Source organism: Lacerta agilis, chromosome 3 (assembly GCF_009819535.1).
Source record: "Lacerta agilis isolate rLacAgi1 chromosome 3, rLacAgi1.pri, whole genome shotgun sequence".
Taxonomy (NCBI): Eukaryota; Metazoa; Chordata; class Lepidosauria; order Squamata; family Lacertidae; genus Lacerta; species Lacerta agilis.
This window is the reverse complement of record NC_046314.1, coordinates 72,969,878-73,114,056: the sequence shown is the minus strand read 5'-3', so window position 1 is coordinate 73,114,056 and position 144,179 is coordinate 72,969,878. Positions and strand designations below refer to the sequence as shown.

General features: G+C 41.0%; 1 protein-coding gene across 5 annotated transcripts; it reads left to right on the top strand.

Moving 5' to 3' along the window:
• The first annotated feature begins 48,043 nt into the window (after positions 1–48,043).
• SIPA1L2 (signal induced proliferation associated 1 like 2) lies at positions 48,044–127,566 on the top strand. 5 transcript variants are annotated; one of them, XM_033144281.1, is made up of 23 exons: positions 48,044–48,173; positions 68,115–69,806; positions 75,093–75,226; positions 78,929–79,117; positions 81,174–81,348; positions 82,155–82,258; positions 86,490–86,567; positions 90,675–90,832; positions 92,016–92,592; positions 94,436–94,710; positions 98,880–99,137; positions 100,175–100,258; positions 101,554–101,657; positions 103,169–103,272; positions 105,331–105,716; positions 108,080–108,304; positions 108,915–109,065; positions 110,493–110,712; positions 112,561–112,692; positions 116,706–116,759; positions 117,663–117,780; positions 123,568–123,649; positions 126,342–127,566. In XM_033144281.1, the coding sequence occupies exons 2-23, from the start codon at positions 68,348–68,350 to the stop codon at positions 126,486–126,488; spliced, it is 5,214 nt and encodes a 1,737-aa protein (XP_033000172.1). In that variant the 5' UTR covers positions 48,044–48,173; positions 68,115–68,347; the 3' UTR covers positions 126,489–127,566. The 5 variants fall into 5 exon arrangements, with proteins under 5 accessions (XP_033000172.1, XP_033000174.1, XP_033000173.1 ...); XM_033144283.1 differs by lacking the exon at positions 86,490–86,567; XM_033144282.1 differs by lacking the exon at positions 116,706–116,759.
• Positions 127,567–144,179: the final 16,613 nt, after the last annotated feature.

The following is a 144,179-nucleotide window of genomic DNA, read 5'->3' as shown; positions in this document are numbered from 1 at the left end:
CCCAACTGGACTAGCAGCTGTTTCTTAGTTCAGCACCGTCAATGGGACAGAATCCTCCATCACATGCCATGGCAGTAGGCCAGCTTAAGGGGTACAGGGCAGACAGTGTGTCACTCTCACAGCAATGTTCATTCTCCATCTCTCAGCATCTGCTTCCTGAGATGTCTGCCTTGCTCTCCCTAATGGTGGGGCCAGCTCTGGTTAGGAAAACACATGATCCCTCCATAAACAGAAGCACTAATCCAGTTGACTGGTGGTGGTTGGATCCAAAATACTAGATCATGTGTTAGAAGTGATAGGAAATAGATCCCTTGTGGAAAGCCACCCGGTGAAACACAGAATGAGTGTTTGCTTATGGTGGTGCAACCAACAGCTTGTGTAAAAATAATAATGGGGAGGGGGCTTGTAACTCTTTTAATGTGTGCCTACAGTTTAGCTTGTGGCCATGCTCACATTAGCTAAAGTTCGAGTTTTCCATTAGCTGAGCTGACAGGTAAACACACTGAAGGCAGCATGTTAAAAATTTATCCTTCCCCTCATGTGATCATGTACAGCAGCTGAAAGATTTCAGGCTCTGCTGGAAAATTCCTTTAAATATTGAACTGCTGTTGCCGCCAAAGTTTTTGTAAATGAAATATAATTCATTAGTTACCATAGCAATGCATTGAGCCATAATAAATCATGCTAATAGTTATATATCTCACAGTTTTGTTGTTGTTGTTCTTCTTCTTCTTCTTCTTCCTCTTCCTCTTCTTCTTCTTCTTCTTCTTCATTAAAATATTTGGCTACTGATCTGCTTCAATATTTATTATGGCTTCATTTGCTTTCAGCGATGACATTTTGATATGGATCTAAAGAGCCAAATGACTATATTGAGTAGGGCAAAGTTAGTTAAACTCATTTCCCTTCACTGGTACTAACCAAAGATATACTACGACACGGGCCCAAGCCACTGAAAATTTCTCTGGAGCGTGACCCATTGAAATGAATGGAAGCTGTGACAAAGCATTCTGTTCATGGGCAACTCCCATTCATTTCAGCGAAGCTCATAGGAACATAGGAAGCCGCCTCATTCCAAGACAGACATTGGCCTCTCTAGCTCAGCATTGTCTACACTGGCTGTGACAGCTCTCCAAGGTTTCAGATTGTGAGGCATTCTCAGCCATACCTGGAGATGCCATATTTTGAAGCTGGGAGCACCTGCATGCAAAGCTATAGCTTTTGCATAGGAAAAATTCCTTATCAAATGTTTCCAGAAGCAGCTAGCCTGACCATTGTCGTCCATGTGCTGACAACCTTCAGTTGGATTACTGTGATGCATTCTAACTGGGTCCTGAGAATCCTGAATAATAGAAGCATAGAATTGGAGCTGCAGCCCATGCAAAATGCAGCAGCTCGGCTGCTCACTGAGGCAGACTATCACCACCATGTTAACACTGCTGCTGGAAGAATTTTACTGGCTGCCAATTAGCCACTGAGCTAAATTCAAGGCGTTGGTTGTGGTACAGAAAACCCTTTACGACGTGGGGAAAGTTGTATCCTAGTGGAACCAAAAACGTTGTCGTACTCCTCATATACCCATTTGATTGTTGTGCTTTGCAAGAGAGAACCACGGATACCATCATATCAGGAGATCTATTACATACACAAGGTGTGTGGTGGCAGCTGCCCTTTGGAGTTCCTTCCCACTAGGTATCAGACAAGCACCATTTCTATCCTCTTTTTAGCACCTCTTGAATAACTTCCTTTTCCAACAAGCTTTTGCTTATGTGGAATTGTTGTTACGTACAGAATTGATTCCACTGTTGACGTTTTTACATCGAAATGGCATTGAGGCATTTTACAGGAAGCGGTTCATAAACCGAATCGCACAAAATAGATGTGAGTATCATACCCACTAAGCAAGATCTCGCCAACCAAGTATTTCACAGAGATTTTAAATCAACAGCAGCCATTTCTGACACCTCTGAAAAACTCACTTGGCTCCAACGCTTTTTATTTCCAAGTGCGCTTTCTTGTTAAAATGTGGTGCAGCAGCCTAACCCTGGGCAAAGAGAGTGTTGCCATTCTGTATTTGAATAATGAAAATGAATGGTATTTCATCCAGGTGAAATGTTCCGTCCCCACCCAGTCCCTCCATTGCCCTGCAGCTTATCTGGAACCTTAACGGGTCGCCTCAGCTCTGCATAACACAGATGAACTGAAACAGCAAGTCTTCTCTGGAGGCATGCACTACTCATTTCATGTGAAATCTAACATGCGACCAACCATAAAGTTGTCCCTGCCATTGTGTAATTTACATGTATCATAGAATTGTACAGTTGGAAGGGACTGCATGGGTAAAGCTGACAGTGTTGTGTGTTAGATTACAATTTTCTACACCAGGTATGTTGGGCAACAGGCTGAAAAGTGTGTGCTGACCATTTACAATTGCTTTCATCTCTTTTCCAGCATGCTAGCTAGTAAGGGACCACAGGAGTTCACACACACACACACACACACACCTTTCAGTTTTGCACAAAACTGGAAAACTGACCAAGCAAATTTCTAATTGCCAGATGGTGTGATTTTGCACCCTTCTTGGGCAAGGATTGTCTTTTTTCTAATAATAAAACCCCCCACAAAGTGCGCAAGAATTGCACCTGCTCTGCCAGTACCTAATTACCATAATAGAATCAACGAATTAGAAGGCCATGACAGACATGAAAGGGAACCCCTCTTGGTATGAAGGGGGAAAACCAAAGTTGCTCCTCAGATACAATTGCAAATACATGTGGGTGTGGACAGCTCTAGTCTAATTACCGTGTTTCTCCTAAAATAAGACACCGTCTTATATTTGTTTTCGCTCAACAAAACACAGTATGGCTTATTTTCAGGGGATGTCTTATTTTAACCGTGTCGCATCGGTACGCTGCATAGCCACGCCTCTCCAGGCTGTTTTAATGGGAGGTACCACGTCACTATGGCTTATTTTCGGGGTATGCCTTATTTTTGGGGAACGGTTTATATTTCGCAAATGCATAGAAATCCTGCTATGGCTTATTTTATGGCTATGTCTTATTTTAGGAGAAACAGGGTAGAATTTGGGTGGAAGGGAGAAAGAGGATTAACAGCTAAATAATGCTCAAATGTGGACAAGCCTCAGTCATCATTCAGCAAGCACACTCAGTCCTCATTGGGTTGTTTTTGTGGTTCCTCCCTCTAGGTTTTCTTTCTTTTTCTTTTTTGTCTAAAATTTGCTTTCATGTTCTTGTTAAACATTGCATTAAATCAGCTCCTGTGTTGTGATGTGGGTATTCATGTAGGCTCCCTAAACGTAATGTATCTTTAGAAAGATTTGAAAACTAAACTTACTTCATGTGCTTTATACCCTTATGTTTCATGTGCTTTATACCCTTATGTTTCTATTATCCCTACCTTTAATTCCTCACTAATGTAATGTAATCATTTAGAAACTGTATCAGTGCGGAAAATAAATGATTGTTCAAATGGATGTTGGCCCTGCCTAAATCGCTGAGAGAAGAAAATAGGAGAATCACTCACGGTTATCTCAAACAGGACACATAATTTTTGCCTTTTTACAATATTAGATAAGAGGAACCTTCTTTGGAAGTCACAGATTAACAGACGCTCCTGAGGCATGCCTGACTGAAATGGCACATTCCAGGGCAGCTGGTACCTTGTCTCTCCAGAAAGAAAGGACAATAGCATCCTGATAAGAGCAGAGATTTCTGCAATCACGGTGCTGACCTGCTTGTTACATACCTGAAAACTTGGACAAAATAAATGGAGCAAGGAGCATACAAAGCAGAAGTGAGGGGAATATAGGAGCCACAGATGAACAGATCCATCTTCGATCAAGACTTTGCCTGTAGTCTACACTGGGAAGGATAACTCTCTCTAAAGCACAAGTTTTGTAGGCAGAGTTTGATAGGAGTGACAGGTTAATTCGTGAAACGACATATTCATTCCACTTTGTAAGAAAACTGAGATGCATTGCTCAGTTAATCAGAGCAATTCATTGTTCGCAAGTTAAACACATGGATTTTCCAGGCTGTTCCACACAAAAAGGTTTAAGTGCTGTTTTTCTTCTCGTAAACAATCTGTACACTTATAGGGCGACATCCAACACCACACAACAGATTTCTATTCCTCTCATCCCTTCTGCAGCCCCGCCCTCCCCCCACATGTCTGCCTGTCAGCTTCAGAAAAGGAGGGGAGATTTGTGCCACCAGCAGTATGCATTCCATTGGGGGGACGGTCACTATTGGATTTCACCCATAATGGCTGGGGAAAAGAGGAAGAAATTAAGCAAAACACTTATCTTTCTATAATAGCTTCAAAGCAGCAATTTAGCTGAATGTGTGAAATTGATCAGTTTCTTAATGAATAAAAATATCAATATGCTGAACTGGCAAAAATGTCCATGTCCTTGTTTTAAAACAGTGATTACAGAAAAGCAATGAGTCTTCTTTTGGGGGTGGGTAGGGGAGTTTATTTTATGTTGTTGCATGATTTTGGGGGGGGGGGTTGAACATGTTTAGTATATTTGTTTCCTTGTAGTGATTATTTAGTGTATATGTTTTGTTTATTATTTTCTCTATAAATAGCTTTGGGACTCCTCCTGGCAGTGTGAAGTGATACATAAATTGAGCTGAATTAACTATTGGGGGGGAATGTTTCCTGCTGTTGTCTTGGAAATCTGAGTGTAGTTTCGATGAACAACTTGGGCAAGGAGCAACCGCAGCAGCAGTTGTCTCTCAGTGATACTTTAACTTGTATGGCAACTGATGGGTCACAACGAGGGGATGAAAACATAGGTTACCACCTGTGGAAATACCTTTAAAATGTGGAGGGAGCCAACAGATGCTGAGAGATGATTTCATCACATGGCTTTGATGTGTCAGCACAAAGAAATGATTGCAATAACCCCTGCACCCAAATCTCTGCTATAGCCAGCTGCCTGAACCCACCTGAAGAAAAACCTGGAAATTTAAAGGAAGATGCAGGTTGAGAGAGTCTGAGAGCAAAATCCATGATAAGAGAACCTCTGGTCAAATTCCAAGAATTCTTGGCTATTGATGGGCTCCTCCACATGACCTGTTTATTGATTTGCTTGCACAGAGCTTATGAGGAAGTTAGACTGTGCCTAGTGTTTATTGGGCCTTCATTTTTATTCGTTTGCAGGGACAATGAGCATTTTTCCTGATTTGCTTGTGTGGTGTTTATATATCTTCCCATTCACCATTCGTTCATGGTGCACTTTTTGGTGCATTTCCCCACTGCTTTCTTAACTGCAAAAAGCCTTTTGTCGATGTTTTTAAGTGGATTTGTTGTGCTAGGCACTTCAATCCACTTTAATTGCGCAAACCTAAATTTCTCATGTGCACTCGGATCTCTTCTGCAAAATACTGACAGCCTGGATGGGGCCAGTGTCAGTTTCAGAGCTTGTGCCGGCTGCGATACTGTACTGTGCACTTGTCAGAGTGCAGCAGCCTCTCTGTGGCTGTAGGGTTATGCGCTGAATGTGTGGTGGTGCAGAATGATCTCACAGAGCTATTCCGTCCTCTTCACACATGGATTGGTTCTTTCTGTGTTTAGCTAATGTGGGGAGGGACATGCTTGATGCACTACACTGTGACTGATGGGTGTCAACGGTGTTGCTAGGGATACTGTAAAAGTGTCTGGTTTTGCTACATTATCTTTTGTTTCTAGTAGTATTGCTTTGCTGTTGGCATTGCTGCCAGATTGAATCGGCTCGCAGCTACCAAACTTACACTGATGTAAGAGACCACTCAGGACCACAGGCCCATTAGACTGAGATGTCTGTTTGCTAGCCTTCCTTCTGTGTGCCCGATCCTTCACAGCAAAGCAGCCTGACTGAGCTGTTGACCGGTTTAACAAGTGACATGACCTTTTCATCCAAATTCTCCCTCTCCAACTCACTGCAACGACTGAGTTCCAGGTCACAAATGTCCATTCGCAGAATGTTAAAACTTTTCTAAAATGATCCAAGACTGACCTTTGTACTGAGCATCGCAGCACCAGACATTTTTCAGGCTGCTGAAAATCTAATGTTTACCTCACAGAATAGCCAATTTTGTGTACTTTGGAGTGGAAAACGGAGCAGATGGTTTTCAAGTCAAAGTGCTGAAACGAAGTAGGCAGATTGGTGGAAAACTAACGTGTTATTGCCTTGTCTGCATTTGTAAAGTCTCAGCAAAGGATGGATGGTGTGGAATCTCCGCCTGCTGATGTTGGCACTCTACACCCTTGAGTGGCTGTGAACACAGTCAGCATTTATGAAAGGGTAGCGTTCAAAGACAAGTTGCAGAAAATGACTGAGAATTTGCTTGCTCTTCCACATTCTTAGGAGGCAAAAAAATTCTTTATTTTCAGAATTTCTGGGGACAAATCCAGTCCTGTTATATACTTTGATCAGCATCAAAACAGAATGTGATCCAGTGAGTTTGTGTGTGTGTGTGTGTGTGTGTGCGCGCGCACACACACACACACACACACACACACACACCCCAGGCCAGTGGATAGAGAATTCATACTAGTTTAGGGTAGATCTACATATGTGACCCACCAAACCAAATGCAGGTGTTGTGGAATCAATAAAACTCCCATTTTTATGTCTGCTTGTGATTGCAGAAATACTGGACAGGCCAGATACCTGACCAGTAGAGTAGGGATAGGAGAGAAATTTGGTTTCTTTACCTAATTTGCACAAAATGAAATGCAGGTGAGAGTTCTGCTGTACTCAGATCTTGCTTTAGGGCTTGGCAACTGTGAGAACAGGCTCCCCTTATGGTCTTATCTTCCAAAATTCATACTTCTCTGAATTTTGTGATGCAGTTCTTCAACCAAAAAATGCACACAAAAATGTGTCGCTTATGTAAGTATGTCCATAAAAGGCCTATAATTAGGGAAATGAACACACAAAAATGTGTATATTTTGCAAAACTCTGACATGAGTCCTGAAGATATGTTTTGGAGGGGCTGGTCATAACTGGACGAAACAGCTGAAGAAGTTGGAAACTGATGGTCCTGGGTGCCAGACCCAGTGGTCTGGCACATCTGGCACAGGCCTTGTGAGACTATCCAGAGTAGGGGGGGGGGGATTGCAGCAGGTGAGGAAGACCCAGTGAGTTGCCACCCAGTTGACCCCACCTCCAGCCCTGATGGTGCCTCTTATGCCACTGGAACCTGCCCTTCCATTGACCCCTGCTGACTAGCCCCTGCCCACGAAGATGTCAGTCTGGGTCTGAGCAGGTGCTGTCTTCACCTCTGTCTCCTAGGACACAGGGATGCCAACACTGGTGCAAGCAGACAATGCAGGGTTGGCCTGCCGGAAGGCAGTCCCATTTGCTTGTCCACTCTAAAGAAATGCCCCACTTGCAATGCTAAAGCCATGCCCACACCCCACTCCTATATAACAGGAGCTCAGGGAGCACAACACCCATTGGATCTTAGCTCCCTTAGCCATCCATTGCACCTTTTCCCTTGCTTAGGTACCATGCTGATCTGAGCATTTAAGCTTTTTACAGAGACCATAGTCTGAGTTCAAGTTCTTTATCCAGTGGGAGCCAATACAAACAGCATTCAAAAATTGTATACATTAAGAGAAGTTCTCATTAAAATGCTGGTGAATTTTTGTGTAGATTTTTTTTTAAGTAAAGCATTGAGTGATGCAGAACTGGGAAGAACTTAAAGATTAGGAAAGTGAGAAATGGAGAAAAACCAAAATAGGCAAGGTTGGTCCATCCCTGCTTGTGGCACTTGTCCACTAGATGTGGAGCCTCACTTGAAAGATACCTGGGCTCAACTCCAATGGCGAACGTTAGGGAAACTGCTATCTCCTGGCATCTAAAAATACTGAGTGGGGATAATAACGAGTTCCCACAGAATGGGATTTTGGTAGGGCTCATTAGCCACATTGCACACACACAGGAAATATTATATACAAGGCGAAACCCATCAAAGTTTGCAGATGGGCTTCTTTGGAAACACTTTGCCATCTTGTACCCATTTGCCCTTCCTCTCTCACACACAATCGCTCGGATAAAATGTACAAGATGTGCTTTCATTAATATGCAGACTTGCTGGAAGCTTTTGACAAGCAGAACTGTAAAAAGCTGAGCCAGGAAGAACAGGAATGGGAGGGGGGTTGGCTTGCTATTTTCTGCCCATAGAAGAGAAGCAAATATTATGCATGGGAACGGTGAAGCCAGAGAAAATTTTGAAAATAAGCATAATCATTCTGCCCTTCTTCTTCCCTCAGGGTGGCTCCTGTCCTCCCGCTGATAGGGGAGATGTTAGAGGCAATTTGGGTTGATCCATCACAACTGTGGGATAAAAAGTAAGGCAAAGGCTGTGCAGTGGTTTTTCGAACTACACATGACATTAGCCATCATCCATTGGCATCCTGTACCCTCTTGAGATATATTTTATCTTAACGTCATATAGTTGAGGGCGAAGCCAAATTGGACAGTTCTGTGGAGTGGTCTCCATGTTTTGATTATATATAGAGTCAATAAACAATTGTCCCATGACTCACTCTTTGTTGTGGTTGGACTATATAGATTCATCTTAAAATTTGGCTGTATGTAACGGCATCTCTGTAATTTGATTTTTATAGTACATGTGTCTGTGATCCATGTATGGTTCTGTTATTGTTTGCATAGTTATGTGTTAGTTTGTATGATAAATCAATACAGAATATTTTTAAAGTGCTCTTGTTTGATGTGCTTTCCCTTAAACTAGTTTCCATCCAGTTACAAAATGGAAGCCACCGTTAAGCGGAGGTGAGTAGATTTCAGGCAGCCAATGCAGAGATAACGGCTTTAGCAAATTGGAGTACAGCATGAGGAAACAAACCAGGCAATGGACATCAGGCAGAGACATCCCCACCACCTCTCCAATGTGAGGAGCAGCATACAAAAGCACAACAGGAGGGCAGGGCCACACACTCACTGTGTTTCAAGCCGCAAATGTGTACAAGGCCAAAGAAATGCAGGACAAGTCCCGCCTCACCCACACCTTTAACTCTTACATATTTTAAATTATGTGCCCCACTAAACATGTCTGTTGGAAAGCTAGCTATTTCCCACATCAAGAAACTGGCTCTGGGACAGACCAGTCCAGGGATGTTTTCAGCCATGTATAAATGGGGAAGGATTACATCTGTATTCTGGAATTTTGTCAGCTAGGCAGAAGGATTCTGGCAGAGCTTTTCTCAAACATCTCTGCACTGTTGTGACCTTTTGCTCTGAGTCATTGTTATTCTCAACAGTAGGAATGACCCAAGGCAGCCTTCTTGATAAGGCAAGACAATGACATGCTTTGGGTAGGCTAAAAATATTACATTTGCCTCACACAATGAATAGCAGTATGACAGCAGGGAAATCAAAAGCAACACTGGGCTGCATTTTATCAGAAACGCAACATTGCCCGTGGTCCAGATGTGATGTTACTAGCACAAGGGAGAATGATCACCTCGCTTTGCCCATCAAATCACTCAGTGGTCCCTAAATGTGTATGTTATGAAGAGGATGGTGAAGTGGCCCAGGGGTTCACCACTAATCCAGGCACAGTATTTTACATTCTCCCCTTCCTGGATTCGAGAGAAGTCCAGGGCAGCCTCTTACAGGGCAGCCCAAAAGATGGATGGTGTCCGTGTGATTCAATTTGCATGTCCACGCTGAGCAGGTGATGTGAGGACACAGAAGAATGCACTTGCCGGCAGGCTGGCAATGTCACATTTATTATTCCATTGCAAGACCTGTACACCTGAAAGCAGCACCGTTGATTTTTCACTTCGGAAATCTGTCCGCCAGCTCCAAACAAACATATTCTTTTCACTTTGTAGAATCTGGATCCTCCTTCAGCCAAAGCACCAGCTGGGTGAAATACATGGATGAAGTTCCGGCACCTCTTTTCCTTGCAAAATAGCACTGGTTTGGCCCATTAAATCTGCCTATAGCAGCCTACAACATATCTGTATGGCCAATGGTGAGCATAGTGACACCCTCCAAGCCCCTTAATTCAGTGGTCCCTGGGGCCTCTTTTTCACCCCGAATCTTACCTCCAACTCTCCCATCTGGCCTCTTTATGAATCTACTATATTGTCCCCAACCTCCTCCTCCTGAACAACACCCATCCCTCCACCTTGGCCCATTGCCTGGCAGCTGTTTCTCATGGGAAATCAGCCGAGGGCAGGTTCAAAAATGTTGCATTCCTCCACCCAAGTTCTACCAAGAAATGTTTCCATGGGGTGGTTCTGCATGTGGAAATCATCATGCCTGTAAACAACTCAGGGTGTTGTTTGGGCCAGTAATACGACACCTCTCCGTGCCAGTGGCTACCAAGGGAATCTAGTGCTGGTATGAAGACGCCTCGCATGATGTCAGCCGCCCTAACCGCATGGTAAGCTGTTTACAAGAATTATGGCTTCCACATGGCATTCATAACTGTCTTTTCTCCGCAATGTGCATGTTGTGGGCTGTAATGTTTGAGGCAGCCCTGAGAAAGTAGAATGCATTTGTCTCCCAGAGTCCTGAGCAGCCTGGTCTTTGTCTTCTGAGCTACAGAGAAGGGTCGTAGTGCAGTGGTGGAGTGCAAGATTTATCAGCAGAAAGTCCCAGGTTCATCCTCCAATGTCTCTAGATAGGACTGGGGAAGTTTTTGGTCTGAAAACCTGGACAGATGCTGCCTGTCACTATAAGCAATTAACCAAGGGTCCGACTTAGGAGAAGGAAGCATTCTATGTCTCCAAATCCCACGTTGGACCTTATCTGATAGGTAGCGATGCCTTTAAAGTTTGGGTGCCGCTACAACGTTTCAAAAGAACATTTAACTCCATTGGAAATAATTTCTTGATATTGTTGACTAATTCAGGATTATCTTCTGGGCTGATTCTGTGTCCCGATTCAAGCTAAACTACAGTTTGTATTATGGATTGCTAATGGCAAGTCAACACATGGTTTTTAGTTTTGACCAGATGTAAAAATAAGTTGATTGCTCAATTCTTAAAAAAAAAATGTATAGAAAAGAACATTTAACACACATTTCATCCCTTGTTAGCTTCGGCCAAATACACACCAGACACTTAAAATACATGGCTGCCCCCCAAAGAATCCTGGGAACTGTAGTTCGTTAAGGGTGCTGGGAATTGTTGCTCTGTGAGGGGTAAACTAAAATTCCTAATATTATTTGGGGGAGGCACAATATGCCTCAATTTGCCTTGTACCTTCATAGCTTGGCCTCTCCCTTCGTCTTTTGTTTTATTGACATCCTTTGGAACCTCTCTTGCTGTTGAGATTTAGAGATTGTAAGCTCTTTGGGGCACGAACCTGCCTCCTTTTCCCCACTTGTCACACTGTAAAATGTATTATTAAGATATTCAGTAGGAAAGGCAGCTACTATTTCTTAGCCTCAGTCATCCATATGAAGAACAGGGATAATAATACCAATGCACTTTACAGGGGGTTATAACAACTATTTACCTCAATAGTTCTTATGTATTTGAAGTGCTTTGAACACTCTGGGGGTGCTATAAAAATGCTGAGCATTTTTAGAAAACAAAACAAAACACAAAACCCCCAAGGTTAAATCAGAATTATACATTGGTCAGGATACCAGCTACATTATTATCAGGACATTTGGGGAACCAGGTCTTTGATTCTGCAAAGCAGACTTGAGGAAATGTTAACAACCATTTTGTGGATTCTCTGGAGCAAAACTGAAAAGCAGGCAACCTCTCTCTGTTTCAGAAACTCATGCCTGTGTGGCAAGCTCTCTGAAATCCGTGAGCAGCACAGAGTACCAGAGGTTTGCTTTGTCGTCCTGCCTTTTTTGGTAAATTATTATTTTGGACAAGGGGGGATATAAATAATGTACAGATACAGCTTCTGGTTTGCTGGCTTACTGAGCTGGAGTTGCAGAGGCGCTGAGCCAGGATCTAATTCCTGGCTTTATTAGGTTATGAAACTCTGTCTGCCTAGAAGAGGTAATGTCCTCAAGCTGTTAACATCAGCAGCAACCGATGGATCTAGTGCTGTTGGACCTAATGGAATTAGATTTGTGTGTGTGGTTAATGAATGCAAATGCTGCTGGGAAGTCATTTTGGGTGAGGCATATGGTAGACTAAAGAAATGTACTCAGAACTATATTCCGTGCAACCACAATAAGCCATTTCACCAGAGGGGAAAGGTAGGCAAATGCCAGCAAGATAAAGCCGATTTAGGACCAGCTGTGAAGCAACATCTGTATCTATGCATTGGGCAATTTGCAAGGGTTCCATTGGTTCTGTTTTCCAGCAGCTAGAAAAGTAGTTTAGGAACGGCAACTGCACAGACAGGAACCTAGGAGTCTGCATTATCAAACGTTTCATCCATCTACCTTGCTATTGTCTAATGATTGACTGGCAGTGGCTCTCCAGGGTTTCAATCCAACCTGGTGATCAAACCAGGAATCTTCTCCCGCCTCCAAGGCAGGTGACACACTCCTGAGCAACAGTCCTTAAAGACTCTGCAGCTCTTCCACATTAATAACGCCTATGCTTAGTCTTCTCAAGAGGAACATTTTACTAACTACAGCTAGAATCCTTGAAGAAATGCAGGCAGTGTTTCCATCTGAAGCCCCACAAGGAAAGCCCAAGCCACATGCAACCCTGAACAAACAAGTTTGCATTTGATAGCCCTTTACCAGGGGGAAATAACTTGGTTAATAAAGGAATAGATTTCCCAGCAGTGTTCGGATGCATTCTTAGCCAGCTGTTACTCCAAAATGTTGGGCTGTGAATTGCTGGCTGCTAGGTCATGAGATGGAACCACCAGGTAAAGACATCCGTAGTGGAAAGTGCATCAAGGGATAGAAAGGAGATTGCCATAGTTGGTTGTGCAGAAAGGGTCACCTTTGGTATAGCATCCTATAGGCATGTGTACACTAGGGGTGGAGAGGAAATTCAGTTCAGCTTACATTTAAAGGCAAACCTACCTAATTCACACCTTCAGAAAAACCTCAACAACCTGAAAACTTCAGAATTTGCTCTTCTCTGAATTCTGCAATGCAGTTCCTCAGGCAAGCAGTATGTACAAAAATGCATATACCGGTTCATACACGTGCACTAAAATGCTTTCTGTTAGGGAAACGTAGGCAAAATTGCATACAAGAATGTGTATAGTAGGAGAAATTCGGACTAAAATACTGATGAATTTTCATAAGGACTTTCAAAAATCGGGTGCAGAAATGTGGAGAACTAAACTTAAGATTGGCAAATGAGAAACTGAAAGAAATGGAAAATGACAGATTTGCACATTCCCAGTCTACATTGATAAGCTTCTCCATGATTGCCACCTGCAACTGATTTTCTAAGCCTGTTCCCATTTGCATTCTACTTCCTGGTGGTGGTGCTGGCACTCATATTAATTAATTCCTTAACCTTAGTGATCAGACCAGCCTCAAAGTACCTACTCTGTGCCCTGTGAGCGAGAGGCAGCCATGAAGCAACATTGCATTTTACGCACCAAACCACATACCAAGAATGCATTGGCATTCCTTCTCCTTGCTCCAAGATGACACTACAGTTATGTGCCTGTTCCACATGTGTGCATGTTAAGTATACACTGGGCACACATTATTTAAAAACCCTTAGTGCCCTTATGTCCCTTGCGCCCCCCCAAGCAAAGGGGGGGGGATAATGAAAGGGGACTGTGTGTTTGTTTTGCCAACATAACGCAACATTCAAAACACAAAACACGCTGAATGAGATCAAGAAGAAAGAGTGCGTCAGGAAACAAAGCATTAAGATCGGGGATGAAGGTGTGCCAGTATTGATGAGAGTTGGTGATAGAAGCATAGATGAGCATGTTTTCAGCCTGGCATTTATGATGCTGCAGCAGCTCACTAAGGTGGATTCCTGGTAGGTTCGTCTACAGTTATTCACAGATTACAGATGCAGGAAGTGAAAATCCTACCTACTGATTAAAGAGCAGGGGCTAAGAATGAGGGAAGTTACTAAAAGCTAGGAAACTAGCTCAGAGGGTAGCCTTTTGAAGAGGACATTCTGTCTGCTATGTTTTATGGGAGCAGCACGCGATAAGCCATGACCAACAATGCTCCTCTTGACATAGTGCAGGTGTCTGGACATTCTCCAGGGCACTTATGCTAATAGTATACCAAGATGACTCAAGGCACAGCACAGATTACACCAGTCTCTCGCACATCAATACAGATCTGAAGTAAAACCGAGCCATGGATTTGTACTCATGCAGGCAATCATTAACTGAACAGCCTCAACCTTGCCCAAGGCTAGAGTCTGGATTCTAGCCAAAGTTTGCACTCAGTAGATTACGTGACAAAGCTTCCATTAGCCATGAATAAGCAGAATTCTGACCGACGGAAATATAACCCATAAAGGTGCATCTTTGGGTGGGTGGGTGCAAAACTAATAACAGATTTGCTTCTGGACATAGCAATAAGGAAAAATATCTTCTGTAATCTAAAATGTGTACGCCCGATTACAGAAGTCTTCAGGGGAGTCACTGTTCATAGTCTCGCATGGTTCAGATGCATGGCTTGCATCCACCAGGAGCCATGAATTTAGTATGGTGGACCCAATTTTACTCCCTTCTAGTTGAAGTCAGACTGGTCACCCCCCTGCTGAAATTCCAGCAGCTACTGAAAATTTCTGTATTCCAGCAGGCATTTCAAGTGAAGCCTGATTTTATAGTTTTAACTGAGTTTTATACTTTTTCCTGTTATATCCTTGTAAACCATTTAGGGGCAATTGCACTTGAGCAGTATATACATTGTCCAAACAAACAAACAAACAAACAAACAAACAAACAAACAAACAAACAATAAAATGGAAAGTCTAAGAGCAGCATGTTTTTCAAAAGAGCGACTGCTGATACGTTGTCATTTCTGGTGCTTTGAAGCTGCCACCAATGGGGGATTTCCTCCCAGCTGAATAGCAGCTTCAAAGAAGGGATTTTCCATCAGTACTGCAGCAGGGGAGGCATGAGTTAAATTCCCTCCCCATAACTAATGTGATGCTGATAATCGCCAGACGCACCAGCGGATGGTATATGATTTTTAAAAATGTACTTGTTAAATGCAAAGGATCATTCAGCATCTCCACCAACTTTGGCCCCCAAGGAATTGCTGGCAGCTGTATTTCTTCATATTACCTGTTGCCCTTCCTCCCCTGCTGCCTTCTCTATTGCTCAAATTTATTACCACCACCATTTAATTTGTATGCTGCCTTTCCATAGCTGAAATGGTGCTCAAGGCCGCTTACAGTGTGAAAAGATTTACATAATTACAAGCATAACAGAAGTAGTCATAAACAATAAATAAAATACATCAAAATGTACACAACCATAATAGAACAATTTCCACATAAATCTAAAATGAGCATTGATAACAGCAACAACAACAACACCCAAGAAACCCCTTTAAACAATACCCCGACCATTAGATTGTAAAGTCAAGAGAGGGACCTGAGCTGAGTGTTTTGGCTGCTTTGTATACATGGTTCTATAAAGCGTGATGCACATTTGGTGCAACTTTAAGGAAACTAACTCAAGTGGAGCTCAGCAGTTCCCAGATGTGAAGTGTAAAGCTCTCATAACAGCCTACAGTCTGGCAGGAAATACACATTTCAGCTATATGTGGTGTGTTGTTGTTGTTGTTGTTGTTGTAAGAAATAAGCTGCCTGGTAGTAGTAGTAGTAGTAGTAGTAGTAGTAGTAGTAGTAGTAATTTATTTATTGATACCCCACCCATCTGGCTGGGTTTCCCCAGCTACTCTGGGCAGCTCCCAACATATTAAAAACACAATAAAACATCAAACATTAAAAACTTCCCTAAACATGGCTGCCTTCAGGTGTCTTCTAAAAGTCAGGTGGTTGTTTATTTCCTCGACATCTAATGGGAAGGTGTTCCACAGGGCGGGCGCAACTACTGAGAAGGCTCTCTGCCTGGTTCCCTGTAACTTCACTTCTCACAGCGAGGGAACCACCAGAAGGCCCTCAGAGCTGGACCTCAGTGTCCGGGCAGAACGATGTGGGTGGAGACACTCCTTCATGTATACTGGGCCGAGGCCATTTAGGGCTTTAAAGGTCAGCACCAACACTTTGAATTGTGCTCGAAAACATACTGGGAGCCAACGTAGGTCTTTCAGGACCGGTGTTATATGTCATATCTTGATAACAGTGCTGTGGGTGCCAGCACAAAATGGCTGTCACAGGCAGGAAAAAAGAAAAACAAATGAGGTGGCTGCATTCTGTAATGGTGAGTAGCTTCATACACAAAAGCACCGACTATGAATTCCTTTTAGGAATACCCAAAGTGGAGCCCTCTAGATGTTGATAGGACTACAATTCCCATCATCCTTGACCATGTGCAAGGTTGGCTGGGGCTGAGAGAGAGTTGTAGTCCAACACCACTACCACAGACATATTTTATTTCTTTTTTGTGTGTGCACTTTGAGTACATTCCACATGGTTGTCTATCTGCATAATAATTACGAGTCTTTAAATGCAGATATTATTCCTTCTGCCATACCCTTGGCACTACAATGAGTAAACAAACAAACCCCTGTGTTGCAAAATGTGAGTCAACAATATCAAAAGCAACATGATGACCAGAAACAAATACAATAGGAAAACTTTATGGAAAGATTCAAAACATCAAAACTAACAAACTGAAGTCTCTGAAAGCCTCTGAAAGTTCTTAAATGAATCACGATGCCAGACTTTACCCGGTGAAGAACAAGCTGTGAAGCTTTGTATAATCAGCAAATGTCCAATTCTGATGTCCAACTCTGAAGTGTTTCCAGATAATAACTACTGTTTTGTAGAATTCTTCATCAGCGAATTAGTTCAACACTCGTTAGTAGAAAGAGATGTAATTTCTTCATTAACTGAAAATAAAATTTTCAAACGATGACCTGCACATGCATAACAACAACTTCAAATAGCGTAGAAATTATAAACTGTAATATAAAGAAGTTACACAGCCAATCTTTTTTCGAATAGATATAATAAACATGAAAATGCTGTGGAACAGTGCTCATGCAATTATGTAGTCACTGCTACTAATAACATTTTTTGAAAAAAATATATAGCCAACCCCAAGAAGGGGGGAAATCAACAAGTTTGTTGTGAAGTTTAGATCTTTTGAAGTGCATATTTGAACTAATCAACGCAAGACTGACGCAGTTAGTTCTTCTCCTCTGCAGAAACAACGCAAAATCAAAAACCGCTCACAGTTGCGTGTGCTTTAAACACTTCTTAAGAGAATTAGACACACACACACACACACACACACACACACACACGGATAAGTTATATGTGCCGGGAAATGTAATAAGCAAAAGCAAGAGTTGCCAGAATATCTGAACACACCATTTCTGCTTTGAAGGTTTGCTTTGTTTACCTTGAGTTCATTAAAGATACAAGAGAGAGAGACATTGCAAATTCAGCATCCTTGCAAAGCTGCAGTTTCTCTCTCTCTACAGTCCCAGAGCAGAAGTACATGATAGTTCAGGAAGGGTATGTTCCCAAATCTGTACAGTAAAAGAACACAGATGGGGCAGGAAGTGCTTAACCCTTGCTCACCCACCAATTCTTCTGCATAAATGTCTCCCCTGAACCATTCTGTTTCGCCCTTAAGTTGGCCTCATTTCTGCTTTTGGAGTTCAGCTGCAGGGGAGAGGGGTGAGCAATAGCCCAGTTGCCCTCACACCATTCGTCTTACAAGCAAAGACTGGATCCGCAATGGGCCTCTGGATGCTTGGAGTTAGCAGAGTGCCTGCTCAATCCCTTTTTGCAAAGAGCACAGATTGCTATTAATAGTACAGTTGCTTCGATGCAGCAATAAAAGAGGAAATAAAGTTTTTTAAAAGAGAAAGAGGAACATCTGCTCCATAGCAGAGAAAGCTAGCAAAAAGGCTCTACGGGAGCAAGATATGTTGACCTTGTACCATCTTCCTGTCATCTCTTTTCTGGTTCCATTTTATCATTTCATGCGGGACTCCAGGTAGCAGCTGTGCAGTTGACGTTTCTTCGAAATGCTTCTAAAATGTAACATCAACATTCACAAATCAAAATCCACCAGGAAACCATACCTCTGCAGCCCGCAAAACTACTATGGCTAATGTAGAGATTTGACCCATATTTCAATCTAAAAGAGCTCCTTACACTTAGAGCAAAACCTTTTCTCCATTTTCACCTTTCAAAAGTTTCTCTTTTGTTATCGTCTCCCTCACTTTTCAGAGATGCTCCAGTGCTCATTGTTATGTCACAACAATAAAATATGATTTTGTGATAAGCTTACAACCACGAAAAGCTACTTTTTGAACTAGTTATTAACTGAAGGGTGTGCTATACCTTACAAATAGTGCTGTAAAGGACCTCATGGATTTCCTATACTACAGTAATACTATGAATATGGCTATTTTTACTTTTTTTTGGGGGGGGGGATACAAAATGCAGTTTTTAAGGATGTTGCAAAAATCTGCAGGTCTAAAGTAACAACTAATGCAGAAATATACTTGGGTCTCAAACCTATTATTTTATTATGAGTGGCACAAGGTTTCTTTAAAGGAGAGCAGAGATGAGCTAATGGAGGGAGCAATCATTTGTGAATATGTTTGAGCACACACCCAGACTAATCCCCTTTTGACCATTTATTTGAGGGGTGAAAAAACAAGCTATTGCCAGTACTGTTGCTTTGGCAAAGGGTATTTTCCCTCCTCTCCAGGCCCCCCCCCCCCACAAGCAATCAGGGACTGCATCTGCATGCAACCAATCTCTCTTCTGCTCTTTTCATTTCTCTGCGTGTTCTAAGAGACTAGGCGGGGAGAGCTGGTCACAGCAGGAGAAGGAGACTCCCTGGATTCTTCAGCAGCCTGCCTCATCCCTGTCTCCTGCCCCCCCCCTCCAGCCTCTACACCAGGACTGCTTTCTGCCCCAGCTTCTTCCTTCTCACTAAACCCTTTTGCCTGTTCAGCTTCCGACCATAGCAGTCAAGTTTCGGATTTGAAAATAAGGGATCAGCAGTCTCACCTATCCCGGGGACAGTCACATGTCAGTGGTGGGCGGAGCCAGAAGCAAAAGTGGGCGGAGCAGCAATGTAAACTCCAAGCGGCCTTGGGCTCGGAGCGGAGCAAAGAGGAGGGCAGCCAGCAAAGAGGAGGGCAGCCATGTGCTCCGCGCGATGGAGCCCCATCGTCTTCTTGTCTGATCCCATCAAAACAGGACAGGAAGCAGCAGCTGCTCAAAGGCAGCCAGGCTCCGCCTGCCAGCTAACCCTATTGGCCGGCTGAGGGGCTCGGCGGCAACGGGTAGGGGCTGGTGCAGGGGGAGGAATACACCCCCCTGTAAGCACGGGAAACGGCTCCCACTTGCTTTGAGGGCTGAGGCTTTTCTCTCCAAGTAGGCGAGGTCTTCCCACCCAGTCCCTGGCCAGCAGGGGAGGAGCTGCTTCCATTAAAAACGGGAAATTTAAGGGAAATAAAAAAATAAGGAAGAGCAGCGGGAAACTGCTTAAAATAAGGGAAAATCCCGGGGAAAACGGGATACTTGACAGCACTGCTTCCGACACCTCCTTCTCCCAGTCTGCTTCCTCTTCTCCCTCTGACCACTCATCATCATCATCCCACCACCAGTCCCCTGGTTCTGCATCTTCTTCCCCCGGGGGTTTCCTTGGGGGTTCTCCAGCTGGTGCCTCTCACAGCATCTTCATCCAGCCAGTCCATGACAATTGCCTAAAAGAGTTCCATCTATTGTGGATCCTGTTTCCACACATTGACTTAATCCAAATATTCCACTATACAACCGGAAGGGGATTGAACCCCCTTTGCTGTTTGCAAAACAACAGCACAATGTTGTCCCCTTCTGCATGTCCCCCGTGAGCCTTGAAAGCCCTATTGGGGATGTCCAGAATTGCTTTCCAGGCAGCAAGAGGGTCAGTGCAGGAGGGAGGGAGGAAACCAGCAACACCGCTGTACAAGCAGAGATGCCTTCTGCTGACCCAGCGGGATCTTTGGATATCAGCCGCTGCTGGCAAACTATGAAAATCCAGCTTGTTCAACAACTGGTGACTGTGGAGTCTATTAATCATTTGACCACCTCTGACAATCAAGTTCCAACTGTTTTCTGCCAGCTAGGGACTGGAAAACTGCTTTTGGAGGCAATGATTTTAAAGGGCATTGCACCTATAATTACACACACAAAAAGAGGACTGAGGGCCAATGCGATTCACATATCTGGTGGTGGCATGGATTCCTTCCCCCTTAAAGCAAACAAATTCATGGGAGGCAGCTGATCAGGATTGGGACCCTAGTAGGGGTGGGGTGCTTTAAACCTGCGCCCCAAACCTATTTCAAATACCCCTTTCTTGCCCCCCAGCTGCTATTTGCATCTGGAGAAAAATCCCAAGCCATGGGGGAAGTGGGGAATCTGGTTTTGGACCTCAGCAGCAGCAAAGAATTAAACTGGACCACAGTTCTGATCTGACTCTCTCTCTCTCTCTCTCTCTCTCTCTCTCTCTCTCTCTCTCTCTCTCTCTCTCTCTCACACACACACACACACACACACACACTGATATAAAAAGTTCTGTAACTGGGTCCATCTCCAGAAGGGAGTCCATAACCCCGGGAAGAGCGCTATAATTTAAGAGCCCCTTCCCGACAACGCAGCACAAAGACAAAGACAATACCGAGTCTCCCAAAGCAAGGCAGATGCCCCTTGTTTATTAGAAACCGTTGCAACAGGGTGTTTTGCAAGCAAAAGACCTAGAACAATGGAGCGCAAGCTCCTATGTAGACTTTTGAAATTGCCCCCCCTCCAGCTCAAGACCACCCCTCCATATATCATACATACATACATCAGAATTACATCACAAATTGGGATGGTCATAGGAGGTAACCTGAGAATTCTCACACCTGTGCCATCCCTCCTTGAACCCCTCCCAGACACACACTTCAGCAAAACAAAAGTATTCATGGTTTCCTGTCCTGGGCAGGCAGGGCTAATGCAGGGCTAATGACCGTCCTTTGTTCTAGCCCAGGCCAAATCCATGGGAAATGGCCCATCAGAATGCCAGAGATTATCACTCAGGCAGAGGACTGCTCACCTCCTTCTTCCTTGCAGAGAAACAGTTTGTCAGTTTGGGAGTGAAAAATGGTGTGAGGCCTGTTTTTCCTGTGTTTGCTTGGTGAATTAATAATATATATTATATATATAAATAAAAGACCTTAAATTCTTACAACAACAACAACAACAACAACACACACACACCACAAACACCCTGTGGCTGCTATTTGCTTCTAAAGATGATCCATGCCATTGCTGACTGCATGAATATTGTCACATCTTTTGGGGGGCCCAAACAGCAAGGTACTATCTCAGGTTTCACCCTGGACCAGACTAATGACTTAATGCTGTTGTTGTTATAACTTAAAAAGCCGAGCCAGCAATGGTGGTTTGAGAGAAACAGCACACAGCGCTGTCATGGATTTTCATTCTCGGCTGAACATTATGGAGTTAGGGAATTCCCGGCCCACATTCCGCCAGGTCAAGAGTTCAAGCCTCCCTTTGATCTCTATGGCAAACAGTAGCAGATACTGATGTTGTGTATTCCTTTGAGCTGTCAATTTCAGTGAACCTTTTCCATGTCACACTGAGGGTTTATAGCCTTTCCCCTGCTTCATTGGTCCCTGTTGTATTGACCATGAAATGGTTTTTAATGCCTGGAACAAACAACATTCATCCAGTCTCCAAACAAAACAGACATTTAAATGGCTTTTAACAGCCTCTTTACCTGGGGTCTTTATGCACTTACCATTTATAGTGGAACAGTTGCTGGGGGTTTTCAGTTATTTTGGCATGTCTCCGCACGACAGCAGCACCATTCGGCTGGTATTCTGGAATAACGGACTAACACTTGCGGCTCGTACTGTAGGCTACATGCCAGCCGCACGGAAGCCACATGCATGTACACATCTCTGTCCAGGCAAGCAAGCCGCATTAAGGATTCCTGGAATCCTGGGAACTGTAGTTTGAAATTCTAGGAGTAAACTACATTTTCCAGGATTCTTGTGGGTGGGGGAGCAATGTGCCACTCTGCTATCATAGGGTTTTATAAGGAACAGCTGTGGGGGTTATCTCAGAAGGTAAAAAAGGAAGAGCCATTCAGGCCACACCTGATGAAACTCTCTTTTACACAGAAGCAAGACATAAAACCTCGTGATTTTTACAGTCGGAGGGAGCCACCATCAAATAGTAGCTCAAATCTAGTGTAGTTTGATAAGGGCGCTAAAAAGTTGCTCCAGAGACTCCTATTTCCCTCTCAGAGCTGCAATTCCCAGAGTGGCTTAACAACTACCGGTAATCCCTCTTCCCAGGCAACACCTGGGAATTGTATCTCTGTGAGGAATAAACTACAGTTCCCAAAACTGTTTCACTGTGATGCTCCACTGTCTAGAACAGCTGTGGTCACACACCTCCATTTGCCCCACCGCTTCCCTCAAGAAAAACCCATGGTTTACCACTTAATTGGGACAAATGGCAATTGGGTTTTCCATGGATTGAGGTTTGTTCTGATTCAGTGGTGAAGGGGGTGTTTTTCAGGGGGAAAGTGTGGACAATTCCCTTGGCCTGCCCTCCAGCAGAACTGGAGCCAAGGGCTGCAGAGAGAGGTGGCTCCCTTCGTACCAAGCTGATTCCTTAAGCATCTCTTTTTCCTAAGGGAGGAACTCTCAAGACATGGAATCGTGTTCAGGAATCTGTTAGATGGTTCTGTGCCCAAGCAAGGGTGGTAACCCATGTCCAGCTCTGTATGGCCCATGTTCATGTGTGGCACAACATATAGACACATATACCTCTGCACAGGATCTTTCTGTCACCAAAAGGGGATAGACTGTGCAAGTGAACAGTACACACAGATGCATGTACCTATGCCTAAGGTCTCATGCAACTTTCTGATCATTCTCATTCCACACATTCAATGTGAGCTACAGTATAGATTCTTCCCCAAATTTCAGTGTGACAGTTGTTGCTTTAAATGTGTCCTAGCGGGGGGGGGGGGGTCCCTGCAGGAAATCTTGCAGAAAACCTTCCACCCAAGGACTTGGGGAGTTCTTGCCTACACAAAAAATAAAATAAAAAATTGTAGAGTTTACCTAGTCCCTGAAGAGCTGCCACAACATTAATGTTCTATGCGCTTCTTCCAGTTCACCTCACTGCCTAGATGAAATGATAATGTTTTCCTGGCCCATCCTAAATGGGTCAGCGAAGTGCATCTCCCATGATTCCACTGACCACCACAGAAAATATCCTGTTCCTAGGAGAAAGAAGGTGGCATCTGTTTCTCCATCAGCAGCTAACTACGAGGATGACCACCTACATTCCACCACCTAACAAGGTTTGTGCTCAACCATTCATTTGCTGTTTTAAGGCCACCCTCACAAGGCAAATGGCTGAATGTGAATTTGGGTTGAACTTCTTGATTGTTTGGTTCAATCTGGCATATGCTTAACTGGTCACGTGACTTCTTTTGCAAATATCAGACTTAATTCAAGCTATCATTGGCTTCTCTCCAGGGAAGCCATAGATAGGATCTGAGTTTTTGTTTGGACACTTGTTGGCAAAATTACAAGACTATATGACTATATTCCTGATGCTGGGAAAGATGGAGGGCACAAGGAGAGGGGGATGACAGAGGATGAGATGGTTAGACAGTGTTCTCGAAGCTACTAACATGAGTTTGACCAAACTGCGGGAGGCAGTGGAAGACAGGAGGGCCTGGCGTGCTCTGGTCCATGGGGTCACAAAGAGTCAGACATGACTAAACAACAGCAATGACTGTATTCACACTGTACATTCAAAGCACGATGATGCCTCTTTAAACAGCCATGGCTTCCCCTAAAGAATTCTGGGAATGTGTTAAGAGGGCTGAGAGTTGTTAGACAACTCCTATTTCCCCAACACAACTACAATTCCCAGAGTGGTTTAACAATCAATCCCTCTTCACAGAGAAATCTGATAACTGTAGCTCTGTATGGGGAACAGGGGCCTCTATCAGCTCTTTGTACCTTTAACAAACTACAGTTCCCAGAATTCTTTGTGGGAAGCCATGACTGTTTAAAGTGACACCATATGCTTTAAACGCGTGGTGCGTCACAGCATATCAGACACAGCCTTGATGCATACAATATAACCCACATCCACAGTGCTCCAGATTGATCACATTAAATTAGCCCTAAAACCTCACACCCACACATTTAACTTTAACTGTTCTGCTAATTTCAGTGGCATTTACAGGTACTTCCAAGTAAGCATGTTAGGGTTGCAGTGTTACTTTTTCCTCAGTTTTAGTTTCGTAGCTATGAAAGGGAACACACACACACACACACACACACACACACACACACTGCAAGATTCCTAGAAGGTAAAATGTTGCTACTCACACTGGGCTTTTGGGAAATGTATTTGCATATTAAATAAATTAATGGATATCCATGCTCTACTTCTTGTAAAATGTCCTACTGTGCTGGAATGGGCAAGGTTTCATTCAGCTCATTTGCAACCTTATGGGTTGCATTCTTGCACAAATTTAGGCAAGAATCCAATAGGATTTAAGCAGTCTTAGCTGTGTGAAGGATTGCTGTCATAGTCAATCAATTCCAAAAGATCTAATGAAATGCAGAAAGTTGCCAAGGCAGTACAGCTTACTTATAATGACTTCTATGATTCCACTAGCCCTCCTGACTGACAATATCCAGGGTCTCATAACGCACATGCATTGTTTAGCTGTCTGAAATGTTTCTTTGGGGTCCAAATGATGCATGAGCTCTGGTTGTTCATGTGCCAGTTCTGAAAGTCAAGGACTAACTGGGAGTAATTCAACATATGTGTAGGAATGTCAAAGGCATTTATATTGAGCCTTCAAGCTGCCTAAGTGGAGTTTTCAATTTAGCTTGCAGCTTATCTCGCTCCTGTATTTGGCAGGGAAAGATATTGGGCTTACGATCTATCTTGGTGATGCTGGAAGCTATCCAAAAGCATACACTTGAATTGTTTAGTTCCATAAATTCCGGTTTTGGCTGGGCAGGGTAGTAGGTGCCTGCAAATTTGTGACTTCCCAAAACTTAGTGAGAGGTTCTTGAGCCTGAGTACAGAAATAAATGTAACCCTAACCTCCACCTGCACTCAGAGCAAAGCAAAGATATTTGCATTGTGGAGTTCAAGGCAATGTTATCTGATAAGAAGAAATCAATACAAATATTCTACCAGAGACAGGAATGTAGGAAGCTGCCTTGTACAGCGTTAGACCATTGATCTAATGGAGTAAGTCTGCATTGACTGGCAGTGGCTCTCTGGGGTTTCAGACAGCCCCACCTGGAGATGCCAGTGATCCAACTGGGGCCTTCTACTGCGGATCTGCCACTGAGCCACAGCCCTTCCCTAAATTCTGCTTTCCTTCTCCTGATCAAAACAGAATTGTTGAGTTGGAAGAAAGGGACCATGACAATAATCTAGCCCAACATCCTGCAATGCAGGAATCTTTGTTCCCAACATGGGGCTCCAACCCATGACCCTGAGATTAAGAGTCTCATGCTCTACTAACTGAGCTATCCCAGGTCCCTAAGTTCCTTTCCTGCCTAATAGAAACGACTTGTGCCACTACATCTAGAGAGCACAGGTCTAAATATTTCTGAACTCTGACATGCTTACTAGCAAACAAATGCTAAAATATGACCTTTGCTGCAAAGGCTATTGACTTCCTTTGGGTGGTTCAATCTGGAATGATCTTCCATTTGTGAAACAGTGGTTTCCCCCAGCTCTTAGCCCAATTGAAAGTTGTGTTGATGACAAGTTAATGAACCAAAATAAAGCAAAAGTCAATGACAAGTTTCGATTGTTAATGTCCCTTAGTTTCCTTTTAATTAGAAGTTACGTAGAAACATGCATGCCCTACTCAGAAACAATGGACTGGAAAGGTAACATACAGTTAGACAATTAGCAAGACGCAATAAAGTTGGTGGAAAGCTCTGATGACACAACACAGACATTTCCAGGTTGGTACAAGGTATTTTATTGCTTGAGGTGGAACAGCAAGTCAAAGTGTATCGTATCCAGGTTGGTCAAAGTATTTTGCACCAGGGTAGAAAATCCCAAAAGTGTCTGCCCCCTCACTGGCAGTAAAAAATACAGCTATCATAAATTCACAGAATCAAAGAATTGCAGAGTTGGAAGGGATCCTGTGGCCCATGTAATCCATCCCGCTGTGATGCAGAAACCTCAACTAAAGCATTCATGACAGATGGCCATCCAACTTCTGCTTAAAAACCTCCAGGTAAGGAGAGCCCACCACCTCCTGGGAGAGACCAGAAGGTCCTTCCTGATGCTTAGTCAAAATCTTCTTTCTTGTAACTTGAATTCATTTATTTGGGCCCTATTCTCCAGAGCAGGAGAAAACAAGCTTGCTCCATCTTCCATGTGACAGCCCTTGAGATATGTGAAGATGGCTATCATATCTCCTCTCAGTCCCCTCTTTACCAAGATAAACATAAACTCCCTCAACTGTTCCTCATAAGGCTTCGTTTCCAGACACTTTACTATATCCAAAATCAACGGCCTGAGGTGGCCAAGACCTTCTCATGCGCACTTCTGTGTATCATGCATAGCTCCATACATCCCTAAAAATTGTGGCAGACAGCAGGCCTTCCCTAAGCCTGCTGTGTAGGTGACAGTTGGCTGAGACTGTCCACAACTATTACACAACTGCTTTCTCGTCAGCTAAAAATGCTACCTCTCAAGTTTACTTCAAACATGCTCCATTTCATGGCAAGTAGAACATACAAATGGCATGCCAGAGAACCAGCGGAGCATAGGGAATGTGCCAGATAAGAGCACAGAGACCCAGGTTCAGATCCCCCTCACTGGGTTGACCTCGGGCCATCTCTCAGCCTAACCTACCTCACTGGGGTGTTGTGAGAATAAAACGAAGGTGTTGGGTGAACATTATATGCTGGAAGCTCCTTGAAAGAAAGGTGGGAGAGAAACACAACACATAATAATGTAGGAAAGCATGTCAGCTGGAAATCATGCATGGCAATTGCATACTTTCAAACTAAGTAGCCAAAAAGAGATGTGTGCATTTGTCGCATGTGGTGATTTACAAGTGGCTGGCATGTCCCCCCCCCCCACAGAAGTACCATCTGTGTGGGAAATTAATCACATTTGGAAGTGCCCTTCTGTTGACACCAATAGTGGAAAGATTAGCCAGGCTCCTTGCTCTTCTGTTGTTATCTAAACTGCAGCACTGTTGCAATTGGCAGGTGTCAAGGAAAGAAAGATGACCTTCATGCTTAAAAGAAGGGATGCACCAGGAGAGAAATGGCAGAATAATAATAATAATAATAATAATAATAATAATAATAATAATAATAATAATAAACAGTCCAGTTTTTTGTAACAGTGCAGCCCAGCAATGTTTCACCCTGAGTTAGTAAGGGCTTAAACTATCATTTACCTGCTGCTACTCACAAAACAGTGGATCAAGTGTGAGTTATAAAACCATCATATCACTACCCAGAGCTGTCAACCTTCCTTCCTTTTTTGCATTGGGAAATGGCCATAGCTGTCAACTTTCCTTTTTTTGCAATGGGAAACGGCGCTGGAATAAGGGAATTTCCCACAAAAAAGGAAAAGTTGACAGCTATGCCACTACCAGCAGCTAAATGTGGGGGAAAGGTCATGCTGTGTAAGACCAACTTCCAGACGTGAAAGTAGAAAGCCGAAACATAATAGGGTGTGGGGAGAAGAGATCCCTCTACACCACACATATGTGACACAGCCACAAAAGCCCTATTCACTTGTTCAGCCTAAGCATGAGGACTGAATGTGTAGGGGGCAGGGGAACATGTGCCAACCCCACACCCAATATTCTTGCACACTGGGGGCACTGTCTCCAACCTCACCTTCATGCATTGAGTGGAAAAGTCTAAAGAAGAAGGGAATGCGGGAATTGATTGGTTTTCTATATATTCAGTAGCCGTGCGTGTCCAATCTACTGGGTCATAGGGTCATTTTCAGAAATGCATCCTCCCACCTCCATATACAGTCATACCTTGGAAGTTGAACGGAATCTGTTCCAGAAGTCCGTTCTACTTCTGAAACGTTCAAAAACCAAAGCACAGCTTTAGATTTGCTGCAGGAGATACAGTGGTACCTCGGGTTGCAGACGCTTCAGGTTACAGACGCTTCAGGTTACAGACTCCACTAACCCAGAAATAGTACCTCGGGTTAAGAACTTTGCTTCAGGATGAGAACAGAAATTGCGTGGCTGTGGGAGGACCCATTAGCTAAAGTGGTACCTCAGGTTAAGAACAGTTTCAGGTTAAGAACGGACCTCCAGAACGAATTAAGTTCTTAACCTGAGGTACCACTGTACTGTGGTCTGTAATCTGTGGTCACTTTGAACTAAAAAACTAGGAGAAATAAGTTTTTAAAAAGCATATTTTACACACATTCTCAGAAGTTACTTGTGACTTTTTCTTGCAAATCCTGTTGTTGATGTTCTCACAGACGAGTGTCAAGTAGACCCTGCGCTGAAAATGGATAGCTCTCTATACATGTAATCTGTAAAGCAATCTTCTGCCAAGAAAGGTACACTGTAAAAGCAACTGATAAAATGTCAACTCCTTTCCTGTGGAATGGGATTTATCCTCACCCTTTCGACTCTTCGGCCAACATTGAGAAATATTAGTGAAGCCACTCCCCGACTGAGTCAGTGAAACTTCTGTAATAACATTCCAGCTCATTCCAGCCATCAGATAAGAGAATCTCGTGCATGCAGAGCATAAAATTACAGTGAATGAGTCAGAAATAAATCTCCCAAGGACAGGCATATATTGGGGAGGTCTCATGGTGTTACTGGGGGGGGGGGGACACAGACATCATGTGCTTTTGCAAGGGGATAAAATTAATTCTTCTGCTTCTCCAAAGAAGAGTGCATCTTAAGAGGCCCATCTAAACAGTTTTCTGGCATGCTTATTCTACCAAGAGAATAAGTTTAATATTATTGTCTGCTACCAGTGCTGTTTATTCCCTTTATCAGGTTCTGAGCTTGTGCGGTACCATATATGTTATGATTTTGTAGTTGGGAGTGAATGGATAGAAGTAGTTCTAAGCCACTTAATGATTGAACTTTGTGCTGTATGCAAAAATATAACATGAAAACAATAAAACAGTGTAACAAAAACCAGTAAGCCGGTATTCTGAAACAGGACTTCCGTAATAACAGGGTCCAAACTCATGTGTCAGGGAAAGCCTGAGCAAAAAGCTATATGCTTACAAGATGTCTGAAGGATGATGGTAGAGAGAAGGGCATTCCATATTTGCCGGGTAATGAAAATAACTCTTCACACATTTTAGATTGCTGGGTGGCAGCTGCAATGCCAATTATCTCATATCTGGATTCTCGTTGTCATCTTTTGATGATGCAGAATTGTGGGGAAATGTGGCACAAAGTGAACCCAGGGCTGTGTATGGACACTCATTTACTCTGCACTTAGGGCACTCCCAACACTGATTTGGGGAGTAGTGTACACATGACATTAACCACAATCCGTATCTATCCTACTGTTCCTCACAAACTGCTGTGTTTTGATGGGCTTTCCCCCAAGCCACCTTCCATCTGAATTGAGAAAAAGAACAACCTAGCTGCATTTTAAGCCAGTAATGTGTACACAGCCTGCTACAAAAACAAAGTTCATTTTATTGATGTTTGAAGTTTACATCCAGATAAGACTCAAAATCCTTCTCTAACCATGTGTATGAACTACACGGGATAATGTCAGCAAGAGCGCTGGGTGGTCAACCTTTGTGAATGTCCTTTCTTAGCAGGAACGAAGGGTGACATTGTGGGAGGTCATGAGAAGCGTACAGGCAGGACCAGTCCCATATTCCGTGCAGGTCATGCACGACAGATATGCTCAGCAAAGCTGCATTAATTCAGGGGAGCTCGGAGTCAGCACAAAGTGACATGACATTTCCTGATTCCATGCATCTTTTCACATGGCAGCACACAGTATAGCACAAAAACCACCATGTAAGGCTTCCTAGGACTGGTAACGTGTGCAGATGCAGGGGAAATGCCCATGTCCATCGCTGGCCTTCAGACTCCTTTGCACGCAAAATCTGAGTCTGTGTTAGCGCATACTCTCGTTGCACCATTTATTTCACACCATTGTGTGGTCATGGGAATAAGTTATATTAAATTAGCTACACTAAGATGTCTGCAAGGCAAGTAGCTTAGAATGCAAGTCCATAGATATAAGTGGGTGATCCATATGTCTGTCTGTCTGTCTACCTACATATCTAATCATGTCTGTATTTTCACATGGTTCTGTTGTGCAAAAAAGATAAAGAAGTGAATATTTTCTTTGTATTCTCCCTGAAAGGTGAAACAAAAGGCTTATTCTTGGCTACAGATTATGTAGGAGAGACCTTAACAACAATCTCAAGTTGTTGGGTTGTTGTTTTTAAATTACATTTACAGTATATCCCACCTTTCCACCGAAGAGCTCAAGGTGGTTCTCCTTCTCCCTATTTTATCCTCACATTGATTTATGTGAGAGAGGGGGCTGCTCTCTCCACCCTTAATTGGAAGCTTTATGGCACTTCAACTGTGTTTCCAAACTTGGAGGGATTGTGTGCCCTGTGCACATTCCAAACACTTATCTAGTTGATGTTGGGTTGATTGACCAAAACCCCACATCACCACATTTCACCTCTCTCCCTAGCCTGCCAGAGATCATTGACCAGTGCAAACAAGGAAGTTTCAGTCCCACGATGGGGCCTGAATCCCGATTGGAAGGGATCCCAATGGTCCGCATCCTCCAGGCGTGCCTGGAGTTGTTCAGCAACCACCCGCTCAATCACCTTGCCCAAGAATGGAAGATTTCTAGCCTTATTTTCTCTATGACATGCTAGTTTACAGGGCGGAAGCATCCATGTGAGTGAGCATCTCTCTCCTCCATTCTGAAGTGATAAGAGTCTCACTAATGGTCTATTGACTCTATTCATTTTCTGACAGAGCTGGCCTACCTACGAGGCAGGCTGATGCAGCTGCCTTGTCCAGTGGAAGCCCACAAAGTGGCACTCTTGTGGGCACCTCCACCACTGGCAAGATTTCTGCTTTGCAAGCACTGCCCCACAACCCAGGTAAGGGAGGCGGCAGTGGCAGTAGCAGTGGCAGGGTGGCGGCGGCAGCAAGATGGCAATTTCCCAGTTTGTGTCAGGTGGCGGTTAAGCAAACACTGCCTCTGTTTTCTGAATATCTAAAGTGCACCTTTGCCCTGATATAAGAATCAGACCAAATCACTTTGATTCTTCCTCACTTTGATTTCGTTCACCATTTATTCGCTGATCAATGAGAACCAATTTATTCTGGACACAACAGAACCCATAGCATGGGTAACATAAACTGAAACAAGGTGCTCATTGTTTCATGCTCTGCATTTGACAAAAATGCATCTGAACTGCAATAGCTGATGTAATGATCACGCCAGTGCCCAGTGCATTCCTGCTGATTTAGAGCAGAATTTAAGAGCTCTTTGTTCAAACAGCGGGTCAGAAATTTTGGGCAACTTTATATCAGCTACGTATTCTCCCTGTGCTTCAAAACACCATCTATTAAACTGGGACAGCACTGCTCTTTTGTGCAAGCATGCTACAAGAATAAATTCATTAATGCATCTGAAGTGCTCAGAAACATAATGACAGTGATTAGCACCATAGAAAAGTCCCTGAATTAATACACTGATTACTCACAAATATAATTTGGGTTTTCAGAGATGCAAATTTCATTCAATTGTTGTTCTTTTTATTCTGATCTTAGCAAGCTGACTGTCCCCCCCCCCCCTTTTATGTGAAGAAATTGGCTATGCAGTATTGAAAGCAGAATGGAAGTTAATTCTCAGTAAACCCTGGGATTAAATCCTTAGCAATAAACCTAATCATTTTCTTACAAAGCACCCTATATGATATTTCCAATTTGGGAGGTTTTCTATTCTATATTCAGATTTTTAAATAGATATATCTGAGGGAATTATTTTCAGAAATAAACCAGTGACTGAAGCCACAAGGCATAAACTGTTTCAGATACAGTTAATTATATCTGTTTTGGTGTCTTCATATTTATAATGTTCATCTTGTGTCAGAATGGGATCTTGGATGCATAGAATTCTACAAATTGTTATTCCTTTTGGCACATCACGAAGACCACACTTTCCTTTCATAACCTGCTGCGATGAGTCCAGACAAGTCCATTGAAAACTTCAAATTCGGATTTGATCAACCAAAGCAGGGCCCAGGAGATAATCCAAAAAGCTAGTTTGCTTTTTTAACTGCATAAATGATCCTTAAAATTGCAGTTGGCCTTAGAATTCAGGTCTGAAAACCTCTTTGAAATCTTACACTTTGCTAGTCTGAGCCACAAAGCCAGATGTAATGATACATAGTATTTTTAGATTTTTTTGTTGCCTATGCTTTATTGTTTATGTATTTTATTGTAAATGGTAAACCTCTATGGGATCATCTTTTTATGATGGAAGAATGTTTTAAATAAATAAATAGCATTATTTTCTAAGGTGCAAAGTTTAATTTTCAAGGTTTGTTTTATTTTTGCTTTTAAAGAGAGCACATGCCTTGAAATGTCTGAATGGTGGCAAAATGTTTTGCTATTCAAAACCTCTTGAGTAGGGAAGGGGGAGAAATTCAATTCCCTTTGCATTTAAATATGAACCTACCTAATTATCACTTTGAATGTAACATATCCACCCTTCAAATTTTGGACTTCTCTGAATCTTGCAATGCCAAGTAATACACACACAAATGCATATACTGGGATGAAATGTGCAGACAAATGCATATACTAGTAAAAAGGACATATGGAAATGCATTATATCAATGACAACTGCTTTTGCAAAAATGAGTATATTAGGGAAAATTGCATGCTAACATTTGCATATAATGAGAAATTTGTGTCAAAATGCTGATGAATTTCCATGGCGACCTCTCTCTTTTTTTAAGCAAACTGATGTGGAAATGTGAAGAACTGCACTTAGGACTGGGGGGGGGGTGAGAAACTGAAATGGAAACTGATACATTGGCCCATCCTTGCTCATGAGCTGGGGTCAGCAAACTTTTTCAGAAGGGGACAGGTCCACTGTCCCTCAGACCTTGTAAGGGGTCGGGCTATCTATCTATCTATCTGTCTATCTATCTATCTATCTATCTATCTATCTATCTATCTATCTATCTATCTATACAAATTCCTATGCCCCACAAATAACCCAGAGGTGCATTCCTATGCCCCACAAATAACCCAAAAATGTTAAATAAAAGGACACATTCTACTCATATAAAAACACTCTGATTCCCGGACTGTCCGTGAGCCAGATTTAGAAGGCGATTGAGCCAGATCCGGCCCCTGGGCCTTAGTTTGCCTACCCATGCTCATGAGCAATAAAAAGTGGTGTAACAGTAATAGTAGACATGGACTACAAATCTGTGACTTTGTTGATGGTGAGTTCTGCAGTTCCTGATTTTCAAAAGTACATTAGTAATAACTATGCCTCTTTATACATATTTTTGTCTACCGCAAGCTCATCTGAGCCTAGCTAGAGAATGTGGACAGGTCATTTATAAAGTCTGTTGGTTGCGGTAGCTCTTGTGCTATGACCTAAGGCAAAATTTGCAAGCAGGCTTGTAAAAAAAGCGGTGACAGTCTAAACAAAAGGTGGCGTGGGAGTCATTTCCAGGTTTCACCCTGCTCCGTGTAAAGTTGATGGGAAATGGATTTTACAGGAAGCAAGACCTGGAGTTATAAAAATATAAGCTCTTTAATGTGACAGCAGTGCCCAAATAGAAGATAGTGTACAATGCAGCAAATGTGATGCTCTGTTGAGATATTATTGTTATTGCTGCCGCTGTGTTACAATAGTGTTGTAAACCACTTTGAGGTTTGTTTTTAAGTGAAATATTTATTTATAATAAAGAAATACACTTATCCCTCTTACCTGTACACAGCTGACAATGAATAGCCTACACTGCCTGATTCATATTAAGAGGGCAGATCGTGGCATTGCTTTATTTTACCAGCATGAAACGGAATGCATCTAAGGATGGAGACAAACAATAGCTTTTGAGAGAGTTGAAGGCATTGCAATAGAGTAGGGTATCCTTGCTTCTTTGATCTGATGGTTTGGTCCAGTAGCTTTTTCAGGTTTTTGAAGCACTATGAAACCCACTTACCGGATACACCATAGGCAATATTGCTTCTAACATACCTGTATGAATGTATGTGTGAATGGGAGGCACTATCCCTTAGGGAGTACTGCTCTCTACTTGGTTTGGCTGGTGTCAAGAAATGGATGCAATGGACTTCCCTTCCTCCCTGTGATTTTTATCCTGACTCTTCCAAGTTCCAGGTGGCTCACATCTATAAAGCACCATATGTAAAATATCACCACCAGGAACCCAATGCAGCCTTTGCCAGGTTTGGAGTTTGTGTTTCTGAAAATGGGGTGCTCAGGACAGGAACGCCATTGTGTTGGTGTACTGCCTGCCTCACTGCCCAACAGTCTCTAGGCCGGTGAGGTATGTAACCTGAGGAGAAGTGGTGTGGCTTAGGGAGGAGGCATATTCTAGGGCAGGGGTCAGCAAACTTTTTCAGCAGAGGGCCAGTCCACTGTCCCTCAGACCTTGTGGAGGGCCGGACTATATTTTGGGAAAAAAATTAATAATGAACGAATTCTTATGCCCCACATATAACCCAGAGATGCATTTTAAATAAAGGCACACATTCTACTCATGTAAAAACACCAGGCATGCCCCACAAATAACCCAGAGATGCATTTTAAAGAAAAGGACACATTCTACTCATGTAAAAACAGGCTGATTCCCAGACCGTCTGCGGGCCGGATTGAGAAGGCGATTGGGCCGCAGCCAGCCCCCAGGCCTTAGGTTGCCTACCCATGTTCTAGGGAGAGTCTCATGGGCAGGATAGAGTAGCCTAGAGGGCTGCATTTGGCTGAGCTTTCCCATGCCTGAGGTAAGAGGAAAAGTGATGCTGATACGATAAAGAACCGAACTGTCTTAGGGCAGATCCACACTACACATTTAAAGAACATTCCACTCAATTTTCCCCAAAGAATCCTGGGAACTGCAGTTTCCTCCTCACAGAGTAACATTCCTAGGACCCTCAACAAACTATAGTTCCCAGGATTCTTTAGGGAGGTAAGTAAAGGTAAAGGTACCCCTGACCATTAGGTCCAGTCGTGGACGACTCTGGGGTTGCAGCGCTCATCTTGCTCTATAGGCCAAGGGAGCCGGTGTTTGTCCACAGGCAGCTTCTGGGTCATGTGGTCAGCATGACTAAGCCGCTTCTGGTGAACCAGAGCAGTGCATGGAAACGCTGTTTACCTTCCTGCCAGAGCGGTACCTATTTATCTACTTGCACTTGGCGTGCTTTTGAACTGCTAGGTGGGCAGGAGCTGGGACCGAACAACAGGAGCTCACCCTGTCATGGGGATTCGAACTGCCGACCTTCTGATCGGCAAGCCCTAGCCTAGGTTCTGTGGTTTATACCACAGCGCCACCCGTGTCCCTTTCTTTGGGGGTAGTCATGTGTTTTAAATGTGTGCTGGGTGTGCTTTAAATGCATGGTGTGGATCTGCCCTGGAAAACCACTGCAGGGAAAAGAAGTTTGGGTTTTAAGTGGCTACATCCATAGTCCCTCTTCAGCTTTTCTCCAGTTTTTGGCCTCAAAGAGAGAGCATTCCCAATCCATGTACACGTGAGTGGACTTGTCCACTTTCAAAGCAGTGTGGTGGGTCTTCTATAAATACAAAACAGGACCAACAACTTCAAGAACCAGTTCAAAATGTCTGTGCCGTAAATGTTACAAAACAGAGACTATTTGCAATGTCTTTTGAGACCTGCTGATTTCTGAGACTGAGCAGTGAACTAATTCACCTCCTCCTCTCCCCCCCCCCACTCCAGCTCCAGCCTGTCTTTGCCCAGAGGGTGAAAAATTACATAAAGTCTGTGTCACTGTACTTGTTAGAACAGTGGGGAAACAGTATGAAACAAAAGATAAAACCAGGTCTCCTTTCTGTTGTCTCATGTGATGGATGAGTCAGGAGCCTTGGTCAGCATGACGTGCAAAAGGAGAAACAGTGGGATTTGGAGGTGGTGATAAAATGACATGCACAAACGGTACTTGATGGCGAGGGGGGGGGTGGCAGAGGCAACATACAGCTCGCCTGTGAGCCACACAATTAAGTGAAACTTTTTTTAAAAAAAGAAACATCTGAAAATTGAGTTGCCTGAGATATCACTTCTAAGGTTTTCCTAACCCTTTCTAAAGTCCCCCCCCCCGCTCAACATTCGAGCACACCCACCAAAATCAACGGAACATACTACCTGTGAAGTTAAGGAAGTCTGTTTTGTGTGCAGCATTTTCTGATTGTGTATGTTTTCCCCTCTGGCTGAGCATGCTTTGGATTATGGTCTAATCCTATAACTGCCTGACTGCCTCAATTTTTCAAACCTTCAAATGAATAGCTGATTGCTCGCCTGGCATATGCTTCTGTCACATGCGGCCAAACGAAGGAAGCAAACAGGAACTTTGAATTCCATCACAGTCACACAGAGGCGTACCTAGACTCCCTCATACCCTCGGCAAGAAGATGTTGGCCTGAAGGAGCAGAAGAGGAGTGACCCAAGGAGCGTAGAGACAGGCATATGGCCTCCTAGCCACTCAAAGCCAGAGTGGAGAGGCACGATTTTTGCACACACACACATCCTGGGCCTGTGTCCTTGGTGGGGGCCAACCCCTAAGTGCACCCCTGCATACACAGAAATGGGACCTTGTTCTGTAGCACCTTGCTTCCTAGGATTTCAAATGGCTAGAAATCAGCGCGGGTGGTTTGTCTCCAGTATCCAAGTATGTATGTGAGAGACACTGTTTGTAACAGGCCTGCATGACGGATGACTCCCCAAGCCCAAGATGCCATGCCCAGTAGCTTCTGAAGTTCTTGTCACCCTTTTGCCAATGTCCGGGGGTGTGGGTTGCGCTTAACTTGGTGGGCTACAAATTCTACAGGCTTAGTGAGCCACAAGGTGTGCACTGCATATTGTGATTCTTGCAGCTGAGATCTTCCCAGGATACCAGGACATTGCAAGCTACTTGTATATATATACTTGTACTGTATATACATGTGTGTGTGTGTGTGCGCACACACACACACACACACCACACACACACCACACACACACCACACACACACCACACACACACACACACACACACCAAAGAAGTTTAGGAGAAAATTAAACCTCCTTAAAGAGTTAAGCTTCATTCTCAGCAAAGCAAACAGTGGATTAGTAGTATTATATTTCACATTTGCTGAAATGCAGCCAGTCTAGCGTGCTTTAACACAATGTGAATCCTGTTGAAAGTACAGAGGAATTTTAGGCAGCTTTCTAATATGCTTTGCTTGTGTGAGAACTGGCCAGGAAACAAGCTTGAAAAGTTTTCATTGCTATAGGAAGAGGCATGATGGATGCAAGGATTGTGAGTTTTAAAATACTACCTTAAAGCTACAATCCTGTACATACTTAACTGAGAGTAAGTGTCATTGAACTCAGTAGGGGTAACACCTGAGTGCACTTCAGTCTGCATTTAAAGGCAAATTTACCCAATGCACAATTTCCAAAATATGATGAAACCGAAACACAGCCATCTTTTGAAATGCACATTTGTCTGAATTTTGGAATGCAATATTGTGTACAAAAATGCATATACAGTACTAGTGTAAAGTGTGCATATAAATGTGTGTGTGTGTGCGTGTGTGAAGGAAGGAAGGAAGGAAATACAAAAGGAAAAATTCTTTGCAAAAATGTGTATATTATGAGAGATTTGCAGGAACATACTGGTGAATTTGCATGACTTCTCTCTCTCTCTCTCTCTCTCTCTCTCTCTCTCTCTCTCTCTCTCTCTCTGTGTGTGTGTGTGTGTGTATGTATATATATACTAATGTGGAAATGTGGAGAAGAGAAGATAACATTGGGAAAATGAGCAACTGAGAGAAAGCAACACTGGCAGATTCACCCATCCAGGCTTCTGAGTAACTAAGGCCACACTACAAAGTCTGATTCTCTCCGGTGTGATGCAGCATTATCAATGACTATAGAAAATAGCCACTGCCATGTGGAGAATTTTGATTTGAGAGGTCATGGGTGCTCCAAGGGCATTCACTTGCAAATAAAAACACGCCAGGAATGTTCCCCAACAAAGAGCTGAAAGGCAGAGGAGGACAGCTTTTGTGTGATTAAGTAATATTTCGGGAAACTGTGGTGGTGGAGCATGGGAAGCTCCTCTGCCCTGCTGGGTTTGGTGCTTGATGGAGAAGGGGCAGCACTTATCAGAGCCCGGCTCACCGTGGTCCCCGCAGGCTGAGCTAAGGAAGATGTCTCAGCAACACACCAGCTTTGTCTGCCGACAAGGCCTTTCTTTCCAGTGTCTCCACCCTTCTGGGACAGGTATCTGCAAACCGTAAGGGGCCCGTAACTGATTCTGCCGTCACATGTCCCTGTGTGGAGCAGGGCACGTTAAGAAGGGGCCAAGGAGGCTGGTGAAACTTCTCTAATAGGAGCAGGCTATGGATAGTGGGGCACTACTTCCATCCTGTAGCTCCTGGTTGTCATGGTGACCGCTGGCTCCAGGCCCCTTAGCCCATGGAGTTTCCCCACTCTTTCATACTCTCAAACACACAGCTGCTTGATTCATCTTGCAGGCCGGATTATTTCCTTTGACCTAACTAGGGCAGGCATCTTTACTTCATGGCGTTCTTCTTAAGATGTCACTACTCCCTTGTGCTTTCTAAATAAACTTTCTCAAAGAGAAAGAGGCAGCCTCAGAGCTAGGGCACAAGTGAAGAGTGAACAACCCCAAAGTCAGAAGATGATGGCAGAGCCACATCCTCAGGCTGGGATGGTACTGAAGGAGGTGTTAAGGGCACTTGCCTGAGTGGGGGGAACACTGGGACTTGACAGGAACATACCCGCTCATCCTTCCTAGAATATACTTCCCATGTTTATAATGTATTTTCAAATTTGTTTTATTTTCCAAAGTCTCGTTTCTGTGTGCTTAGTAAAGTGGTATGGAAAACAAGTCTTGCATTTCTGTTTCCATTAGGTGTGTGCAGGAGAGAGTATGCAGACCCGTCCCACACACGAGGTGGGGTGAAGCAGCTGCCTCAGGCAGCAGAGGTTCCTGAGGTGGAGCCCCTGTGGGTGCCCACCCCACCGCAACCACCACTGGCAGAGAAGCGGCACCTGCTCTGGCGTGTAAAGTCTTGTGAGATTTTGGTGAGAACTGTTGTGGTGGGCGGCACAGCGGTGGCAGAGCAGGGCAGCACTTCTCGTTTGGCCTCAAGTAGTGAAACGGGATGCATTGCCCCTGAATATATGAGTGGATTGTGTCCCTTAAGTCCTATCACTCTGTCACACATTCTGCTGCCCCTAGTGGCATTCACAAGCCATCACAAGCCATCGCCAGCAAATCGACTGCCTCAGCTTGTTTCGTAGTAGGGCCAACATAGAATGCCAAGCTCTGATACTCCAACAGTGGCTTGCATTGAAAAGGCCGTTTCTCAAAGGTGGTGGGGAAATTACAATCCGGGTTCATCCAGCTCATTAGCTGCAGGCAGTATTATGGGTGGTGGTGTGCAATTATTTATGTTACAGTGTTCGGAGATCTCAGATACCACATCTGGATCAGGAGGGGGTGACAGCTGAACTTTAAAACAATTTCCTTCCCCAGCATAATTAAGTTGGTGTGGCTGCGCAGCTCATCTTAGCAAATCTGAAAGGCTGGGAAATGTCAGCATGGCAAGTGTACAGATTATCGTTGTATGTTCTCTAATCTTATATTGATAAGTCCCCTCTAGTGGTTTCCTGCTGGTAAACCACAGACAAGGGAGGCAGTGGTTAGTCAACTGGGGAAAATTAGATGAAACTTTGCTTCTGCAATTAATACAAAGACACACTTATTTGAAGGATATTGCTAATTAAAACAAGCAGTGCTTTCCCCATTTCATGGGCTCTGGAAATGGGTTTCATGGAATGCATAGTAATGTCTACTTCATGGGAGTTAGTGGTGATTGAGGTAAGCCACTGTGGCAAACTCCATCGCAAGGCATCTGTTTTATGTATTCAGGTGAAGACTTCTTCACCTTTATACACACAGATAAAATTGAGGATTTTTTTAATGCAATTTAAATGCATGTGGTTGTCTATGGATTTTCCCTGTATACCATCTCTCCACTACGCACCTGTAGATTAAAGTTATCCTCCCCTGCAATGCTCCAAATGTACTCAGAACTGCTGTCCCAACCCCAACCTCCTACTCCCCCACCCCATTCATCCAGCAGTTCCTGGGCTGTGGTTGCAGCAGCTCTGATGATGGTGGTGGCATAGATGAAGAATGAACTTTCTTTTCCTCACTCTGGCACCAGGAATAGGGCCGAGGAGGGTGGGGGAAGGAAGGGGAGAACGAAGGGGAGAGAAGAAGATGGACAGGGGATTCCCAGCTACTGTTGACACTATAACAGATAGCACAAGCGACAGCTAGGTCAGCAGGTGGGAGCAGGGTGGAAGAACAGCCCATCCCTCCTTCCTCTGCTCCTGCATACTGCTTCTCTGGCATGGATTGCAATCTGAGCCGGATAAGAACTACGGGTGGGACTGGGTCCAAATCAGAGCAGAAGCCATAATCTGAACCAGGTTACCATTACGCTCAGCAACATTAGCAGCAGACATATTTGTTAGGACTCCTAGTCGAAATTGAAACCATTTGGAATGTTTAGCAGGTACAGATCCTTGTGGCTGGAAAGGATTCAGTATCAAGTGGAGGGAAGCAAATAGAATGACCACTGGCCACAGGCCTTTAAAAAAAAAATCCAGATTGTCAAATTACAATAAATATGCTATTTATGAATCCAGTCCCAGCACATTCATCTCTTGTGATTTCTCAGAGCAGCTAATTTAGCACAGTGGCGGGATTAATTCTATTCATTCTGTAACTGGGCACCTTTTCTACTGCATCCATCGCTTTGACTTCTTCTTTAAAGGGGCAAATATGTAGCAATTCATTCCAAGACTTTCATTTGAACCTTACTTATAAGGAAAGAAATCCCATTTCGCTTCTTCCACCTGCCTTGCCCCACCCCCCAGTCTCTGTTTCTCAATTTGTTTTGTATTATTTTATGCACTGTGGCTTGCCATTGTTTTATAGATGGTAGTTTTGAAATTATTTATTGTAATTGTTAAGAGTGGGTTTCTGTTTTGTTTTTATATGCTGATATTATTATTCTATACTATTCTAATGATTGTTGAACGTTACTTTATTTGATTGCTTATTTTAAAGCTATGTTTTATCATCACATTTTTGTATTGCATTAGATTGTTATAAGATGTACATTTTTTTGTTTCTTCAGCTTGTAAACCGCCTTGAGTATTGTAAGATAGAAAGGCGGTATACAAATTAAAAGTGATGATGATGATGATGATGAGGCTTCCTTCTGAGTAAACATGTTTGTGTTATTGGTTTTAAAAGTCTTTAATCATCACAGCTTGGGGAGTTATGAACCGGGAAGAAAATGGCATTTGGTTTGGTTGAAGAATCACCCACGGAGATTAGCACACGTGCCAACACCAGAATCTAAATATTTACAGGAAAGGAACTAGGCAAAGGGCATGTCAGGAGGTAACAAAAGTCCACTGGAATTATATGAAAGCCTGGAAGTGCGAGTGTGTGAGTATAGGATTATTGCCTAGGGCTGAAGCTCTGTGCTCATTTACCTGGGAGTAAGCCTCTTTTAATTTAATTTAAGGGGATTCACATCAAGTAGACAAATGTAGCAATGCATTGTTAGCAATCTTAAGTGAAAGTCAGGCCTACAGAGAAAGGGCAGAGAGAGGAAATTTTAGGGGGGATGTGTCTATAAAGGATGCAATATGCACTGTTTCAAATTAATATAGCTGGCATTTCCATGGTCTTAGGCAGTGCTTTTTTTCTGCGGGGACGCAGGGGTAGGCATACCGCTAAACATTTTGTGAATCTTTGTACTTTTGTCCATTTACTGTACTTATTTTCCCCGATTTGAACTATAAAATGGTGATTTTCTTGAGTCAAAATGACAGTACCCCAAAACATATTTTTTAAGAAGAAAAAAAAAAGCACTGCTCTTAGGGAATAGTATTTCCAGGCAAGGTTGCTGAAGTATAAATCTGCAGCAAACGGACCCTGGATCTGAAACACTCCTGATTTGTTAATAATACAGGTTGGTTTCAGCTCAAGAATTGGTTGCAAAAGGTCAAGAATTCCGCACAGCATCTAGCACAGCAGGGGGGGTCACATCAAAATGAGCTCACATGTAATAGCAGCCAATAATGCAATAAATATTTCAGCATTACTGAAATGTGATAGGTAAGAGAGAGAAATCAATGGTTAGGAAGGGCGACCTGTAAATGTTCATATTTTTAAAAAGGACCAGAGATTTCATGTCCAAAAATAACCACGGCAGCAAGTATTAACAGAGGACACCTAGTGGTGGAGAACCATAACAGGTTATTTCTTAAGACAATGTACAGTATGTAAACAGCACAATGAAATTGCCTGTAATGCAAATTCTTGTATAATGGTTTTACAGAGATTGGGGCTCGATGGTTCTGGAGAAAATATGCTAATGAAAGAACCAGAAAGTTCTAAATGCATGTGAAATAAAACAATTTGTGTCCACAATTTTGTTTCAAACTACTGTGAGCAGAGGGATTATCCAGGGAATATCATTTTTTGCTCATTCCCTTAATACACTTGTCAGTTTTTTCTAGGAACAACAGTGACAAGCTATGAAGAAAGGGCTTCAAAGACAGCCAGAATGCTTTGTAGGCATAATGTGGGACTCTGGATACCGGAGATAGCACGACAAGAAGAAATATAGGTGTACCTTCAATTGTTCAGCATGGACAGTCTTTAAAAGGCGGAAGTAATATAGATTCCACCTGCCCGCCTTTAAGGAGAATTCACATCCATCTACCAAGCAAAAGGGATGTTTATATAGTACACCAGTAACAATTTAATTCTTCAGTTGCTAATTCTTACATAGCCAAAAACCATCGATGCACAAGAGGTAGGTGCCAACGGACTGGGAGGGGGGGAAATCAAGGTTTGCAGAAGCAGAAAAGTACATTAGAAAGGCCCTATGGAGGAAGAAGACCCCCTCTCCCAGTCTATGAGGGTAGAGCGTGCTGAGTGGGCATTGAATACTGAGTGTCTGTTGAAGGGATGCTGGTAAAAAAAAATGGGTATTTGTTTGTAAAATTTATATCGTGCTCTTCCTCCCAAAGAAGCCCAGGATGGCAGGGTAAGTAACATAATGTCCTCGAAGAGGCCACAACTCACTGGTTGGCTGGAGCACTCATTGGGGGCATACCACACTGCAACAAGCGCAGCTCCCACTTAGAAACATAGTATTGTAGAATTTGCAGGGAACCTGAGGGTCATCTAGTCCAGCCCCTTGCAATGCAGGAATCTCAACTAAACCATGCATGGCAGTTAAAAAAAAAACCTCCAATGGAGAGTCCACCACCTTCCAAGGGAGTCCTGATGTGTAGCTGTGATCTCCTTTCTTGTAACTTGAATCCATTGGTTCAGGTCCTGCCCTCCGGAGCAGGAGAAAACAAGCTTGTGATAGCCCTTGTGATGTTTGAAGATGACTATCACATCTTGTTTCCTTTTGTTTTAAAAGCAGGTGTTTCACCTTTATACTGCAGTTGTGTTTTCAATGCAGCTCTCAAAATATTTACTAAAACAATTCAGATACACTAAAACTATGTGTGGCCCACACAATGCAAAACGAGTGTGAGCTGATCAATGTTGATAATGTGCTAGTCAACACCACACTATTAATTGTTTTTTTTTAAAAAACTATTCATATACTGTTTAACACTGTAGTTTCTATGTGGCACCACTATAACCAGCCATTCAGTGCCATGGCATATTAACATTGTGCACATATGTGCAGTGTAAACATTTCTACAATATATGCACCATGTACAAATTCCCCACAAACTTTTGTATCACAGATGGATATATCAGTCTACTCTGAGTTTATAAAAGAGTGCACTTTCAGATAGCACTTGCTGGGGAGTAGCTACCAAATGACTCAACAGAATGCCACCTTCATTTAATCAATTAAAATACTCATTTATAATTACATTTGTAAAAATCAATAAATAAAAACAGGATTATTTTTATATATGAAGAGAGAGAAAGAGAGAGAAGCAACTATCTACACTGGGTAATATTGTATACTATTTGAAACAAAGATTGCCTAGGAAAAAGTTAAAGTCAGGTTGTGTGTGATGTTTTACTTATTTAAAACATTTCTAGGCCAGTCTTCATCAAAGCAGATGCCAGGATTGTCTTCAGCAACAAATTAATTAAAACCTAATGCAACACAAAAACATGAACATTAGCAGCTGGGGTAAAAACAACGACAACCTAACAGCAGATATATTAAGGTTAAAATGTAAACTTGATTGGTCGAGTATTTTAGAACAACCTTGAGCATGTGGCATTTTCATTGTGTCTGCCTGCTCTGTTTCAATAAGGTTAGCAGTAAAAGTGAAATTTACAAGACAAGTGAATTCTTGTAAATGTCAGTCTGTTGCTTGTTTCCAAGCCATGTGAAAGCTAGGGTTACTGAATGGTTAATCCCCATACCTTCCTAGTGAGCAATTGAAACTTTGAGGGGAAGGCTATGCACTACCCGAAAATGTATGCAATGAAGGCCTGATGAGTTTTGTAATGAAAACAGCCCCAGGAGATTGTGTTTTTGAGCAGAGGAGCACTTTGCCTGTGTGTAACCTTTTCCCTTCCAAGTATTCCCACCCACCCCCAGCTTCTCTCCCTCTGCTTCCAGGTGTGCTTTTGTGAAAAGGGGTATCTCAAATTCCTGGGGTATTTGTGTGTGATTTTAAGCTAAAAATCATCATGGGGAGGGGTTAAGCACCCATTCCCTCTACCATTCTTTTGCTCAAAATTGCAACCTTTTTTTAAAAAAGACATTTATAGACCACTTTACTATCTCAAAGATCTCAAAGTGGCTTACATACACAATAAGCCACTTCAAATGATTTGCACAACAAAATACATGAACAATATCCGTATCCATAAGCTTAATATAAAATTAATAAAATCAGAGAGCACTACAAGGCAGGATAATATATTGGGGCTGCTTTTCTATTGCAAAAACTCTGGGCTTTGTAGTACCTACAGGTACTTTATCCCTGAGTTCATTACTGCCATGTCAGAGTTATGATTAAAAGAGTTTTAGGCAGTAGCACTTTTATTAAATTTAATGATAATTTGCCTACTGTACTGCCTGGACTCTTGCAACTGCCCATCTCTAGACATGATTTCACCTAGTGGATGAATTCTGAGTCAACTTTAGGAGAATCAAGACCATGTATTCCTGTGAGGGGGCCTCTCACTGAGAGCCAGTGTGGTGTAGTTGTTAAGAGCGGTGGACTTGTTCACGTCCCCACTCCTCCACATGCAGCTGCTGGGTGACCTTGGGCTAGTCACACTTCTCTGAAGTCTCTCAGCCCCACTCACCTCACAGAATGTTTGTTGTGGGGGAGGAAAGGAAAGGAGATTGTTAGCTGCTTTGAGACTCCTTAGGGTAGTGATAAAGCGGGATATCAAATCCAAACTCTCCTCCTCCTCTCAAATTCTTTTTGTCCAAGGGGGCTGAAGAAATGAAGCCAAGAAAACAATACCTTCTCCCATCACTACTTTACTAATGGGAAACACCCCAAAAGAATCAATTAAATATCCTTCCAGAGCATACTGAAGTCATAACTTCTTTCCCCTGGAGTACACCTGTTTGAATTTATGGGGCTAATATTCTTCATATATAAAAAGATGAAAGTGCACTTCTTCTGGAAACTGCATTAAGTCTGAAAATTATTTCAGACCATTGTTTCCAAAACTTTAGTGTACTATTCTAAATTTTAGAGGGAATAATAGGGCTATAGTACATCTGCACTTTACTGAAAACCCTGTGCCTGTTCTCAAACAAAATGCAACAAGGGAACTGTGCCTTGGGCTGCAATCCTGCACACACTTACTTGGGAGTAAGCCCCATGAAACTCAGGCATATTTCTGAGTACTATTGCACTGTCAGAATCAATGACTTCTTTCTTCCCAGGATGACCTTCCCGTATTTGGGCACATGGTATATAATTCCTTCAGAATGAGCTGCACAACTCTGTGTCTCTGCATTCCATGCATTCCTATCAAGTACCAGTACCCAGACCTGGTCAAATCTGATTTTTCTTATGGTGGATGTTTTAATAAGAAATAATGTTAGAAGTCAGCAAAATGCTTCTCATTAAAGACATGGGTAGGTTGCTTTACATACCCAACAACAGCAAATTTGGAAGTGTAAGGTTTTCAGAACAGAAGTTACTGTAAGGGTAGCTGTTTATCATCATACGTTTGAGAGATAATGTGAGTTACTTTGTCTTCTCAGATAAAAACTTATGGTGCTTCTAAAGAGCTGTCGCTACATGCTGTCTGTCTCTCGTTTTTCATTTCCACTGTTTTTCAGTGGCTACCACAGATGTGCCCATTACTTTTTAAAATAGACTTTGAGGTAGTTTGTGTGTTTTGGCACTCAGCTGGGACAGCTCAGTGAATTGAACAGGAGACTCTTAATCTCAGGGTTGGGCAAAAGATTCCTGCATAATAGGAGCCAACTCCTAGGGACTGAGGGGGATTGCTCCCCCAATAAAATATTTGAGGAGGCTGCCCCTCCAAATTGATGGGCATTGCCATATAAATGTGCACAATGCCATGTGATCGATTATGCGGGGAGGAGCTTACCTCCCTTCCCTATATTTTATTCAAGTTGGCACACCTGTCCCTCACGGTCCCTTATAATTCTGTGAGTCTATTTTCGCTGCGTGGACACCACCTGCCCCAGAAAGAGAGCAGGAAATGGCAACGCCTTACTACGATGGAGTTGTCCAGGGTCTTGAAACCGAGATGCCATCGAATGCTTCGAGGATGCTCACCCTCTCTGCAAAGGGCTGCCGCCGCCACTGCCATATGCGCCCTGTGGGGCTACGGAGTCCCCACCGGAGTTTTAGAGGCAGGCACGTTTATTAAAATTTAACGATGGCCGCTTCCCCCGCCCCCCCTTAAACAGCGATTCGCGTCAAGGTCCGATCGCCGTCCACGCAAGAGACGAGTCTGCGGTGCAAATCGGGGTCCTGGCCAACGTAGGTTTCATATTCGCATTTTAAAAACCCCGTTGGCCGCCCAGAGCCGCGCTATGAGGAATCCCACCGGGATCGGAGACGCAGCGCGCAAGGCTGGTTACAGTTTCTCTCCCTATCGCGGTGAGCTGCTTCGCTCCGGGCTTCCCGTCGGCCTCCTCCCCCAGCTTAGAGACTTTCCCCAGTGGAGCTGTCCTAAGAGGCAGAACTTTAGGAACCCGCCCCGCGCGCCGCCTGGGAAACAGAAAAAAAAGGAGAGCGCAAGAGAGAGAGCGAGAGAGAGAAAGAAACAGCAACAGCAGAAGGTGGGATCGCCTGCTAATACGTAGGCGGGGCCTCCCCCCCCCCACAAGAGGCACCCTCCCCATCCAATGGGGCGTCAGGGCGCCCTCCGAGGGGCGGCCGCAGCCAATGAGGAGCTAGGGAGGCGTAGCCGCGCCTTGCAGCGAAGCTGAGCTCCTTTCCTCCCCAGCCTATCCGGCAGCTGAGACGGACCGAGCCGGAGCTTGCCTCGCGCGGGCAACTGCGCCGGCTAAAGCGGACGGGCGGCGCGCGCGGCGCTCGCTCTGGTCGCCCCCCTCCCCTCCCCTCCCCGTCGCCCTTTCGGGGGAGAGACGCTCCGTCAGTCAGTCAGTCAGTCCGGCAGTTGGTTTCGAGGGAGAGAGGAAGGTAACCGGACGGAGCTCCTTCGCCTGGGAGCAGCCCGGCTTCGCTGCTGGGGTGTGGAAAGGAGGTAAGGGAGCCGCCGCCGCCGCCGCCGCCGGGTCTCTCTCGCGTCGGTTCTCCTGAGAAAGTGGTTGAGGGAGTCTGGAAGGGGAGCTGAGCCGGGCTGGGTTCGAGACTGAGGGGCAGAAGCGGCCCCTTCAGTCCGACTGAGGGGAAAGCGGGTCTTCCGAGGAGGGGCAGGTCGGTGCCACCCCCTCCCCCTCCCCCCTTTGGTGGAAGAGAAAGAGAGAGGGAGGAATTAATGGAGGGCTTTTGGGGATTAGTTCTCCACAGCACCAGGAAAACTATCTCTCTCTCTCTCTCTCTGTGTGTGTATAGAGTTTCTGGTGGGGGTTGGGGCAGCGACACTTTCTTCATGCACTTGCTGCAGATGGTGCAAAGGTTCCTCACGTTACTTTCTTCCTCTCCCCTCCCCTCCGACGAGAGAGAGACAGTCAGTCAAGATGGAAAGTTGGAGGAGGTTATTCTGGCCTGGGCATAGGTGAGGAGGCGAAGGCAGGAGGGAGTTGTCTTTTCCTCCCTCCCTCAGGGATAGCTGCTTAGCCACCCCCACTCCCGTGGGTGGAAAAATAGCACAGGGGGGAGGGGGGGCTAGGGGTCGGAATTCGCCCCCCCCCCCCAGCACACAGCTCGCCTCTCTCGCGCACAGCTTTTGTGCCTGCTGTAGCATTGCCATGCATCGCTTGATTTCATCTACTGTATTTATTTATAAGTTTCGCAAAACAAATGATTCTGCTTGGACTAGGGCATGGGTTGGCATAACGGTGGTATCTGTTGGACTGGCGACGTCATTTTGCTGGACAGTTGTCTAAAACCGGCACCTCAAGTTTAGTCTAACTTTTTAAGGAATGCTCTGTGCTAATTGCTAAGATGTTTTTATAAGGCTCCCTCTCCCCCAAATGGGCATATCGGAAGGGAGGAAATGGGGCAATCTTCTCTTCCCTTTGGATTTGACAAGCAATGTATAGTATGTACAGTACATCAGTCGTAGGTGCTAGAATAGGGTTATTGTCTGGTCCAGTTAAATGATTTTTCAGCACTTTGATTTTTGTGTATAGCAAATGGCAAACTATGTCCTGTCTGTTTTCTCCCCCCCCCCTTCTCTGCTACCCCCTTGTTTTTCTTCCAGAGTCTGAAGCATGACCATCAATTCATTTTTTAAAAAGAAAGCTTGTCTTGTCTTATGCTGTATTTAATGGAACACAAGTACCTTTGTAGTTTTGTGGAAAACTTTTACCATTATTTTATGGATTTTGGTTTAACTTAACATTTGCAGGGCTTTCCACTGTTATTGGGTAGCTAGCTCACTGTTTTGTTGTGACAAAAGACTGCTCTGAAGCTGATAATTATCTAAAGCACCTATTAACATATAAAGTGAGTTTGTAAGCTACATTTTTATTGCTAGAGGATACCTTTGAATACTTGCAGCATGGTTATCCTATCTTTGTAGGCTTGGTTGTTGGCAAAACATTGTTTGAAAACAGGTATCTATATTTTTGCAGTAAAGATTATTGCTAACAAAAAGACTGCTGTGAATTCTTTTACCTTATTTTTGTGTTCAATTTTCATTCCTAAATGTTAACACTAGATGGCTTTCTTGCATTGTCCAGAAAGGACAGTACAGATCAGAGCTGTCTTCTGACTTTGCTAGCTTATATCCTAGCACTTGCTGCTTATAAAATGCTAGTACCCTGGTCTGTTTTATAGTAAATGGAACTACAGTAAAACCAAATTTAAGCAGTTCTGTTCTTGGCAGCTTTGTTTTGACATTCTTCTTTACAGCAGTGCTATATGTGCAGTTGTTTGCAATTCCTATAATTCTGTGGTAAGCGATACTCAGAAAAAGCTTTGAATGTATTTTTTCCATGAAAAGGGCTGCTTTATAATTGATGCATATATTGATTAATCATAATTGCATTGCTTTACATTCTCTTTGAAACTGGTATAACCTCTTTAACTGATTTAATATAAACAAATCAATATTTTCTCTAGTTTTGTGTTTTTGTTGTTAATTTTGGCCAAAATGATGCTACTCCAAGTCATGTTTCATTAGCTTCTGTGTAGCTAATACAATTGTATTTTGTTTGTACAAAAAGTGGCCTTAGAACAGTTATTTATGTAGTGCATGATGTTTTTCTTCCTATGAACTAGGTGACTGTGCAAGTAGTGTAGATATGCTTCTCTCAATTCATATGAGCACAGTATGAAATAAGAGACTGAGCTGTTGTTGTGGCCTGTCTTCTATTTGGAATAAAGTAGAAAGGTTGCAAGGACTCAGGCCAGGATGGCAATAAACAATGGTTTTCTCTATTTTTGTTGTTGAAAGTATAAAACAAATTCCAGTTACAATGATTATTAACTCCAGGACAAGGCCCTGTTTTGTTTATTTTTCATCAGCTATCGTTTCTTAGTTTTATGGTCAAAGTGTACCGAGTGTGTCTCTTTCTACTTTATTTCCTGTCTTCTATTTGGGTCATGCTCTGAAGAGCAAAAATGCCCCCCCCCCCGAATATCAGCACCCTTAGACTGCAGCTCAATACAGAGGATTGAAATGTAGAGGTGCTGCATTTGGATTTAGGAATTGTGGTTATCGTTGTGGTTATCATTTATCTATGCTGTTTTCTGAACTATTGTTGATTGAAAACATGAAATGTAGGACCCCATAGGGAAAAAAAACTGCTTATTACCTAAGAAATAATCACAGATGAAATTATTCCAATAGTGCAACTTTAAGGACATTAAAAAAAAGTTTGGCTTCAGAATAGTTGGCTTACTCTGAATGTTCATATAAATTAAAATGGATGCCAGCAAAGTCTTAACTATTGATGTGTTTGCTGTAGTAGCTGACACTTACTGCTTTGAACCTGAAAAGGAAGAATGAGATAATGTATTTCTGCAGTTTTGAAAAAAAATTGTATAGATGGTCTAAGCAGCGGTGTAGCTAGCCACTTGGGTGCCTGGTGCGGCGCATGCGTCCTGCAGCTGGGGGGCAGAGCGAACCGCCCATGGGGGCGGGGCAAGCAGCCCGTAGGGGCGGGGTGAGCCAAGGGAGCCTCTCTGCAGCCTCCCCCTCAGCTATAGGGTGGCTGAGGCAGTGGGCAGATGCAAGCCCTGCGCTGCTCAAAAAAGCAGCGCTGAGCTTGCAGGCAGTCCGCCCGCTGCCTCCCCTTCAGGAGAGACGTGTGGCTCAGGTGCGCTGCAGGCCCCGCGGTGTGGTGCCCAGTGCCCCCCCCCCTAGCTGGCAGAAAACGAGCCCAGGAGGATCCTGCAGTTTTGTTAGCAAGTGGAGAGAGAGAAACACAGAGAGCTGTGTTGGCGACCACCACATCTGAACTTACCTGCCCTCGATGGATGGAGCTGCTCTGCCGTGTCCGCTGGGGCGTTGAGGATGCACTGGGAGGTTTTGGGCGGCCTAGGCAGGCAGCGCCCAGCCACACCCAGTGCTGAGACTGCCTCAGCCCACCCCTTCATGTCAGACACTTCATCATTCATTACTTCCAATGTTATGACCCTGAATATTCACTTGGAAGGAAGTCTTGTCGATTTCAATAGAATTTCCTAATAAGCATTCTTGAGATTTCCTTTGTAGGCTTAGTGAAGAATCTTAAATCCCAATATTTGATACTGGAAGGGGTTAGAATAAGGCATAGGTTTCCCCCGGCTCTGCTATGGGGCAAGCTTTGCCACTGTGGAGGCCCCCATTGTATGCCCCTGGCAGCCATAATAAAGCCTTCAAATGAGGTATTAAAGTTGTGAAGTGTCCAATTCAGTAAAACTGCCCCATTCCCTGACAAGGGGCGTAATATGGGCTCCTCTGCTGTGTCAGTTTGGAGTTGGCACAGCTAAAAGCAGAGGATTATTGCCTCATGTCTTCTACCCTTTTCTTGTAGGTTGATGCTACAAGATTGAGATAGTTGGCCACTTCTGCTTCTGCTTGTTTTTTCTCACATTGGTAAATTCCATCATTGAATGTTAGAACTGAAATTGTCTTGATGGATGTTACTTTATATGTATGATTTGGCCTCATTTTAAAATGTACTTCAGTGTCATGTCTATCCCTAGGCCTGACAGAGGGATAGAGTATAATCTACTCACTTGGTATACTTTATAAGATGACTACAATAAGTCAAATTGTTTGTATTCTATCTGTAAAAGCTACTTACATTTTCTGTGCTCATATCCATGCACTTTAGTTAAGTTTGTGTATCCAGTTCCATGTTTCTGGATTTGTCAAGGTTGATTGGCAGGTGTCTTGTAAGTAATCAGCTCATTTGGCTTTTATAGAAGACACTCAGAATATTTGACATCATCTGTTAATTTGCAACGGAATAAATTTCTGGAATAAAAGTTGCCTACCTGTACTTTTGTAATTCATTAACATAATTTCAATCTTGCAAACTCCTATCTTTTCAGGTTTCTTTGAATTTATATTAGTTAGAATATTTTGTCAAACTATTTTGATGTGTGAGAAACACTTCTTTAATCAGAGTTTTGAAATGTCTGCCTCATGTACATTGATGGCACTAAATTAAATAAACACAGCATTTACAAAAAGTTGTGGAAGAACTGATTTTAAAACTTACTGATGAAGTAACAAGTTCCCCCAATTAATTGAGTAGATGTTTATTTGCTCCTGTGTAAATACTTCTAATAATAGTAGAGGAAGAAGTGTTTTCAAGGTTGTGCAGGCCAGGGTGAGAGGGGGATAAGTGTCTGTCCATCTCCTTTTAATAAAATGCCCCCCTCCCAAAAATAAAAAAACCAACCAATGCAGGATAATTAATTATACCAGTTCCAAACTGGCATAGTTGATGATTATGATCCTGAAGCTTCTTCAAGGAATGAAGGGTTTCAGATTGAAGACTGCCTCTACCCCACACCTGGAATGAACCATTTCAGGGCCTAACATCAACTACTGCCAGCAGTAGAACTATGTTCACAGAACTATCTGCCAGTGTGCAGCAGGGGCCTGTGCAGCAGATGTGCGTATCTACCAGTGCAGCTCTTTACCAGCGCCAACTGGCTCCAGCCAGTGAATGGGGTGGTGAAATTGTTCTTCCAAACTCATGTAGTTATTTGAGTTTCTTTAATTGGGTGAGAATTATAATCATAGTGGTGGAAGGGACCCAAGGGTCATCTTGTCCAACCCCCTGCAATGCCGGAATCTCAGCTAAAGCATCCATGACAGATGGCCATCCAACCTCTGCTTAAAAACTTCCAATGAAGGAGTGTCCCCCACCTCTTGTGGGAGAATGTTCCACTGTTGAAAAGCTGTTACTGTCAGAAAGTTTTCCCCCCCAAATGTTTAGTCAGAATCTTGTTTCATGCAACTTGAAGCCATTTGTTTGAGTCCTACCCTCCAGAACAGGAGAAAACAAACATGTTCCCTCTTCCATGTGACAGCCCTTAAGATAATTGAAGATGGCTATATCTCCTCTTAGTCTCCTCTTTTCCAGGCTAAACATATCCAGCTCCTTCAAGCACTCCTTGTAAGGCTTCATTTCAAGACCTTTGATCATCTAGGTTGCCCTCCTCTACACACGTTCCAGCTTGTCAACATCCTTCTTAAATTGTGGTGCCCAGAATTGGACACAGTATTTCAGGTGTGGCCTGACCAAGGCAGAATAGAGTGGTACTATTGCTTCCTTTGATCTGGACACTACTTCTGTTGATGCAGCCTAGAATGCTGTAGTTTAGATTTTTATTTTTTTTGCTGCTGCATCACACTGTTGACTCAAGTTAAGCTTGTGGTCCATTGAGACCCCTAGATCCTTTTCACATGTACTGCTAGTAAGCCAGGTGTCCCCCATCCTATATTTGTGCATCTGGTTCTTCCTGCCTAAGTGTAGGACCTTACATTTGTCCCTATTGAAATTTGTCCCTATTGAAGTTTGGTGTCACCCTCAAATTTGATGAGCATCCCCTCAATTCCTTCATCCAAGTCATTTATAAATATGTTAAACAACAATGGGCCCAGGAATGAATAGTGTGGCACCCCACTTGTCACTTTTCCCCAGGTTGACAAGGAACCATTAATGAGTACTCCTTGGGTTCAGTCAGCCAACCAGCTACAAATCCACCTCGTTCAACCCACATTTTACCAGCTTCCTCGCAAGAATATCATAACATGTACTTCACTGTCTACACAGTGTGAACTACTCTGGATAGTCACACACTCCTGTATAACTATTCTGTAGCAAGAACTGTAGTAAGAAGGGGAGAAACCTCTACAACTGACAGCTGTTCAGCATGAATAAAACATGTATAATAAATAAATAGTCATGTTAAGTGACTTTAAACATTGGTAAATTCCATCATTGAATGTTAGAACTGAAATTGTCTTGATGGATGTTAGTTTATATGTATGATTTGGCCTCATTTTAAAATGTCTATCCCTAGGCCTGACAGGGGCACAATTGATCTAATCAGAAAACTTCTAGCTTCAGACTTACAGTACTGAAAATAAAGCACCTCTCCAGTTACATGTGGCTTGATAAAGAGCACTGGGTTTAGGTCACTGTAATAGTGTCAGCACGTGCATGGTTGTAATGTGTAAAGGGCAAGGGTCTACCAGTTTTGCTTGGCCTTGCTCACCAAGCCAAAAAATCTAGCTACTAGACACACGCACCTCAATCAAGCCTCCAGCCCTCCTCTCTCTGGGCAATAATCTAACAGGCATTTCTCAAAGAAAAGACCAGTAGGAAGTGTACCAGGTTTGGCACTGCTGGTTTGAAAACACTCTGAGTGCCTTCAGAAAATAGCAACCAGCCCTCCCCAGTGCATTCCATTCCTGTTCCAAAGCAGGAAGAACCAGTATGGGGGTTGTTGGTTTGGCCCTGTGCGGTCAAGGCTCATCAGACATTTTGGCAATGCAGCTGGAAATCTCCACCATTCCTTACAATTTTGGAGGTGGTAGACATAACCACATACTTGTCTGGATGACCTCCACTCAACTCTAAAGCTTCAAAGTTGGGAAGAAAGCTTTGTTGGGAAGTTGAGGAGTGAAAATAAAAGGATAGGAGGGAAACCTGGAGGTAGATTTTAATTTCATTGATAAGTAAGATGAAAATTAAACCAAGTTCCTAGACAGAGTTAAAATAAGCTATTGAGTCATCACTTGCTCTTTCAACTTCCTAATGGGGCTGCTTTTATCATCAGATGATGGACCCTGACATTGATGTATTGCGTCTTGGTTTAGACAATTTATTCAAACATCTTTCACTAACATGGAAATAAACCCTGTCCTACTGAAATCTCAATTGTGGCTTACATGCAAATACAGTGGTACCTCTGGTTACAAACGCTTCAGGTTACGAGCTCTGCTAACCCAGAAGTAGCTACTCCTGGTTGCTAGCTTTGCCCCAGGATGCGAACGGAAATCGCACGCCAGAGTGAGGCCCCATTAACAAAAGTGTGCCTCAGGATAAGAATGGTTTCAGCTTAAGAACGGACCTCCGGAACAAATTAAGTTCGTAACCAGAGGTACCACTGTACATGGTTTCATTTTTCTACTGTAACCTCCAAGCAACATCACAGCAAGAAGATTATTCTTGCTGAGCCATTTGAGGTAAGCTAACACATTTGCTGTTTGACCAGCAGTACAATTGTCCTCCATGGGCTTCATATACCAGCTGTACCACTACAAATGATTGTGTTGAGTGGTGCTTTGTTTAAATGAGGGAAAACAAATGTGATGTTAATGTACAATTTCCAGAGTTGGCCTCATATGGGGGTTGGAGAGGGGACTGGCAAGGAAGTGCATGGATGGATAAGATGTACGGTAGATAGCATTGTGGTGAGACAGGAATTTTAAGAAGTGGGAATAAAGTGGAATCAGGGGTTTTCATGGATGTAATTAGCATGCAAAACAAAGTATTTACAGATTTTGTTTAAAATAATTTTTCAGAATATATATTGTAAAAATTCAAGTTAGATAGGAGTGAAGTTGTGAAAACTCTAAAGAATACTATTTGTTAAAAGTGTAATAACTAATCCCCTTTAAAAGGTCTTATAGCACATAGTAACCTACAGTAAGGTCTACCATTTGTTAACACATTATTTCTTATCCCCACTGAGGACACCATTCAGTGGAAGTGTCTCGAGCACAAACACCATATGAAACTATATGAATGGTTGCATGCTACATCCAGGGTGGCTTGCAAAAATGTTCCCAGTGAATTGTTCATATGTATAATCCCAGTGTAGTCAGAATTGTAATCTGTATTGTGGAACCTTGAAATTAGTTCATTAATGTATCAGAAATTTATAAGCTTCATTAAAATCATCATGATAGATATTTGCATTAAATAGATTCATTTAGTATGGCCTTCAAAAAAACTTCAGTGAGAAGATGATGTGTTCTGTATATGTTTCATATGGTGTGATTTAATCACTAGCTTCCATTTTAAAAGACAACAATTATAGTTGTAAATAGCTTTTTCTAAAGCATAGCATAAATACTATAGGAGTTAATGACATTTCAAAATAACAGCTGCTTTTAAAAATAACATTAAGTACTGGTGTGTGTGTGCATTTTTAGCATTCACTTGATTTTGGAAGGTAGTGTAGCTGAACAGCTGCAGATTGTGTATTTTCATCACAAGCTGTGGCAGTTGGAAAGTTACTCTACTTCTTCCTGAAGTAGAGTATCTGAAGAAGTGTGCATGCACACGAAAGCTCAAACCAATAACAAACTTAGTTGGTCTCTAATGTGCTACTGGAAGGAATTTTTTATTTTTTGTTTTGTTTCATCTACTTCTTCCTATCCAACAAAGGTAGTTTGATGCTTGAGCAGCTAGACCAAGGTCACTTAGTTTCAACTACACACAGTACAGATTTTTTTGTCTGCTGTGTATAACAGTGTAGTAATTCACTGAAAGGAAAGGCATCTACAGGATTATTTTGTATGTTCTCACAGTCATACAAACTTTCAGTTTATTGTTTTATGTAATTGTGCTTAGTAATAATTAGCTACATAGACACATATTCAGACTATGCTTGTTTGTAATATACAAGAGATCTGAAGCAAAATGTTGTAGCATTGCGAGTTCTGTTCACTGTTACTATCACTCATCCATGGTCTAATTAGGGCGTGTCATTTAAGGACGAAAAATTTTATTTTGTGAATTTGCTCAATGAGGGGGTCTAAAAATATGTAATTGCACATGAGGAATCCAAATCTGCAATTATTTTTATGATTAGCTTGGTAAATTGAGATTTGTTTGAAATACACTAAAAAAAGCCAAAAACTCGCATTTTGAAGCGAAGTTAAAGTTTTTAATCATTTTATACAAGCGAAAATATAAAGAAATTTTATTTCCAGCTGTAACAACATATCATCACTTTATCTTATAACGTCCTATTATAGTAAAAAAAAAAAAAGAATAACATTAATTGGAATTAATAACAAGTTTCATCAAGCCCTGTTTTGATTCATTTCTTGACAAAAGCCGACGACCTGCTTCTTGGCCTCTCTGCAGCCTCTGTGACTTGTTTCACACATCTTTCAATCCCTTGACCATGACAAGGCCACTGAGGAACTTGCATAGGCTTGTCAATAAATTCCTTTATTTCTGTCAAAGTCATTTTGCATGTTAATGGAGGTTCATAAACTCCATCAAACCAGTCTATCAACTCCAATAAGTTTGAAGCAGAGGTGTTTATAGAAGGTATCTTCCTTTGACGTACTGAAAGGTCTCCAAATATATCATCATTGCCACCTCTCAAATTGATGATCTTTTGAATTCCAGCTCTCCTTTCTTCCTTATTATTTGAGCACAGCAGTGTCTGAATTAACATTTCACTAAATGCATACCACGCTGAATGCTTAACAGTCGGCAAAACAGCATTTACTACAGCCTTGTTTTGCAGTCTAAGCTGTTGCAATTGAAACAACAAATGATGTGGGCCTTCTATCCACAAATGTTTTACTTGGATATTGAACCAACACGGATAGTACACACCAATGATGTATTCTACAATCAGCCTTAAATTCTTGAGGTTTTTGCCTTTTAGGCATGTTTGGAAACCCACAAGCGACAAAGTCTGTTTGCTGTTGTAAGCCACCTTGAATGGCTCACTGGTCCAATTTCAAGAAGTGCCACATTATTGGGAAGTTTACCTGCTCTTATGGCCTGTGTAATTCTATATCCATACGCTTGATCGGTTGACAGATCCTTCACAATACTGTCACTGAGTTCAATAACAGGTACTCCAATTGAAATTTTTGGAAATTTAAGATTAATATCAAGCTCTGTAGCTGCATCTAACATTTTACCAATGTCACCTGTCCACTTGTTGTTTGACAAAGTCTTCCCATCAAGGGCTGTGATTAAATGGCGAAGAGGTAACTCGGTGTGAAGAGCACAAACTAGCCAGTTAAGTTTGCAGCCTAGTTTGACTTCTACCCAGTGCATGATGCCACCTTCCCAGCCAGTATTAATATTTGTTGAATCACCTCCAATTGCTTGTATTTTTTTATCAATACCTTTCTCTTTCATGAAATTCAGTAAATTGTCAGCAATTATTTCAGCTGGTTTTTCATTCTTTGAGCTTTTCTCTGGTGTAAAGTGATAAAGGTATCTCCCACCTGGCTCACTACAAACTGAATAATGTTGTTCTTTCATAGTACTGGGAAACTGCTGCTCTAAATTTTCAGCCTTCAGCATAACTTTAGTTGAATCTTCACGACCATCGAAAAATATGCAATCAATTTGACCCTTCTTACAAATTTCTTCAAATTCATTGTCTAATGATGACATCAATTTCTCCTGCGCTCTCTTTACTTTATTGTGGTCAACAACAAGTTTCGTATTTTCTTCAGTGATCAAGCCAGTATCAATAAATGCAGCGGTGGTAATTGCAGCTGTGGCATGAAGACCAACACCGTATCTGATGCTCTGCTTAGTAATATTAGGTATATCTAATGTATTGTACTGTTTCTCTCCATTAGAAGTTGAAGGAGCTGCTAAATCATAATTTGATTCACTTCCATCTTCTGTATCAGATTCCTTTTCCTCATTTCCAACCCTGGAGGAACTTTCTTCATGTGATGGAAGTGAAGAAGTCTGCAAGCATTCCTTTTTATATTCAGCATCAGCAAGTCTTGTTCTCTCAACTTCTCCTCGCTTTTGCTTCTTTATCAGTCTGTTATGTTCTGGAAAATCTGGCAAACCAATTTGGTGTGGTCCAATAGAACCAATCTTGTTTCTCTGGCCTTTAATGAAAGCAAGTTCTTTCACTGGGATCTTCTTGTCTTTAGAGCATGTACAATTAATATGAGCTTCTTTTGTGCAATGTGTAGCACAGCCAAATTCTGAGCACATAATGATTTCACATTTGCAATTGAGAATGTCAAAGAGCTTGTCAAGTTTTGAAGCAAAGGCTTCTTTAATATCTAACTTGCCCCTTCCAAGAGATATGTTTTTTGCTTGCTCTCAACTTTCTTGAATCTTTGCTAATACTGTAACTCTTGAATTCACAACAGGGAAAACAAAAGAACAGTTTGCTCATTCCCATTTTTCAAGTACTTTAGGATATATGTCTTTTGCAACACTGGCAGCTGGATAGTTTCTCATATCCTCACTACTTTGTTCTCTCAGCAACAGTCCATATCTTAACATGTCTCGCAAAGTTGGTAATTCCGAAGGCAACATGTCTCTTCCACTTCCAATAAGGTTGCTCACATGTGTGAATGCTCCCTGCCTTGTTCTCTTCTTTGTAGTCATAGTGAAGCAGTTATCACTGGTTGTAGAAAGCAAAAAAGAAATCACATACCATTGTATAATCATAGAATCATAGAGTTGGAAGAGACCACAAGGGCCATCCAGTCCAACCCCCTGCCAAGCAGGAAACACCATCAAAGCATTCCTGACAGATGGCTGTCAGGCCTCCGCTTAAAGACCTCCAAAGAAGGAGACTCCATCACACTCCTTGGCAGCAAATTCCACTGCCGAACAGCTCTTACTGTCAGGAAGTTCTTCCTAATGTTTAGGTGGAATCTTCTTTCTTGTAGTTTGAATCCATTGCCCCATGTCCACTTCTCTGGAGCAGCAGAAAACAACCTTTCTCCCTCCTCTATATGACATCCTTTGATATATTTGAACATGGCTATCATATCACCCCTTAACCTTCTCTTCTCCAGGCTAAACATACCCAATATTAATAATACAGATAACTACAATACATATATAACAGAACTACAATATCTTGTAATCAATTTTAGGCACTTATCAACATCTGTTTTCATGAAAATTTGGGAATAAAATATACGTTTAAATGACAGAAAAATTTAAAAAAATTTAAAAAGTAGGAACTTTTCACATAGATATTTACCAAGCAAGACCTAAATATTTACAAGTAACCAAAATATATTTCAAATTACCTAATCATACCACAACTTTTTAACACCCCTCAAATCAGGATTTTTAAAGATGAAAAATTCAACACGCCCTAGTGGATTATGCTGCTTTTGGCTATTAGTGCTCACAGCCTGTACTTCAAAAACATAGGGAATGGTAGAATGATTATTTACTGAGATGTGCTGACTGTGTTGAATCTTAGTAGCTTGCTTAAGATCTTGACCAGCTTCTTTCTAGAAGCTTTACCCTAAATCCTTAACTAATGGCTTTCACAATGCTACTTGACTCAATAATGACCATCTATGTTCTAGAAGATTTTGACGCATGATTTTGGCTCAAATCTTGCAGTTACCACCACTAAATATTCAACTGTTGTAACTCTTTTTCAGGTCAATTGCAACAGTCAGTGTACTTGATTCATATATTTATCATTCCTTATATTTCTGATTACAGTTGTCTTTTGATTGTGGCACTGCCCAAGCATGTTGGGGGACAGGGGGAGCCTCACCTGATGAAGCATCTCGGCCTCAGTGATGACGAATCAAGACAACAAGTGAGTTAGGCAACTATGTAAGGAAAGATGGCACCCACCCAAGAGTTCTTAAAGAACTCAAATATGAACTTGCTTATGATCCATACTTTTGTTAGAAGATATCCAACTGTGTTGGTCAGCTGATAGCAAAACGTCTATCAGAAGAATGGGGAGAAAAACAATTTTCAGTGAACCCCATTCCTCCCTGCAGCTCCCAAATTCCTCCAAAATTGCTCTGGAGGGGTAAGCTTGAGCAAATTTAAGGGGAATGTGGAGGGGAATTGTGAAAAAAACGATTCTCCCCATTCTTCTGACAGAAGCCTTGCTGTCAGCTGATCAACATTATTGGATATAACCCAGTGTAATTTGTCTGTAAGATTAGCCTCTATACTTGAGGACTGGAAAGAGGCCAATGCAACTTTAAAAGAGGGAGGGAGGATCCAGGAGTGATCTGAGAAATGGCAAGCTGGTTAGCTTAACATCTATTCCTGGAAATTACTGAGCAAGTCTTGAGGAACAAGTTTTGCTGATGAAGAATCAGTGTGATTTGTATAAGGATTAGTCTTGTGGTTAAAACAAAAAGGGATTTTGAGGAATCCAAAATGAAATCTCCAAACTGAGTAAATGGGCATTAAAATGTGATTAAATGTAAGGAAATGTAAAGTGATGCACACTGGAGCAAAAAGCCTAACTTCACAGATATGTGACTTTGCAGTGGTTTGAGCAGTAAAGTGATCTTGGAGTTGTAGTGGATAAATCAATGAAGATGTCAACTTAGCTATAGAAATGTGAGTTTCATGTTAGTGATAATTAGGAAAAGGATTGAAAAGAAAACAATCAGTATCATAATGCCATTATACAAATCTTTCATGAAATCACTCTTGGAATACTGTGTTCAGTTCTGGTCTTCATACCTCAAAAAAAGACCCCAAAAAAGATGTAGAGTTGGAGAAGTTTCAGATTAAGGCAGCCAATATGATCAAGGGATTGGAACAACTCTCCTATGAGGAAAGGTTACAACATTTGGACATGAGAGAGTTGTATAAAAGTATGCATACTGTTGAAAAAGTGGATGGACAGAAGTCCCCACCTCCCATAAAAGTAGAGTGGGGGGGGGCATCCAATGAAGCTGCATGTTGGAAGATTTATGACAGATGAAAAAAAGTACTTCATTCAGTTAAACTGGAAATTGTTCCCACAAGATGTAGTGATTTCCACTAAACTACCGGTACTCACCTTTAAAAGAAAAGTTCATGGAGAATAAGGCTATTGGTTGCCTCCTCCAGTACTGGAGGCAATATGGCCCTGAATGTCAGTTGCTGGAAACCACAAGTGGGGGGGGGGAGTGTGATGTTGTGTTGATGTCCTGCCTATGGGAGAATAGTGAATCAAGGCCACCACAATCGGAGAACAGATGGGCCACAAGCAGAAGAAAGAAGTTCATGTAGAACAGATAACAGCTGCACACTACAGGTCAAGTTATACATATTATTGTGAAATTAAGGAACTGAAATACATTGTAGAAAGCACTAGGTAAGAGAGGTGAGAGAGGACAAGCCAAGTATTTGAGTGAATCCATGTTAAAGAATTCTTAAACATGAGCCACTATGGCAGAGCTCCTCATGTGTATACTTTACAGTGTTCCCGTCACTGTTAAATGCATCTTGCCACAGTGTCCATGGTTCTCAAGTGTGCAGCAGACCTTTCTGCATACCGAGTTCCTGCTCTGAACTCAGCCTTAGTATGCATCTATTGAATTTATTCAGTTCCTGAGCTGTTGGCTGGCTAACCATTTGAAGATGCTTAGGATTATAAGGGACACGACAAAGTTAAGAATCCTTGTAAATCCTTACAGTTGTTTGTCCTCACTATGGTAAGAATAGTTTGAGGGCTAATGGGAAGCAAGGAAATGCTCATTTTAGATGTGTTATCAGCACTAGATGTGACTCAGGCTGCCACATTAAATTGGAGTGATAGCATGAAAGGCTGATTTTTATATTAAAAATGAGTGCAAATAGAGAAAGGTACCTTGTCTTTCCTCCCGCCCTCCCCCATCATACTTTGTTTCTTTAGGCATTTGTTGGCCTGGCCTAGAAGGTCTCCTTGGAAGCAATGGAAAGTGGAGAGATAAAATAAGGGAGGCTTAGGCTCCCTCCTCTGCATAATACTGCAGTATATTTTGTATTATTTTGTCCCTCAGGCAAATGAAATAAGTGAAGTTTTTAATCGATGGGTTAAATAACTCTTCCCACCCCAGTGCAGCATTCTGTGTCCTCAAATACATTGCCATTAATCAGCATGCCTCTTCTGAAACAGAACATCAAACATAGCAGTATCTGCTACTGTAATACCTGCTTCGTGTACACATCAGTATGATAGGAAATGAAACACTTTCTGCTCTTGCTGCCAGTTGTGTTTCCTGTATGTAAACAAAAGCAATCAGTTAGCAGAATGGGAAATTGTTTATTTGCAGGATGCTTGCTGTATGAACGGAAGGAAATGTTCTTTTACGGAGATCAGCTCATTGTGTTGAGGCTACATTGCTGGTGAAATTGATTTTAGAATAGTTTGGGGAAATTAGCTGCAAAATAGGTGCATCTATTTTGAGTCTTAAAATCTTCTTAACTTTTTACATTAGTGGTTGAAGTTGAAGCTTATAGATCTCATAACCGTCCCTATTCATAGTTTATGAACGGGATTTACACAGTTAAATGAATGTAATTTTAAACAGGAAGTTTGCTGTTTGTGCACTGCCTTTTTAAAATTTTGAAGCAAAGATGTAAGGCAATTTTGAATGCAATCTGAACAAATTAGCTAGGAAATATGTAGCCTGATATTGTGGTTTAAAATTTTGGAGGATGCATGGTAACAGGACTCCAGTAAATCTCTGCACCCACCCTGCCTTGAAGTGAAATAAAGGTTGTTTCCCCACTAGAGCACTAGAACTGCAGCTGAGACGTTCCTTTTCATTGGCTGGAGGCTTCACACAGGACTTAATAGCCCTCCATTACCTTTCCATGTACCGGTAGCTATTTGCTTAGAATTACGTCTATCCAAGGCAGTGAACTACAATATAAACATAAAATTGCAATAATGTAACATGGTGTTTCAAACATTCAATTGCACAAACAAACAGGAATACATTAAAATATAATTTAGGCAGTGCAGAATAGTTTCTAAAGCCACAGCAATAAAAAAGTATATACAATAAAATAACATGTGTTAAAAACCACATGAAAGTTTGTCTTTTTGAACACCGCACATCCCTTGAGAGGGAGATCCATAAAGTGGAGACCACTGTACTTTGAAGTCTCTGTCTCTGAATCCCACCAATTTGACAGATCTTAAAAGTGAGCCAGTAAGCAGACCTTTTATTTAGCAAAGGTCTCTCAACATTAAGGATCCCTCTTTGCAAGTTTTGCCCCTTTATTGTTTTGTCATGAGCATGATAGTTCTTTTTAGAAAGCTGCTTCTTAACAGATCTATGGCCTCACCTGCACTATACATTTAAAACAGTATCATGCCACTTTAAGCAGTTATGGCTTCCCCCAAAGAATCCTGGGAACTCTCGTTTGTTAAGGGTGCTGAGAGTTGTTAGGAGACCTCTGTTTCCATAAGCAACTGCAGTTCTTCCAGTCACTCTTCCCAGGGAACTCTAGGAATTGCTAGGTGCTATAATGGCTCATAATTTTGCATGTTTACAGATCTATATTTGTGTGGTGTAGTGGTTAAGAGCGGCAGACTCGTTATCTGGGGAACCGGGTTCGCGTCTCCACTCCTCCACATGCAGCTGCTGGGTGACCTTGGGCTAGTCACACTTCTCTGAAGTCTCTCAGCCCCACTCACCTCACAGAGTGTTTGTTGTGGGGGAGGAAGGGAAAGGAGAATGTTAGCCGCTTTGAGACTCCTTCGGGTAGTGAAAAGCGGGATATCAAATCCAAACTCTTCTTCTTCTTCTTCTTCTTCTTCTTCTTCTTCTTCTTCTTCTTCTTCTTCTTCTTCTTCTTCTTCTCAGGTTGGCAGGAAAGGATTTCTCTTATTTTGTGCATTCTTAGAAATGGATTCTCATTTATGGATTTAATTTTAAAATGTATCCTCCCTTGCTGTTCCTTTATCAGCAGACATTTATTTAGAATTTCTGAAGTTCTAGTGGGCCAGTTTAGATGTGTTTCCAAACATTTGATTCTGTAAAGCAGATAAGTTGATGTCATGGTCTACTACTCTACCCCTTCATCTTCTGTGTTCTAATTATTAGATTGTACTCCAGTCGTTTTGTCTGGGGAGGATGTTGGAGTACAAATTATTCAGCAGCTGTGTGCTTCCCAGCTAAGTCTTAGGTGCAGTCATTTTACTTTACTTTATATTTAGCTGGATAATCTTGAGTCTGTATTATGTACTGATATAATTTTATATGTAGTGAATGTATGTTACACAGTATCAATTCATTATGGAATATTCATTGTACTTTTATTCTCTGTCTGTAAAATAATTTTAATCACTAAGATAATTTAATGTAATAGTGTTTCTGATAGAAGAAGAAACCTTTTTGTTACATAATATAAATGGAACCCCATTAAGGTTAAGACTATAATTTTGATTTGCTTCTACCTGTATACTCCCAAATCTTTCTATTCCAGATAGTCATTAAAAGAGCTATGTAACTAAAAAACAAACAAAAAAACCACTGAGCCTGCCACACATAATGCTAAGCCAAAACATGATTTAGCACCAACAACTAAATGTGCATATTTCCAGGCCAAAGGTTGCAGCTGCATTGCTCCTGCCTTAGTTCTGCTGCCACCATGTCACCTGGGTCTAAGCCATGGTTTGTCTTAGCATTGTGTCTGAAGGCCAATTGGTATCTTTCAAGCTGAGCAAGGTTTTGAATCTAGTAGCTTCTTCTGCTACTGATGCAAGAAGACTATGTACATTACAAAACTTCTTAGCTGCAGGTAGTTTTATAGGTATACAGTACTTTTGTAGTACATAATGCTTCTGAAATGTTGGAGAAGACAAGCAATAAGTCTTTTTAGACATTTTCATAGGAAATGGACTAGGATTTAAAAATCAAAAGTTTGTATTCTCCTTCCCTGAATCATATACGGTGCAACTGTCCCATTTTAAGTGAGACATCCTGGATTGACAGAAGCTGTCCTGGCTTCTGATCCCAATCCTAGATGTCCCTTTCTGGCTCCTGTGCTCTGACCCTGCCAGAACATGGGACCAAAAGATGGATGTTTTTTCATCTCTCCCTATGGCGCGAGTCAGTTGGCTCACACCAGAGTACAGGACCATAAAACAGAAGCAAAGCCTACCTTGCCCCTGCACGTCACCACTCTTCTTTCTCCTTCTGTTGTGGGACTTCTGGAAACTGGCTTCCGGAAGCACGTTTGTGAAGGAGCTGGAGACTGCAGTGACTTCTCCCAAGGCCATGCCAGCCAGATAGGAGGCAAAGACCGTGGAGGAGGAAGCCACAGAGGTGGCAGGCAGCAGCAAATGAGTGGGTGAGGGGAACTGAATCTTGCTTAATCAGTCCAATCTATCACTGCTTTGTTAAATTGACTGGGCCAACCCATTATCTCTGCATAAAATATTATATCATCATTATACCTCATGCTGAAATCATGCAGAAAATATACTGCTAAAAAAAGACAACATACAGTCTGGTTTCATTCATAAATAACATTATCTACAGAATGAGAAGCAAAGGATGTAGCTACAAATAACTGTAGTCAGCTGAAGTCTCTGCAGTGTCAGCCTTCTTTACAGTATTGGAAACACCCCTATTCTGACAATCTAGAACTCTAACTGTTCAGGTACAGTACCATTTTCTACTAAGAACAGGAATCAGTAACCATTACATTGTAAGCCAAAGTGAAATTGCAAAGGGATCCTGTAGAGGAGCTCAAAGTCATTTTGATCCTCCCTGGTTCTTTTTACTGCCATGCCATAGGCTTGACTTGGCTTTTTATCTGAACTTGGGCTCTTGGTTAAACTCTCTTGTCACTAGCCACATGCTGTAGCTTGAGCAGTCATGTTAAGCCAAGGTTTGGTTTAGTGTGATGTGCAGACCTGGTTTGTGTGAAATATAAGTGATTGGGTATTTCTTTAAAGTTTGTTCTGTTGTATCCCACTCCTGTTGTTGTTGTTCAGTCGTGTCCGACTCTTTGTGACCCCATGGACCAGAGCACGCCAGGCACGCCTATCCTTCACTACCTCTCGCAGTTTGGCCAAACTCATGTTAGTAGCTTCGAGAACACTGTCCAACCATCTCATCCTCTGTCGTCCCCTTCTCCTTGTGCCCTCCATCTTTCCCAACATCAGGGTCTTTTCTAGGGAGTCTTCCCTTCTCATGAGGTGGCCAAAGTACTGGAGCCTCAACTTCAGGATCTGTCCTTCTAGTGAGCATTCAGGGCTGATTTCTTTGAGAATGGATAGGTTTGATCTTCTTGCAGTCCATGGGATTCTCAAGAGTCTCCTCCAGCACCATAATTCCCACCCCTATGCTACTACTAAAAAGATTATTGCAGGGCTCTCTAAAATTGTGCATTTTGAACTACAGTCATACCTCGGGTACGGCCGCTTCAGGTTGTGCACCGTCCTGAACCCGGAAGTACCAGAACAGGTTACTTCCAGGATTCGGCACTTGTGCATGTGCAGAAGCACTGAATTGCGACCCGCGCGTGCGCAGGCGCGGTGCTGCATGTTGCAAATGTGCCTCCCGCATGGATCACGTTTGCAACCCAAGTGTCCACTGTACAAATAGCTGAATATACAAAGTTGCTTCAGGGCTACTAAAGCCATGAGTTGGCAGCTTGTCACAGCTAGAAGGGCCAATATTGTGGGACCCTGATATGGAAGATAATTGTCTATACCTTTTTATAATTTTGAATGTGTCATATTGGGACATAAATCAGTCCAAATGGAGTTCTTCTTTGTTTAAATTAATTTCTTATGTATAGGAGATGGTTCTGCTGCCGGTGGTGTTTTAGAGTAAGGCTCTACATTTTTAATAGACTATGTGTTAATTGATTTCTTCTTCCCTTTTGTTTGGCAGGTATGTGGAGTAAAAGTGAATTGCTATCAACTTGATCTTGATCCGAAGTTATAAAATGCAGACCCAGAAATGAGTCCTACTGAACTACCTTCTGGAATGGCAACCTGAAAGATCTTTTGATACACACAGACACTGTAACTCTTTCTTACCTCACTTCATAAATAATGGAAATGTCAGGCCAACAGCACTGCTCTTGAAGATAAGGCTTTGCATTCCCTTCCCGTTGCTTGGATATGAGTGATCACGTATCACAGGAAGAAAAACACAAATCCAGCAGAACTTCCTTAAAGTTTAAGGAATCAGCAAGAATTATGCAGTCTGATGACTATTTTGCAAGAAAATTTAAGGCTCTAAATGGTAATATGGGCCCCCCTTCTTCTCTAAGTGCAACCAACAAAGGTGAAAGCAGCAACCCAGCCAATGGTGCCCCAGCTATGCCTAAAATGGGTGTCCGAGCCAGAGTATCTGAATGGCCTCCTAAGAAAGATTGTACCAAGGAATTAAGCAAAGCTACATGGGAAAGTAGACCTCAAGTTAGTTATGACGGTGCTGGGTCAGCAAATGGTGACCAGAATGAGGGGCAGCAAAAAGAACCCCTTGATATAGAATTTGCAGAGGCAAAGTATGCATTAGGAGACATTTTTCTCCATTCACCACACAGAGGGCTTCACCCTATAAGACAAAGAAGCAACAGTGATGTTACAATCAGTGACATTGACACAGAGGATGTACTAGACCAGAATGCTGTTAATCCAAATACAGGAGCATCTCTCCATAGGGAATATGGAAGCACTTCATCAATTGACAGACAAGGTTTGTCTGGTGAGAATTTTTTTGCAATGCTTCGAGGCTACAGGGTGGAAAACTTTGAGCATAAAACACACATGCCGTTTGGATTTCCTGAATTTTTTCACTGTGATCCGACGATTTCTCCAAGTCTCCATGCTGCAGCACAGATTTCCAGAGGAGAATTTGTAAGAATTTCTGGACTTGACTACATGGATAGTGCCCTGCTAATTGGTAGAGACCGGGACAAATCTTTCAAATGGAGATTGAAGTCAGAATCTGTAGAAACATCACTCTTTAGAAAATTACGGACTGCTAAAAGTGAACATGAAACTCTTAAATTCTCATCTGAACTAGAAGAAAGTAGACTTGATAAAAATATTCATCCTTGGAATTGTCAGAAATGTTTTGCACATTATGATGTCCAGAGCATTCTGTTTAACATTAATGAAGCAATGGTTACCAGAATTAATGTGGGGAAAAGAAAAAATATAACCACTGGGGCATCTGCTGCATCACAAACTTCAACAGTAGCCGGACAGCTTGGAAGCTGTGAATCTCCTATGGGGAGTAAAGAGGATCTCAATTCAAAAGAGAACTTAGATGCTGATGAAGGTGATGGGAAAAGTAATGACCTAGTACTGAACTGTCCTTATTTCAGGAATGAAACTGGTGGGGAAGGTGATAGGCGGATTGCGCTCTCTAGGGCAAACTCAGCCTCTTTTTGTGCAGGAGATAGTTGTTCTTTTGAGTCTTCGCTAAGTTCACATTGCACGAATGCCGGTGTTTCGGTGCTGGAAGTACCCAGGGAGAATCAACCAATCCACAGGGAGAAAGTGAAACGTTACATCATCGAGCACATTGATCTTGGTGCATATTACTATAGAAAGTTTTTCTATGGAAAAGGTAAGCAATTTTTTTTCTGGAATCTCTTGCTCCCAAAGGTTTCAGATCATTTGCTGAACTTGTGGGTAGTGTTGTGAGATGTGAAAATATCTAATGTAAAATGAAGCTCTGCTTTTTTAATATGTGTCTTGGAGGGCATCATTATGGCCCTCCTTAAAGTATTGAAAGCCCCAACCTACTTATTTAATATTAATGATTTACTATTGGGGTTGTGTTTCTCTGACTTTGGTGTCACGTTCTTACATATGCTTTGACATATTTAATAAAAACCATAATCTGGTCTCCTATTCGGAACTACAAGATTAAAGGAGTTAGGACTGTGAGAAATATTCTTTAGGAGAGTATCGCACTGTCAGTGGTTGTAGCATCATTGTTTACAAGTACAAAAAACTGTCCTCCATCAAAATGCCATAAGTGATATGCTCTTATTCTCTAACTAGTATTTTATACAAACACTGTAAACCAGTTAATTTCATAAGCACCTAATACATGTGAGGGTAATGTGATGAGTTTTAAACTCTATACTTAGTGCAATCAAGGGTTTAATTATTGCTACAGATACGTTTAAAAATACTCAAAATGCTGCGTTTTAACTTTATGAAGTGCATAAAGTGTGATTAACCCATGATCTGGATCTGGCCTGCCAAGGCACAAGAAGTAGTGCCAGCACCTGCAACTTTCTCTCAATCTGATCAGGAGATAGAGCTCTATCTACTCTTTAAAGAACTAACTCTTCTCTAAAGATCTTTTCTAAAGGGCAGGGAGAGAGATTTTATCTTCAGTCTTGGTGCTAAGCAGTAGAACACTCAGATCAGAGGAAGAGTCTGGTGCCTGCTCTTTAAAAATAAATGGCAGCATTTCCACCTACCCCAGCATTTGAGTGGAGACGGTTAAAATGTGTGCGCATGCATATCTGTCCCTGTGTATTTTGTGTATGACCATGTTTGTGGGCTGTGTGCCCACATATCTAAGGAATGTATGTACATGGGCAGGGAGGGTCTGAGTGTGCTTTATGTGTAGTGTTTTTCTAGGAATGTGCGTGCACATTGACATGCATTGGCCATGTCAACCACTGGCATGTGGCCCTTGAAGGAATTGCTTTTGGGTAAAAAAAGCATTAAACCATATTTTGTATAAAGTGTTCCATCTTCCATCTAGTTTTGGTACAATGAGTGTATTCCCCTGAGTGTATTCTTGTTGTTAAGAGTCATTCAGTAGTATGTTGTGCATGTGCATTCACATGCTGTTTCTTTGTTTCTGAGCATATTTATAAAAATATTCAAACTATTTTTTCATATTTTAGGGGCCATTCTTACCAATTTCATATTTACAGAAGCTACAATGCAGAATTGTAATTGTCTAATGTAATACGTATTAGGGGGCTGCTGCTTTGAGAATTGGACAAAATCTAGGTTTTAAAACAAAGTGTGATAAAATTTAGGTATACAGTATAATAAATACCTGCCTCTACTTAGCTTTGAGTGGAAGCAGATATTTTTATTTATTATTAAATGTTTGTATGGTATGTATAGACTATGAAATAACTTCTAATGTCGATTCTTATTCAAGGTATGTGGTGTTAGATGAAATACATTAAGAACATAATCCTTCCTCTGTGATGGACAACAGAATGTAGACAGAAACCCCATGGGAGATTGAAAGGTTTTAGGGTGCCTCTGGACCAGACAAGATACAATGCTATAAACCTTTCACAGAAAACTGAAGCTCTTCTGAACCTTGAAGGCCCAAGCCAGCCCATTGGAGACAGCCTCAGCATGGATGTTGAAGTCTTCCAACATTGCTGTAAAAGGGCTCTCCAATGCCATATCCATCAGCTCAGAAAGGGAAGTAGTAGTACAGCCAGGTGGACAGCACAATAAAAGCACAGGAGGGTTTGGAAATAGCTGAAAGAATAACAGCAGGATCATATAATGTTTTCTAGAAGTAAGTCCCAATGAGTTCAATGGCATTTATTCACAGCCTAAGATAATTTGAGCTGTGTGGACTCTGAAGGACAAAAGGAATGCACCAGAAAATGATATATCAGTTAGGACTCGTCAAAGGAGGACAGGTTTGAGAAAGGTACTCAAGCAAGACTGTAAAGTAACTAGTAAATAATTTTTATTAGTTTTAGCCATTTTTGCCCCATGCTTCAAGTATGTTTCCATGACAGCTTTCAAAATTTCAAAATAATTAATTAAAATGTGCAATCATAAGCTAAAAGCAACAATTCAGAATGGAAAATATAAAACAGTAAGTAGAGGAAAACATTTAAAATTCAAAAAATTGAAAAGTAAGGTTCTATGAATACTCTTGAAGTAAGTTCAAAGAAGAAATGGGAATTAAATTTCCCACTCCTACTGCCAGTGAAGGCAAAGCTAGAAGGATAATATATTCAGATTATTTTTTATCACTTTTTAAAAGAGGCATGTTATTAAACAAATAATTGCTTGATTTGGGAACTTGCATGTGTAGAAATGGTCAGATTTGGCAAAAAGAAAATTCTGTCTATTTGCCATCCAAAAATGTGGGAATTCTTTATATTAGATTCTTTTTTTAAAAAATGTGTTGGAATATAATCTGTATAAACTAAAACCTACTTTCTTAATAGAAACTATGTATACAGTCGTGTCAGTTATGAAAATGTTTAAAGCACATTTGATTAGCCTATGAAAATAGTCACAATGACATTTACTGCACTCAGTTTAACTATCCTCTTAAGAACTGTGCTCATCCATGTATGTCATCTCTTACTTCCATATAAGTGAATAGCAGCTATTCACTTTGTGTAAGAAAAAAATAAGTTGGACAAAACCTGCAGACAGTGGGCACCTCAACTTCTACCATGAGGAATCTAATAGGGGAAGCAATATTCAACCCCCCCTCCCCAGAACAGCTTCTTCTCCCCCTTCGCTTTAGTCCTTTCCTAGGAATATATTTTAGGAGGCTCTAGGCAATGTGGAGTTCCCATTCTGACTGCACTTTTCCTTAACATGTAGGGTTTGAGGGAGTGGGAGGATTTGCATCCCTTGTTCTTTCTCACCCAAAAGTCTGTGTCCTCCCTCAGTCATTCAATCAGAGTAGGAAAATTAGGTTGCAGGAAGGATTAGAACTTGACATCTCCTACCCTTCTTATCAAACTTAAAAGGTTGTTAGCTAGTTTTGAATACACATAGGTCTTGACCAAATTTTGTAGAGGCTTGGAAGATGCAAATAAGAACTCTGCTTAGCCAGAAAGTTAGATGCTACTCAGGCTCACCTTATTAATGGCATTACTATGATGATAAATATGAATTGTAACGAGCCCTGTGTGTAGAGAATTAAGCCTTGGTTTCAAAGAGCTATGAAGGTTGATGCAAGGGGCTTGCCGTAGTCCAATGGAATGTTTCACTTCTTTCTCCTTTGAATGCCATATCAGTACATTTCTTGGCACTGTCTCAGTTTTAAAGGCAATGTGCTGCATGTATGACTTGTTGGACTGCTATTTAAGAAAACAGACAGTCCACTTCATCAAATTTGTTTTGCTGAGTTGTATATGTACCTGCAGCTCAGGGAAACACTTCATGCGTCTGATGAAGAAGACTATAGTCCACAAAAGCTTATGCCATAATTTATTTTTTAGTCTTTCAAGTGCCGTAGGGTGCTGAATAACAACTTAGATACTGAAACACTTGCATCTAAAAATATCAATATCAAAGGAACATTGACATAGAATACCGGTATTTTTAAGAATCTGGCAGAGCAATCAAACCCCCACTTTGCATCAGAGGTGGATTGGACTGGGCAGAAGTGTCCCTTCACCAGCTTTGTCATCCTCCCAATGGCCAGTGCCTGGAGAAAGACAACAGCATCATTCTGCTGTTGTGGTGCTCCCCCTTTTTGTCCTCTAAATGTTGGGGGGGGTGGCATTGGCTCTAAGCTCTTCCCCAGTTCCAGGTTGCCCCACTCCACCAAACTTCTGCTGCTAGGGAAGAAGGGAAGTTTGGATTCCTTTCTAAATAAATATTACAAACGCAATCCAGCCAGAGTTAAGGACATTTAAATACCACTTACTTTGGTGAGGGTATTAATGATGTACTTGATTTTCTTCCTTATTCTGTGTCCATGGCCATAGGCAGTATGCTTCTGAATACCAGTTGCTGGAAACCGCAGGGGGCAGGGCAGAGTTCTGTTGTGCTCAGCTCTTGTTTTCAGGCTATCAATGGGTACCTCGTTGGCCACTGTAAGAACAAGCTGCTGCACTAGATGGGCCATGGACATGATCCAGCAGGGCAACTCACCTGCCATTCACATGTCAGTATTATGACATCAGAAGATTGATGGGTGGATTGTCCCACCTACCTGTCCAAATTCCTTGCTTGGTTTCCCAAGCTTGGGAACTGCAGTGCAAGCAGTGTTGCCAGCTCTCTGCTTTGCAAGCCTCTCTGTGCTGCATCTTTCCACCCCTGATGTGAGAGGTGGAAAGGAACAACATGGGGCAGCTTCAAAGAGCAGTGCTGGTAGGGAGAGTTGGTTTTCATTGAATGGAAACTGCTTCTTCCTCTTTGAGCAAGGCACACTCCTCCTTACCATCACTTGCTAGTTGATTGGGAGCATGCCTTGCTCCAGCAAAGGAACTGTCAGGAGCTAGTGGGCCAGATGGGGAGATTTTAATTATTAATCTTAATTATAATTAATTATTAATCTTAATTATAGTTTGGCACACAGTTTGGAAGTTCCCTTCCCACACCTTAAATCAATAGGGCTTAAATATGCTTAACTTAGGTTGGATTGTACTTTGTGCGTGCATTTAGAAATGTGAGTTTTCTTGCAAAAGAGTTAATTTACTTCTAATATAGTTGAAATTACAGTTGCCTCATTTGGAAGGTGAGGAAATCTTGTTTTAAGAGAACCTGATCTGTGGATTGCCATAATTTCATGTGTGCCAAAATATACAAGACTAATTTCTAACAAAGTATTTCTTGCCCTGGCATCCCAGTATGCTGCAGAATGGGTTATAAACTAATGTGTATGGAAAAAAAATATTTTAGTTATTTGCATTTTTAAAAATGGCTGACAGTTTTCAGCTATAATACAGATCTATGCTGTATACAGATGTCCTAATTTGCAATACACTTATTATGCTTTTAGGTTCATTGTCCTGCCTGCACATAAGACATAATAAAAGTGTAAACAAATAGGTCTGAGGGACTTTCCAATCTCAACCAGTAACGTTTATCTGACAAACAAACAGGAATTTGTCAGTCTAATATTTCATTATTGTCTTCTCCTCTTTATGTACAACAGAGCATCAAAACTACTTTGGAACAGATGAAAATTTAGGACCAGTAGCAGTCAGCATCAGAAGGGAGAAGTTTGAAGATGCAAAAGAGAAAGAAGGTTCACAGTTCAACTACCGTGTAGTGTTCAGAACAAGTGAGGTAGGGTTTCCGCCAGGGGTGTTGATAGGTAGTTAAAGGACTTGGGACACAGTCCTGTGGCACAAATTTGCATAAAGTTTGCATATGCTTATTTATATGCATAGAAGCAAATTTAAATAGACTTTCAGATGGGAAAAATAAATGCTGGGGTTGCTGACAGGGCTTATTCTGAGCTATGAAGGTGCCATGAGGATTTTCTGGGCAATGTATACTGTATTATGCCCTCTGTCCTATCTGTAATCTATTGGTAAGAGCAGGTGTTTGCTTGTATTTTTTCTCCTGTTCTGCCTTCCTTCAGTAATAGAGCCCAAGGTAGCATAAATGTGGTTTCCAAGCAATTTCCCACTGAGGCACTAACCAGCTTAGTTTCAGCAAATTAATGGCCAGACCATACCTTGGGACTTATGTGTGCACAGAACAACAACAACAACAACAACAACAACAATTTGTCTCTGTTTCACACACACATGCTTACATGTCGTTTTAAAAACTCAGTGCCATCCACACATAATACCTGGCAACCCCAGATTAAAAGAATATCAGATGTGCAGGAAAATACTGGATGTACAAAACAGATAACTTAGGAAAATTAGTCTATTTTAAAGATGGGAACATGATGCTAAAGCCTGGGACATGGCAGGTGCCCAGGAGTTTTTACTAGTGCTGCAACGTGCCCTGCTGCCCTGTGAACAAAGTTTGCTTTAAAAAAATAATTAAAAGAAGGGGAAAGGGTCAGAAGTCTGGGGACTAGTGCAAAATACTCTCACTTGGGCCCTGTGGATTACCCCCTGGCAATGCCCCTGGTTTCCACACTGCTCCAGAATGTAGTGACAGGTAGTCAAAGAGAAATAATAAATTCACAGAGCTTTCATTCCACATTTAAGATAGATATATTCAGTATCATGTGAGCTGACTTCTGCTCTGCTCACACAACAGAACTTCCCCTTCTCCTACCTCATGAAATCTGCTCCAGAGGGTCCCCTATCTTCTGGAGCAGATTTGAGGGGTGCATGAGAGAAGAAGAGAAAGTGAAGTTCTCTTGAGAAGGCAGAATCCCATTTCTATTTCTGCATGTGGACATGTAGGCACTTGCAAGGAGAAACAGGCAATTACTGGCAGCAATTCCCATAAGCTGCAGTGGCTGGAGAAAGTGCCACTGCGGTTAAAAGAAAACCACAGAATTATAAATAATTATCTGTTTCCTTCCTGTTTAGCAGTTTGGTGTAAATTAGATGTATACATCTTGGTTTAGCACACTAGATGGATGGGAGCTATGGGTGATTCCCCCTGTTTATTACTAAGAGTGAGTGATACATGCTTTTTGCTGCCTGACAGTCTGGTGATGTTACTCTGTTCTGATAGAGAGTAAACTTATTTTGCCCAGTCTAGATTGTAAGAAATATAGTCTTTAATTACTGTTCTTGATTTATATACTTCTTAAGGTCCTGATGACTTCTAAGATGTTTGTTAGTTGTTTATAAAACATTGATAAAGTACAGAATAATTTAAGATATATCATAATTAAAATACGCAATAAAACAATCACATTAAAACAGCACAGCAATTAAAACAAGAGAATCAGGTCAAGAAATCAAGATAATGCTTGTGCAAGCAGGTGCATCTTCAAAAGCTGGTGACATGCCAATATAGATTTCAGCAGGGAATGCATTCCAGAATTCTGGTGCCACCAATGAAAAAGCTTGTCCCTGCATCACAAGCTGATCAACATTAGGCCATGTTCTTGTGTGCCCAGGTTTCAGAGTGATCTATGGAATTGGCAGGAGAAAGGGGACTGCTGTGTACCTGCTCCAGGGTTTGGTAATAATTACGACTGAATATAGCCAGCAAAGAGTGAGATTAATTTGGGCAAATATGCCCTAGTCTTTCATACAGCACCTATCTATTACAGAATTCTGGAGAAAGTTAACATTCAGAATGACACAGATGAAACACAAACACTTTTCTAGGGAAAGAAGTACACACACACACACACACACACACACACACACGTGTGATCTTGCCAGTATAATCCAGCAACTCTACCCACCCACAATCTCTGTTTTTTCCTTCCTATTTTATGTACTGTAACCCTAATTTCAATGATTATCTTGGTTCTGTTCATGGGGTAACAGTGGGAAGTCCTTTGTAAAGTGCCACCTGTGAGGAACGTCTGTTTATGTTTCCAAATCTGTGTTCCACTGGGTTTGACCTCAAGAATTATTGTGATTTTCTGTACTCTTGCCATTTGCGTTCAAATCCCTTTTCAATTTTGTAATTGCTATTGGTTTTGTGTCATTCTGTATTTCATTTTCAAGTTGTCTGATACCTCTAAAAACATTGGTAAATTCTGTTATAAAGTCCCACTAAATCAAAGGGTTTTAGTCCCATGTGTGTGTGTATAGGATTGCAGTAGTTTTACATTACCTGTATTTTGTGGATGTGCTTATAGATAGATAGAATATGATGGTTCGTGTAGAATCAAAACATATTGGAGCCTAGCAGTTCTTATGTCAGAAATTCATTTTCCCTATTGAGGAATGAAGGAAATGGGTACACTTTTCAAAAATAAACAGATGGTGAGCCTGAGAGTGCAGAAGATAAGTATGGCTGCAGATGCTTGACAGAAGAGGATTATAAAAGTATAAGCAGGCTTGGGAAGAGAGTGGAAAGGAATAATGTTTTGAGAGGGGGAAGGGAGAGAGGGAATGTGACATAGAATTCCTCTTCTTTAACAAAATACTTTAAATGTCTATTTTATTTTGTGTCATTGGATGTTCTAGCTATTAATTTTTTCCGTGTATTAACTATGTCAAGCACAGCAGGGTAATTTGTTGTAAAAGAATGGCATCATGTTCAAGGTTTAAAAAATAATAGCATCTGAAGTCGTAGGAGGGATGCTAATTAAGCCTCATGTACTTTCTTAGGCAGCTTTAACAAAACACATACCAAAATCTGGTTGTCCACCGTCAATTTCAGTTATAGGTAGTTTTTCAGTTCAGTTTTCTTTCTCTTGTTAATTAATCATGGGAGTGGCTGTGTATGACATTTGTGATAAATCTTTGTAAAAAGTTTCTCAGATCTTACATTAGCTAGCATACATAGAATTAAAGGATGCATTTTGCCATATAGTTTGCTGATGCAGTTTATGAAGTTTATATAAAACCTTCTAGGGGGCTGGAAACTGAGCCCAAAGTGATCTTTTCATGCTAACCTCCAAGTGCTATTGTTGAAAATATACTGCTTGTGAACATGCTTCAATAGACACCTGATTCTGACTGTTAACCCTTCTACTTATTTTATTCTTTTCAATGTGTGTGTTTAGTTGAATATTGAAGTTTTGCTAATTGCTGTTGCCCAGCACCACAGTAAATTAAGCATAAGTGTAGCCATGCTCAAGCATTATTGCTCAAGCTCGTGTAGGTTCCCCAACCTAGCACCATGTGCTAGATGAATGCATTTAGAATACTCTTCACAATCCTTGATAGTGCAGTTCTATATAAGTTCAGTCAAATGCACTTAAGACCCTGTCAAACCTTCCCATTCAGCATAGCAAAGTTGGGGGTAAGGTTAGCATGCATGTTCCTACTTCTCCCTACACAGGTTCAGGCAGTAACAGCTTAATAGAGTTTGTATCTTCCTTTTCCTTGTTGAAGATTGTGTTACAATGATAAACATTTAGTAAGACTTATACTCTCGCTGTAGCTTACCACGTTGAGGGGGGCCATTTTAGAAGATGCTATTCCATCTACTGCTAGACATGGCACAGCACGAGGTTTACCTCTTAAAGAAGTATTGGAATATGTAATACCAGAACTGAGCATTCAGTGCCTACGGCAAGCTTCTAACTCACCCAAAGTTTCTGAACAGCTGCTTAAACTTGACGAACAAGGGGTAGGTATTGCATGCCTTGTCTGAACTTGTGTGCCTATGAGTTGTCTTATTGCAGTGTTTGTTGTCATAAATACAACTGAATTTGATCTGACCTCTCTGTGGAAATGCAGTTACTTACTATAAGTGAAGGAGATTTTTAAGGAACTTTAACAAAAGGGGACTTTCTGTGTATTTATATTACAGTAAGATAATTTTGTAGGTTTTTTTTTACATGTTGGCTTATTTATATACTGCTTCAAATAAAAGTGGTTCACATAAAACAATAAGTATACAACATGCACATTTACACATACTAATCACAAGCACAAGTGGCTGTACTTTCCATGGAGGTAAAATACAGTTTAGTAAGCCATTTTAGGTAAACACACAATATTAGAAAGTTGCACATTGTATTAAATCATTGGTTTGCAATCTTTCACCTTTTCAGATTTTCCTTTCCTAATTATAATTAGCACACTTTATTCACAGTGGCGGTCTTCTTACTTGATATGGAATATATGATGGATAAAACAGCTGAAATTCTAATTGGGACTATTTAACAAGCTAACACTGCATGAGCAATGAAATGAACATATACTTTAAATTCAGAGTGAATAATGGTGAGATTAATTGGTTTGATAAGGCAGATCTGTTCTGCAAGATTATAAAAGGCATAATGAAGCATTTTATATAGAAATGCATATATAGATACAGAAAAAGAGCATCATTTTAATCAGCCTTATACAAATATGATGAGTAAGGTAAATATCTGCCTTTTTCCAAGGAGCTCAGGGCACCATATATGAGGATGTCTCATTTTATTCTCACATCTTGACTCCAAGGTGACCTTGGACCAGTCAACCACCATTTAAGGCTTTTTCTTACAATCAGCAATATATATATACTAGTGCTTTAAACCCGTTAAATTAACGGACACTAGAACATATGTGGTGAAACTTTTTAAAAACAGACTGCTCGCCTGCCGCCACTTGTAACGGCCGCTGCCGCTTAGAAGTACGTCCACGCGAGCGCGCACCCGCGCACACCCGTCGCTTCAACAGCTTCGCCCGGCCGCCCGAAGTCTCTGCGCTCCAAGTCCCAACAGCTGTCCGTGGGGCACATGCGCAGTAGCGCAATCCCATGGACACAGGGACCGGACGCAGAGACACTTGCACTTTATTAGTGTAGATATTTGAAATAAATTAATAAATAATAAACCAATCTGGGTTTTGTGAGCTGGGATTTGTCCGCTGGATTCCTCATTCCCAAGAGCAATATGCTTTATACAACACACCTCATTGATTCAATGACATACATTTTTTATTCTGTAGTCAGAGGATGTATTTTGACCAAATATGTTTTTTTCAGTGTACGTGATTATGAGCCTTGAGCATGGCTGGATATCTGAAAGCAGTACAGAAAGACTGCTGCTTTCTATCACTTGGTTAATTTTTAATAGGAAGGGTAAATGCTAATAGAAAGGATGTAGGAACACTGGATTCATCCTATTTTGATACTACTAGAAGAGAACAAATCAATTGCTATGGTGAAAGTAATCACCATTTGTTACAATCAATTAGCAATAATACTTACATTATAGATGCTTTAGTTCACCTGCAATTATTGTCAGAAATAAGCAAGCTGATTGTGTCAACAGTAGTTACAATCTAAAAGGGAACTTTTCCCTCCACCTCCACCTCCACCCAAATCCTTCACATAATTGGGAAAATAGAGAGAATGGCTGGTATTATAGCAAAGAGGAGGAGAGTCCATTGAACTTCAGGTATCTGAGAGCCAGTGTGGTGGTGTGGTTAAGAGCGGTAGACTCATTATCTGGTGAACCGGGTTTGCGTCCCCGCTCCTCCACATGCAGCTGTTGGGTGACCTTGGGCTAGTCACACTTCTCTGAAGTCTCTCAGCCTCACTCACCTCACAGAGTGTTTGTTGTGGGGGAGGAAGGGAAAGGAGAATGTTAGCCACTTTGAGACTCCTTCGGGTAGTGCTAAAGCGGGATATCAAATCCAAACTCTTCTTCTTCTTCTTCTTTCTGTTCTGACTAGTTTTTTCCTAATTACAGCTGAGTTTTCAGCACAAGATTGGGATCCTGTATTGCAAAGCTGGCCAAAGCACTGAGGAGGAGATGTATAACAATGAGACCGCAGGACCAGCTTTTGATGAATTCCTTGATCTCCTGGGTCAGAGAGTATGGCTGAAAGGTTTCACTAAATACAGAGCTCAGCTAGATAATAAAAGTAAGTTTTAATAATAGATTGTAATAAACACTAAAAGTATAAAAATAAGAGAATCTGTTATGCCAAAGTGCTTTCCTTCTGTAAGTGCAGATTACACAGAGATCAAAGAGACATCATCTACACTGCATTTCTTTCTTCCCTTCCAGTCTGAGCACAGTCACCCTACAGTGGGGCCAGGCAGTGTTCCAGGCCTGCATGCTGATGCTTAGGCCCAGAGTCATAGCAACAGATGAGTTTTATCTTTGTGCAGTTGAATACATTCCAACCATGCAGAGCTGTCCAGACACACCCACACCGACACCCATCTCCATCCTCCATCTAGGCAAGCAGGAGGCATCATTACAATTGAAGGACATGCTACAGACAGGCAAAGATGAGGGCATGGAGTAGGACCAGTGAGGGATGTAGCCTAAAGTGGTAGAGAGGCATGCCGAAGAGGCATGAGGACTGGACAGAGGGGCCTGGAGGGGGCACATTTGGGCCTGAGGTTCCTCATCCTTGCTCTAGGGAGACCAGAGCCAGGGGTTACGTAAGTGGCTGTGTTTTGCGTGCTCCGTCTTAGTGGTTGTGCTGCACCCATTTAATGGCATGCAACTTTCACTTGCCACAGGAAATCAGTTGAATGCCAAATTACAATAGGGACGTATGGCTTGGAAAGGGCTTCTGAAACTATTTGGAATTTATATGGAACTGTCATATTTGCTGGATGGTTTTTTTGTGGCCCAGTGGTGGGGAGGAGAGATGTTTATATTATACTTGAATTTCTGCATTGTCTTTATTGACCCACTTGTGGACTTTATTTTCAGCTGATTCAACTGGAACACATTCCCTTTATACTACCTACAAAGATTATGAAATAATGTTTCATGTGTCAACTATGCTTCCATATATGCCCAGTAACAGGCAACAGGTATGTCTCAAGTCAGCTTTAGGGAATCATGCATGATTTCTTGTCTGAGAAGTTTTTGTAGAATGTAATTTTTCTGTTGAAATGTTTGTTATGAATACTCAGTAAAAATTATTATTGTTGTTATTTTAACTTGAGGATTGCATATTGCTTAGGGATTAAAATGCTTAGGTTTATTACTTCTGTTTTGACCCAAAAGTTTATTCTGTTAACTATTCCCCCCCCCCCAAAAAAATCTGGTCTTTCCATTTTTAAAAAAAGAGATAATAAATTATTTCACTAAATTGCCAGTCTTCAGTGGTACAGATACTTCTGGAAACTTAAATACTTCCTCTCCTACTTAAACAAACTGAATCCAGCCTAATTTTTAATAATGTGCATTTAAAAGATGCGAGTATATGTAATTTGATTTTTCATGGTTTGAGTTTTGGTATTCTAATAACTTAACATATTGCTTGTCTGCTATGCACATGGATAATAGAGCATTATATAGCAAATACAGTTAATGTTTGAACATGTACCATTATGCTATAGTTTAGAATATCTTGCAGCATTAAGGATGGCTAAAAATGACATTGCATCAGAGGTTTTGTAGAATCCTAATGGTTGCAATCTTGAATGATTTGAAGTTAATGGGCTTTTGCCATTGGCTTGAATTGAATTATGATTTTCTTTTTTTGTTTTTGTAAGGTTAACCCTGTCTTTGCCTGTACTAATTGATATAAATAATACCTTTAGCATAAATTTGCTTTATAAATGCATATAAATGGGTTTAAAAGAAATAGATATTTTAAAATGTATAATATATTCCCACTTCTACGAATTAAATGTGTGAAAAAAGGAGCCATTCACAAATGAGATTACTGCTCAGAGTGTAACATTCTGCAAGCTAGTGTCTGCAGATAAAAGAAACAACAACAGTTCCTTGTATATCTGCACAAAGAATAAGGATTTCTGCAAACATATTTTCAGACTTATTGGCAGATGTATAAAAGTTATTTCCTTATCTGTGGTGATTTTGTTTTGGGAGAATAGCTAAAATTGTAGTAGTTAGGTTGTATGATAAAGTGGGCAAGTTGAGAATGTGGCAGAATTTCCAATTCTGGAGTTCTAAAAGAATAGCATCGTAGATGTATAAAAATCAAAATAGTTTTGTAATAATTGGCAAATCACTTTCCTAGAAGTGGGTAGGGGTAACCGGCTGTCTTGTTTACCAAATTCACCAAACCAGGATCTCTTTGTTATTTCAACCACTATCAGAACTTTATAGCTTGTTTTGTACCGTTTTAACTCAGGTGTACTTTCTATTGTTTTCAGTGGGAACTATTCCCAAGGCAAGTGCCCAGAGGATAGAACGAAGCCTTTGTTGGATAAAGAGAGAAAGTCTTAATAGTAGACCTGCACAGTTCTATCTAATGAGAAAATATAGTAGCAACACCTTAAGCTAGAAATTATACGTGAAAAGGCATATAGGAAATGGCTTTAGAATACATCTACCTCAATACTGTCTACACTAACCAGCAACAGAAACTAGGGTTTCTGATAGGGGACATTTCCAGCCCTACAGCTAGAAATGCCAGGAACTGAACTTGGGACCTTCTGCATACAAAGCAGATGCTCTGCCAGTGAGCTATGTCCCTTCCACTATACATCTTCCATATTTGGTCTGCCTATGGTTTTTGGAACCATTTTGACCATTTATGATGATACAGAAAAAATTCCATCTGTCATACAAAGTTAATTATATTTCCATGTAATTTAGAAACCCTTAAATTTCTTTGGGATCCAGTGCACATGCCCAAGGTGATTAAAGTGATAGGTTAACATATCAAAGTTGTGAACAAGGAGCTTACTGCATTTATTTGTAAATATTTTATTCCCTCCAACATGACACAAAAGACAGTATACACTGGAATAACAAAATGTTTGAGAAACTGTAATCTATCTGTGGATGGGTCTAAATTGCAAAGTTTAACTATTGTAGAAAATACTTCTACAAAAGATATAGTCAGTGTTGATTTCAAATATTTTTGTTCCTAATTGCAGGCAATGACACTACATTAGATCCTTACTTGATGTTGAATGTTTGTCTTTGTCTTGGTTTTACCTAATCTGTGAGCATAGGAAATAACCTTTTACCTTGATCCACTTCTTCCAGAATTGTATGGTGTTTGTCACCCTCACTATTGTGTTTGCTTGAGCCACTCATTTCACTCTTCAGTTTTCTTACCTTTGCTTATATCTTTACCTAAATATTCCCTAATGTGTCTTCCTCTCTAGACAAACTAAAGCCTGTTCTTGGTTTATCCTCAAAATTTCCCAACCTAATTCCATTATTTCCCCAGTAACAATCACACCCTTCCACAATGTTTTAGTAAACACTCATCAGTCTTTGTACCTTAGACAGTCTTGGTATATTTAGCAGTAATATCATAGTATTTTCTATGGATTTCTTTGGATAAAATAATGTGGAAGTTTTCCATATTTAGGTACCGTAATATTGGCCTCATTTGCACATATCACTAAGTCGAACTATGGCTTAATTTGAACAAAACTGTGTGTTGGTGCACATAGTGAATATTATGGCTGCTTAGCTCCTTCCCTGCTATTTCACTACCAAGAGGTAAACCATGGTTTGACTTAGCATTACATGTAAACTTGGGCTTACAGTTTGTCTCCCCAAATCAAACCAAGAACAGTAAGCCGAGAATAAACTTTGGCTACAGATTGTGGTTTGTTTGGAGTGAGATGAACCATGATCTCTAGTTCATAAGGCTAAGCAAATACATGGCTTCGTTATTGGTAGTGTTGCCGCAGGAGCAGGAGGTACACACAACCATGAAAAACTCGGAAATATGAACTATAAAAATACGTATTATGCCAACAAATTGACTGAAAATAGCTTAACTTAACACATATCTATAAGTATCTCCTCAAAGGCATAGCCTATAGCATACTTTCCAAATATAATCAATTCTTAAAGTGCAAAGTTCCATATGCAATACAAGGTGCTGTAGAGTGATTGTGCAATGAATGCTCATAGATATGATGTAACTCAAACGTTGATTATCCTTTGCCAAAGTGATGAACGTTTGAGTTGCTTGAGCTTTTTAGCCATGGTTAAATTTCGTTATTCTGTATTTCTGTCGATGAAGTCCGTTCCTTTGAAGAAACTGTAGCAGTGAAACAGAGAGACCTCAAGCTAGCCACCCGTCGGAGGACAGACAAGGACGTCTGAGGGACTTTGCTGTATGCACCATCTCTATGAGCATTCATTGCACAATCACTCTACAGCACCTTGTATTGCATATGGAACTTTGCACTTTAAGAATTGATTATATTTGGAAAGTATGCTATAGGCTATGCCTTTGAGGAGATACTTATAGATATGTGTTAAGTTGCGCTATTTTCATTCGATTTGTTGGCATAATATGTATTTTTATAGTTCATATTTCTGAGTTTTTCATGGTTTTGTGTATTTCATATTGGGTTATTATTTCCGTGATAGTCTGTTGGTTTTTGCGCAGGAGCAGGAGGAACAAATCACACTTATTTTTTCGCACTAAACCATAATTTGATTTAGCGTTATGCGCAAACCAGGCAACTGAGATCTGAAGGCCCCCCACATTATTTTTTATGATACTGGATGCCAGTGGTATTTGCACAGCATGGACACTTTTCAATAAAATGTGATAAGCACACTCTAGTAATCAACATTTAGCCAGCCTTAATGTGTAGAAGAAATAGCTAATGAATGTTTATTTTCTCTTTCTGTTGGTACCTCATTGCCAAACTATATAATGTAGAATGTACCCATGGAAGTATTCTTGACAAGCTAGGAACAATTCACATAAAATAACAAACCTTTCCCTCTGAGACACACAGGAAGCTAAGATTCAGCATCACAGATAAAGTTGCTGCTGTCCTCAAGGAACAGTCTTACCAGCCCTGTGGTATAGAAATTTTACTTTGTGTACAGGGCTTATCTCATTTCATCCACTTATCCGAGTCATGTGGGAACTTCCCATCTTGGATTTGAATGGGATCTAGAGGTCTAGCCTCCCACTGAAATTATGGTGTGAATAGGTTTATACATCCATTATACCTCGTATGGTCACTGGCCAAGGTATGTAGCCAGTTACTGTGAGCACTATCTCCAATGAACATTTCATAAAATCCAATTACCTGTGAGCCAGAAATAGGCCACACCAGAACTGTCTGTTGCTTTTTCTAGGAAATAACTACGCCCTGCTTGGTCACTGATCAGGACATCCCTCTAGTTTTAGAGCGAGCAGGAGATCCAAACACAAAGGTAATTTTTCACTTTGGCTGCAATACAGGGTGGGGAGTCTTCACTCAGTGTTCTGATCAGAACAGAGGGAGCTACCCACTCTGGTGTGGCCAGCACCACCTCCTTGTATTGGCTTTCCTTACACATCACAGTTAAAGGCTTCTCCTGTTGAACTTTTACCCTTGTAGACACCCTTTCCAGATCATTTCCTTGCAACATTTCCTCACACTTCTGCCATTTGCTTTTGTTATCTTTGGTCAGATCTGATTAATCCAAATCTGTGTTGTCAAGTTATCTCCTTGTCTTATATAATAAAATAAAAAATAAAAATGAGTTATTGTCTTGGTATGTAAGATTAAATGCTTCTTCAGTGTTCAGAATTTTCCTCGTTTTAATCAGGTCTGATTGAAATATGTGATCTTTGTATGTGTAAATATTAACATATTAAAATGCAAACTTATTATGAAACCACTTATTTTATTACTAAATTAAAATAAGCTTGAAGGTTTCTTGTGATGTCTTTTCATCCCCCACCCTATTAAATTGAATGAAGAAAGATGCTTTATGCAATATGACAGGATAGCTTTGTTGCTTTAGCTTGAGCAAGCAATTAAGCCTTAAAGAAATAGATTGCTGTGGCTTTAGCTGTCTGATAATGGTCAATTTAGCTTGGGAAGCTTAGAGGTGAATAAAAATATGCTAAAGGGACAGATTAGATGGTACACCCCATTTCAGATTATCTGGAAAACTTAAAAACACATTTGATTAGCATGTTAGCAAAAACAGAGCCAGTAAAGTAAATTGAAGGTCCATAATTAAGATCAGATCAGAACTAATACATTATTTTTAAAAGGTGGTAGGTGTTTCTTTTCTAACATTCTCTTAACTTGATACTCTTTCATATTAAAATTAAGTACTAATGCTGATATTTTACTGGATTCATATTTAGATATACCACACTAATTAAGGTAGTGATCTGCATAATTTTTTTTAAAAAAATAAACACTATTATCAGTGGACCTTACTTCCAAGTAAATATTATGTTAGAACTAAGGTGAAAACTGCTATTAGGGTCTTGTTGTCAATATTGTGTTACTTCCTGAAAATAATCCCACTTGACCTATGTACTATATTTAAAATTCCAATTGAATTGTATCATTGTTAAGAGTGTGTTAGAAGGGCAGTTTAACAAATAAGGAGAGAAAGGGGAAAATAACTTAGAGATATGAAAACAAGCTCTGTATAATAGTTACATACCATTTTCTTCAGTTTTCAGAACAATATCTCTTTTGTTTTGCTAGTCTCTAATATACTTTTCATACCTTTTTCTCCATTCAATTTGCATTCCATTTATACAACCCTACCGAGATCAATGTATTACATATCAATATCATCTATTTAACTCTCCTTGCCTGTTCCTTGCATTTCAATTCCCCATTTATAATTATATGGTTCTATTACTGTTTTTCTTTTATGATGTTGTACAGACCTTCATGGTACTGATTATAATGGTAGTCTGCTATGTTGACTGAAATATTAGTTGTACCTCAGAAATCTCACCCAATTTGCTAAAATTTTAAAGAATGAATGAGTTCCAATTTGTTTTATATGGTTAGGTTAATACAATTACATTAATGAATATGTTTATGCATGTCAGTGACAAAACTCAAATTCATTTCAGGAACTATTGATGCCCTTTAAAATAATTTAGAAAGGTTTATATTGCAAATGTCTGTTATTTATGATTCAACCCAATTAGCACCTAATATCTAAGCCAAGCCATGGCTTGAGGCAAATATGTGGGATCCCAGAAAGGAAATTGTCCATTTTGCTCCTCTCTAGTTTGTTTTGCTGCTGCACCGTGCCAAGCTAAATTATGTTTTGGCATAGCATGTCATACAAACTCAGGAACGTTTTGCAGCCCATCAGTGGACCTTCTAGACTAGAGATCCTCTGAAAAATTCTGTCCTCCACTCAACTAGCTTTTACATGCCTTTCCTCACACAGACTGGAGTAGGCAAAATGTTCAGTCTGTATGTACACTTTCCTGCAGGCATAGCCAGTGTGGTGCAACTTTTTTCAGTCTGAGCCAGCATGGCTAATGATCAAGGCTGATGGGAGTTGTAATCCAAATCATCTGGAGGTCACCATGTTGGCTACTCCTGAAATATTTACTTCTTGCTTCTGTTTCCTGATTTTTAATCTGTTACTGTTAACAGATGAATCTGAGATCAAAGGTACTATGTCACCTTCTGCAACTTTGGAATAATTTGAATATCTGGGAAACTACATCTGATCAGTACATGAACTATTATTTTGGTGATGTGTTAGCAGTGATAAAACTCACTTCCATAGAGCCTTTGGGCGGAATTCAGCATTGCCCCAAGGAGATCATTCCATCGGCACAATTACTTTTGCTTGCCAGACAAAATGAACTCCTCCCTCTGCACCCTGTTCTGGGGGCTCTCATGACCCTCCCAATCAGATATGGGGAGGGCATTGGTGTGAAGGTGAGGGGGGGGGCAAGTCCTGCTGATCTCATAGGGCTTGTTGCACTGGATTCAACAACTTAGTTCAATCCAGTCCAATGACTTTAGTCCACATGTAGACCTAAATATTTATGCACTACTAAAAATATGCTGAAATTAGTGTCTGTAGCTATAAAATGGATTGCAGCTACTGGCTTATAATGATATGGCAAAACACTCATTGATTTTAATAGAGTTGGGTTGTAACCTATGCCATAACTTAGTGTGCATCAGATGCATACCCACAGTTGTGATTTTCATTTACATATGTATGTCATCTACATCATTTCAAAAGCAGTAATAGGCAATGTTTAAAGTAAAATTCAATTAAAACAGCTCAGAATACAGCAGGTCATATCTTCAATTTTCTACCAGCTTAATCCTGGACATCCCCAATTAATACAGTAAACAAAAAGGTATTGCAACATTTCCAAAAGCTCTGAGATTGAAACTTTCTGGTAGATGGATTTAACAGAGACTTCGTGTTGCTTCAGTATTTCCTTTCACTGACAGCTCTGCTTTTAAGCTAACAGAGGGAAGCTGAAATAGCTTCTGGTTTACTATTGTGGACTGCTGAAGTAAAAATTCACGAGAATACTGCATGTGAACATTGGTATGTGTCCATGGAGCTCCTGGATTGTGACATTTGCAACACCTTTTCAGCCTTCCAAATAATTACAGAAAATATTGGTGCTTTAATTGCATACTTGTTACATTGTTACAAGTTATTTAAATTGATATTAGGTTATGTTACTTAAGATATGTTACTCCAAAGTATCATCTTTAGCTGTAATATGAATGTCTGCATGTACATGTTTGGGGCAATATCCAAACGACCACATGAGAAATTCTAAATGTATGCCAGGGTATCTGAGGTCCCCTTTCTTTCACAGACTCTGCTGCAGACACACTACCCAAAAAGCTGTTCCCAAAAGTCTGGGAGGTTACTGTAATAGTGTGGAAAGCTGCAGCTGGAAATAAATGGCAAAAGCTGTGTTGCACACATGAACTGCTTCAACATACAATTAGGAATCCTTGGATCTTGGCCTGCTTTTGTCTACTGCTGCATTTCCAAACTTAATTGAAATAAAACTGTCCTGTGAAGATATTTGGTGACTGTTGTGCTTTTTATGGTGGGGAAAGATTGGTTTAAAATGTTGAGAATTTCTAGTAGATACAGAAACCACTACAGTGAGGGAAAATATCTTAAGGAAACAAGAAATGTTGTATTTCAGATATGAAAAGTTATTTTGCATCTTGGAAATGATGACCAACAAAATAATTGAAAGGCTATTTAGTGTGGGTCTGTGCTTTATATACTTGAACAAGACTTGTTTAAGATTTTACCTGTTCTCAACCCACCACTTTCCCCTATTTAAAGAGCTGTGTATTTCAAACGGTATAGACAAGACCTGTAAAACATACTTAGGTTGGGTGCTGCCTGCGCCAAGACAAGAGCATTGTGACTAATCAAAGTGTAGGGTTTTTAAAAAATACATAATTGCCATTTTTAATAGTTATCTTTTTTCTAGTGGATGTGAAGGAAATTGTAGTCACCATTTTAATGGTTTTTTGGTTTCTTTGTTTGTTTTGCATCTAGCTTTTAAGGAAAAGGCACATAGGAAATGACATTGTTACCATTGTCTTCCAAGAGCCTGGAGCGCTTCCCTTTACTCCAAAAAATATCCGTTCTCATTTTCAACACGTTTTTGTCATTGTTAAAGTCCACAATCCTTGCACTGAAAATGTGTGCTATAGGTGAGTACAGGTTTGTCAATTGCCTTAGTTTCTTAGGCTTTCATTGGAAATTGCTGGGGCCATTGTTTATTTGCTTTATCAGCCTTTTTTGCATTTTCCATGTACCTGTGCTCCCAGATCACCCAGCCAACCACCATGGCACTAAGCGCCCCCTTCCACTCAATGAATGAGCCTAGTGGGAAACCCACTGGCCATATCCTTGCCATTGGGGACTGGCAGCAAGCCCCCAAATGGGGTGCCTCAGGGATGGGGTGCCAAACCACACTGGGATCCACTGGACTCACTGCCATCAGATGATGGAATTTGTTCCAGTTGTCCTGTACCTCCTCATCTTTGGCCACAGTGAGCAACCAGAGTGCAGATGGGTGGTGGGTGTACTGCTCCAAAAAGCCCAACTGATGGCTCAAGAGGGTTTGGATTGCACCCTAAAACCCAAAATGACAGTACTTTAAAGAAATATTAGTAAGGTTCAGGAAACTTGCTAGCTTCAATTAAAAAAAAGTTGTATGGTACCAATAGAATGTAGTCGCCTATATTTAAATCTCTGAATTATTCAAGGAAAAGATACAATGTTATGAAAGCTGAGCCCTGTTGTTAATACACATTTCTATATGCATAGGGGACTCTAGACTGGAAAAGTGGGGTAACTGACTCAGTTCTAAGGTAGCCCATAATGGATCATGGCATGCTTATATGTTCATACCATGGATTAATACTGTATAGGGGTGCATTCTAGGCATATGGCATCAAAAATTGTGCATTTGTTTATACACTAGTACCCTGATCTATATATTTAGTGTTCATGTACATGCATCTGTAACACACCATTTTATGATGGGTTGGTATAACAACATTGTGTTCTGTGAATATTTAATTTTTTGATGCAGCACATTTTCCATTTGATAATATATATATATTCAGTTAGGAAGAGTTCTGTAGGGGGTTGGACTGGATGATCCTAGTGATCTTTCCAACTCTACAATTCTATGATTTTATTTTTCTAATTTTGCTGCAAATGTAATTCCTGACAATTTCTGCTTTTGAAGAGTTTTGAGGTAGTTTATTATATAATTTTTTCTTGTCCTCGGTAAGTGCATGAATATCTTATGTATAAACAAATAATGTTTTAGTTAAAATAACTTACAAAACATTGATCCTATAATACGTTTTCTTCACTTTCTAGTGTTGGAGTTTCAAGGTCAAAAGATGTACCACCTTTCGGGCCACCAATACCTAAAGGAGTGACTTTCCCTAAATCAGCAGTTTTCCGGGACTTCCTTTTGGCCAAAGTTATTAATGCAGAAAATGCAGCACACAAGTCAGAAAAATTTCGAGCCATGGCCACTAGAACACGGCAAGAGTACTTGAAAGATCTTGCAGAAAACTTTGTTACTACCACTACAGTAGACACGTCAGTCAAGTTTAGTTTTATTACACTGGGAGCAAAGAAAAAAGAGCGAGTGAAACCAAGGAAGGATGCCCACTTATTCAGCATTGGAGCAGTGATATGGAATGTGATAGCACGAGACTTTGGTCAGTCCCTTGACATTGAATGTCTTCTTGGTATCTCAAATGAGTTCATCGTGTTGATCGAAAAGGAATCAAAGAATGTTGTTTTCAACTGCTCCTGCAGAGATGTTATTGGATGGACATCTGGATTAATGAGTGTTAAAGTTTTTTATGAAAGAGGAGAATGTGTTCTTCTCTCAGCACTTGATAACTGTGCTGATGACATCAGAGAAATGGTTCAAAGGCTGGAAGTAAGTATGGTTTCTTTTAAGTGTTTGGCAATTTCAAATGCTGTTGTCAATAATTTTTCAAGATAACGGAGATGGATAAATATGATACCTGAGTATAGAATTTAAAAAATTAAAAATTTACTGGACCATTTCAAGGGTATTTCTGTATTACAGGCATAAACTGGAAATGTGGCAGCTGTAGTCTGAAACAGAATTCTCCCTTTTTAGTGCAGTTAGGGTTGCCATATTTCAAGAAGTAAAAATCCAGACAATTCTACTGAGCATAATAGAGAATTTTCACTTAATTCAGATTCTCTTTAAGTGTGTTGAATTGTTCAGATATATAACCTAACCCAGTTAAATGAGTCAGGTTACAATAATTTAGCATTGTTCTAATGAAAAAAGGTGATCTGTATCTGTAAGGACTTCAGTAAATTACTATTTTGCTTCCTTGTTTAATATAAGGCAGCTGCTAAGTCTTCTACAAACAGAACAGTCCCTGAATAGTTATAATAATCAGTAAGAGAAATGTACTGTCTTAGAAACTGGACACAGCACAGATGGTTGCTCCAGGGGCATCAAATGTTAGAGCTTGCAGAAGAATATCTTTATTCAGAAATCTCTAGTCAGCCATGAATGACAAAAACACTATTAGCTACCTGAGGGGTATAATATATTAGTACATGTGACATTGCATTGTTTGAAAGCAGTTCCTTACATGTTTCAGAAGGCATGTGTCCAGTGAGGGAGATGTGAAGACTTGGTAAAAAAAATTGGAAAGTTATGGAAAAGAAATGGGTGTAGGAAAAGTGGGAGTGGGTGTGCATGCAAGACTAGAAGCAGATCACTGAACAATTGGTAGTTGGGAAGGGGGATCTCTTAGGAAATGTACCTTTCAATGTGTATTACTAATGTGTATAAAATAATCCTACAGTTAATTTACCCTGCTGAAATTTTTTAGTCTCAAGATTCCAAAGCAGTAATAACACTGATGACAGAACTGATACTGTGTCTGACAGGATTACTGAACAAGTAATTATTTTCTGTCTTGATGTTGGAAACATACTTCAGAAGTTGCAGAATACAGAACATCTTTGAGTGTTTTGTCCAGAAGTACATTATGAGAATATACCAGTCATTTTGGTTCTGAAACCTGGTGGGCTTTGTACAGGCTGGCTTTTGACTCCTCTTTTTAGAATTTATTTAAAATATTTGTTTATACCCTTAATAAAAAAAAATATTCCAAGGTGTCTCACAATAACACAACAATTATACACTGTAATATAGTAAACAATTTTTCCCCATCTTGTTTTTAGGTAACTTAGGTTGGGATTCACCTAACCAGCCCTGTCAGTGGAAGCCCTGTGCAAGGACTTTCACTTGTGCTATAAGGCTTCCCCCCACCACCACCACCCTGCCATGCCTTCCAAAATTTGGCTTAGAGGGTTGGAAAACCTCCAGAACAATGTGCAGGGGGAAGCGTATTGTTCCATTTGGCAAGCTGGAATGCTAGCACAGATAGGATGATTAGAAGACCCTAAGTCTGCAATCCTAAACACTTAGCTGGGAGTAAGTCCCAGTTAACAGTGTGGCTCTTATTTATTGGTTCCATCATGACACTGATTTATAATTGTTCTAATAAAACAAAGTTATTATTACTTTTGGATTTCAGAAACATATCAAACAATAAAATTTTATCTTATAGGTTTTAATAAATATTACACTTCATGTTCTTAATGGCGGGGGTATAAAATCACATTTTAAAAACCACTTCAATATCACCCTACCCACAGCTCACCATTTCTGGAATTTTTACATCACTATTCTTTTATAGTGTGGTCTCACTAATTTGATATTCCTTTAGATAGTAACTAGAGGATGTGAAACAACAGAAATGACCTTAAGGAGAAATGGCTTGGGACAGCTTGGATTCCATGTTAACTTTGAAGGGATTGTAGCAGATGTGGAGCCATTTGGTTTTGCCTGGAAAGCTGGCCTACGTCAAGGCAGTCGCCTCGTGGAGATCTGTAAAGTAGCTGTAGCAACCCTGACTCATGAACAAATGATTGACCTGCTGCGCACCTCTGTGACTGTAAAGGTGGTGATTATCCAGCCACATGAAGATGGATCACCTAGACGGTAAGAAGTCACAGTAGCTAGTATGTTATTTGTGTCTTCACTGCTGACATTCTTTTGCCCTTTCCACAGATGTTCTTGTTAAATGGGTAGTGCTCATTTGGTGCTAATGAGACTTGCAGCTAACACAGTCTGTGAGAGAAGTACTATCTTGTCATAGATAGAATGGATCTTATAAGTTATTTTAATAAAGGATGGATTGTATACTGGGTGGAGTGGTTGCTTTTAGTTAAGTGAACAGTGCTTTCTGAAAAAAGTGAACTGTTTACTAGGGAATGGGGAAAGCATCAATAAGGGGGAAAGTGGTAGCAATTAGTAAATGTTTTTGAAAAGAGTGAAAATTAATAAGGGATTTGAAATAGGGAAATAGAGTAGAAATTAGTATGGCTTTTGGAATGGAATGGAAATTAATGAAGAATAATGGGGGAAAGGGTAGAAAGTAATAAGGAATATTGGGGAAAGGGGTGGGGGTGGGGTTGCTCAGTATATTTAATGAGGCAAATGGTTAAGAAAGTTTGGCTTTGACCACACTCACATCGACATGCGGCTCCTGGAGGGATTGGCCATGGGTCGATGCAGTCCTCAGCACCAAAAAGGTTAGCCACTGCTGATCTACCTGTTGCCCGCATGCTCTGTCCTCATAGGCAAGGTATTCCAAACCCAAATCATTTTGCTTGTGCTTTTCTGCACCTTTTCCAGCTCTCCAATATTCTTTTTGAGATTGTGCAATCAATGTTTTGTTCCATTTCTCACTTTAAACTAATATTAAAAGTATCCAGAACAGATGGAGCAAGGAAGAAATTGAGAAAGTAGAAGGGGAAACCTAGGTTAAAAGAGGCAGCCTTGTGCTTGATGTGCCTTTGTAGCTAGGCAGATGGATATTATGAGGACAGAAGACAAGTCCGTTATACCCACTATAATAAATGACTGATTTTTTTATCTCTGCTAATTCAAGCATTCAGTTAGCTTTCTTTAATGGGGAGAGTGCTTGCTGTGTGTGACTGCCACATCAACATATTTAACTACAGCATTGTAGAATTGGTGATATGTATGTTGCATTTTATTTATGGATGTCCTCCAAAAATTAATTTCTTTGAGTGAAATGGGGGGAATTATCCCTTTATTGCTGCCACTCGTATTGCCACACATGTGCTGCCTTTGGAAGACATAGAAATATGTCTGTATATCATTCCCCCCCCCCCAAGTTGCATATAATTGGCAGCTGAAAGATTTTCTCAACTTTATTTGGAGATTTTTGCCATCTGCTTCCAAGTATGAAATAACACTTTTTGGTACTTATTCTCCTGATTATCACTGGTGCCATTCCAAAACAGTTGGATAATGATCCATAGCTTAGGATAGGCGGCAGACTAAAAAAAGTTTAGAAAAGTCAGAGCCCTTCTACAGGCTCCTAAGTCATCATCTACCCCAACAGGAGAAGGGATTTTCTGCAGCATAAACTTCTTGTGATATGAGAATCTTCAACTGCCTCTTTAAAAGAATGTCTGCTCTTCCTGGATTATCTGACTCTTTGAAGCCTTCTTAGCAGACTGGACTGAGTACAGTGGTACTTCAGGTTGAAGAAGAAGAAGAAGAAGAAGAAGAATTTGGATTTGATATCCCGCTTTAGCACTACCCAAAGGAGTCTCAAAGCGGCTAACATTCTCCTTTCCCTTCCTCCCCCACAACAAACACTCTGTGAGGTGAGTGGGGCTGAGAGACGTCAAAGAAGTGTGACTAGCCCAAGGTCACCCAGCAGCTGCGTGTGGAGGAGCGGAGATGCGAAAGATGCTTCAGGTTACAGACTCTGCTAACCCAGAAATAATGCTTCAGGTTAAGAACTTTGCTTCAGGATAAGAACAGAAATCGTGCTCTGGTGGCGCAGCAGCAGCAGCCAGAGGTCCCATTAGCTAAAGTGGTGCTTCAGGTTAAGAACAGTTTCAGGTTAAGAACGGACCTGCAGAACGAATTAAGTTCTTAACCTGCAATACCACTGTATAGTTTTCCCCAGAGTCCACTGTTTTTTACTACTTCCAACCAGGGTGGATAAAAATGGATAAGAGTGTAATCTTACATTTATAAAAAGTTCAATCTATAACCTGAAGAAGTGTGCATGCACACGAAAGCTCATACCAAGAACAAACTCAGTTGGTCTCTAAGATGCTACTGGAAAGAATTTTCTATTTTGTTTCAATCTATAATCTGTTTCTCTTCTAAAAATAATGTAGTTGAAACCACATTGCAAAACGTTGAAGGCTCAAGGTGCTGTAAGACTCTTTTTTGCAAGAACAGGCTAACTCAACTATTCCTTTGGGAATTGGTTTAAAACTAAAACTGACCTTAATTTAAACATATAATCTCTTAAATATGAACATAGAACCCTCTTGTGAAAGACTGCTTTCCTTTCCTTTCCTTTCCTTTCCTTTCCTTTCCTTTCCTTTCCTTTCCTTTCCTTTCCATTCCATTCCATTCCTTTGTAAAGATAGGCCTGTGCTGTGAAATATTTGTTCATGGGGGAATGTTTATACAGCGTGCTAAAGGTAAAGGTAAAGGGACCCCTGACCATCAGGTCCAGTCATGTCTGCATCTTAAACCCTGATTCAAGAGACCAGAGACAAGGAAGTCATCACAGGTTCTAAAATTCATATGTCATGACTTGACTTATAACTGAACCCATATAGATCATGTTGTTCTTTTTGATGCCCAACTATCTGAATTGTACAATGTTTATGACTCTACCACCCAAACAACAAAGAATTCACTTTACATCTCATGGTGAAAACATTGTTTTGCTCTTCAACTACCTTTCCTTCAGAGACCAGAAAATGTGATAGCAGGGGATTTAGAGACAATACTAGTGGATATTGCTTATGGTGGAAATCCTAAGATAAAGCCATGATCATGAAACTTACGAGGTTTTCCAAGTTATCTGCCCCTGGAAAAAGAGTACACTCTACATCCAAAAATTACCTCACATGATTTTCCTTCCGATATTTTTCTATAAAGGTTAAAACTCCAGTCCACAATCAGCAACTGGAAGAAATTATAATAGATTATGTGAGTCTGGTTTCAAAAGAGGAGAATTTACAGGAAATATTTTTCCCACTTTCTGTGCTTGACAAAATGTTAAAATCAACACCGCCCTAAGTTTTGTTACCCCATATCCAGATCAAGCTTCTGTCACTGCATTTCACAACCACAGGCATATGTCCAATGAACAGGAAGGAAAGCTAATTTGCTAGCTTAATCTATTCCCAGGCTTTATCCCTGTTCTACTGACATGTTCAGGATATTTTCCTTTCTAATGTGGACAGATGGGCTAGACCCTGTGCTTCCCATAGCTAAAGATTTTCAGCCTCGGAAGTCTACAGACCATACTATGGAAAATGCATTGAAGTCAGATGTTGAGGTCCATGTTATATTATCTCAAAACTCAGGCTTGATCAGATCATTGATTTTTTTAAAAAATCTAGCCATACTTAACATAGGCAATGCTGTCCTAGCATTGATTATTATCAGCTTCAGTTTTTGTTGTGTTAGTGACAACTATACGTAGAAAACTCCACTTACCGTATTCAAGCTTTGGGCTTTGTAGGGCTGAGCTGCTAAATTTGCCCCTTTCCTGCTGAGAAGCCATTCAGATAACCTCTAGATGAGTTTTCAGGCTGAACTTGACAATACATTAGCTCTGTATATTTGCCCTTAAGTGCCAGGTATTGTGCTGTTATTTACTTACTTACTTACTTACTTACTTACTTACTTAAAAGATTGCCCACCCCCCCTACTGGCAATCTAGATTGGGACCTTAGAATGATGGGGCATGAAGGTTTTAACCCTTTGCAGTCAATTTGGCCCCTCAACCTTGCAATTAGCACAGCGTGTTTTTAAAAGCTCGCTTCCCCCATGCAAGAAGCCAGCATGGGAAGCCTGGTCTGAATTGGTACCATAAGAAGGCTAAAGGGTTAAAGCCCCCTTACCCCATAATAGGGTCTTATTATTGCTTGGCCACCTGGGCAGGGGGTATGTGTTTAAAAAAATTAGTCCTCTGCACTTAAACAACACAGATATGGAGCTATCATTTTGTGACATGCACATGCTATACTTCTTTTTTAAAAAATGATGGGCTGTAGCTCTACAAGACTCAAAGATTATTGTGTTTATGTATACTGCAGGGGTTGCTCAGAACTGTGTCGAATTCCCATGGTGGAGTACAAACTTGACAGTGAAGGCACCCCATGTGAGTATAAAACCCCTTTCAGGAGGAATACTACTTGGCATCGGGTGCCAGCTCCTGCAGGGCAGCCTCTTTCTCGTGCCTCTCCAATCCTAGGAACATCTGATAGATTGCAGTGCCAGCAGCTTCTCCAGCAGGCGCAAGCAGCCATTCCTCGCAGTACTTCATTTGACAGAAAGCTGCCAGATGGTGCAAGGTAATATGTTCTCTATGCTATTAATTCTTGTATTTTCTTAGTGCTTTATTAGTAAACCTTTCTGGTCTTTGGTATGAAGTGATTTTTTAAAAGCTGTTTTCTTTTTAAACCTCATTCATATACTACTGTACAAGGTTTTAACAGATTTGAGCTGCAGTGAGCTTAGCGTTTGCCTCCACTAATCCTTGTTGAAACAATAGTCAGTGCTAATGATACTTTAAAAGGTAGATGACATAAAAACTCCCTCCCTCCTCTCTATTTATAATGAAATATAAAAGCTAGGTACCAGGCAATTTCGGCCACTGTGGTAGTCGACCAATAAAATAAGAACTTCTGAATAAGAGCAACAAGCATTTAAAAAATGAAATTAGTTGCTTGCAGGTTAATACTTTCATCTCATTCCAAGAGAGTTTTATTACATTTGTAACATCAATAGAACATGGCTATAGACGTCCAAGAGCAAATGGATATTTGTGGAATGATGCCTTTGTTTAAAAACTGAAATGACTTAAAATTTAAATGAAAACCTGATTGACGTTTGTTCTAATTCAGCAGTAGGCAGCGGGTTTTTCCAGGGAAAGTGGATGGACAAAAAAAAAAAAAATCCCCTCTCAGGCCCGTACCTAGAAATCACAGGACAAACGGAAGTGTGGATGAGCCCAAAGACACTATTGCTCGCAAGGATCTATCTATATGTACTTTTAAAAGTGCTGAGTTGTGGTCATTATGCGAAAATGTGCAGACTGTAGGAAACATCCAGTATCACACGAGCAGACTTCACCATTCTCTTTCTCCCTCGCTGCAGGCCCCTCCAGAGCAGATTGTAGGGCTAGTGTAGTGGGGATAAAGGGAGGCTGCATATCATTAGATGTCCCCACGTCTAAATATGGTTTAACTTTCATGAAAACTATTCCAGTGTCTTCATATTGTTGTCTGTATTTCTAATTTCATTAGGAATTTATATCAAAAATAACAGGATTGTTGTTGAAGCACCACAGATCTGTGTTCATTGTTAATTACTTGAGTCACTATTTCAGAAGTTCACCGAGCAACCAATCATCCTCCAGTGACCCAGGACCAAGTGGGAGTAGTCAGTGGAGACACCAAGTGGGATATGATGGGTATTTGTTTCTTTACATCTGAATCCTTTTTTATGAACAGTAACTTTAGAAGCTAATTTACGTGTGGAATATCCAACTGGCTGTTGTAGAATGGAGGCGGAGATTAAGGAGATTCATAGGTGGAGATTGAGCCTTTGTAAAAATAATAATTTATTTTAATTACCGCATTTACTTGATTCTAATGCTCGCCTTTTTTGGCCAAATTACATTGCAAAAATTAAGGTGTGTGTTAGATTTGATGGCACGTTTACATTCACCAGCATATACTTTTTTTTGTTTCAAGGTTCTGAAAATTGAGGTGTGCATTAGATTCGATGGCACATTAGATTCAAGTAAATATGGTATGCGCTGCTGTAGTTAATCTGCCCCATCTCTGAAGGCTTGGAGGCAATCCATACGTAGCTGAATGGTGGTGATATCTAAAGGTAAAGGTAAAGGGACCCCTGACCATTAGGTCCAGTCGTGGACGACTCTGGGATTGCGGCATCTCGCTTTACTGGCAGAGGGAGCCGGCGTACAGCTTCCGGGTCATGTAGCCAGCATGACTAAGCCGCTTCTGGCGATCCAGCGCAGTGCACGGAACCACTGTTTACCTTCCTGCCAGAGCAGTACCTATTTATCTACTTGCACTTTGACGTGCTTTCGAACTGCTAGGTTGGCAGGAGCAGGGACCGAGCAACAGGAGCTCACTCTGTCATGGGGATTCAAATTGCCAACCTTCTGATCGGCAAGCCCAAGAGGCCCAGTGGTTTAGACCACAGCGCCACCCGCGTCTATTTGCTAGTGGAATTGCATCAACTAGCACAAGAAGAGGGAGCTGTTTTTCACCAGTCCCCTGTAGCAATTGTAGCCCCCTGTGTCATATCTCATACTGTTCAAGAGGGTCTCCCAACCCTCAGGAGAAGCTTTTGGAGCAGCATTTGGCTGTGGGTGGCGGGAGTGGGTTAAGTTGGGTAGACCTGGTTAGTCAAAATCTGGTACCCTGCTTTGCTCAAGTGAAAGCGGTTCAGCTTGTAACAAAACCACCCATTTAAAAAATGTAATATGTTGAGCAGGGGTATCAGCAGCTATATTCGGGCAACTTTGTGTATAAGTCTTAAACAAATAATAACTTAAGCAGAATATTTAAATTGTGCTAATTACTGAGGAATGTCTTACTCTTCTTTGCTTACCAGTTGTCAATACTGAAAATATATAGTTGTGCCATTTTACAGCAGGGGTTTTTTAAACTGGATAAGAAGCTTTCATAGTGAGCAGGGGAAGGCGAAGGCAACAATTTCTTTCTTTGTTAATAGGTGCCAGTCCCCTTTACTTCATGATCACCAAGGTTCAGGTCCACTGGAGAGTGAAGGAGGCAGAGAACATGAAGAATCTTTGGAAGCGACCAGGCATCCTAATGGTAATTATTATTCTGTTTCAGTTTAATTACATTTTTGCTGGTTTTGTTTTCTACTTGTATAATGTTTTGCATTATAAACTATCTTAAAGACCTTAGAAGGTTTTTTTAAATGAAGCACAATCTCCAGCTTCTATGGGCTTACATACTATGCTGGGCTTACATACTATGCTGGTTTAGAGGTTTAAAAGTGATACTCAGAATTGTTTTTGGAAATTTTCTGGTAACCAATGTAGGTTGTACTTCCATAAAGAGTGATTTGCTGCAGTCTTCAGGTAGGGTACATTGCATTGGCTAGTCTTAAGGACTGAGTGGTCATAGCCACATATGCAGTTTTTAGAAAGGGGTACAGTCAATGCAGCAGCCTAAATTGAGCAATGAGGCTCCTAGCCACAGCCATCACCTGTGCATTCATGGGCAAGGCTACAAACCTGATTTTTCCAGGAGGACTGCTACCCATGAGGTTTAAATCCAGTCACTGCTCAACAGTCTTCCAAACCATAAACACTTCCGTCTTGTCTAGATTAAGTTTTAGTTTGTTAACCCACATCCAATCAGTCAGTGATCTCACAAGTTAAGGACTACTACAGCCATCCTGGCTTGAGAGGGGAAGGACATACAGAACTGTGTGTCACTGGCATACTGATGGTAACAAATGCAAAACTTTTGGAAATCTTTCCTAGCCATTTTATGTAAATGTTAAACAACATGGTTGACAATATCAACCCTATGACACAATTAAATCCCAAGGATTATTCCCACTGGCACATTCTGAAATTTGGCCAAGAAGAACATTTTCTTCAAGTCTCATCCCAGTTGATAATATTGGAAGCTAGTGAGAGGTCAAGAACCAGCACTCTCCTTGCCCAGCTCCTGGTATACATCCTCCACCAGGCCAATCAAGGTTATCTCTGTTCTCTGTTTTTATGTTCATATTTCCCTGTTTCTGTCTTCCTCATATAATTGCAAACATCCTTGCACACACCATTTTCTACCACATTTTCACACAGTCTTATGCGCCTGCGCATAGTACTCTCTTGAGTAAAGACTAGAATCAGCTGCATATGTATCTCATCACATTTGTTGTTTGCAGAGAGTTTTAAGTTTTCCCCCCTCCACATACAAGCTAAATTACTTTTTCCTCAAAGCTACTGGGATGACTCCTTTTAAAATGATACTGTTTATCTCTCTCTGTTTTTGATCATCAGAACATTAAGAGGATGTATGTCTTGATTTTGCATTGTGCTTGCATTTCCATGTTTTGTAGAAACGACACAGCAAAAGGATATGTACAAACAGGCCCTTGTTATTCAGAACTCTCATTTAGTAACCTGTATAGACATCAGTTTAATTATCTTTTAAGATGATGGGCAAGAGTAAACTCTCTGCTCTAGGAAATTTCAAAGAACACCACTGTTTCAACCTGATGCATATAGCATTAAGTTGTGAGCTTTTTTCATTGTACAATATGTTTTGTGCGTTTAGAAATTAAAACACATAATTATTTATGGCAGAAACCAAGTGGCATGCACCATCAACCAAAGTCTTGAGTTCCTATAAAGACCGCGCTTTACAGAAAGAGAACAGTGGCAAGGATTCACCAAACAAATTTTCTCATGTAAGTCTTTTTTCTTAGGGTTTCCCAAATTAGGAATCTTTCCAAATATGTGGGCACAGTCTCTGTTGCAAAAGTTGGGGGAGCTGTGCAAATAGCTGGTTGCGTTTGAGCCAGCAACTTGATTGAAAGTATATGTTTTGTCCCTGCTTTCCCGTATAGAAGTACCAATTACATAGGGTAAACTATCCTGCAAGATAGTTTATTTATTGGGGTTAATAAATTTATTTCTGTATCTTGCTATGTCCTACAGTTCTGTCTGGCATTGTTTTGTGTACTATCATTTTAATGGAATAACTGAAAAACTGAAAATTTGAATGCATAAGAGGCCATCCAGTTGTATCTGCCAGTGTTACAATCTCAGATGTGGAATAAATTGCAAGAGTCTTTAATTTTTTTTCTAAAGTGTGTGCACAACTAATAAGCATCACTGATGCAGAAGTAGTTTCAAGTATTCTTTCTGGCAGTGACCTCAAACAATCTCATTATAAAGGGCATGTGCAGGTTTCTAGGGCACTGCTTGGATTAAAGTTTCATGTAAGCATCACTCTGGTGTCTGATTAGAACGTAATTTACATTGACTTGCATAGTCCTGAATACATTTCCTATTGTATTCAAGTGACATTCATACATTGCCATTTCTTGTCATATTGTGAGGGATAAGCATCTATTTTAATTACCAGCAATTGCACTTCTTTTATTTAGGCAAAATTTCACATTTAAAGAATGCATCTAATAAGAATATATTGTTATGCTTGTTCCTGTTAATTTGTGTGGTGGTGGTGGTGATGACCTGATTGTTAAGAAACAATTATTCCCAGCTGAATTAAATAATGTGAGAACTGAAGTGTGAGATTTGGAAAATAGAGCCTGTTTGTGCACAAATATCACTTTTGTGGTAAATTAAATGACAAGGGAACTATGCCAAACCAAATTCTTTGGTTTCCTCTAGTTCATATGAATAAGCAGTCCCCACCCCCTGTGTTGCAGCTAGCAAATGTTCATCGCCTTTTTGTCAGTGAAACAAAAGAGCAATAATCAAATCTACTATTTCAGCATATTTGATTCCCATACTCTGTCCGGACAAAACCAGTGCTGGTCACAGCTCATCTTCATGACTGAAGGATGATTGTAGGATCAAAACAGCACTGGTTATCTAAGCCACCTGAGGGAGTAACATTGGCACAAGGTTATCCTGTATCTTATCCTATGTTTCTGCATACATACACATTTAGGTGGATATGTGCTGGCTATTTTTTAATATGACATAGGCATTTTAAATCCCTTTCCGTTTCCTCACTTATACCCTTTTAAACATTGACTTTCCTCAGTACAAGAGGAACTGATATTGTTGACTTTATCTGTATTTCTTGATTTTGAATCTTGCACATTTTGCTTGTTATGGCAAAATGGGGGAGAGAAGGCGAGAACAGTTTGGGTTTTGCTGTCCCTTGCTTGCCCAGCAACAGGAGGGGCAAATGCAGAGGCTGATGCTAGTCTTTTTCTTAAAATAGTTCATCTTGTGTTCAATTACTTACAAACATTTTGAGGTTCTCTTATAACAAAATGGACATTTGCTGATGTAATATGACATGTTAGGGATTTAATTTAAAACTATGTTATAACATTTATTCTGTACAGAACACAATTCACTCCGCACAGTGGAATCTTCTATACAATGGTCAGATTATTTACTTTAATTTATTAAATTTGTTCTTTGCTTCCCATAGCCAATGTCCTGAAGAAGCTTACAAACGATAAAATTTAAAAAATGCAAGTGATAATGGCATATCCTTTAAATCATGCAATAAGCAAAAAGTGTTAATTCAAAAAGTCACTCAAAAAAATCCACCACCACCAAGATGCATTTGAGCATGTGTTAATCAAAATACTAATTATTTTATCCACATTACAAGTTTATGCTGTTAGCATTATTCATTATATCTGCTTCATTTTTATTTGGCACTTCCAACAAGTAGTGAGGCAGCTGCTTGCTTCTTTGATTGATGAAACTGTGAATAAGAGGAAGTAAAACTGTATTGTAAAATGTTTCTCTTTAAGATTGGAGACAAAAACTGTTCCAGCCATTCCAGCAGTAATACCCTGTCAAGTAACACATCCAGCAACAGTGATGATAAGCACTTTGGCTCTGAAGACCTAATGGACACTGACATGCTTGGATTAACGTACATTAAAGGGGCTTCTACTGACAGTGGGATTGATACAGCTCCTTGTATGCCTGCTCCAATTTTGGCTCCTCTGCACCTGGCTGGAAGCCGGTCAGGGATACATAGCCGGACTGATCAGTGGGCTGAATCATCTGAAACTCCTGGACCAGATGATGAGACTAAAATTTATGCTGTTCACAGCTATGCTTCTGCCATTTCTAGCAGTCATACAGGTGATGGTAGCATGGGAGACCTCAGTGAAATATCTTCACATTCCAGGTAAGCAATTTCCCCCCAAAAAAGATTTCAGCTCCACAATTCTGTGATGGATAGTTCTGAGTAAAGTGTCGATTTACCTTTTTCTTTTTTCTTTTTGCTATTAACATTACATTTTACACGAGTGCTTTTCTAAAACCTCATTTCAACAAAGTTACATTTCAGAACAGAGGAGGAAAGACTAAAATGCCTCTTTCCTTACAAACTTCCTTCATGTGCTTGACAGTAAAACTATAAAAGGAGAAGAATATGCAATATTGTAGAGTGGGGTCCCTCACCTTCAGCCCTGGGCCGGAAGCAGCCCACGGAGGCAGGCCATTTAACCAGCCCACGAGCCGCCCCTGAACTGAGCCACCCACTCAGCGAATCCCCGTGCACTGCGCTAAACCAGCACAGCATGGGGACTCTCTTCCGCGGCTCTGGAAATTGCTTCTGTGCATGCCCTGATGCCGGAGATTGCGTCTGTGCGTGTCCGTGGCGCCGTAAATCGCTTCTGCGCATGCCCAGACACCAGAAATAGCTTCTGCACAGGCACGATTTTCAGCGTCTGGGCATGCGCAGAAGCAATTTTTGGTGCCACGCTGCACTGGCCCGGCCCACAGAGGATGTCTAAGACCTGTGTATCTGAAGAAGTATGCATGCACACGAAAGCTCATACTAAGAACAAATTTAGTTGGTCTCTAAGATGCTACTGAACAATTTTAATTTTTTAAAATATATGATTTTATATGTGGACACTGTTGAGTGGATAGTCTTCCCATGTGGCAGAAGATTGAACTAGATATCCCCCTACCTCTATGTTTCAATTATGAAATCTGTAAATTACATTACAGTTTTTAAATCTGCAGAACCCTTTGGATTATCCCAGCAAATATAGACTATTGCAATCTGGGGTGGGGTGGGGGAGATGCACAGTGCATTGAAAGAGAGCTTGGGTGCGTGCATGGCTGTGTGGTCTGGCTCCATGCACTGCCACCGCAGATGTACGTGTGTAGACCTTCTGACATCATTTGAATGTGCTGGCGTCAGGGGAGTGTGACAGTGGCTAACCTGCATGAAAGTGATAGTAAGTTGGGCCAAGCCCTGTAGCCCTACCACATGCTCTTTCAGTACATAGAATGCTTCATGACTTTTGTGTAAGATGTTGACACTGAAAGAAATGTGACACGCAAATGTGTGTACATATTTTACCTTTGTTTTGTGAACAAGTGGGGCTGGTTTAGGATGGTAGTGATTTGCAGGGCAATCCCTAGCAATACTGAGTAAAGGCATATGTCCTCTGAGCTGAACAGAACACAACTTTCTAAAATGTTGGGATTTCCACGTTTAGAGTCTTTAAGGCTTTAAGAACTTAACCAGCGGAATTAAGTTCCTATTTTTACTTTTCTGAAATAGAAAACATTTGCAAACCAACCAACTTGGCACTTGAAATCCTGTCACTTCAAGTTCTGTACTAAATGTCTTTGCACATCTGGTCTCTGTACTTTCAGTTTCAACTTAACTAAGCTGTAGAAGATGGCAGTGAAGTAAGAACATAAAAACCTTCAACTAAATAGAATAAAACCCACAGAAATATAGGAATTCCATGTGTGTGTTCATCTTTCTTGCTGAAATGTCAGTTTAAACTAAGATGTTTGAAAGGCCTCTTACAGCAATGTTTGGGTATATTTTTGAATCGTTTATCTGATACTGGTGTGTTTTAAGCATAGAGTTAAATGGGACATATGTAGTAATGCTTTATAATCTATAACAAAATGTACTTTTAAATTGATTGGGCACAGTCTAGTCAAACACAATGGTCATTATCTGAGGGCATTCTCTGGATTCCCCACCTCCTGAAATAAATCATATAGCTGATCCAAGAAGTGGGGCAAGGGCTTTTGGTTGTAGCAACCTATGTTATATCCTCCCCAAGGAAGGTCATCTGGTGCCATCTTTGATATCCTTTTGGTAGTAGGAGAATTATTTTTTATTTGCCTAGATATTCCAGCATGTACTGGCCTTAATAGAGGCTTCACCATTTTGCTGGATTTTATTGTTGCTGTGTTTTTCTCTACATTTTTCTTGTTTTAAGTTATATTTCTAATTTATTTATTTTTAATGTATACTGCCTTGAGAATTATACAGCATACATTTTCCAAATAAATTTCCTATCAGCTGTAATGTGGAAATTATGAATTTCTATAAATATATCCAGTGAAGCCAGGATGACTTTAAAGTATTTAATTGATATTGAACAAAGAAAGCAGATAACATTAAATATGGCTGACTTCTGTCCTTTTGAAAAATGTGATATATTTTCCTGTCACATATTTCCTCATGTAGTTCACTGTGTATTTTGTTTTGTGTGCTTTCCTCTCTTCTAGTGGGTCACATCATTCAGGAAGTCCTTCAACACATGGCCCTAAAAGCAGTGGATCTTTAGATACGTCCAAAGTGTACATAGTGTCACAAAATTGCAGTCAACAGACCTCTGGCTCCATAGCAAAATGCTACCCTCGACAAGGAGCTATAAGCAAATATGTCATTGGCTGGAAAAAGTCAGAAGGTAGCCCTACACCTGAGGAGTCTGAAGCTTCGGAATCCCAAGAGTAAGGGAGAGTTTGTTTTCTTGGGGAAGAAAAGTCTGTGTGGATTGGAGGAGGAGAAGAGCCTGAATCATGAAAAGAAATGCAGGCTAGATGATGTATAATCCCGGGATTAGGAAGAAGCAGGGAAGGGCCAAAGTTAGCTGCTTTCTATTGGTATGACATGAAATCGAAGTTCTAAATCAGTATGTAGAAGGAAAGTGTATAGTTGAATATTTCAGTTTGTTTTATACATTTTTATGTGCAGTTGATTTCTTATCCAAAACAGCTTTGCAAAATTTCTGGTAATAACAAAACATGCTCTAATAATATAATTACATAAATGTATAAGGAATGTCATGCTTTATTACTAATAACCTAATCTGTACTCAACATGAATGTGTGCTTTGTTATTTTTTATTTAATAATAATCCAGGAACAAAAAGGAATTGGGTTGTGTGTTTTCTCCTCCATGTTAGAACCCAACTTAAAAAAAAACTTTCTTGGAACTTTTAATGACTGATGTACTAGATATTGTTACTGTGGTTTTAGTGCCAGTTTTGATCATCATTTTAGAGAGTTAAACAACTTTGCAACATTCACTCTAATTGCAAAGAACAAATTGTTTCTACAGAATGTATAGTGATGTTGAGGGCCTATCGTCAAGTCAGCTTCAGGCCTCTATAAGGAATACAGTTTCTGAAAGTCAGCGAGTCTTATCAAAAGAAGAGTTTCTGAAGTTGATGATGCCAGACAACATCTCTGTGGAGGAAGGCAGAAGAAAGGTTAGCTGCTGTTACTTTTTTCTTTGTCTCTGTGTAACCATTAGAGGCAGTTATGGTGGTGGGAGCACTGCTTGATATAGAGATGAGTTCTAAAAAGAGCTGTAAATGAGAGAGAGTATAGAGCTAATAATAATAATAATAATAAGCATTCGCACAAATATGAAGCCTGGTATGGTTATAGTCAGGAGTTTTGGTATATTTGACCTGAAAGCTCTTCACTTTAAGGCAGGGATGGCTGCCCTGAGACTACAAATTTTGTTGGCCTCCAACTCTCATCAGCTCTAGCCAGCATGGCCAATAGTTAGGGATGATGGGAGTTGTAGTCAAGCAACATTTCAAGGTCCAAAGGTTATTATGTATATATCTATATCTATATATCTATATATCTATATCGATATATATATATATATATATATATATATATATATATATATATATATATATATATATGTCTGAGGAGGAAGGAGAGGGAAGTCAGCCTGAACCACATGGAAACCATTTCCAATAATCCACTTTCCATATTGTGTAGTGATCATACAGGTTAAGTAATACCTGAAATGGGTTTAAGAGAACTTGGTTGATGTCATAAAGCAGAGGTGGGAACCTCCAGCCTGTGAAGCCATTTTACCCAAAACATACCCTTCTACCTGTTAGCTTACGTCACTCGTCTGATGAATGACGGGTGGGGTTGAATCTTGCTCAGTTTGGCTGTATGCTTCCATTCCCAGAATTTCCCAGCTTTGGGATTTCACCTGCCATGATTCTGCTCTCAGGTGTTTACTTCCACTCACCTGTCAAACAAAGGCAGCAAGGGGTGGACAGAACATAACAATCTGGCCCACGGGGCTAGAAAGCTTCCCCAATCCTGGCATAAAGGAAAGGGGAATCGGTGAAAATTGCCACCTCCTTCCATCAGAGGGACTCTGGAGTAGATCAAGGGACTTTCTGCAAATGAGAAGTAGAAGATAATTGGTTTAATCCAAGTTATATTTTGGAGTCTATATATAGCTAATAACTTGGATTAGATATTAGAACAGTCTTTAAACCAAGACTACAGATTAACAGTTTTAGAAGGATTTCAAAGAATTCTTGCAACTATTACCATCAGAGAGCTAGAGGTTTCATTTATTACTCTGGAGTTAATGCAACATTTCAGTAAGTAATAATTCATTATGATGAATGCTTGTATGTCAGAAGAAAATCTAAAATGCCAGATTACCCAAAATGATTGATACAGCTAATCTGTTACTAGTACAAAAATACTAAATTCATGTTAGTGTACTATAGTGGGTAAGGCTTATCTACAGAATGAACTGTTAGGGCAATCATTAGACGCCACCTCACCAATTAAACAGTATAGAAATGAATAAATTAATAATAATAATGTTGGAACATATTTTCTAATTTATATTTTTGAAAAAACATAGTTTTCATTTTACGGGAACCTATCTCCAAGGAGGACGCTATACCGCACTCTTTCTGATGAGAGCATATGTAGCAATCGGAGAGGATCTTCATATGCTAGCTCACGGAGCTCAATGCTAGACCAAGCTTTGCCAAATGATATTTTGTTCAGTACTACACCACCATATCACAGCACCTTACCTCCTAGAACAAGCTTAACCACTGGTACTGGACACCTACGACGTAAGTGTGTGTTACACTCTCATTTGATACTGTGCAATTGAAGGCAGATCTTCTAAACAGAATGTAGCAACCAAATTGAACCATTAGTTCCTCTAGTTCAGTACTGACCAGGAGCAGCTCAGAGTTGTTCACTTGGGATCAGCTCTCCGGGTTCCTTTCCCAGCCCTACCTGAAGATGGCAGAGATTGAATTTGGAGCATTGTGTATGAACACCAGTCCAATGCCAGTTGACAAAATCCCTCTGGGAAGGGGCCTCCTTGTCCAGTCCCTTGCAGCAGCTTCAGCTACAAAAGGTGGTCAGGTGGTTTCACTCAGACTGTTTTCACATTATTGCTTTGATACTTCTTTCTGCTCATTTATCCAGTCTGTCATCTTTATTCTTAATTCTGTTATCTGCAAGGTAATTACAATGTATTGTGCTTTTTGCTAATCAAATCATCTAATAGGGGAGCGTGGAATACGGCTTGAAAAAGATACTATGAATCTTAATCATGTCTAACAGTAACTGAGATTCCTATCATAAACAGGATTTAAATCCCAGGTTTGAATCTTGTTTGCAACCAACGTTTAAGAGGCTAATTAGTCTTAAGAAATAAATTATGCTGGTTCAGACATAACCCATAACCATGGTTAGTTCAATCAAGGGTACCTGGTCCAGGCTGAGATCACTGCCATCAGCACCAGGGAAGTTTATCTCCACAGGGAGGACAGCAGTAAGACAAAAATCTGCATCTCCCAACACCAGAAGGGCAAGTATTCTATTCAGAAGACCTTGCAACACCCAGAATGGGGCAACAAACTTTGGCTCTCTCACATCTCCTGGAACTGGTGCAGCTTCTCTCATACCAAAACCAAGGAACTTGAGCAGCAAATAATGCCCACCCAAATAATTCCCACCCAATCTTTTACCATTGTTAGAGATCAGGACCAGTAAGCAGATGAGTTTGTGAAAAAATACAGTTTGGGTCAGAGGTGCCAACTTAAATAAAATATTGAGGGGGGGGAGCAAGTAAGCCCTGCCCCACATAATTGATCACAAGACAGAGTGCATACACACTGTTTTAATGGCAATGCCCATCAACTTTGCCCCCCCCCCCAGCCCCCTCAAATATTTTATTGTAGCTGAAGGGACCTCGGCCCCTAGGAGTTGGCTTAGGTTAGGGTCGGGCATCAAAACTGGGATTGCTATTTGGAGGGATGGGAACTAGAACTAAGGTTTTCCAAACAAGATTTCGAAACTATCAGCATAAACTAAAATATTATCTCATTCATATCCAACCCATCACTAGGAAGCTTGTTCAGTCTTAGGTAATAATCAGGCTGCTGCCACTTAGCTGTTCAAACTCCTTCCCATTACATACCAAACAAGTCCCATCTCTGTTGTAGTTTTGGTGCCTATTGAAAGCCTTCCTTTTTCAAGAAGCCTTCTACAAGTAACAATTTTTGTCCCAGTCGGTATCTGTGTTGGATATGAAATTGTTTTTGTATGTTTTAATTGATCACTTTGAAATATACAATGGGAAGTGATTCAGAAATGAAAAACATTTATTTTAGAGTGGTAACCATTAGCTAAATACACATTGTAGCATATTGATGGCCTGATACTGTGTGTACATATTTTCTGGTTTTGGACCAGTCATAGCCCTGCTTTCAGGTCAGACACTCCCGAAGTAGTTCACATTGTATTAAAAGCATAACATTTATGATGACTTAATTAAAAACTATAAAATACTATGTCATATACACAGTCCATAAAAAATAAAACATTTTAAATATTGTAATTTTTCCTTTTCTTACCTGTTAAAACATTGTCCTGAAGATGGCTTCTGATTCTGCTTCTTAATTTAGATGAGTTTTGGTTCTCAGACGGGTCTTTATCTGACAAATCAAGATTCAATGATCCTGGGTTGATGCCCCTTCCAGATACAGCAACAGGATTAGACTGGTGTCACCTTGTAGATGCTGCACAAGCATTTGAAGGTACTGTAAGAATTTTTGCAACCACTGTACATGTAGTTAGTAGAAATTAAAGTCCTATGCTTGTTGTAACATGATTCATTGCCCCTAGTCATTGGCAGTCCTACACATGCGCTCTAGACTTACCTGTTTTTTGCCATTCAATGATCAGTCACTTCCAGTTGATAGGTGAGTCCCAAGAACTTTGTTGGTGGACCATCAGGTCATTTTGCAGAATAGGCTAAGACCAAAGGTGGCATAAGGAAAGCCAGAAAGAGAACAGCATAGGCTGACATCCTGAATTATTGAGTTTTCTTAGGGCAGTTCCCCCCCCCCACACACACACATAGCCACTAGTTCATATTAAAAATATCTTAAGAATCAGACAAAGTCCTGTTTAAAGAGGAACATTTTCGCCTGGTGCCTAAATGTGTAAAATGAAGGTGCCAGCCAAACCTCCCTGGGGAGAGCATTCCACAAGCGAGGAGCCACTGCAGAAAAGGCCCATCTCATGTTGCCATCCTCCGAACCTCTTGTGAAGGAAGCACACAAGAAGGGCTTCAGAGGATTATCTCAGGGTCTGAGTAGGTTCATATGGAGAGAGGTGGTCCTTGAGGTATTGTGGTCCTGAGCCATTTAAGGCTTTATAAGTCAAAACCAGCACTTTGAATTGGGCCCAGCAACTAATTGGTATCAAGTGCATTCGGAACAGGATTGTTGTAATATACTCAACAGTCTTGCCCCGGTGAGCAACCTGGCCACTGAATTCTGCACTAGCTGAATTTTCCGAACTGCCTACAGAGGCAGCGCCTACGTAATGCAGTAATCTAACCTAGAGATTACCAAAGCATAGATGACATAAATTAGGCTGTCCCTATCAGTGCTTTTTTCCCTAGAAAAATAGGTGCTGGTACTCAACATGAAGTTGTTACAGTAAGTGCCCCACTGTATAACAACAACAAAAGAGGTGCTGGTACTGGGTACCCTTGAGTACTCCTGAAGAAAGCACTGGTCCCTGTCCAGATAAGGGTGCAGCTGGGCCACAACCCAAAGGTGATGGAAGGCACTCTGTGCCACTGAGGCCACGTGAGCTTGAAGTAACAGCAAGGGATCCAGGAGTACCCCCAAGCTATGTATCCACTCATTCAGAGGGAGTGTAGCCCTATCAAGGTTATTTACACAAAGACTTTTCTGCCCCAGTGTTGCTTCCTTCAACCCCTGCCACCTCCAGAATCTTTTCAGAAGTTTGGTAGACCCTTCCAAATGTAGACTGTAGCATGGGGAACTGCAATTGGGTGTCGGGGGAATTGCCAAGCTTGGTGGAGGTTATTTGAACAAGTGGAGCTCAGCTCATGCAAGACGACTTCCTTTTCTCTCCCCCCCCCTCCATTTTATCTTCATAACAACTGTGCGAAATAGATTAGAGTGAGAGACAGTGATAGGCCCAAAGGTACACCCCCACCCTGAGTGAGGTTCAAAGCTGAGTGGAGATTTGAATCTGGATTTCTCCAACTCTTATTTTATTCATATTCAAAATGTTGGATATAAAAGACTTTTCTGATTCCTTCAGACAACTGTAGTAGTTATTGTCGCTGCTGTTTTTCATAAATAAACCTGTGCAATTTAGCACATAGTGGAAATTAAAAAAAAACTCTACTGTGTTTCATAGTGTGTGTTTGGAAATCCACTTGAGCTTCAGTGTAGCTAAGACTGCAATCTTATGCAGTTACAAGTGAGTAAATACCACTGAACAGTCAGTAAACATGCAAAGGGTTGCTCTGATAGTATGTTTAGGATTGTAGTGTAAACATTGGAAACAATTATGAATGAATAGCTTTAGTAAAAAGAACCTGGGGAGAGAAAATAGATGTATCTTTTTTAAAGAATAAGAATAATAAGGCTGATTGTTAAAGGATGTATACTATTGAAAGCCGGATTCTAAGTCATCATGCATATGGAACACATGCTTTTTCTTTGTTTGAACTTTTTAACACTTCCATCTTCAAAGGACCTCAGGGCAGTATACAAAGGTTTTTTCCCAATTTTCTCTCTACAAGGAACCCGGGGGGGGGGGGTAGGCTGCCAGAGACTGTGACTAGCTCAATCAGTGTTGTGATTGATCAGGGATTGGAACCCAGATTTTCAAGGGTTCACACTATTCACTACATTACAGTAGCTCTGGTTTATGGTTGCTACCTCAACATCAGAAGACCTGTTATCCTAGCAAAGCATTAAAACTGTGCCAGAATACATGTTTAAGAACAGGATGTTACATTGTTAGAGCACTGCATTAATGAAAACATAAAATCAAAGTTAGGACTAAACTTTACAGAGCATGTTAGCCGAAACAGTTTGAGAAAGACAATGGATCTACTATAGGTGTACTTCAATTAACTTGAAGCTAACCTCTGTTAAAATGATTGATATAAATGTGATATAACAGCTGGTTTCTGAACTTTTATTTTGTAGACCTTCAAATGTCTTCACATAAATTTTCATTCTTTGCTTCTTCCAGTTTGTAACAGTGATCAGCACACTTCTGCTTGTGTAGCTGACTACTGTTTTCAGCAGTTATATTTCTTTGCAGAATCAGTATTCCTATTCTAGGTATAACAAAGGTATCTGTTAATACCATACTTTCAAAAAGAATGGCTGGCATAATTCAGATCTGTATTTATATGCTGAAGGACAGAATAGAGGCCTCTGCTTACAAACAAGATCCAAGGGCCTGGTGTACATGTCGTTAATCAGAAGGATCATTGTTCATGTCTAATGTTGGTTCATTCAGTTCCCTTCTGGATTTCAGATTCCTGTTATGTTATGCGTTCCCATGATTTCATTCCCTTTGAGAGAGACAGAATGAACATCTTAGATCTGTATTGCCTTTGTCAGAGATGGAATCCATCTGCAATAGCTCTTTCTTCTTGGATAAGCTATTACATTTAGAAAGCCATAACCTCAGTAATTGTATTCTGTCTTCAACAGCAGCCAGTATTAAGTTCTTCAGAGGAAATTTGCAAGATTGCAAGTCAAAAATTATTATGTTCCTTGTTCTTCTCTGTGTCTGACATTTTTAGGCCTTGAGACACTCTGAGAAAGATGTTTGTATTTTGGCCATATTAAGAACATACGAAGAGCCCCGTTGACTGCCCTGTCTAGCATGTTTTAATCAATCTTTCCAAAATTTCATATCTCCAGAATTTAATATCACCCTTTGCTCATTTCTTCTCTAGTATTTACTTTTGCTACTTCTGGTTGTGCCAGTGATAGTCTGCAGATGTATCATTCTGTTTGTATTTTTATACTTTTCCCCTTTGTAGATCAAACAAAAGTATTAAAGGTTGGCTGCTAGCACTTTCAGCAGTCCTTGACACTGGACATTACTATTCAAAAGTCTCTAGAGGAAAAAGAAAGCATATACTAGGAATATACAGTATTTTACATGCAGCCTGGTAAAATTGCATTTACAGTTAGGCATATCTGAAGATTGCCATGCACCATGCTATCTTGCCAAGAAAGTGAAAGAAAAAAGACTGTCTAGCATTCAAATTTTACATATGTTTATGAACTGCTGTGTCTCCTCTATCATTTCCCATCATCTGCTAGGGAACATTTTTAGGAAGAGATCCAAATATTTACTTTTATTTCATAATTGAAAGATTGACATGAAAAGGGAAAGTGATAACCAGGCCTCAAGCTGCAATTTTTTTGTGTCCCATAATGCTTATAGAGCATAGTAACAAATATGGATAGTTTGTCTTTGGGAAAGAGGAAATCCTGATGGCTATTATGCTGCCATTATTACTGAAAAGTAAAATCATTTTTTTTGACTTAGCACATGTAGCAGTGGGGTGAGTTGATGAGGAAAAATACTGTTTTGAAAAAAATCAGCAAAGATCCCACAGTAAGAGTTAGCATGTGTTGATGTTAAGTAATATTCTATAACTGTTGTGTCTCATAAGGATTGCAACTATATTATTCCAAAGTTAGCTCGGTGGACTCTGTTGTTCATAGGAGCATTCTAAATCTTATTTCAGATTTTGACTCTGACGAAGAACTTGGGCCAGTCTGTCATCACACTCCGTTTCTAGGTGATGGTCTGGGGTTGGCTGCTGAATCTTACGTTTTCTATTAAAAACAAAACCCTACCTTTATGCTTTTATATGTTTGCACGGTTGCATGATTATATGCAGGCATTGGGCCTTTGTGAGATGTGAGGGGAAGGCATGTTATGGTCAGGGCCAGCAGAAGTCTGTGGACTAGAGAAATCTGAGTACAGTCTATATATAAATGAATGATCTCTGTTCTTGCAGCATAAACCGTTTGCATGGGAAAAAAGCCTCAAAGTGTGATTTACTCATGTTCTATACCAGTTTGTGTGTGGCATACTCATTTTCTTTTAGAACTGGGTATATTTTTGTATGCCACACTGCATGCCCTTCAGTAAAGAAACTCGGTTCCCAAACAAGGCAAGCATGTATTCTGCAAGTCCTAGGGTAAAGATTTTATTCCAGAATCCTAAAAGGAAGCAGCTGACATTATATGTGGAAGATTGGTAAATGTATGGTGGTGGTCATAATGGTAGCATTTGCATATTATTCTGTTCAGGTAGAATAACTGTGCCTTGCTATACTGCATTCCATAACTTTTTATGGAATTATGTATCTTCCTCTGTCCCATTAAGTGCCTGCTATTAGTTTGCTTGAAATTGGACTTGGTCTCAGATTTTCTGTACATTTCTGTCAAAATAACAGTGAAAACAAATCTGTCTTGTTTTGTTGAATATGCAAAGCTGAGGCTATAGTGGTCTTGCTATCAGATGTTTTATGTTGGAAATTCAGGGGGTATTGGGGGGGGGATTCCCTGTAATATATACACTTGTTTCTTGGCTGTAGCTGAATTGGATAAAAGAAAACCGGTTGTTTAAGCTGAGAGTATTTTTATGCAGTCATTTCATTTTAGATGTTTATTTATTTATTTATTTGCCCTTCCAGATCAAAGGGTTGCATCTTTTTGCACCTTGAATGACATGCAGCATGTGCAAAGCTTGGAGAGTAATCAAGCCTTGGGCGCAAGTCCAACAAATGGAAAGGACTTCATTGACACTACAGGGTATGTAAACCTTGCCTCTTTTCTTTGAGGGGAAACATGATTGAACAAATTCATGAAAACATTCCTCCTGGAATGAATAGAGAGGCAGAATGATAGATAGGGTTATAAACGGGGTGCGGTGGAGGTATTTGGCTTGGAACATCTTCAAGGACTTGGATAGGGGATTGTCTTAGCTCAGTACTTGAGATAGATCATATTGTGCTTCAGCTCAGAGGTTGAGTCTCACCTCACTTCAGATTCTGAAGTCATAGGCTCCCCGTCGGCTAAAATGAAAAAACCAAAAGAGGTGGAGAAAATACTTGGGGAAGGCTCATTCATGAGACATAAGGGATTGTTGGTGGGAATTTGAAATCGAAATTGCTTGGAAGTAACATGCACATTATTTTGTATATTTATTAAGTCTTTTATTGCCACTAATTTTATTGTTGCCAATTTCCTTTTAAATTTGATTGTGTGAGTGTAATTGCTGTTCTTGTGGGGTTTTTTGTTTGTTTTGTTTTGTCTTGTCTTGTCTTGCTATGAGCTTAAAGCTGAAATAAACTGATTCATTGACTTGGGGAAGGCTGAGAAGGAGTTGCTAGCCTAGAAAGCAGAAAGGAGAGAGAAGGAAACATGTATCCAAAAGGTCTCTTCTCTGCCTGCTGGGCAAAAGTGAGAAGTCGTTAACCTCAGCACACATCTGACAGGGAAAGTGGGGGAAGAATCCCTTTTCCAGGTTCAGCCTTCCCTAAGAGGTTCTTTCCCCCCTCCCCCTGGGAGGTGTGACTTCACATGTAGCAATGCAATAAAAAAAAAATCAGGTCTTCTTGCTTTTGTGGCACACAACTGTTCACAGGGAACAGGCACCAGCTATGAAAGCAAGCAGACCTGCCCCCCCTGCTTTCTTTAGCTGTGTGTGCCTGTTCCCAAGAGAGAAACTGAGCAGGATTTAACTTCTGTGAGAGAGCCAGCAGTGGTGTAGTGGTTAAGAGCGGTAGACTCGTAATCTGGGGAACCGGGTTCGCGTCTCCACTCCTCCACATGCAGCTGCTGGGTGACCTTGGGCTAGTCACACTTCTCTGAAGTCTCTCAGCCCCACTCACCTCACAGAGTGTTTGTTGTGGGGGAGGAAGGGAAAGGAGAATGTTAGCCGCTTTGAGACTCCTTCGGGTAGTGAAAAGCGGGATATCAAATCCAAACTCTTCTTCTTCTTCTGCCTGTCAGCTGTTAAGCAGAGGTAAAATTCTGCTGCTTTGGCTGCAGTCACCTGTTTCCTGCTGGGGACAAGCACCTGCAACAGTGCAGAATTGAGTCCTAGCCATCAGTTGATGTCATAAATCACACCAGCTGGTTGACAGGTCGGCATGGTTTGGGGGAAATGGCCTTGTGGGCTGGAGGTTCCCCATCCCTGCACTTACATCTCCTGGTAAGGAGCACAGGACTGAGAGAACAGACGTACGTGTGTGTGTGGATAGATATATTGTATGACTTCCCCAGCCCCTGTGTTTCTTGAGTCCTTACCAGTTGGAGCTGTGGTTGTTGGCAGGATAGTTGGGAAGTGGTTGGCTGGATAGTTGTTTTCTGCTACTGTGTTTCTTGCTACTAAGAGTTGTGTGGGAGGGCCTGGCTAGTCTAAGGATTTTATAAAATAGCCGCTGCTGTCACTTTGGGGTTGGTGAAAAGGAGCCACCCTATTTGATTTTTGTTGTGTGTGTTTCAGTCTCTGCAAAAATTAATGGTATGGTACTGTGTTGTTATTGTTTGTATTGCTTTTTTGCCCGTACTTGTATGTTAGTGATCTGGTCAGGGTGTGAAACTCACTGAGTCCTGTATTTTTGATACCCATGAGTGAGAGGCGGGGTGTGGGGAGAATTTGGTTGTTTCCCAGGTAAGAGCAGTGTGGTTGCTTAAGCAAATTAATTAGCATCTGTCTAATTATTATTGCTGGTGTTGAGATTCTTGTGAGAGCCTAGGGTGGTTGTGTATTGTGGCAGGAGGTGCTTGAAGATGTGTATGGGAAGGAAATAGGATGGAGGAGGGTTGGGGGGAGATTGTGGGGATTAGAAGTCATGGCTCAAGAGGAGTCGGTTCAAGGGGGTTCACATATGATTGCTTAATGTCTCCCAATTGGCTCCACTAGTCCTTTATTACTGAGTCCAATAGCCTAGTGTTTTTGTTGTTAAACTCCATGTAGATATAAAATTAATTAATAATAATAATAATAATAATAATAATAATAATAATACTTTTGCTATCTCTAGAAAAAAACAAAAAACAGGTGTGTAGTTTGGAGGTGCTCCTGGTACCTTTAAGTTTCAGGTATCTTTAGTGGATAGGAGTGCCTTTTACCAGATTTGGCTAGTGCACCAGCTGCAGCCATTCTTGGACAGGGACAGCCTGGCTACAGTGATTCATGCATTGGTAACCTCAAGCGTTTCAATGGTTGCAATGCACTCTATGTTGGGCTGCCCTTTTGCCTGGTTCAGAATAACTTCAGTTCTGAAAAGCTTGCACTGGCTGCCCACATATTACCAGTCCAGGTTCAAGTTTCTTGTATTAATTTACAAGGCCCTTTACAACCTTGGTCTAGGATATATTAAGGACTGTCTGATCTCCTATATCCCAGTCCAGTCAGTGATCTCTGGGGGAGTCCCTGTAGGCAGTCGCCCATGGCTCAGATGCATGGCTCATAACTACTAGAAGCCATGTGTTAAGTGTAGTGGGCCCAAACCTCTGGAAATCTCTTCCACCTGAGATTAGACAGGACCTTCATTTGCTGAACTTCAGGTGCATGCCTAAGACTTCCTTGTTCCAGCATGCATTTTGAGGTAGTGCTCAGTTTTATGATACATTTTTATTATCCCGTTTTTTGTGGATTGCTTTTATGTACACCTCATAAGAAATGCTTTAATAAATAAAAAACATGCATTAAAAACCCCTCATAAAAATGGAGACACAACCCTCCAATTCCAGTGCACTTGAGGAGGAGACGATTGTAATTCTTGGCCTGTTACCTGCTTCTATAATAAAATGTATTTTGTATGAATAATTTGTAGAGATCCATGTAGGAACAGAGGCAGGATGTATCTTATGGGTTGTAATGGGAGAGTCTAAAACTGGCAGGGACATTGGGTAGGGCAGGGATGGGGAACATGACTTTAGATTCTGTCAGTGCCAGTGAGCGTGGCTAATAGTTAGGGATGATGGGAGTTCCAGCCCAAAAAGTTTTGAAGGACCACACATTCCCCATCTCTGGGGCAGGGCTCATGGATTTTATTAAGCCCCCTCTAATTATCTTCCCCCATCATTTGAGCACTGTCTTAAATTACATTTCAAGGTTGCAGTTCAATTGTACAATATTTCACTACTAAAAACTCTAGGCATTTAGTAGAATAGAGCATAAAATAATCACTTGACACAAAGATTAAGGTTTGTGAGGGACTTATTTACATTTCTGAAGTTTTGGATTTCTGGTAGGGGGAAGAGGGAAGTTAATGGGAGCAATGGTGGAGAGGTTCACTGCCCAGTTGTATTCAACCTTAGTGCAGCTTAGGCATTTTAATAGTAAACGACAAGACAAACAATGTAACCCCACAATCCAGTTGCCCTAGAGAAATAAAAATCCAAAGGGAGCTTGCATGCAATGGTAATTTGGCTCATTATATCACTGTTCAGTGATCCTCCCTGCCTCATGAGTTGCCACAACAACTGTATTTTTCTGACTGCTGCATTAAGATTATAAGAAAGATTGCCAAAGATTTGCTGCAATAGAATTCATAGTATCCATATTTTAAATTTATCATATTGTTCATTTTAAGTCTGTTAAAATTTTAATCAGCTCTCATACCTTTCCCAATACCTGTCAGCTTTTTTTAAAAAAAAGACCAGGAGCTGCCTCAGATATTACTGGAGTGTTCTGGCTGCCACCAAAACAAACAACACACATACCGTACTGCAGGGGAAGCCATTTATATGAAGCAGATATTTTATTTTAATAGTTGTTTAGCTGTCATTTAAAATACAATATTGTATCCCCATGGTGGTTTCATTTTTTTAAAAAAAAAAGATTCAAATCTTATCGGATATTAACAGCACAGCCCTAGTTCTAATAATAGCACTAAAAACATTTCAGGTCAATATATCTCAGCATCCATAGCAATATAAAACTCTGTCCAGAATGCAGCAGTGACTTGGCCAGAGGGAGATCAGTTAAGAGGTGCAGCCCTACTGTGCCATCTACCACTAAGATAAGAATTGCATCTACTAAAGTTTTGAAGTGTCTATTTAGATTTTCAGTTTCAAAATGTGGAAAGAGGCGTGGAAACAAAGTCTTTATCTTAAATAAGATGTCACTTTTCTTGATATATTTTCTTTCTTTATTTATTTTTAGCTAGCAGTGTTGTAATACAATTTGACATATTTGCATAATAATTCAATGAGAACCAGTGTGCTAGAATCTCATTTTCCTTCTTTTAGAAGCAAGAAAATTCATGATGAGAGTTGTTTTCTGAACCATTTTAAGAGACTTTTTTCAACCTGTAGCATTACCTGCTTTAGTTGATTTTGTCAAGAACAATGAACAATTTTGTTTTGCCTCCTATTTTACTTGCAGATATAGGCACTCTGTCTTGTATTTCATCTGACTGCGCTTTTTCTGTTAATGTGCCAGGCTTCCATGGGCAGGGAAACAAAAACAGCCACAGTCACTGGGATGTTCAGATCATGACTTTCATTAGGGATTAAGTATTACAGTACACTCTAATAGTTAACCCCAACCCCTGGTCATTTAGGCAGCCCCCCCCCCCCCCGGATTAGGGTTGTAGACATTCCCACAATATTTGTAGATCCACTCAAAAGCACTTTGGTATCTAGTGAATACCACACAGTTCCTTGTGTGGCAGCTTTACCTCTCTTTCCTGCATGCAAAAGGGAAAGACCCCTATTAATCTTTCCTTCCAGGACTGATCCACCTCCCTGGGGGCTGAGGCAAAGGACTCCACTGAGTGAGGGTCTGTGCCAGTGCTCAAGCATTTCAGGAACTCGGCAGGGTAGTTCACTAGGCCCCCAAGTTCCTTCCACTCACCTAACCAGCCATGAGTATGGTGAAGCATAGCCTGCATCCTTATGCCTCTCCCCATTTGTCAGCTAATCAGTCCAGTCTCCAAGCATTTTTCTCCATGCTTGCCTGTTGCTCAGCCAAGACGACTCCTACTAGCCTCCTCCCTTTCACCTGAGCTATAAGGAGTTCTGAAGCCCCAAGGCCAACAGACATGTCTTCTCCCAACAGGAGGAGAAGCTTGTCTGTCTTGCCTGCTGGCAAGCCTTGTTGACTGGGGCCCTAATTCTGCCTCTGAGCAGGTGGGAAACAGGGTGCAGTTGGATGGTACCTCATGATCCTTCACATAATGCATATAGATTGAATATTACTTAATTATTATGGTAGTGGATTCATGAGGACTTAATGACTGCATTTCTAATGATAGATCATAATTAAGACCGGGTTGGAGCAATGGCCTACATTGCTGTTGGTGTTCCTTGTGACAAGCACTTTGCACTTATCACAATGCCTAGCAGTAAGATTTTCTTGCTCCTTGAGAATGATACCATAGTCATATCTGTTGGTGTTTGATCTCAGTTTAGGAGTTTGTCTCAATCTTGAGTGGCCTTGAACCTGAACAAGCTTTTATATGTGCTTTTTGCACTGATTACAATCATTATTCATTGTCATCTGCACAGGGAACTATTTTACTTGGGAGTGGGTAGGACATCTTGAAATAATTCAAAACTAAGTGCAATTTAATTTTGTAGGGAGGATAGCCCTACCACATTGACTGGAAAAGTAAACCAGCTGGAAGTGATCCTCCGACAGTTGCAAACTGATCTTCGGAAGGTAAAAATGTTAAGCAGAATAAAATGTCATTGGGTTGTATCTAACACTGTGTAAGCAGCTCACACAGTGGGACTTCTCCTTTCTCTCCTTCCCCTGTGCATCCCCCAAAATCTGCAATCTACTCTGCATGTCCCCTAACCCTCTGGACCAAATTTAGATAAAAGTCCTTCAAAAAATGTTTTTGAGCAGTCTAGCCCCAAACCCAAATCAAGAATCCCAGCAGCTGCATTTAACAACAACAACAACAACATTTTTATTATTTATACCTGCCCATCTGAATGGGTTTCCCCAGCTACTCTGGGCTGCTTACAGCATATCTTAAAACATTATGAAAACATCAAGCATTAAAAACCTCCCTATATTTAGCCTTTAAAAATGTAGAAAGTCCAATTATTCTTCTGACTAATCTACTAGCTTCCTCAGGGCTAGATTCAATATTTCTGGCATAATAAGCTTGGGTAGCACTTCCTGTTCTCTAGTTCGGATTCCCTATAACCTGGATGATAAATTATAATACTAAGTGATAGATAAGCTAATATTTGGCCTATGTTTAACACAGTATAGTTAAGTAATACAGGCTGCATTTTCAGATCTACAAATGTGTGCCCCCCTTTTTTAGTTCACAGCTATTTTCTGTAAGAAAAATAGGTGTGTCAAGTTTGTTTAAATCATAGGTTTTAATAATGATAAGAATTCTACTTTTTCCCGACTGTATACTCAGAAATAGGAATTTCCCTTTGCATATCCTTTGACTACACCACCATTTTTCTTCATGAATACTTCTATTATGATAGCAGAATTAAGGGAGAAATGCTTCAACATGCGTAAGGTCTGAAGGCACTGATGTACTTGTTTACCACACAAATGACAAATTAGATTGCTTTCAAATATTACAGGAGGACCAATACTACTTTGACTTCTTTGCAGTTGCCTTCTTACGTAAGACTTGCTTTGCAAACATCTGCAAGGAATTATTTCATAACCTCTAAAGAAGTAGCATATGGCTGCTTTTGCAGAAGTTCTCTGAAAGGAAGCACTTATTGTTATGTTTAGAAAACTTTTTAAATTGAGCAACTTATCCTCAAATCTAAGGTTCATATTACATGTGGCAGCAGTATAGCCCCTTGATTAAAGCTGGATCTCACCCCCTCCTACTTGAGGGAGTAAAAGAGAATCTGGGTGTCTGGGGTTGGGGGTTTCCTGTAAAAGTGGTCCATGGATGGGAGTGCTACCTCACCACTTACATCTGGTAGCCATCCGCCTGAAAAGCACGTGAGGAGACACTATGGGGAATTAAGCTAGAAAACGGTTTAGTTTTTTGGGCTCTTTTTAGTATAAAAATCATACCCACACAAGCATTTAATTCAAGCCCAGGTCTGATGCAACTGGGTACAAAATTGTGAACTGGTCGATTTCATCTAGCTTTAGCCCAAGAGTATTTTTTTGTGTCAGGGTTTCCAAACAGTAATTTCTTCTTGACTATGGTTGTTAGGTCATATTTACATCATACATTTAAAATGCATGGCTTCCCCCCCAAAAAAATCCTGGGAACTGTAGTTTAAGGGAACAGGGAATCATATAGCTATGTGAGGAGTAAACTACAGTTCCAAGAATTTGGGGGGGGGGCATTATGTTTTAAATGTATAGGTGTGATTTTAATAGCCTCTCATAGAATAATAGAATTGTAGAGTTGGAAGGGACCCTGAGGGGCAATCCAGTCCAACCCCCTGCAATGCAGGAATCTCAACTAAAGCAACCATGACAGATGGCCATCCAACCTCTGCTTAAAACCCTCCAATGACACTCAAAGTCAATAAAATATTAATACCCCTAAATAATATGTTTTATAATAGGTACTATGGTTGGCGGCTGTAGTACTGCATGTTCTACATTTCTGTACAATAAGGTAGAACTGCGTATAATGACCCAGTATCCCATTACAGTGTGATTGCTCTGCTCTCATCCAGAGCAGTGAAACTTATAGTATGAATTAAGCAGTGCCATGGTGGTTTGCACATACACCACTATGATTCTATGTAACTTTCTTTTACCCATTTGCCAAAACTGACAGCATATGGTTTCCCCCACACCCTCTGATTTTGCTTATAGAGCACACAGCCTTTAAACACTGGCATTGCAACAGACCCTGTGTCTCTTGCTGATAAAATTAAAGTTGATGCATTTGCATTGTACTTGGAAGCTGTTCCCAACTTCATGTGTCCAGCATGTATTCTTTCCCTACAAATGCTTATCTGTTCATTTTGGATGGCAGTGTTTAATACTCAGTGGGTAGAAACCATGCAGCTGGACATCTTGTTGCCTTCTATTTTGTTTGAAAGTACCTTTAGGTCTGTGTAGTTTTTTCTTAATCTGATGTACAGCTCTAAAAATATTCCTTATCTTTTTGTGTAGTGATCTCTCTGAATATGATGAAGTGTGCTGAAATGTAGCCTAGTCCTACAGCTCTGCTGCAGAAACTTGGTTATACAATCTCATTTATCTTGTTTAGCCTGCAAGGCTATCTGATTTAGAACAACCGAGCAAGCAAATTTGGGAATTCAGCTTAGAGTTCCAGTGCTGTCATTGCAAAGGGGGAGCTAAAGAAAACAGAAGTCTGTTTACTCGCTCAGAAACACAAGCAACAAAAACACTGGCTATAAGCGTCATTCAACTCCTTTTTTCTGTTATCTAGGAAAAACAAGACAAAGCTGTTCTCCAAGCTGAAGTCCAACATTTGAGACAAGATAACATGAGACTTCAGGAAGAATCTCAAACAGCAGCTGCTCAGCTAAGAAAATTTACAGAATGGTTTTTCAATACAATAGACAAGAAATCCTAATATCAAAGTCCTTGTAAAAGCACAGTTGAAGCCACATAACACCAGTAACTTTTGAAGTAGCATAATATAATTTCACTGTGTCCACAATCCATTTTACATTTTCTGCTGTAATCTCTGCCCAGCCCCAGGCTACTGACAGTAAGAAATTATCTTCATATTCATCTGAAGAAAACAGAGAATGAATAGCAGACATTTGTTTTTGTGAAGATGAATGTACAGTTCCTGGTGTCATTTTAGACATTTTAGAGTATACTTCTGACTTGGGATTGCCTGAAGAAGAATAAATTGGGGTTTATCTTCGGTGCTTCAGCTGCTCCAGTGAAGATGTAAAGCAATTTATGGTAGCTTGGGTTTCAGTATTGTAAGATAAATAATAATAATAAACTAGACATATACTTTCATGTTTAAAGGTGCTCTATTTTTTTGTATGTACAGTAGATATTTCCACAGTCACATTGTCATAGCAATAAGAATGGAAGTAGAATTGAATAGTCACAAAACTGTGTTTATAAAAATTAGCACTGAGGTGTTTAACACTAGTTTGGATGCAGATATATTAGGGATTATTTATTTGCAGAAAAAATGGTGCCTGAATTTAAGCAGTGTTCTGATTTTTCTAAAAAATAATAATACACATGCCTTGTAAATGGCTCACTTGAATCAGTTCACTCCAATGTCAGTTCCTTTTGTATAGTTCATGTTCAGCTAAGATTGTTCTAGAGAAACTAACTATTGAAACCATATGTGGTGCAAGCCAGCCAATCATTTGTATAATGCCAGATTTGTTTATCTTTGTACAGAAGCTTTGAGCGAGTGACTTCTATTTAACACCTTTATTTAAGCTTATTTAACCTGTTAATTTTATAAAGCTTTTGTTTTATCTGCACTATGGTGAGGACAGTTGATTGCAAGCTACAATGTGTGTTTAGCTTGCCAAAATGGCACTGCAGAGTTCTAGAAAATTCTACTATTGGATGCTGCTAATACACAATTTGTGTAAGTATACTTTAACATTTTTAACTGTTTCATTTGAAATGAACATACATTTTGCTTTTTTAATAAATGTTAAAAATGTGAACCACAAATAAGAACTCTCTGTTTATTAACAAAAGCTGCTGGGTTTGATAAAGGAAGAGCACAGTTAATACATTTCACTTGCACTCTGGTTCCAAATCTAAGAACTTGAGTAGCTACTGCTTCAGTTCACTTTTACACTCCCCTTTTTAATTTACAGTCTGCAATATAATAACAACTCTGGGTCGTATCTGTAAAATAGTCAGCAATCCCATACACACTTACACATTGAACATCACAGGTCTTGTGGTGCAATCCTATACATATTTACACAGAAAAATGTTTGCTTCAAAATGTCTAGCTATGTACTGACATGCATGCTGGTCAAAAATGTTTGCAATATCTTAAAAAGGAGGTGGTCTCAATTACTTTAACATCTTAATTGTCATATTATAAAAATTAGGGATCACATTAGATACCACATTTTAAAGGTTTTGGAGCATGAAACAGTTGGACTCCAACTGTCATCATCCCAGACCACTGCCTATGCCAGTTGGAAGTCCAGCAACATCTGGAGGCCCACAATTACCTTGCCCTGACTTATGTGTGCTGCCTTGATGTGTCTGAAACAAGCATTCAGTGAAGAAATTTTGAAGGAAGTGTGCAAGAAAAAAATCTTGCTTTGAAATACACTACTTCAAGGGCACTAAAAATATGGACAATTAAACCAATTTCATAAAAGTGAAGCAAATCTTAAAAACAAAAACATTGAGCTTTTTCATTAATGTTTTAAAGATATATCTCAATTGTTATACTTGTATACTTCTTTCAATAATATTACAGTTTACAACATGTTCATTGTTCTTCTGTATAGTGTTCCTTTGAATGTCTTTGAGCAATGAACCCTTTTTGTGTATTGTTAAGGTTTCAACCTCCCTCACCTAACACATTTTTTTCCCTTGTTGGTGCTTTCCTTCATGGTTTCTCAGAAATGTCCAATAACCAAGCTATCACGTAATTAAGTGGCTGCATGAAAACATGAAGGTGGTCTGAGTGAAATTATATGAAGTGTAACAAAAATACTTTCTTTTAGTTGGTCAACCATGGTTAAAAACCATTAGGAGGTCAACAGGCTATAATGGTGCAGACAGAAGATTAATGCTGTGGCCAAGTGCCCAACACGACAGTTTGTGATCAGTTGTCGTTGTGGAAGGAACCGTATTGCAAAACTCTGCACTTTACAAGCTTTGATTTCTAGAATTCTGAGCAATTGTTTGGAAAAGTCCCATTAATTTAAAGTAATTAAATGTGGCACTTGCACATTCCACTAAAGCTTGGTTTCAAATAAAAGGCATTAGGTTAAACCCATCTGTCTAAAAGCCTTGCCAAATGTCAAGCTCTGCAATTTAAAGAAACTTCAAAACATGTTGCTAATCATCCTTAAAATTATGAGCAAATTTAAGTAGTTTTGAAAAGCAGACTTTCCTTGAACAAATAAATAATAATTTATATAGTTTCCATATCTTTTTAGAGAATGATTTAATTGAGGTGCAGTAATAGACACTGACTTATGTTTGCAGCTGTTGTGATAGGAACGATAATTTAGCTGCTTACTGGGATTTAGCAAGTAAGAGTCTATCATTCCCCTTTATTATCAGTTGTTTCTTTTTGGCCAGAATTGAAATTTATGTTTCCCACTCCACATTTGCTATGTTTGTCATTCCTGTGGTGACCCACTGTGGTTACCTATACACATGTATTTACATGTGAGTAGCATTAGATTTGAGATTAGGCTTTCTTCCTTTTATCTCTAAGAATCGTGGAATTGAATAAAGGAACATGGCTATTTTATGGCACATTTGCTGATTGCAGCATAAAGCAAAAACCCGAAGCTGAGAATCACACACTTCTGAAATTTAAATCTACATAAAAGAAAGTTACTGAAAATAGTGCTAACACCAGTGTGGGGAGGCACCTGTAGCTGTAGAAGTAAGACACAGGAATAGAGGTTTACTGAATTATGAGTGGTGTAAAGAAAATTGATATCGATTGTTCCCTTTTTGTGTAATAGCAAAGCACCAGGTCACACAACAAAGTTGATTGCCAGACCAGATCCACGCAGCACATAATCAACTAATGATATTCACTCACACAAAGTGTAGTGATGACCACTCGCTTAGGTGGCTTTTAAAGAGGGTTAGACAAAACTTGTAATGGATAGGTCCATCAGTAGCTACTAGTCATGCTAACAAATGAAGTTCCATGTTAAGAATCAGTATACCTCTGAGTAGCAGATGCTGCAACAAACAGGGAAAGGCTGTTGATTTCATTCCATTCTGTGAACTTACTGAGAGCGATCAGGTTGGCAGCTTTTGGAATGCTGACCTAAATGGTCTAATCAATGATAGTTCTTATGTCATCTATCCACTATCAATACTCTGGGTGTTCCACTGCTGGTTTTAATGAAGTATAATTTGTACATGAGTAGACCTTTGTATTGTATAGGGTCCCTGTATCTTCAGTGACATCTTCAGTAAATCAATGATCAGCTGAGCATTAGTGAAAATAGAGAAGAGAATCAATCATAGATGAAATGGTGAATTATATCCCGATGCTCTCTTAGAAGTGAGGTCAAACAACTTGACAAAGAATAAGAAAGATAAAATTGAAGTCTGTCCTTATTAACCATGACCCTGGCAATCCATAGTCCACTGGCTGATTGATTTTTGAAGTGAATGTGGTTTAAACCTTTTACTAAGCTCCAAATAATATTCTTCGCACAGAAACCCCCCAATGTATTGTGTGTGTTTAAAGCTGTTTAAAGCTGGAGAGCTCCACATGCAGCAGGTTGTCAAACTGGATAGTTGAATTGTAGACAGAAATTTGTGATACTTGGCCAATATTTTAATTCTTTTCATTAAGAAATGTGTACCCTTTCAAATTATATATGTGCAGGTGACAACATGACCAGCATCTCCTGCTGCTGCCCTGCAGCGATTCTGAATACCTTGATTACCCCTTTGTAAGCCACAGTTCTTCTCTTGAAGAAAAGTGCTGAAAGATCAGAATGTCAGGAGCACAAACTTAGCTATTTCCACTGTCTCTCTTAAGAGTAGCAACAGAACAGTGCTTCAGGGTCTGCGAGCTCACTGATTTCCTATCTGTTTGTGAGGAGGCAGGGTGGAAAGGCAGCCCAACTTCTTGTAGAAAGGCATCGTTGGCAGTCAGCCCAAGGAACAACATCTTAATCACAACATGTGAATAACTAGCAGATACTAGACAGGTCTTATGGAAAGGAATCCGAGGTGTTTGTGCTTCATTTCTGAAACCAAATGTTCTGTTTATGTAAATGCTATCTTTTGTCTTGATCAGTTTGCTTCAAATGCCGTCACTGGAACCCAAATAAATTATGACTAATTGTGCAGGTGGCATCTTGCATATGTATTTAGTACATCCCTCTACAGAAAAACAAACAGGATGTGCGTCCTTTTATGATGATTCCTGACTCATCTGAACTGAAGATGTTTAATTGCCTAGGGCTTGCCAATCGGAAGGTTGGCGGTTCAAATCCCCACGACAGAGTGAGCTCCCGTTGTTCATTTCCAGCTTCTACCCACCTGGCAGTTCGAAAGCACGTCAAAGTGCAAATAGATAAATAGGTACTGCTCCGGCAGGAAGGCAAACGGTGTTTCTGTGCACTGTTCTGGTTCACCAGAAGCGGCTTAGTCATGCTGGCCACATGACCCGGAAGCTGTCTGTGGACAAATGCCGGCTCCCTCGGCCAATAGAGCGAGATGAGCGCCACAGCCCCAGAGTCGTCCACGACTGGACCTGACGGTCAAGTGTACCTTTACCTTTAACAGTGGCCAATGTCTTGTCACTGGGTGGTAAATATCAGGTGGTGTCTCCACCACAGGAGAGAAGGAGTTAAGTTCCAAACTGGGAAGCTACCTTATAGACAGTGCTTTTCTCCTAGAAAAAATGGTACTGGTACTCACCTTGAAATTGACAGTAAGTGCCACACTTGACCAGTGCTTTTCTTCTAGGGGAAAAAAGTGGTGGTACTGCATACCATTGAGTACCTCCAGGGGGGAAAGCACTGCTTGTAGATATGACCTCTATCATATCTGTAATATAGAGACAAGGCATCTAATTGATGCACAGCCTTTCCCTGGAGGCAAGCTACATGCATAAGGAAGGTGTGAAGCAAGAAGCGGGAAGTGAGAGTGCTTGGCTGGGGAAGACGGAAAAGGTGTGTAGAGTCAAGAAAATGTAGAGAGAAAAGGCGAATGTTGGATGGGCAGCAGTCTGCCTGCTACCAAAGCACATCCACTTGTTAACCCAAACTCTGCTCACAAGAAAAAAAAATGGGAGCCCAACTCAGCAGGAGCCAAACTACTTAGACATCTGATTCTCCACGGAGGGCTACAGTGGCTTAAAGCAGAAGACTCTATGCTGACTCCCAGGAGGCCTGCAATTTGAACCTACAGTAGTTGTGGCTCACTATCCAGACACTACTGTTCTTCCGGAAGGGAGCATCAAAGCTTATCAGAATTTCCAGTTTTGACCCTGCCATCATTTTTATTATTATTATGACATTTCTTAGTCACAAAAAAAATTATCAGAGCTCATTAGGAAAGCAAGCACTCTGTTAGGTGCAGAGGCCTCCATTAATAAAATAGGCAAAGTATTCTTTTCTCAGAGCCCTTAAGACCTCAGGTTTTAATCTCTTAACCTGTCCTCCACAGTCAGCTCTTTAGCTAGTAGGAGGCACAAAGTAGCTGTTGGGGGGGGTGTAGCTGGACCTTGCTTCTTCACTACCACCCCTCACAGATCAAGAGACCTGCTGGATTCTTTCCTACCGTCCTTCAGCAATATTGTCAGAGGAATGCCCGGGGGGGGGGAGTTGTCCAGCCAAAGCTTGGGCCACCACTCCCTCACAAAGAGGCTTTATACTCCACCCTGCTTCAGACATGGAAAGCTTCCAAGGTGCCCACACTCAGTGACCCAGTTGCACGACATCCATCAAAATCTGTGGGAAGGCTAACCCTAGTCTAGGGTCTATGAGTTGTTGGGTTTTTTGGGGGGCGGGTATATGGCAGAAGTCACCTTCTCAAAATGGGAGGACTCTGATCTTCAGAGGGGATATCAAGCCTTTGTTCAGAGACTGGGTTAATCCTTTCCCACCTGTGTATCAAAATGGAAATTCACGGTGAGTTCAACTTTCATATCAAAACAAACCCATGAAGCTTTATGTGTCCTAAGGGTAGGCTTTTGAAATAGTGTAATATTTGGCCCTCCAGATGTTGCTAAACTGCAACTGCCGGTGGGGGTTGTAGTTCAACAACAAATAGAGGGCAAAATGATCCTCACAACTGGTGTAGCCTTTCTCTCCTCCCAGCCTCTGATTTTAAAAAAGATGTCTGTGCTGTAATAATGCTGTGAACTTGTTCTACGTAGTACACTCACCCAACCCCTGTCTCTCAATCCTTCACTTTTAGTTCTAACTTGAAACAGTGCCTGTGTACTGAAGTCATGCGATCTCCTTACATTAGGCTATGCTATCACAGTGGGATCTTGCCAGCTTAGATGCAACTTGATTCCCTCCCTCGTGGGCAAGTCATTGGAAGGTGGGAAAGATTTGACAAATCAAACAGGAGAGGAACACCTGCAACAAGAATTATGCAATGTTGCTAAGAGATTATTAGGATTTCTATACTAACAAGAACATAATCTACAACTGTTTAAATAACTGTGACTAAATCAAGTTACTAGGAATGATGTACAGAGGCCTTTGTGCATTGAAGATCTCAGAGTGAAAATGAGAGCCTGTAATAGGTATTGCTCCCTTTGGATGGAAGCCCAAGTGCTTGTTGCCAGTTCATTTCTGGGCCAAATTCAAGGTGCTCAGTCATTTCGTTGACCTTGGGCCAGTCTCTCTGGGTGAGATCCAATGTAATGTTAGTACAAGATGTTTTCGAATTGAGATTGTTGCTCAGGTGCTAACACAATCAGTAGTACATGAAAGTAACTGTCACAGAGTGGCCACTGTGAGAACTGGATGCTGGACTAGCTAGACCACTGACATAATCCAACAGGCTCTGCTTATATTCTTAATAGTGTCTGTGTTAGAAGTTGCACATTTATTGCAAGGATGACTTCAGAGTGGCTGGGAAAACCCAGCCAGATGGGCAGGGTATAAATAATAATAATAATAATAATATTCAGCTGTTGCACTATACTAAGGATAACACTCCAGCCAGCACATGCTTCTTCAACCTAGCACCTTGCGGTTGTTTTTTATTCCTGCTCCTGTCAGTTTCAACCAGCATATTCGGGCAGCCAACATAGTTAATTATCAGAGTTGTCGTATGGATATAAATGGAAAGCAAAGAGTCACATATACACCACCTTGAATTCCTTGGAGAAAACATGAGATATAAATGCCATAAATAAAGAGAGACTCAAACACGTTGCCATTCTTATCTGAAGAATCATCTTGGCAGACAAGAGGAACATTTCCGCTCGTCATCTCACTCCCTCAGTTTATAATGAACCTAAAGCTTTTCTTTCCCCTCTGATGTACATGAAATTATTTCCCTTGGTGGCTCACAAGTGAAAACTTTTTCTTTTTAAAGTGTAGCCTATCAATACAGTGCTATTTGCACTGTCAAGTACTTTCTCTAAATGCGTCAGCCAACAGGCGAGGAACAGAACTCCACCATATATTCAACAACTTCTCTTTTAGCAATAGACTTCCTCAGTCTACCTAGAGCACATTTGTTCCAATTCCAACATACCTGATTATCATCGCTTAACACGTACATACGAAAATGTGTGCTGTTATCAGTATGCTGCACTTTACACGAATGCATGTTTACATGAGCTGGAGATCTGGGGCTATATCCTGTGGGAAGCCAAAATCAATAAGACATAATTGTTTAAATACACCAATGCTCTTGATTGGTACCTTAGCTTGACTTTGAGCCTCTGAAAATGTCTGCCTGCCATAGGCGCCAGGTCCCAGGGGCCCTGGGTGCTGTGGCTCCACAACATTTTAAGTGAGGGGGCAGGGCACCCATAAGTATGGTGCATCCGAGCATGCTTTCCCCCCCCCCCAGCGTGCCTGGACTACATCACTGTGCCCCTCTACATGTGTGAGTGACATCAGCACACCAGGGAGGTGTGATGCCATAGTGCACACACACTAGTGTGTGTGTGTGTGTGTGTGTGTGTGTGTGTGTAATGATGTCGTGCACACACCTCACACTCTGCGCATGCACACTGGTGATAGCATGAGGCCACGGGCATCTGCAGTTGTGGGGGCAAGACGGTGCTGCTGCTCCTTGCATAAAGTCGTCAGGTGTATTTTTTCCCTATGCATTTGGCTAGAATTCACCAGGCAACTGAGATGGAAAGGGAAATGTAAACGTCATAGCAATGAAAGAAGGTAACTGGCAAGAGAAAGGAATTCCGTTTACTTCTGAGAAGGATTCCCCATTAGGTGTGTGCAAAGTAACTGTTCTACTAAAAATGCCCAACTAGAGTGTTTTCCTGAGAACACAGCCTGTAAGGAGACACCTATAGTCAGAAATCAAGGAGAATATGCTCTTCTCAGATGAATGCTCTTTGCTGTAACAAAATGTTTTGAAGATCACACTGCCTGTTGTTGGAGTTGTATAAGAAACATGACTTTGGAGGAGTCACAGAATTTCCATTGATTTCAATTTCCCAGCCACTTAGAAAAGCACCAACTGATGCTTTCAAAGCCCCAGATTCTCATTTTTGGTGATTAATATGCCTCTGTGTCATTTCCAAGATAATATCAATAAAATAGTATCTTGGCATTCTGGCAGAAAAGATAACAAACATTTTCATGTATCTCTAAATGAAATGACACAACTGTTGTTTAAAAATCATTGTTTCCTAAATAGCTAGGGCCTTTTCTTTCTTTGCTTTTATTTCCCTTCATTTCCTTTTGGCAGATGTTTCATTTTTTTAAAAAAAAAACCTCCGCAGAATTTTTATTGGAAGAGGCTCTGCCCAAAAGTTGATAAAGGGCTTAGGAAGCATCTTCAATAGAAAGGGGTAGGGAGGCCTCAGAAAAAACGGTTGACATAGGACTTTGTGACCATCTTCAAATGTTTGAAAGGTTAGCTCACAAGACAACAGGGGGAATGGCAATAAGGAAGAGATGGTGTGATAAAATTGAACGCAAGTGGTTTAACGGTGGATTTACACATCAGTGTTCTTCCCTCCCATCCTGTAACATGTACTTTTCTCAAATCCATTTGGAAATCACTAGCCCATGTCATACGTCCTATGATGTAAAACAGGGGTGGACTAAATCTCAGTGTAATGATAACAGTACACAATATATATTGAACATCACACATTATCCAAGTTCAAATGCAGAATGCCTTCAGTACCAGTTGCTTGGAAGAAGACAATTGCCCTCACATCTCCAGTGATTGGCCACTGCAGTAAGCAGGATGCTTAACCAAGTGGATTCTTGGTCTGATCCAGCTGGGAGAGTTTTATGTTAAAAGAGTTTGGGGAGGAGAGAAACACACCCCAGGACTGTTTTCGGTAGCATGCCCATGTTTCTGATATGGTTGCAGCTTGCACCATGTGGACAAGGCATTAGAAAACACTCTACAGTAAACACAATGCTATGAAGGACAAAATGCACTTCTTAGATCGCAAGCTCTTTTTTAAGATCTATAAGCTATTTAGGAGCCTATTTTGGCTGAAGAGTGCAATATGGGCATTGTTTAGGTACACAGAGCTCCTCATCTTGGGAGTCGTTCAGTGCATTCCATTTTTCTTTTAGCTTTATTTATTTATTTACAATTTCACCTGCCTTTTGAAATAACTTAAGATTTAATTATTTCCCAAACCCAAGAAAGGCTGCAGTTCACATATAAATATGCCTTAGTGCTTGCATTTTATGAGTTTAGAAGTGCACTCTTCCTTTCTCTCTCATTATATACACTCTATGGCCTCCTGCACATTTTCCCTCTGGTGAAATTCCCATGTCTGGCATCCCATTCAGAGCTCAGTTGCAGTGAGCCGGCTTTTCATTCTGGATTTTTAAACCTACTTTTCGTCTCTCTGTAGATCCCCTAGAGCTGAACGCATCAACTTGGCACCAAGTCACATCTGCTTATATCATTCATTCTGATGTGTGCAGCAGTTAAGTCAAGGAAGCTGATGCAGAGCAGTAGCCAAGCTATGCAGCCACAGCACCACAAGTTAAATGCAATGTAATTTTTGTGGGATGGGGAGGAGAATGACGGGTTTCCCATTTAAAAGATCTTGCCTCAGTAATAGGTTCCGGCAGGAATGGCAGCACTTTTCCTTCGCACCTCGGACTTACTCCTCAGCAATGCATGGTGTTGGCGAGAGAAGGCCCCAAGTTCTCCGGGCAACCTTGCTGGCTTCCTAACCATTTCTGGCTGTTGAAAAGGGCTTTGGGGGATTATTAGCATCTGAGGTAATACAGCTTGACTTCTAGGCCTCTAGATTTTATGGCAGAAAATGTGCGATAAATCAGCCTCATATAACCAGCATGCTCAGCTCTAGTTGGTGCATGAAGGGGTTAAGACCGTAGAGTAAGCCTTTTTCCTAGACTTAGCTAGGTCACACACCCTCACCTTGGAAGGAAGGAAGTCAGGTTTCTTTGTTTCTAACATCAGGATTTTAAAATTCCTTTAGAAAGCTGAAATCGCTACAAGGGGCTTTCCAACCAAAGAATACTTGCCCCAAACTTGGATCTAGGCATCCTTTTATTCTTCTAAGCCAAACAGAAAATGGCCTCCTATCTTGATATTGTAAGGTTTTTATATTGTATTGTATTGTATTGTATTGTATTGTATTGTATCGTATTGTATTGTATTGTATCGTATTGTATCGTATCTGTGTTTTTATATTGTGATTTTATCCTGTGAACCATAATAATACTAATACTAATAATAATACTAATAATAATAATAATAATAATAATAATAATAATAATATGATGATGATGATGATGATGATGATGCTCCCAGAATCTAGAGTGGTGCTTTTTTTTTTTGAGAGGATGATGTCTAAGACGTGTGTGTGTGTGTACTTCATTAAGGGCTTTAGAATCTCCTCCACAAAGAATAGGCTCATGTATATCCTCCACTAGTTATGTTTCCTCAGGATACCCCACCCTTATATGGATGGTGCTCTTTTGTAGAACACCTTCCTCATATGCAATGCAGATATCTTGTCCCTTACCAGAATCAGCAACTGTCTGGACTGGAGTTTCACTGTGGGCATTGTAGTCTCCTTTGCTATATGAATGGGGCCCCACCACCACCACCTCCTCCACTGAGCAGGTTTCCTGCAGATACCCATGTCTGTAATGGATATTGGAATTTTGCCTGAAGATTTCCCAATAGGCAATGCAGATGTCTTGCTCCTTAGAAGTATCAGCCATCATCATCCTGACTGTGGTTCCACTGGGCTCTTTGCAACCTCCTTCTGCTTCATCTACTAGCTGGGTTTCCTGCCACCCTCTCTTTACCTGACCTACAGAAGCTCTAACACACATCCTGGCCCTCTTTTCCTTTCAGTTATGGACTCTTGGGTGCAGCTCCCCATGGACTCTGCCTTAAACAAGCATGCTCATTTATATGCCTGCTTCCTTACTTGTAAAATTCATATGCCTTCATCTCTAAACAACCCCAGGATGGGTCACAACAATGCAAATACAACACCATTGCATAAAGTCACTAAAAAAAAAAAACGCCAGAGAACCAGCAGGACAATAAAAATTTTTAACTTTGGGTGATGAATGAACATTTTCTGTATATTTATTTCATTTTAATGGGTTTTTATTACACACACACATATATATATAGTTGTTGTTCAGTTGTTCAGTCATGTCCGACTCTTTGTGACCCCATGGACCAGAGCACGCCAGGCACGCCTGTCTTTCACTGCCGCCCACAGTTTGGTCAGACTCATGTTGGCAGCCTCGAGAACACCATCCAACCATCTCGTCTTTTGTCGTCCCCTTCTCCTTGTGCCCTCAATCTTTCCCAGCATCAGGGTCTTTTCCAGGGAGTCTTCTCTTCTCATGAGGTGGCCAAAGTATTGGAGCCTCAGCTTCAGGATCAGTCCTTCCAGTGAGCACTCAAGACTGATTTCCTTCAGAATGGATAGGTTTGATCTTCTTGCAGACCACAGGACTCTCAAGAGTCTCCTCCAACACCATAATTCTCTCTCTCTCTCTCTCTCTCTCTCTCTCTCTCTCTCTCTCACACACACACACACACACACACACACACACACACACACACACACTGTAGTCCTTGTAAATCACTTCAGGGCTCCTTCATCGTGAAGCAATTGAATCCATCTGTTCCTTTATGTAAATATTCCAATTGTCTTCCAAATTCCAGGTGTATTTGATCAAATGAGGCTTCCCAGATGTGAACAAATTTCTCAAAGATCTAAGCAGGGAAAATTCTTCTCGTGTCTTAATTATCTTTTTAAAAAATCCTGGTGAGCTTTGGTCTGTGTTGCTTCATAATTTCCAAGATCATGCTCCCTACATTTGTTGAGGTTTCCCCGCTTTCATTCATTACATGATATATCATCAGTTGCATAATCTTTACTATACTTTAATTGCATTGTTTCCACCGCCATCCTCTTTTGATATCAACCCGTTGCTTCCTATCTCTGATTCACATTACAAGAAAGGTTCAGTTGTTCATTTTATCATTCTGTCTTCCCGCTTCCAATTCAGCCTCTCTGTATCTTTGACATCTCTACATTCCCGTATTCAGTTATTCTAACCTCCTTTTTCTCCATCTTTTTTGCTGCATTTCCTAATTCTGTCTCATTTTATTGTGTCATAAATCTTCATTAACTGTGTGCATGTGTGCTCTGTAATACACTGATATAATATTGGCTAGGATGATTTCTTCACTGCATTCTTTCATCTTCTCTTCTTAGCTATCTTATATTTCTGCTTTTGACATGAAATGCAATTTATAACTCCCCAGAGCAACATTTTTTAATACTGACCGCCATGTTTTTTTGTTCATCCTGCTAGGCTCTGAGATCTGCCTCCACCTTCCTTTTAATAGTGGCTGCAGTAAATGACAAGTTGCTCCAGTGTAAAATCTTAACGCAATGGCTTGAAAACATAATAATCACACCAAAGGCTAGAGCTGTGTAGCACATTGTAGCTGCTGCTGAAAAAGGTGTGGGCATTTGTTTCAGCTACTGTTCTTACTCTGCCTTTCAAGCATATTACCAGAATGACTTACAGAATTATAAGATAAAAGCATAATTCATAGGTATTATGCTACAAACTAAGAGCTTGGCGAAGTCAGCGTACTGTGCCTTTCACAACATCTAGAAATGCTACAATGTGTGAGTTCAATTATATCATAACCCCTCTTTCCACGCCCTTTTCTGCAACATACACATTTTGTATGCATTATGCAGTCAAACCTCGGTTGTCAAACGGCTTCCGAAATGTTTGACAACTGAGGCGCAGCTTCTGATTGGTTGCAGGAGCTTCCTGCACTCAGCGGAAGCCACGTCAGACGTTTGGCTTCTGAAAAACGTTCGAAAACCAGAGCATTTACTTTTCGGCATTCAGGAGCCAAAACGTTCCGAAACAGAGACGTTCGGGATCCAAGGTTTGACTGTGCTAGAATTAACCCTTCAGTTACAAACTGAATGATCCCTGCTGTTGCACTTCTGGTATCTTTCACTCTCTCATCCTCAGAGCAGCAAATGCTTAATATTCCTTATCAGAGCCCCAGATAACTCCTTTCCCTCCACACCTCACAGTATATCCAGTGCCAAGCTCCAACCAGGCTGCTACTCCGGTATGCTCACCCAATCCACACAATCTGCCTCAAGCCTCCTGCTGTGTGTGTGTGTGTGTGTGTGTGCGTGCTACAAAAATAGACATATAAGCATTTGTTTCACTTTAAGCTCCATGTAAGAATCTGCCAAATAACACTCTCAAAGTATACCACTCATGTTATATTAAAACTTCCTCAGCAGGACTATTGTCTTCCCCAGACATTTTTCACAATATTTTTTACCCGATCCTTTGACTGAACTGGAGACTTTCAGCATGCCAAGCATGTCCTGACTACCACTGGGCTGTGGTCTCTCTCCTGAATGCCTTCAGGCCAAATGCCTCCTTTTCTATAATAAAAAATCTGTTGCTCGATTCAAATCAGTTAAATACTTGCTCCATCTGCTTTTCCCCTACCCATTACTTTTCTTGGAGGAAAATATGGGGAGATTATTTCAACACCACACTAATTCTGATCATTCTGTCAGTGCAAACATTTTGGCTTGCCAAATTCTCTCGCCTCCTCCCTCCACACACTGTTCCTGAACCCCACCACAAGCAAATTTTGGAGGAGACAGGGAGGGGGGAAGCCCCATTGTGCAAGTAGACCGCCTTTTGCAGGACGTCCACTGATGGGACCCATTAAGTTAGATCCTGTCCTGGGACTACACAGAGTTTTCCTGCATAGAAGCGATAGTCCTCAGGGTGGAGAATTTGTGGCCCTTCAGATTGCCAACATGGACAATGGTCGGGTGTGATGAGAGATGTAGCCCAAAATCATCTGAAGGGCCACAAAGGAAGCTTTGTTGTTGGGAAACAGCCTTGTTCTCTGTGGTCTTGGCAGATGCATAACTTCTCTTATTTGAGCAGCAACTGAACATCTTACAGTGAAATCTGCAATCCAGCTGGGAATCAATGTGGTGCTTAAGTCTCTTTTTTTGCCTTTGGCAGACTTGTTCTGTTCTGCCTCCACAGCTGGAGGCATTAATGCTTCTGAATACCAGCTGCGGGAAGCCACTAGAGTGTTCATGTGCTCAGGTCCTGCTTGTGTGCTTCTACCGGCATCTGGTTGGCCACTATGAGAACAGGATGCTGAAGAAGATTGACCATTGGTTTGATCCAGCAGGTTCTTCTTACAATCTCATGGCTACATCCTCCCACAGAAGAGGAATGACCTTCTGCCAGATGCCATGCCCCCTACATGTCAATTTCACTAAGGCAGAAGTATGGAAAATTTGCATAATGGAGTGGATCTAAAAAAGTAATTAGCAAGTGCTTATATCCTTCAAAGACGCCCCTTTTCAAACTAAAGAGCACCTGGTTCAAGCTTCTGACGGGAGAATTCCAGCTCTCTCAGTGACGTTTCTGCTGTGATCCTCCTCATGCTCCAGATCTGCTACAGCCTAGAGCAGATGGCGCTGCATCAAATGTTTTCCTGAGGTGTCATTTGCTATTAATTAATTAGAGCATTGTTGATGTTCGTCCTGATTTTCTTAGAGGTTTGCCAGTTTCAGTGGAGGGTGTACTGGTTCAGAGTCATCTGAAGGAAACAGAAGCCCATCTAACTCTCTTCTATGATTCTAAGTTGTATCTCTCTATCTTCTCAAAGCACGAGGCTCTTCCGCCACCAGGATTAGCAGCAATAAGGACAGTATTTAACATTTCTCTCCTCCCACTCCACCTCGGCCAGAAACTTGGAACAGTGAAAGTAAAGCAACGGAGTGCCCTAACAGACAATTGGTATCCCACCCACCACATACACACGTGTGTTATCTTTCACATATAAAACAACAATATCGAAAGGGAAGGTTTTTCAGCTGGATAAAATGTTAATTAAATCCAACTCTCGCCGCCCCCCAATAAAAGCAAATAAATGCAACAATGAAATGGTAGATTTAGCTGTTACTCAGAAAAGACATAGGAAAAGGAATGAAGAGGCAATGTGTTTCCAATGCATAGTGGCTGGAACCTGGTGGAACTGTGTTCAAGTCCCACTACTGTCATGCTTCTTTCTTAGCCTCAGATCTCCCGCCTGTAAAATCTGAATGGTGGCCTGCCTGTCTGTCTGTCTCTCTCTGGCTAATTGTGATGGCAAGTACAGTAAGGTATATAAAGTACTTCACAAATTCAAATTCTTCTTCTTGTTGTTGTTTCTAAAGCATTTTTTAAACTGCTTAATATTTCTAAAGTCTCTAAAATGGTTCACAGTGTGTAATATATAAAAAACAATGTCCATAAAACAAAAACGCAACCTGAACCTAATAAAGCAAAAGTATAAGAACACATAAAAAGGTAAAGATAAAGGACTCCTGACAGTTAAGTCCAGTCGCGAACGACTCTGGGCTTGTGGCGCTCATCTCGCTTTACTGGCTGAGGAAGCCGGCGTTTGTCCGCAGACAGTTTTTCCAGGTCATGTGGCCAGCATGACTAAACTGCTTCAGGTGAAACCAGAGCAGCACACGGAAACACCATTTACCTTCCCACTGGAGTGGTACCTATTTATCTATTTGCACTTTGATGTGCTTTCAAACTGCTAGGTTGGCAGGAGCTGGGACCGAGCAACGGGAGTTCACCCTGTCACGGGGATTCAAATCACCGACCTTCCGATCAGCAAGCCCTGGGCTCTGTGGTCTAGACTAAAAAACAGGTTTGGGGGATTCAGCACTGATGTTTCAGGGATCAATCCCTCTGCATCTGCCTAAACATTATAAGCAGCAGAACATTTCATAGGAAGGCCAGCCCTATGCACACACAGGGCCAGTTCTAGGTTTGCCTGCTTCCTCATTGTCCCCTGCTCCCATCATGCCCATCCACACCTGGCCATCTTCTCTCTCTCATCCTTCTGTTCCTTCACCCTATACAAATCCACTGTTGGTGCCCAGGCAGGTAGGCAGGACCTCCTTGCACAGAGCAGGGGCAGAGAGAGAAAGAGGAGGATGAGGAGGTGACACTATGAGGGAAAGAAGCAGAAGCAGTTTCATGGGCAGGAAAAGAGAAAAGGTCACCTACAAGGGTCATTTAGCAGCTGCTCAATTGTGTCATGCACTGCCACTTGGCTTGATGGTGCATGAATCCACCTGAGGTGAATAGAGAATCCCTTGAAGGCTGGACAGCGCCATGGCTGCAGTGAAGTTCCAGCAGTCACAGTGAACAGCTGCAGTGGGTTGGGGTGGGGTAAAAACCTTTTATATTTTAACACAATAAATCCTCCCTCCCTCCCTCCCTCTCTCTCTCTCTCAAAAAAGCCTCTCTGTCACTTCATTGCAAAATACCTGCTAGATTTCAATGATCCTGATGCATCCTCTGAGAAGATTACGTCAAAATACTTCCTGAGATGGGAAACTGGGTTGTTTAGCAGGCGGTGGTCTTGGAAAGGATTAACACACCATAGCCAGACATCGCAGCCCACCGTTGGCCAGCCAGGTGTCCCTTATTTCCTCCTTTAGCCATATGCCTCTCTGCCATTTCTTCTTTAATAGCTTCCTTTCAGAGGCTGATCTATTTGCTTTTCAGTGACAGAAACCAATATTAGTCTAAGGAGATGATACTTAAGCAGATTGTGGATTAATTTGCAGTTTGCAATAGGATACTTTGCAGAATGGACACTTTCTTTGCAGGAGAGATTTTAATATACTTTTCTGGGTTTTCAGTGCAGATTTGTGTCACGATTCCTTTGAAAGAGTTATGCTTGTCACAAGCCTGTGGCACAAAAGACAGGTGGGAAGCACTTGTACAACTTACTTGCTGTCATTCGCATATGGCCAGACTAGAAAACTTGGAAGCTCTGTATCTCTAAGTGCAGCTGTGTGGTTTTTTAAAAC

Excerpts from the sequence above, each read along its gene's own strand:
- SIPA1L2 (XM_033144281.1), top strand. The coding sequence starts at position 68,348 with ATGAGTGATCACGTATCACAGGAAGAAAAACACAAATCCAGCAGAACT. Across the intron at positions 110,713-112,560 it reads TGGTACTGGACACCTACGAC|ATGAGTTTTGGTTCTCAGAC; the intron begins GTAAGTGTGTGT and ends TTCTTAATTTAG. Across the intron at positions 123,650-126,341 it reads TGCAAACTGATCTTCGGAAG|GAAAAACAAGACAAAGCTGT; the intron begins GTAAAAATGTTA and ends TCTGTTATCTAG.